This window comes from Haliotis rufescens, unplaced genomic scaffold, assembly GCF_023055435.1.
Source record: "Haliotis rufescens isolate VD_foot unplaced genomic scaffold, xgHalRufe1.0.p SCAF_2, whole genome shotgun sequence".
Classification (NCBI taxonomy): domain Eukaryota; kingdom Metazoa; phylum Mollusca; class Gastropoda; order Lepetellida; family Haliotidae; genus Haliotis; species Haliotis rufescens.
The window spans coordinates 37,589,014-37,733,192 of NW_025963890.1; the positions used below are offsets into that span (position 1 = coordinate 37,589,014).

The 144,179-nt window shown below is 40.7% G+C and overlaps 7 protein-coding genes and 1 long non-coding RNA gene across 11 annotated transcripts; 4 read left to right on the forward strand and 4 right to left on the reverse strand.

Annotated features, from left to right (window-relative positions):
- Positions 1 to 8,146: 8,146 nt before the first annotated feature.
- Positions 8,147 to 8,992, reverse strand: LOC125381931 (jerky protein homolog-like). The gene has a single exon (XM_048399295.1). The coding sequence runs from the start codon at positions 8,990 to 8,992 to the stop codon at positions 8,147 to 8,149; it is 846 nt and encodes a 281-aa protein (XP_048255252.1).
- A 1,844-nt stretch (positions 8,993 to 10,836) lies between these two features.
- On the forward strand, positions 10,837 to 12,639 carry LOC125381932 (fucolectin-like). Its single transcript, XM_048399296.1, has 4 exons — positions 10,837 to 10,843; positions 11,081 to 11,311; positions 11,497 to 11,743; positions 12,609 to 12,639. The coding sequence occupies exons 1-4, from the start codon at positions 10,837 to 10,839 to the stop codon at positions 12,637 to 12,639; spliced, it is 516 nt and encodes a 171-aa protein (XP_048255253.1).
- Positions 12,640 to 15,503: 2,864 nt separating this feature from the next.
- Positions 15,504 to 17,228, forward strand: LOC124111766. Its single transcript, XR_007222256.1, has 2 exons — positions 15,504 to 15,624; positions 17,148 to 17,228. It is a non-coding gene; the product is annotated as an uncharacterized LOC124111766 (long non-coding RNA).
- A 346-nt stretch (positions 17,229 to 17,574) lies between these two features.
- Positions 17,575 to 18,528, forward strand: LOC125371616 (tripartite motif-containing protein 3-like). The gene has a single exon (XM_048399904.1). It carries the CDS (start codon positions 17,740 to 17,742, stop codon positions 18,397 to 18,399), a length of 660 nt encoding a protein of 219 aa, XP_048255861.1. The 5' UTR covers positions 17,575 to 17,739; the 3' UTR covers positions 18,400 to 18,528.
- Positions 18,529 to 26,663: 8,135 nt separating this feature from the next.
- LOC124111765 (RING finger protein nhl-1-like) lies at positions 26,664 to 30,678 on the reverse strand. Its single transcript, XM_046471569.2, has 2 exons — positions 30,030 to 30,678; positions 26,664 to 28,442 (listed from the first exon to the last, which is right to left on the reverse strand). The coding sequence occupies exons 1-2, from the start codon at positions 30,193 to 30,195 to the stop codon at positions 27,082 to 27,084; spliced, it is 1,527 nt and encodes a 508-aa protein (XP_046327525.2). The 5' UTR covers positions 30,196 to 30,678; the 3' UTR covers positions 26,664 to 27,081.
- Positions 30,679 to 34,212: 3,534 nt separating this feature from the next.
- Positions 34,213 to 88,951, forward strand: LOC124111764 (hydroxymethylglutaryl-CoA synthase 1-like). Of its 4 annotated transcripts, none has more exons than XM_046471567.2 (9): positions 34,213 to 34,426; positions 71,899 to 72,366; positions 79,322 to 79,447; positions 80,164 to 80,328; positions 80,755 to 80,911; positions 81,909 to 82,079; positions 83,061 to 83,293; positions 83,888 to 84,042; positions 85,151 to 88,951. In XM_046471567.2, exons 2-9 carry the CDS (start codon positions 71,922 to 71,924, stop codon positions 85,208 to 85,210), a joined length of 1,512 nt encoding a protein of 503 aa, XP_046327523.1. In that variant the 5' UTR covers positions 34,213 to 34,426; positions 71,899 to 71,921; the 3' UTR covers positions 85,211 to 88,951. The 4 variants fall into 4 exon arrangements, with proteins under 4 accessions (XP_046327523.1, XP_048255863.1, XP_046327522.1 ...); XM_048399906.1 differs by lacking the exon at positions 34,213 to 34,426 and adding an exon at positions 67,192 to 67,214; XM_046471566.2 differs by lacking the exon at positions 34,213 to 34,426 and adding an exon at positions 67,403 to 67,528.
- LOC124111763 (probable serine/threonine-protein kinase kinX) lies at positions 38,676 to 41,573 on the reverse strand. The gene has a single exon (XM_046471565.2). It carries the CDS (start codon positions 41,515 to 41,517, stop codon positions 39,226 to 39,228), a length of 2,292 nt encoding a protein of 763 aa, XP_046327521.2. The 5' UTR covers positions 41,518 to 41,573; the 3' UTR covers positions 38,676 to 39,225.
- Positions 88,952 to 131,165: 42,214 nt separating the features above from the next.
- LOC125381933 (extensin-like) lies at positions 131,166 to 132,500 on the reverse strand. Its single transcript, XM_048399297.1, has one exon. It carries the CDS (start codon positions 132,498 to 132,500, stop codon positions 131,166 to 131,168), a length of 1,335 nt encoding a protein of 444 aa, XP_048255254.1.
- Between the last annotated feature and the right edge of the window lie 11,679 nt (positions 132,501 to 144,179).

Sequence of the window (144,179 nt, forward strand, 5' to 3'; positions counted from 1 at the left end):
TGGCTTCAGCTGAACGCCTTCACGACTTTGCTCTGGACTTGTACCACGACGACCCACTTCACTATCTCAGTGCCATTCCCCAACTGTGTTACATGTACAATGGAGCCGTTACAGAGCCTGGCAAAACTGTTGTCATGCAGTGTACTTCACGCGTGACTGGACGCTACCTGAGACTAAGTGGAAAGAAAACCAAAGACAGGCACGATGTTTTGCAATTTTGTGAGGTCCAGGTGTTTGGCTACAAGGTGATACCGTGGTAAGTCTGCATGGACACATGACATGAACACGACGATTTTTGACCTACAGGAAGCAGAGACATGTTCTCTTCCTGATGTGTTTGATATTTAATTTGTATTGATACTGTAAATATCAAAATTAACTTCATACAAAATAAGCCCAGGCAAGCCATAGGATACTCGTGGATGCACATCCTCGTTACATTTACATGCGTGGGGATTGTACGTTCACATTACATCCACCTTTGTTGGTATACCTTTACGATAGTGAGTTTGGTGAACGCCTCTGTGAACAGAATTTTAGTTTTTATCACTGCGTTTGCTGTGATAGATAAGGAATATTCAAGTCAATGTTTATATTATGTTCATGTGTTTAGTTATTTATTAACGTGATATGTTTTGACTTTCAGTATATCCCATCGTGTAATGGCAGTTGCGAACACTTCACTCGTACCTTTTAAAGGATTGAAGAAGATGTATATATAATTGCTTTCCGTAACTTAAACAATATCTATGTTTACTTTCGATTGATTTCTATTGTGTGCATGAAATATCGCACATTTCCCGACATGGCTGATGACGTGGTTTTAGTATGACTTTTTTATAGTAATTTTCAACAAGTTCTTGTAGATTGAAAGTGTACTAATTTTTTATTTTCAACAGTTGGATAAATGAAACAATTATTTTTTGCCACTACTTGTTACATTGTCAACAAACTTGTAACTATGTTAAAGAAAATAATAAACAGTGCCCTTAATATATAATTGATCTTATACCACCATCTGTGTCGCAGAGCGTCAATTACAATCTCAGAAACCGCCATGATTTGCTAGTACCATTTGCACGGACAATTGCGTTTAAAAGGTTTTACGTACAGACACATTAGGCCAATGGAATAATCTACCATAAGGGATAGTTCTTCAATAGCTACTTTCAAAGCGTCGCACCAGAGCAGTCTGTATCACCACGTGTATACTATAATTGCGGTAAGAGATACTAGTGTACAAACATACGACACACCAGACTGAGACATAATTGTAGCACACTGAATTTCGACCTGTTTCGTGTTTACGTAGCTGATACTCTTTCCTGTAAAATGCGGCGCCGCATATGAAAATTCCTTCCATTTCTTTTTCGAATCCACTTAATATGGTGAATTTGGGAGGACCTTTGAGGACACAAAACGCCACACAGTATTCTATAGGCAGTTTTATTTCGACTAGTATGACCTGTATACTTATTAAACTTTACATGTTCTAACCGTTTCACATCTACATGCTAATAAAAGCTACAAAACCCTTGCCGTAGTCTGACAGAAGCAGAATCCATTGTCGGATTCCGACTATGTCATTATCAAGCCTGTGTTTATTAATCACTGTGAAATAGTGATGACACCATGTGTTCGAGAAATGATGAACTGATCCTGCCCCACCCAAGGCACCCGTCACAAACACATGCAAAGGCAATTCAGTCGTTCTCACGGGATCCACATGTCTACCATAAAACGTTTTGAAAGCTTTTTGAGGCCTTGAATGTTGTAAGCCAGATCAAACAACTTCTGAGCAAGAATTCTAAGATGCTCTTTGAAATCATGGTAAAAAGAGCATGCGTAATGCGCAATTGTAAACAGTTGTGAAATGAAGAAACCAAGGCTGGAGCTGCTGGATTATTGTTCGACATAGAGTGAATGTTGACCATTTGAAAGATGAAGTTATTCCTGTTGCCATACAGTCTTGTGGTTAGTCTTTTGTTCGACATAGAGGGAATGTTGACCATTTGAAAGATGAAGTTATTCCTGTTGCCATACAGTCTTGTTGTTAGTCTTTGGCTCTCTGAATCTTTCTGGATACATGTAATTAATAAGTCTAAATATGATACAGATAAGGCTGTTTCACTGGTCTCTATTATTTCTGTTTGACTATTATTGAACGACATGAGATCCTCTATATACCTGAAGCTTAAGTGAAACGTCTCAAAGATTCCTTAAACTTTTGATTTCTTTCGAACAGAATTCTTTTGACAAGTACACATAAAAAAGGTCAGCATGAGAGGAGTACAATTGATGCCCAATAGTCCAGGCCCTCAGGGAAACGTTATTAGGGGGTATAGTGCAGATGTGTCTACAAGCATCACATATGAACAAGTGTAGACCAGAACATACTAAATTCATTTTTGGAGGGCGCCAAAGCCGGTTATCATTGGGGCCGCCATATTGGCAAAATCCAAGATGGCCGCCAGTCCCTATTGGATTTTGTCCTAACTAAAGAACCAAAAGTCATAGGATCATGAATGAAAGCTCTTTTCATAGGTTTTTGACCTCAATGATTCCAAATCTGAGCTTTGTTTTGACATACGAAATATGCTTTGTCCAATTTAGTTGTCAGAGTATTTCCAGGGGCATACTTAAGGGCAAAACATTTTGGATGTGACACAATAATGTTATTTTCTGGTCTGCAAATGAAAATAATGCACTGCTGGTGGTTGATGGTTTATATTACTGATCACATAAAGGTCACATAACTTGTTCCTTGCATTTTTCCCCCTTCTTCAAGAAACGCTGATAGAGGTGGTCATGACTACTTGTGCATTAATCACACATATGTGACGTACATGGCTACTTGTCCAGTGAATGTATTCATATTTTTCCGTCTCTGTAGTCGTTTTTGGCTGAATTGGCGAGAATAGTAGTGGTGGTGGTGGTGGTGAAATAATTGAAAATTGTACATGTACCTGTGATATTGCGCCAACAATGGAAAGTATCAATTGGGAATTTTGCTGTGTATGCCAGTCAGATAAAAGTGGAGAGTTGCAAACACCAAAGGCAAAATGACTTTTAACTCTTGGCAGTGACCTGACTGACTTTAAGGAAATCAATGCCGCTCTGCAGTCTGATATACTATACTTCTTTGATCAACTAAATAATGGATCGGGTATTGCAGCAACCCTCCGATCCCATAATGCTAAGTAAAGTGTCACAAAACATGTAGGAGCTACTGTAGCAGTTCTTGTGTGAAGAGTCTGCGTCAAACACATGAACACAGAGTCCACCCCAAAAAACTCATATCAACGGGGACATCACATGGAAAAGGCAGTGATGTTAAATGCTGCATTCTCTGTGATGGAGATGACCAGACCAATATACGCAAGGTGGCAACTGACACCGTAGATGCAAATCTAAAAAGCTGGGCAAAGTCAAATAATAATTTCCAGTTGCAGGGTAAATTGATTGCACAAGCTGCGGATGCCCATGCTGGCGATATTTTGTATCATGTTCAATGCTATTTGCATCTACGAGAGTCTGCACGCGCTGTCGAGCATCCACAAGCCCTGTTCCTGAGTTTTGTCAATTTGCTACAGCACAAATAGTAGCCCTTGTTGAGAATTCAGCCTCCATATATAAGCTATCAGCACTTCGACAGATGTACCGAACACTGATGGGAGAACAAGGAAGTCCCTGTCACGATATCAGGCAGCCACATTCAACATGGTTTAAAGAGCATATTCTTAATCTTCTTCGAGAATGAGTTTTCACAGGAGAAGGAAATCTACATTTCTAATAATACAAAGATTGCAGATCAATCCCAGCTTCGTTAAGATGATGATGCCCTATTTTTGGGTGCATTTTCGTTCAAAGGTCCACACACAATTTCAGGCTCACTGGAAAGAATCAGTCACACGAACAGTCCAATATGAGTCTACAGGCACATATACATCATTATGGAACAGAAGGTCGTCACATCTCTCTCTAGGGTCCATGAAGTTGGAGAGGACCTTCATGCACAATACAGTTCACAGACACTCGACAAGGTGACAGTGCCTGTGCCAAACACTATCAGGCATTATGTTATCTTGACATTCGCCAATCGTCCTGATCTGATCAAAAAAGGAAACAAAGACAGTGGTTTCCAGAAGGAAAATATAACTCTAATAACTTTTCCTTTCACTACAATCATGACAGATGTAGATATGGAAGAGTTTTTTCGTTTTGAAAATATAGGAACCACCATTGGCTGATAGTGGTTCACTTCGATTCGGCAACAAGTCTGATATTCTGGAATGAATCAAATCGCCAATTGGTCGAGCACATCCAGCCAGATTAGCCACAGTTGTTGTGTAGGATATGGCAACTGTTGTTCATATGGTCCGGCCCTAATCAGCGAAGACATTTGCTGTGTTTGTTACACAACACATTGTGCCATTCCTGGAGTCTCAGATAACCGCAACAGTTGTCATAGATGCCATGTGGGATAAAAACCCAGAAAACAACCTCAAATCCCTCACACATCAGCCTCGTGATACAGGTCCTTGGACGATGACTGGGGATGGCCACACACGAATCCCAAAGCATGACTGGAACAGTGGATTTCTCATAAATGAGGATAACGAAAAGGAGTTATTCTCTTTCCTCAGTGAGGAGCTTGTCAAGATATTCCTTCATCTGGCACATGCTGTAGGCACCAGATAGCTTATGTTCGTAATGTTGATAGTGATGTGGTGGCTTCTTCTCTACATTGTCAGAGCTGTGGGTGTGTTTAGGTAGCGGGAAAAAATCGCGATATTCACATCCATGATATCTCTTCCAATCTTGGACTTTCGTGATCTCTAATATTGCCGCTTTTCCATTGCATTACAGGGTGCGACACGACATCACAGCTCCTTGTGTGTGGCAAGAAGACTGACTGGTCATCTTTGGCAAAACACACCAGGACTCACTGAGTGACTTGAACCAATCAACCAGATCTGTTCAGCCTTGAGTCTCCTCACATACAGAAACTGGAACGTTTTGTATTTATCGTGTTTAGTAAGGGGTGTGGTTTGGCTAAAGTCAACGAAGCCAAACATCGTCTCTTTACAACTGAAAATACACCACCCATAAAAACACATAAGAAGGGCACTGCTCTAGGCAAGCTTTTACTGGAATCAAGCAGCCCCAGTTCGCCAGGAAATCCCTGAATTTAGTGAATGGGGGTGGCAAAAGGAAGGCGGTGGTATCTGGTCACCATATCAAACTCTCGAGGATACCAGCAAATCACGTAATTTGCCAAAACGCACTTCTATGTCAAAACAAAGCTCAAATTTGGAATCCTTAAGGTCAAAAACCTGTAAAATGAGCCCTCATTCATGATCCTATGCCTTTGGTTATGAGTGAGTGAGTGAGTATGGTTTCACGCCGCTTTTAGCAATATTCCAGCAATATCACGGCGGGGGACACCAGAAATGGGCTTCACACATTGTACCCATGTCGGGAATCGAACCCGGGTCTTCTGCGTGACGAGCGAACGCTTTAACCACTAGGCTACCCGACCGCCCCCTTTGGTTATGAAGTTAGGACAAATGCCAATAGTGACTGTCGGCCATCTTGAATTTCGCCAATATGGCGGCCCCAATGATCACCGGCTTTGGCGCCCTTCAAAAATGAATTAAGTATGTTCTGGTCTACACCTGTGCCAAATTTGATGCTTGTAGACAAATCTGCACTATATCCCCCTAAGGGCCTGGACTATAACACCATTCGGGATTTGAACCCAACAAGTCCAGATTTCAGTTTAGAAACATGTTCGTCATGTTCATGTCAATAATGTTGTACAGCTTCCAAAATTTTAGCTATTGAAAGAACAAAATACCCGAGCCCCTAAAATGTGCTGAGCTTAATACAGTTAAATGACACAAGACAACATTATTCTGTTATGTGCTGTAAATGCGAAAATGAGCGACCAAACCAATTTTCATATGAAATCTCTGACAAAACTGCATGTCCTTGGCCTTTTGTGACATATAAGAGACCACAAAAACATCAACAGAAACGTTGATAATGACGTATAATAATCTGAACAAATGACGGTGATGAATATTGTATTAAACTATCATTTACATGTTGCTTAGTTACATGATTGTAACTGCCGGAGGCAGATGAACAAGGCCATAATGTGTTTGGGCATTGGAATGTTAGTTACGTCGGCTCTCTTTGTCAGACGTCTCTGCAACACTCGTGCCATCAACGTGTTGATATTGAAAACACATGTCTCATGTCGTTTGGTGGCTACGTGATTTTTGACACTATTTGTTGTCTGATACTTACATGCATGTTTCTTTTAGGAAATGCATGTATGCCTGAACTACAATACGGGCAGCGTCTTGTGGGATCAACATTTAAGGTAACTGATGAATCATCTCTGTTCACCTGTGCAGCAGAGTGTGATTCATACGGGATATGCAAATCCTTCAATTTCGAATTGAGGAGAAGAGCATGTCACCTAAATAGCTTAGATGAGCTCAGTTGTCTGGAAGGTTCAAGGAAAGAGCCGGACTTCATCTACAGTTCGATCAGCAGTTGGAACCAGGTAGGATATTAAATAATTTAAGTACAACAATTAAATAAATGAAAGATAGATTTGTAAGACACCGAATATTGTTTGCCATTGATTCCAGGCATACAATTTCTTCAACCAATTTGTTTCCAGTGTGTCCATCACACACTTATGATTGTTTTGGTGAGATCTGAGGTAAAGCTATATTTCAAGAATAAATATTGTTGTCTAGAAGCCAACCCCACTTACATCTGGCGACTGAAGCAACCGCTTGTGATTCCTTGAAGCACCATCCAGCAACAAAATATACTGTGGAGATGAGGAATAGATTTGTTTTTAACAGGGTTTTTTTCAACAGTATTTTCTTACTGGCTATGTTAACAACAAGCAATAAGTAACTATATTTCATATCTATAACATTCTATCGGTTTATCATGAAAATTGCTTAATTCAAATGAAAATATTGAAAACCAACTAAATATTCTGGTGAAAATAGAAATAACTTGACAGTAATGTGATGATATACTTCTAAAACATTATCTGTATTCAATGTCACAGACTCCACTGGGTCCATGCCGTGCTATGCCGTGTAAATACACACACAGATGCAATGGGAGAAGGAATGGCAAAGTACATTGTGGTATGTCTGGAGTTGTATATGTTTATATGTATATGTCTTGAATGACGATAGGAATAAGATGGAAAATTGGCGGAATGGAAGCTGACGTGTACATGTAACACCTCCAAGATTTGTCAAACATTCATTCACACGACGAGCCATACTGCACATGAATATCCCAAGGGCGATTTGAGGGAGTCTGTTTTACTCCACCGCCAGCGCCTGGCCAAGTTCATATATATATATATATATATATATATATATATATATATATACAGTGATCCCTCGATATACCGCTGTCATCGGGGTCCAAGAAACTGACCCCGCGGTGTAGGAAAGCGCGTTGTACAGATATTCCTTGCTGAGGTTCACATTACGTAATGATGGTAGGGAATGGAACAGTGGCGCAATTATTTCACAGTGGCATGGGACATGTAGATCTATGTAACACTGATCGTGGACGATGATTCAAACTGCATGCGTAAAAAAATAAAAATACTTTGTGTAAATATATCAAAGTAGTCTGTATTATTTAACGACTGGATGTTATACTTGTAGAATCTAAATAAATGTTGTTATATTTTAAGTTTTTCGGGAGAAAATTGGTCCGATCGCCGATCTACTCACATTATCGATCGATGACAGTACATTACAAAGCCAAACCAGCCTTGTAACGAAACTAATGTGCAACCAAGGCTGTGATTGGTTAATAAATAATGACGTGTCAAAGTTATGAAAAACCCGGACACGGCCGGCTCTCTGTATGCACTTTATGTACAATGTACATTGACATGACGTGCATAACTACACGGTCATTTGAGCGATTTATAAAAATCAAACACAAACACAAACGTAGATTTGAGTGGATAAGAGATATATTTAGTTCCGTTAATAATGATAATTATGCAAAGGGAAAATTGCACTCAAAATTCTTGATACCATGCAACTGGTGTGTGTACATGACGTAATGTATGAACACATTTCTATTTACTAAAAAAGTCACTAATTTTGTATTGTTTCTGACTGTCACGTTCCTCGTTTCTAAGTTGTGACAGTATGCAGCGGACTTGCATCACGTGTAGCTGTTCGTATTTTTCACTTTTTTCTAAGTGCCGCAATAAAAGCTCGGCCCCATAAATGGCATCTCGAACGGAGGGTGCCATTGCCTGTACACTGTTTTCACTGTCACTGTTTTCCTCTTCCTCTTCATCGTCGATGATTTCGACGGGCATTGCTGCGGCAACCAACACTTGGTCGTTGAGAAGTTCGGCAATCGGCAGGTTGTCATCGCACGCGTTCCACATCATGGCCGTCTTTTGGGATACATCGATGCTGTTCTCCTTAGCATAGTCGCGGAACTTTTGTACAGCATCGATGACATCTTCTTCCTGAAACCCCACGAAATCTTCGTCAACCCCGAATGCTGGTCCAAGTCCTTTCATCCAGCAGTTGTTGATGGTGGCTGGCGTCACCTTCATCCAGGCTTTGGATGTGTGAAGAACAGCATCCTTCACTGTGACTGTCTTCAGGAACGCAACAGGGTCCAATCCTCTATCCACCAACGCACTCACTAAAAATCTCCGATAATGTGCCTTGTATGCTTTGATTATCCCTTGGTCGAGCGGTTGAATGAGGGAGGTCGTGTTTTTCGGCAATAAGAATGCCTTTATTAGTCCATAATGTGACTGCAATGTACTTGCTGGGGGATGGGCGGGGCAGTTATCCAATAGGAGGATGGCTTTCTCCTCCAAGTTCCGTGATCGGAGATGGTCACGGACAGCTGGGACAAACTTGTGGAAAAACCAATCTTCAAAAATCTTGGCTGTCATCCACGCATTTGCAGAGGCGCTGTAGTGTGTGGGCAGTGCTTCTCTGTTGACGTGATGAAAGCACCCTTGGGATTCTGGGCACTGCCGATCACCAAAGGCTTCAACTTGTGAGTCCCATATATATATATGAAACAAAACAAATATTACATATTCAAATGAAGTTCATAAAAAAAATGTTGTATATTCAAATTTGAAAAAAAATATTCAAAAATACTGATCAGAAACGAGAAAATACTCGTGCCATGATCGTTAACAGCCCTGATTCATCACATCAGAGTAGTAACCGTCTGATCATCAGATGTGCATCAGTTTTGGCTTCACACACACACAAATTAGACTGGCATGCCGTGATATAACTCAAATCCTGTTCAAAGCGACGTAACATTGAACACATTTACTCTGATTCATTATGTCTACGAGTACCTGCAAAAGGTTTTGAACACTTTCACAGGGAAGTCAGTATAATGCAAATACAATATACATGAGAATAATTTTATTATTGCCGATTCAAAGCCGTAATTATAACAAGAAAGACTGGGGAATTGGGTGCAATACTGCTCTGAGCTTGGAACATCAGTTGTATCACGGCATGATAGCTCAATGAGGGAAGTGTCAAAGTAAAGAATATCGAATTCATTGACCAACCAACTACCAATTGCCCCCCATGACTTATCCACACAAGCACACATGCTGACTTTATATGTTTGTTGTTTAACGTCACACACAGCAAGGTTCCAGCGACAAGTATATGACGGCGACCTGTAAATAATCCAGTCTGGCCAGACAATACGCATTTGGGATACGATTCAACCACGTCAGCAAGCATGACCACATGATCCCGTTAAACAACAAACAAGGGTGTCTGAAGACCAATTCTAGCCCGGATATTTCACGGGACGACTTTGTATGTGTAGGATCAAAACCGCGTCCGAGGTTTTGTTTGGGAAGTATGCCCGCGGAGGAGGGAAAGGGGGGAGGGCCGATAGGCCCGACCCCCTTTCCCGAGGCCAAGTCCCGAGTCCCTTTCCCGAGGCCAAGTCGAATGAATTCCACTGAAGAGGATGGACGCAGACAACAACGATATATTTCTGACGCAGTCAGTTTTTAAAGAATCGGCATCCTGTGCTGAAGAAGACAAGGAAAGTGATGACTTTAAATTCCGTTTAGGAGATCCACTTTCCGAGCGTGAAATAACCTTACAAGTTACCGTCAAAAGACTGTGCAAGACGTCCGGTATTGAGGGCATGAAGACAAACCATTCCTTGAGAGCCACGGCAGCCACTCGATTGTATCAAGGTGACGTTGATGAACAAATGTTTTGCGAAATTACCGGTAGGTTGATAAACATTTTAGTCCTGCAGTAATCGGAAATTGTTATTCAGCAAAAGTCATAACATATCAAAGAAATATTTTTTCCAAACCAGTAAGATGCTCTTTTCTATTTATGATATATATGGTAATATTGGGTTTCAGGACATCGGAGCGACGCCGTTCGAAATTACAAGAGAACTTCTGACAACCAAAACGCAACGTTCTCTGACATACTTAGTATGTTGAAAAAAAATGAACTCGCCATCACGTGAAGAAGCTGATCCGAAAAGAGCAGATGACCAATGACCTGAAGACAAACTAATTCGAACTGTGACTTTCAATTTCAACTAATATCAATAAATAGTTGAGCCATGTTTTTTTATGCAGAAAGGTAATTCAATACAGAGGGTATTTTTCGGGACAAAAACCAGGCTTTCAGTAGAAAATCTCCCGGGATTTTTTGCAGAAAGCCCGGGGCTTACCCTAGGAATGCTCGGGGCTTACCCTGGGAATGCCCGGGGCTTACCCTGGGAATGGCCTGTAAACTACCAGTAGAGGTTTAGTCGGTAGAGAAGACCCTGGCGAGACAATAGAGTGACGTCACTAGAGGTTTATAAGTACCCTTTTCAACCACACGTGTAGCAGAATGTACACATGCACGGGATATACGAACTATGGGACTCAAGACATTATAAATTCTCTCCAACTAAGTCATATTACCAGCACATCTTCAACCTGTTAGTTGCCTTTAATCTGAAATTGTTTATTTTCTTACAGCAGAAGAGGGTTTGCAAAATATTGCCAAGAATAAGCCTACAAATGCAAGTACTCTCTTCGACACCAAGCACCAGCCTAGTGCTGCAGTGGACGGTGACCTAAGAGCAAGGTGGTCTTCTGGCTCCTGTTTTCATGGAAAGAACGGTGATTTATCACCTTGGTGGCAGGTGGACCTGCTGGACACCTACATCGTTGTGGAAGTCCGTGTCACCAGTAGACAAGACTGTTGTCGTAAGACAAACGTTTGTTGGATCTTTCAACATTATATTTGCTGATATTTCAAACATAAAACAAACGTCAAGCACATTCTTTTTAATACAGTATTCGCCTCTATATTATTAACAATGAGTCGCGAAGGAATCTTTAAATTTGTTAATACCATATATTGTACACGTTACATAACACTGATGTTTCAGCTGAACGCCTGCACGACTTTTCTCTGGACATGTACCAAGCCGACCCAATGGTTAACCATTATCTCAGTTCACAACTGCGTTACATGTACAGCGGAGCCGTCACAGAACCTGGCACAACTGTTGCCATACAGTGCACCTCACCCGTGACTGGACGCTACCTGAGAGTTAGTGGAAAGAAAACAAAAAAAAGAAACGACATGCTGCAGTTTTGTGAAGTTGAGGTCTTTGGCTTCAACCTGATACATTGGTAAGATTGCATTGCTAGGTGATATGCAATTCTTTGATCAACAGCTAGCAGGACCTATTTTGTAGGCCAGATGCTATACTTTAAGTGGCTACTCTGAATTACAATTAACGCAGGATCACACAAGAAAGAATATGTTTGACATGACTTCACTCCAATAACAGTTTCTGTTGCTGATACTACCATATTCCATTGTCTGGTTATCGAATGACCTCATCCACTGCGCTGCTGGTGATAGGCACCTTTTTGGGGATCCAATTATATCTCGAAAATAGAAATGGTATAGTCAACATTGTCGCAATCAAAAGCTTTTTTTGAGTGGGTAATTAATTTCCGGGGAATGAATTGCCATTGTCTTTCTCAATTTTTTAAGTTTTAATGTACAACGTTTTAGTGTCTAAACAGCAATAGAACTGTGTATGTAAGAAGTACGGTTACGTGTTTTTTCACATGAACGTGTGTTCAACATTTTCTTTACATACACTGTGTTTACACTACTTTCGTGTACATTGAAGTGATGGATTATAAGGTGTTCCTTTCGAGAGGTATTTACTCACGTGAATTGTTTTGATTTACAGAATATTCACTTGTCCAACGACAGCTGAGGGTTCTTACCGTCAGTGATCAGTCGCGGGATGGAGAAGATTTTTGGTTTGTTTACATGTTCTTTAAAGCAGCACTCGGGTATATTCCATCTATTTGGAATACAACCGCCTCTAAATAATTCAGTCTGGAACAGTCAAACTAGTTGTATTATTAGCAACATCACCGACCTGACCACCTATGAAATAAGTCGCCTTATTTACCGTCATCATACGAGATGGAGAAGATGTCTGGGTGACCATTATGTGTTTATGAACTGTGTCAGTTGGGACTCGACGACAGCTGCTGAACGGTAGTGTTGTGTAATGTGTTTAGTCGGGCTTTGTGCATTCACACTGTTTTGTTGTATCTGCTCTTTATATAAATATAACTTGTTGTTACCCTGTCTGGCGCTCGGCATTAAGGGGCTAAAACATGGACTGGTCGGCTCGGAGTCTGAGTGGGATATTCATGTTAAACTGCGGCATGGTATCTCAGTGGGCTAGCACTAAAAATCGGCATCAGTCCGGACTTGTACAAGCAGCCACACACACACACGTGCATGCATGTCGCTATGTAAGTGCAATAATCTTGGACGCGATGTTAAACCCCATTTCACCTCACCTTATATAAACTTAGGTGCAATTTAACGGATGTTCTACCCAAACGTGAGTTTCGAAATGTTTTTTGTTGTTTATTTTCATTCATATATAACGCAATCTAAATCGAATTTGTGTCTAATCAGTTAAATTTTGGATACACAAAACGTTGACGATATACTTTTCCTTTCTTTAAACATATCAAATGAATGAGTATGAAACAAATTCGTGCACGTGACCCTTAACGTCAACATGTTCAGACACTGTGGTTCATTGTTCATTTGAACTATCATTCAGCAATATTAGTTTATTTACAGAAACACTACTACTGCCAAGAAGTTCATTGCAATTTCACTCATGGGCACCGCGAGTGCACTCCGTTGGCTGCTGGTGAGGAATCCGTTCGTCACGCATGTGCCACCCGCGTTCTACGCGTTGGCCACGTGTGTGCAACGCATCCACCGTTGGTGTATGACCCGTGACTCACTTGTATCAGAGGGAACAAAAGTTTGACAAAAGATGAATCCCTGTCCATGTGAAATAGGAGGTCGTACCAAGAAGTACATTTGCTTTTCGCCCGAAGGAAAAGTGAATATCACGTTCATATAGTTTTGCGATATATCTACAAGGTAGGAGTACACATCACATAAACACGTACTCACTTTCACTTGATAAGCAGAATGTGAGTGTGCATGACAAAGTAGACACAATTTATGGATAACAACAACTTCAACAAAGGCCTTTACAGTATTTAAGAAGTTCTTATCCATAAATTCTGTCTACTTTGTCATCCGTCAACTTCTAAGTAAGGCCTATCAAACAATTCTGAGTGTGTATGTTTTACGACCCATTTAGCAATATTCCAGTAATACGTACCCCACCAGAAATGGGTTTCACACATTAATTGTACCTAGGAGGAGAATTGAAACCGGGTCTTCATCGTGATGCGCGACCGCTTTAACCACTACCCCACCGTCCCAGCAAAATGTAATTTTCTTTATAGACCAACTTTATTTTGATTGGTTTTTATCCAAACCTGAAATAATTCTATGTATCATTTTATTTCTATCATTGTTACGTTGTCAAAAGGACTCATGTATGAAATGAAACTGCGTAAACCAAGACAAATTTCAATAAACATTATTGAACCATATCGTGTTAAAGAGTTGTTATTGTTTTTGTTAGAACGTTTAACTTCACATTGACGTACAGTGTATACATGCATATATAATTAGACGAATATCTAGACGTTTAAAAGTCACTCTGTAAGGCGTATTATCCTCGACTCTTTTGAAACGAACATTGACCTCAGGATTGTAGGACATTGAGCACTGAAACATGGGCATAAAATTGGTTATTGAAACCTAACCCTCGACAATGGTTCCTCAAGAAGGATTGTCAATGGGAAATGTTCACTAAATGTCAGTGAACAGTGCTATTGTGCTCTAGCACACATTGTCCGGGACAATGATATCTAGTGTTCATTGCCCCCCATGACATTGAAAACTACGTCACACGCCCTGTCACACGCATTGCACACCATTGGTAACTCGTTGCAAACGGGTGCCTTAAAGGTTGCACACATGCCATGTGTTCTCAACGCCAGTAGGGCGGTGGGTTACTCGAATGGTCACGCCAAAGCGGGTTTGATTCGGAAGGGTTTGTACCAGAAACGAAAGAAACATCTATGCCAGACAGATATAATAAATATATATATACAGCAGGCATCAGAAGTGTCTGTACCAGACGAGTCAGGGATATCAATGCCACAGGAGTCTCAAGTGTCAAAACCGCAGATATTTGCTCAGTCCCAAATTACCATAACGTGTCATGGTATTTTAATACTTATTTAAAAACCTTAGATTTCACTACTGCTAAACGGGCAAATATTGTCATAGGAGCAAATGACATCACCAATTACACCAAAGCGTGCCAGTGTGACATCATGTCTGACTCACAGCAGTTTTAGTCATGCAGACTTGCTGCTGAAAATAACAGATAATATTTTATATTTACAATGTCGATAAACAGTGTTAGGTGCTGATTCCCAAGTTGAAACGCAAAGGTTAAGCCAGAACTCGTAACCTACAGAATTAAGAAACTTCTAGAAACTGTAACCTCTGGAAGCGACTCAAACTATGCAGACCTGGAAGTGGAGCTCCTACATCTGGGGGGAGGGGGGCTAACGAAGGTGTCGGGCACTGGGACAAATTATGGACTGTAAGCACTATAGGAGATCACTCTATTTTGCGAGCTGCCGTTGGTGTATCAGAACGCTTGACATATTGTGAGTGTTTTAATTAGGTGCCACAAAAATCATCACCTACAATGTATACTGCCTCACAACAACAGAAAATTACAGTTAATCAGAGCATTTCAGTTAAAGTACTAAGGCTGTTACAATCCAGTGCACGAACTGAAAGAAAGCGCTCGTTAAATCGACAGCGTAAGAAAAAGAAAGAGAAGTCGTAAACACGAGTGTATACCATGAGTGTACCAACAGTGCAACCACAGAAAAACATGAGATCGGGTATTTTAAAGTCCGCTTATACCTGTATCATTCAGGCTAACTTGGGCAGTCCAGAATGAACAGTCGCAATTGCACGTACCAGGACTGCGTTCGCTCGTCCTTGCTGAAACTCAATCGGACTCAACCAACAGGTGTCGACGTGGCGCACTGGCACTTTGGATAAAGTTCTAAAGGTAAGGTTAGCTCCTACAGCTATAAAGGCATGTCTAAATAATAACTGAGCAGCATCGTTCATCACGAACATATCTTTGCTTCCCTGGGTGTTACGGTATATGGCAACCATCGTGGTAACCATCGTGGCGTCATAACTGTCTGCCATGGGAAGACTCGCTCATGCTTGCATCCATGCTGGGGCAGGTCATACAGCAGGACACCAAAGGGAACTGGGATTGAGATAATTGGCAATCCTAGCAAGTCGTTAAAACACCACTTTGTTGCTCTGCTAACTTAAAGTTTATAAAGTTTAGCTTTTTATCGGTTTCGTTCACAGACGATAGCCCAATCCAACTGAACGGAACTTTTGTTTACACTGAGGCCGATAAAAAGCTAAACTTTATAAACTTATATATATATATATATATATATATATATATATATATATATATATATATATGCTTAATTTTAAAACTTGGAACCATCATTTACCTATTGAAACTGGAAGAAAAATAGTTTTAATCAAAACTCTCTCTCTATATATCTATATATCTATCTATATACTCTCTCTCTCTCTCTCTCTATATATATATATATATAGAGAGAGAGAGAGAGAGAGCGAGAGAGAGAATAGATACAAAACATCTGCAATCTCTTTTGATTAAAACTATTTTTCTCCCACTTTCAATAGGTAAATTATGGTTCCAAGTTTTAAAATTAAGTAAGACTTGCCAAACATTTTCCTTCAGTTCGTTTAATTTAAACACAAATGTGACTTCATTCTCTTGTTTGAACGCTCCATTTTTTTCAGGAATGGAGAGTTATTTGTCAACTGTACATTATCTTGAACCAACATTTATATTTATTTCCACTTGGAATTGACGGAACTATATTTTGCATTTATTGACAAGTTTATTTTCCGAAAACATAGGGTTCGAACCCGGATGGTTTGATCTGAGAACGTGTAATTGTACTTTGTACATTCAGATAATAGATATTGTTTCAGTTCTTTTCGACATGATCACACCTGTCACAAATCACCATATGAAAATTACAACAATTGGAACATTCATTGTACATGTCTTTCCCATATTGCCCATGTGACGTTAAATAATAACTCACTCACTCACTCACATGTCTTTCCCAACAAACCCGACAGATAAGTTTATCAAGATTGTATTGAAAAAGAAGGATGTATTTAATAATCTCAAAAAGCTAGAACAGATACTCCCGCTGTAAACTGGAAATATGCCTTAACAATTGGAACAACATCTAGGGTTGCCCTAACCTGATAGCAAACACTTTGTGATGAAAACAACAATATACCCGTGTGACGTATTATGTTTCCAAGTGACAGGGTGTGGATTGTACATTTCACAGCTTTCATGCGCAAAAAAAGTAATCGGTAACAGGTGGCCGTTGATCAAGTTAACACAACTTTATAAACTGATACTGAAAAACGATATTCATGAGTGAAAGAGATAATCACCAGCCTGTGTTAGGGGGTAATAATCCTCAATTTACACCTCTTTTTTCTGTCCAGCCCTGGCAACATGACATCCACTGCTACATCGTTACTGACGCATAAAAACCCGGGAAGGAGGCCTGACCCGCGCAAAAATACGAAAAGAAGGGTTTCCTTTGCTGAAAATGTTGCAAACTTCATCGTTACATTGAAAAGGCGAAGGGGCAGTGTAAAGGATTCGCTCGACGGTGACAACAAACAGACACAAATATGTTTCAAAGTCAATTTGTTTAATAAGTTTGGCGCAACTAGTGAACTAGTCCTGCACCATGACCGTGGAATATATTTATTTTATGAAAAAATAATAATCTAGAAATGCATACAAAAGCAAGTCTAGCCATCTCAAGCTAGCTCTATTCTGAAATCAGCATAGAGAATTGTTTTTATTTTTAGAGTCAAGAAGGATATTGTGTAATATAAGATTTCAGAGACTAAATGTTAGTCTACTAGTGAACCAAACCTTGTTGATGCCAAATACGTCTCGTATGTTTACGACGGAGCCATATTAATCACCGATTTCTTGGATGGAAGGGTAGTTCAATATGAACGAAGTGGCTTACCAAAGAGAACATTTTTGACAAGCGAGTATTCCGAGCCTTGTGCAGCAGTAATGACGCCAGAAGGTAACGTGGCCGTAACGCTGCGACGTCAACGTTGCGTGACGGTGTGGACAACAGATGGTCACTGTTTAGGAGAATTTGGGCAAGATCTACTGCAATGTCCAACTGGATTAGGAGTGGATACATCAGGCAGACTTTACGTCAGTGATGAGGAGGAGAATGACGTATACGTGTTTCACAAAACAGGGAGGATTTCACACAGATTTTCGGATACCATGAAAACGACACTGTGTCAACCTCGATATGTGTGGTGCTCTCGCTCTGACCGTGTGTTAGTATCTGATTCTGGGAACCATTGTGTGAAGGTTTTCAACACTCAAGGAAAGCTTCTTTTCCATTTTGGATCTTATGGAAATAAAGATGACCAGTTCAAATTCCCATACGGAGTGTGTGCAGACCAAGATGACAACATCATTGTTGCCGATCACTATAATGACCGAGTGGTTTTGTTTTCTCCTTGCGGTGAATTCCTACAGAATCTTGTCACCTCGGCCAAAGGCCTGAATAGGCCATGTGGTGTTGCAGTAAGATCATCACACACCAGAAAACTCTACATCACACACGGGGACCTCATGTCGTTGGAGGTGGTTGTATTCAATATGGTCCCATTAGAGTATCACATCCAAGTAGATATGGAACAAAATGTTTAAAATTGAGTTGTTCCGAGCGAAGAATGAAACTACATTGTAGTTATCTAGACTTACCCGCTAGACTTGCATGGGCTGAACTGAATATATGTCTTCCAGGGTCTGTATGACAAACTAAAGTACTGTCGGAAATGCTAGAAAACTGCTTTTTGCCTGTTATAAAAGAATATAATTTTTCACAGACTGTTGTTATTGAAATATCGAATAACTACCGATCGACCTACCTGTGGTTTGAAGTATTTCAGTCACAAGGAGTCCTATCGACAAGTTTACAGGAGACAAATTCGAACGAAAACAGGAAATTTACTTTTATTCTAAGTGCAATGGTGGCAGTCTGAAACGGACTATAGAAATATGCGAACGTGACTCCGTTATAATGATAATAATGTAGTCTTAATAAAACATCTCATCCACACACAAAACTCATTTTGAGAAAATTCTAGATGCACATCTACTAAAATGACAAAATGATGCTGCGTTTGTTTTGTTAACATTGCTCCCATGATGCATGTTACATTACACTTCCAAAGCCATAACCATGGTCCACGATATGGAGTCTGTACTGGGAAATGTATGCAAGTTCTTTACACTTTAGAGAGATAGAGGGAAACCATTTATCAATTTAGAATGGGTGAATTACCGAACTGCCCAAGCTATTGGATTTTCAATTCATACCATCAAGTCTACGGAATGATAAATAAAACAAACCAGGTATAGGGGTCTTCTCAAAAACAAAACTGGGACGTAAAAGGATATAAGACAGCTTTGATACATGGTGATTACGCGTATAGGGTACAAGCTTTTTTAGCAGAAGGTAACCCTGACTTGAAGAATTTGGGAGGAATTAAAGATACAATTAATGTTAACTGCACTAACTATTGCTCTCCAAGAGATGGGATTTCGATACACTGCGCGTGGCGATGACCGAGCACTTTTCAGGGGAAAATATTCTATCCTGTCTGTGAGGTCACATGATCTTCGAACCATTCATAACTATCACAGTAAAGGCGTCCAGATAATTTACCATATGATAACCACTGATATGGGGCTTATTGATGGATGTGTGCTGGTTTTCGAGGCGAAAAAAGAAAACTGGTGATTTTCATAAGGAGGTGATGTGTTCTTAGACTGGTTGGAACTTCAGCTATTGCCCATTTTAAACAACGTCTGTGTCATTGTCATGGATTACGCCAGTTAATATAACGTCCGGGAATCAGATACTGTCACCCAAACCATGAGTTGTCTGAAGGCGACCATACAGGAATACATGACATTGTCAACTTCAGACCATATAAAACGAAAGTTCAACTTATGGAGAAAATTCGGCTGAATAAGAACCCTGTAAAGTACAGGACATTTGTGCTGGCGGCACAATACGGTGACGTTTTCTCACGTACGCCAGTTAGACATTGTGAGCTCAACCCTGTTGTGCCCATCTTGGCTAAGAGTAAAGGATTCGTGGCAAGACATAACACGACATTCAAAAGTACAGATTCATATACGTCATCAGCGGAGATAAAGGCTACCTCAAGAAATCATCTGTAGAACAACAAATACCTCTGGATTCCAAAATCGCATCCTTCCAATACTCATCCCGTTTCATAGCTCTTAACTATTCCCATCATGTTTCCAAGCAAATATAATGCAGTACATATCCTAAGTTGCTACCCCATCAACGCACATGGCAATTAAGTACAATAACAGCAATGTTTTGAGACCACCCCCAACTCGGTGACATTAACACCTGTGAGATTGCAAAGGAAAGGTGTGAGGTCATCACCTCGGTAAACCACAGGTACCACAGGTAAAAACCTCAGGTTATAGGCCATTTCATACATGCATGACAACACACGAATATTTTCTAAGTTGATCATCATTTTTCTTGTAAAAGTACATTTTAAGGGTAATCACAGTGTCACAGTGTCAGTCAGGCTAGATAAGGACAATTTGCGATATTTTGATATATGATCTTTTAATAGTTCCATGACTCGTATTTATTAAATGAAGTCAGAAAAGCAGTTTCCGACTGTACTTTAGCACTAACTCTCCATACTCGTTGGTTTCACCCAAATTGTAAAGGCCTAACGCCTGCGACCATTCGGTCTTTCCTTCAACTTTAAGCTGAAGGATCGCGTGTGATTCTTAAAAGTGCGGGGCACGGGTGACCCAGTCGTCTAAGACGCGGCGATTCGCTTTGCAGAGTTGCGTCCCTTGAGCACGCCAGAAACCTATAATTGTGGGTTCGTATCCCGGTTCGCCAGATTATGTTTCTAGATTTGTCAGCATCATACCCGTGCTCGTGGGTTTCACCGAAGTGGTAAACGTCTGAGACCTGCATCACTTCGGGCTTTCCTCCCACATTAAGCTGACACGCCGTGATATAACAGTAATACTGTTTAAAGCGGCGTTACTCACTCACTTAAAAGTGACTGAAGCGGACGTATAGTATTCACATATTCAAATTGCTTTCTTTAGAAAAATAACTGCAAGTTGTTTCCAAGGGCTTCTTCATTTACATAGTCACTATGCCCGCATTCCAGGCGTTAACGATCACATATTCTACTGATTTAATTCACGTCTTGAACTGTGAGAAATCATTTATGTAAACCGCATCCCCTGCCAACACGAAAAACGTGTATGTGTATAATGCACATACGAGGGACGTTCAATAATTTTGCAACTTCAATATAAGACCAAGTCGCAGAATATCTTTTGCACTTTTATATTTCCATATAATCTTCATTCACCTCAATACACTTGTTCCATTTTTTCTTCAAGCTTTTAATACCACTTTTATAGAAATCCGCAGATTGGCCTGTAACCACGCCTCTTTGGCAGCCTTTATGTCCTCGTCATCCTTGAAGCGTCTTCCACGTAGGGCAGATTTAATTTGCCGGAACAGGGAATAGTCACTGGGCTGTACAGTTAAATGCCCCACCCTACAGCTCAGACCTAGCTCCCAGTGACTATTTCCTGTTCCGGCAAATGTAATCCGCGCGAGACTCCTCAGGGTGCAGTCTGTATACCATGACGGCGGATTTTTAGAAAAGCTTTGTGATGGTCAATAGAAATAAAGAATACGTGACTGCCGATTGTATAATAAAATGTGATAGTTACTGATGAATCCAGTTCCAATATAAATGGCTTCCAATGTTGGCCGAGATAAATTCTGTGATCGAAGCGAGCTAGGTGTTTTTAATATCCGATGATACAAATACGAGGAGTATATGCAACAAATGTACGCTATATGCAGAATATACGCAATATCTGTACATTGACTATTTGGTAATAAATGAACGCTAAAGTTATGCAACAAATGTATATGAACAATTGTACGCTGAGTATATGCAGAGACCATCTATTATATGGTCTTTGGTATATGCAACAAATGTACGCTGAGTATAAATACAAATGGCTGAGTATATGAACAAATGTATGCAGAGAATATGAACAAACATACACTAAGTATATGAACAAATGCACACTGAGCATGTGAACAAATGAATCCTGAGTATATGAACGAATGTGCTCTGAGTATATGAACAAACATACGCGAGCATATTAAGAAAGGTACACTGAGTATATGAACAAATGCACACTGAGCATATGAAAAAGATGTACGCTGAGTATATGAACATGTGCGCTGGGTATATGAAAAATTATACGCTGAGTATATGAACAAACATACACTGAGCATTTGAACGAATGTACGCAGAGTATGTGAAGAAAGGTACGCAGAGTATATGAAAAAGGTACACTGAGTATATGCAACAAATGTATGCAGATTATATAAACAAATGTACGCAGAGTGTATGAACAAATGTACGCTATGCATATGAACAAATGTACGCAGAGTATATGAACAAATGTACGCTGTGTATATGAAAAAATGTACGCTATGCATATGAACAAATGTACGCAGAGTAAATGAACAAATGTACGCTGTGTATATGAAAAAATGTACGCAGAGTATATGAACAAATGTACGCTGTGTATATGAAAATACGTACGCAAAGAACACGAACAAATGTACGCAGAATATATGAACAAATGTACAGTGAGTATATGAACAGATGTACGCAGAGTATATGAAGAAAGGTATGCAGAGTATACGAACAAATGTACGCTGTGTATATGAACAAATGTACGCAGAGTATATGAACAAATGTACGCAGAGTATATGAAGAAAGGTACACTGAATATAAGCAACACGCTGTGCAAATGAACAAATGTATGCAGAGCATATGAACACATGTACATGTACACTTAGTATATGCAACAAATAACCGAGTATTTAAACAAATGTACGCTTTGTCTATAAACAAGTGTACGCTGAGTATAAGCAACACATATATAGCAAGTGATGTAGTATTGACATTTGGGATAATGGTAAATTAATGCTGGCATGCAAAGTATGTAATTACGCCTGTAATAGTGGTTAGATGTGACGATGTACTTAGCCTTTCCAGAGACAATTGTCATCACTTAATAAGAACAAAGACAAGCGCATATTTAACGCACAATTAACGACATTATTATGGGTACGATACATTTAGAACTGTTCATGTATGTGCGGCGGTAAAGGTGTTTTACAGGCTGAAATAGTTCCACAGGGATACTTGTGTTATTGAACATTACTGACAAGATGTAAACAGTGGGATATTATAATAGCAGAATGATACAAAATTAACCCTGTCAGTGCGCACAGAGATATACAATACGGGTATGAGCTTCCTCTGTAAACATTTAATTTATTGCACCTTACTTCACCTTCTCGCTGTGCTGAGTTGCCTCCCTTGGACTATCTGAATCATTTGATTGTTGGTTTGAATCCTATATTCTATGATACCCGAGAGGGGGCATTGCTTTATTGAATTTGCAGTCGCGATATTGCGATAACACGATACGAGAACGCGATAACCAATTTGTCAACAGAGGGAGCCTTTTTCCAGACTTGAAGGATATAGCCGAATGTAAGATTGGGGGATAACACGAGACGAAAAAAGCGATAACACGAGACGAGAAAGAGACAGTACGAGATGAGAAAGCGATAGTACGAGACGAGAAAGCGATAGTACGAGACGAGAAAGCGATTGCACAAGACGAGAAAGCGATTGTACCAGAAGAGAAAGCGACATGCCACGATATACATGTAGCTACTATACAATGCCGCGTTGAATCACTGTCTCTGGCTGAGTGACGACTTTCAGTGAGGTTTTTGTAGTACGGCTACTTCGGCGATGCAAAACAAGTTACCAAATGTAATACATATACAACAGGATTACATGTTTATGATCAAATTAAACGAAAAATGTACTACAATAAAGTTAAATTCGGGGAGTAACACAGTAAATGGACAATGTAAAAAGTTTTTTTTGATGGAAACAAATCCTGTCTTTTGTAATTCTTTTTGTTTTTAAGAAAGTTTATGACTGTATCTATTTACTCAACTATTTACGTTACTCTGTACAACCTGTATTCTTGAAATAAAGAATAAAAAGAATGAATAAATTAATATTTCGGCGTCTTGCAAAAAATCCGGCACACACTCGCATCGAATAAATATTCACAATTTCGAATCACAGATCTAGAGGGGGTCAGACTTCAGAAAATGATCAACTTTTCATTTTGAGATGAGAAGCCTGCCATCAATTCATTAAACCTAAAGGCAATACAATGAAAATTGTGAAATCCATTATGGGTGTTTAAACGTAAACAAATCATAAACTTTCGATTCCCAACAAGGGTACATTGTGTGAAGCCCATTTCTGGTGTCCCCCGCCTTGGAATAAATGCTAAAAGCGGCGTTAAACCATACTCACTTACTCCTCCCAAAAGGCCGAGATGAACTAGAGAGTGCCCTTTTCTTATTTTAGTGGCACCGTGCTGTTTCAGGAACACTTTTACTGGATGCTCTCTTAAGCGGCTGTTTGTATTTGTATTTGTTTGTTGGTATGATGTTTAAAGCCGCACGAGCAATGGCCCAGCTACATGACGGCGATATGACTTCCATCTTTTTAGGTATTTTGATATGACGCGGCCGTCTATCAAAACCCCATCTTCTGCTCTCCGGGCAGACGCTCTTACACTAGACCACGGAGGCGGTCGCCCTGGATGCGACACAGAGGTTACCTTGCCTCATCATTTCACATTCGATCGTCACGTCGAAGACCCGGGTTCGATTCCCGACATGGGTACAATGTGTGAAGCCCATTTCTGGTGTCCCCTGCCGTTATATTGCTGGAATATTGCTAAAAGCGGCGTAAAACCATACTCACTCACTCACTCATCATTTCACATTTGCTTTGCTCATCCCAGCTCTGTCCTAGATATGGGGCTGTCTCCGGAGGGTGGAAGGTTGGTGGTTTCATCCCCTGGATGCGTCATACTAATAGACGTTGAAAGATGATACATGTTGTTAACTTGCCTTGTGTTAAAACAAGGTCGGCTCAAAGTGTACTGTGTCTGAGGGGAATAACCTCGCACGCGACGTTAAACCCCATTTCACTTCACCTCTGCATACTGGCTAAACATCAGTACCGATGTTTTCAGCATTTAATAGCAACAACTATTTAATGGATAGAGGAATAGGTCGCCAGTACCAAATGCGAGTGTAGAAGCCGACCAAGTAGGAGTAGCTATAGCCTAGTGGATAAAGCATTCGTTCGACACGAAGACCTGGGTTCGATTTCCGACGTGGGTACAACGTGAGAAACCAAATTATGATGCCCCCTGGTGTGATATTGGTTACACCTTGCTAAAAGCTGCGTAAATCCATACCTACTCACTCACTCATACAATCACTCACGTCAACCTGTCACCTTCTTTGTCTCGTGTCTGTGTAGGCTGAGGTGATCTACATGTCTCAGATCTAATAAACAACGACTATGCCGCAGTTTGCAACCTAACACTGTGCTTCCATCGAGACGCATCACCGTGTAAAGATAGGTCGCGCGGTAGATGTTCCGAAAATAAACTGCGATTAAAGTAACAGTGAGTTTTGAACAATGTTTTAGGTACATTTGGACTGAGAGAGTGAGTTGGGTTTATCGCCGCTTTGAACAGTATTCCAGTTATAATGGAAACATGTGATGTGGGAGGAAAGCCCGTTTTAGACGTTTCACACTTTGTTGAAATCCACGAGCACGGGTATGGTGCTGACATACCCAGAAACATAATCGGGGCGAACTTGGATTCGACCCCATGATCATAAGTTTCTGGCGTGCCTTAGGGGCGCAACTCTGCAAAGCGAATTGCGGCGCCTTAGACGTACTGGGCCACCCGTGCCCCCAGTTATATTAGAAGGAAATCCCGATGCAAGTCGTCGCAAGGGTGTATGCTGTTAGTTTGTTTGTGTGTCTGTTATTTCATGCTTCACTCAGCAATACTCCAGATATATCACGGTGGTCTTTTAATGATCGAGTCTGGTCCAGACAATTCAGTGATTGACATAATTAGCATAGCAGTTGGGATACGATGGCATGCATCAACCACGTCGGCGAGCCTGACTACCAGTACCCGTTAGTCGCCTTCTACGACAGTTTTTTTTAGACATATCAAGGGTTGGGCGAAGTTGTATTCGAACTCCCGATTCACGGATCCTGTCACAACGAAATTACGTAACTGTTCATACCCAGTTGTAGCTTGCTGACCCACTGAGTCACTTTTCAGTTACGAGGCAAAATTAACATACACTTGTCATGCAATTTATTTGAAAGCAACGTTCTCTGTCGTCCTCTATTAGACTGTGAATGAAAGTATACACCCATGGTTGATGAAGGCTAAAACTGAAACAAATACAAAATGTTTTTTGATGGTGATGTAAATCATACGGGTATCAAAGTTGTGTTTTGGACTTCGCAGTGTTTCGCCGACTGTTTACAGCCGAGAGACGGGTTGACAACGTTGGTCAGATCCAATTTCAAGTGTTTACTTTCTCGTAGTTTACTCTAATGTTATAATACACTCATGTCCTTCTCGTCGTCATACAGGTGGAATATAATTCGGTACTGATTTCGCAACACAGGAACGTGTTCATTGCATCTTATGGTACGATACATATCACTATAATGAATGTATCACGATACGTGTACGTACTGCTAGTATTCACTTGTCGATGAGATATGCATGTCGGGTACAATACGGTACGACATTCATCACGGTACACTCGTCTCCAGGGACGGTACTATCATGATACGATTTCTATGTCTCCAAAGCGCAAAATAATCAATTCAGCCATCAATTTCATTCACAATAACACAGTGTAATAAGGTTTATTAATATGTTGTCTTTTATTCAATACTTCTTTACACAATACTTTAACTTGTAAAGGAGCGGTGGGGTAGTGGTTATTGCTTTGGCTCGCCACGCTGAAGTCCCGGGTTCGATTATCAATATCGTTCCATTGTGTGAAGCCCAATTGTGGTGTACCCCCGCCGTGGTATGGCTTAAATATTGCTGAACACGGCATAAAACTCTACTCACTCACTAAAGTTGTATAACGTTTTGTGCGTCGTAGTCGTTGTGCTTTTATCTCTCCATAAATGCAGAAAATGGTCCTGTGTGGATATTTTGAGCTCAGCACGCCCTCTCTCCCGCATTCTCTCGCCAACCTCACTAAACTGGTATAACGTTTTGTGCTTCACAGTCGTTGCGCTTGTGTCTCTCTACAGAATCTGATCCTGACTACACAAAATGTTTGACGTTTATGCTGAGCTCGGAGTCCATAGATATCAGCTTAAATACGATCACTTCCGAAGCTCGAAGTTCTCCATGCGTAATATACAACTTCCGGTTATGCGCACATCTGACGGAAACGCCACACGGACTTCTCAGCCCAGCTGTAGGTGTGACAAGGTCTTGCATATACTGTCCCGTTGCAGAAAACATGACCACTCTGTCGTTGTGGTGGTCGGCGACGATGATGTTGTCGTGTTGGTCAACACACACACCGTACGGAAACCTAAACTGGCCGTTCGCTTTCCCATAGGATCCAAACTTGAACATGAAGTTGCCATTACAAGCAAACACTTTGACACAGTGATTGCCCGAGTCGGCTACGACGATACGACCAGAATGAGAGCAGCAAACATATCGAGGCTGTTTGAAGGCAGGTTCGTGAAAATCTGACAGTTTGAATAAGACGGTCCCCGTCTGATCGAATACAAATACATCGCTCAGCTGTTCATCTGCTACAAATACCCTCCCTGTTTTATCAACTGCCAGACCAGCAGGGCATCGCAGCAAACCGCTGCCGAAGACTTCCATCGAGGTGCCGTCATTTGTCCACAACGCTACACAGTGCTGACGTCGCAACGTCACTGCGACGTGTCCGTCGGGTGTCATCGTCGCACCCCAAGGCTCTGAGCTCTCTTTGGTCATGAAAGTGCGCTTTGCTTTACCACTTCTTTCATAAAGAACGACTTTGCTGTCCAGGAGATCGGTCACTAACACTTCTCCTTTGTAAACGTGGGCGACTGATTTGGCGTCCTTGATCCCAGGCGCTGTATTCCGCTTTGCTCCGAATTTATTAAACAATACTGCGCGGAACTTCTCGGGAAAATGACTCTCCGATTCCGAGTCCGAGTCTGAATCATCATCCGATTGAAAATTCTCGGTTGAAATGCGTCTCTCCTTAACCAACTGTTTCTCTAAGCTGTCTGTGGGCAAGCTACTTCTGGTCGATGCCCTTCTCTCCGTCGACAAGCTTCCCATTGTCCTTGGCCGTCTCTCTGTCGAAAAGCTTCCCTCCTTCAGTGATCTTCTTTTCGTCGACAACCGCCCCTCCCTTGGCGACTGGGTTTCCGTCGACATCTTGTCGTCAGCAGAAGAAAGGGGCGTGTCGGGTTCATCGAACACAATGTCATTTGAGAAGGAAACTCTCTTTGGGTGAGATTTGGGGCTGTTTTCTCTGGAGGAGTAGTTGGATGACGTCACTGACGACAAAGAATTTAGGGATGAGAGCGACGTCATCTCAATATTGCACGTTAGCGGAATATGAAATATTCCATTCTTTGATGTATTATCGTCCACTGTTGATAATGAATCTGCAAAACAATAACACAAAGTCAGGCTGATGCATTTGTCTACGGAAAGGCGAAGATGGGTGTAACCTAGTGCTTAAAGCGTTGGCTCGTGACGCTTAAGACCTGTGATCGAATCCCTAAATAGGTACAGAGGATCCCCTGCTGTGATTTAGGGGGAATATTGCCCCCCAAAAGTGCGAACGCTGCAGCAATGAATAATTCTAGAAGCCTGACAATGTGGCAGTATGTGTGTGTCGACATGGTTCTAATGCCGACGTTATACAATAAGAGAACCCGCAAGGGACAGAGAGAGAATGCTGCTAAATGATATTCCATTTGATATTCCAGGGAGTGTGAATATATTTTGATCTCTATTACATGACAAACAATTTAGTTCCAAAAATCAAGGAGCCGAACAATTAGATTTTTTTAAGAAAACATTTTTATCATGACATCCATCATGTACATTTGTATTTCTTTTCTAAAAAACGTTTTTCCAGTCTTTTTTCTGCAACACAGGACAGAACATGAAGTGATTGGTCCTTGAACGCGGCGGAAAACAATTTTCACTCATTGCGTGTAGGCTCATGTATGGCTATCCTCTGTTGTGTAATATCATGTAATACTGTGTTTCCTTAGACTGGTCGTTCCGGTTTTACAGGATTAATTATTTCAGGTGACTGCAGGAATCCCTTTCAACAACACAAATCGTCATGACGAAGTTGGATATTTGTTACAATGAGTGAAAAACCCTCAAGCATTAACTTACACAATACAGTGACTCGCTCGGTATAAATAGCCCACTGACGTGCACACCAAATGATTAAATAACACCCTCAAGCATCATCTCCTTCGGTAGGCGGGGGTTCAGGGTGGGGTCGGTTGGGGTGGTGACGGACAGAGTGGGATGGGTTTTGGGACGTAAACATCAGGTTTCAAACCTAAACCCTCGGCATTCAACAAGAGCATCCCCTTTGCAGTTGGATACGTGCATTACTACGGTGATACAGGGGGAAATAAACGTTCAGAAGCTCAAAAGTGAATTCGTATAATGTCGGAACGTGTCCGGCTTTAATTTGTGTGTGCAGAGTTACGCAAATATGTTTTACATTTCCGTTCACATACGTTTTTAGATATTACAATTCAAATTTCTAAGCCCATAGTCATGATACGCAGTCCTTTAGTCTTCTATTTATAATAATGAGGTATGGAAACAATTATGAGGCGATGAATATTCATTATAGTGTTTGTAGTTTACACATTGTTGTGCCTTATACGTGAAATTTATAGTGTTTCATATATTGATGTCCACATCTTCATCCTGCGTGGTAAATACTCGAATATTTAGTCAAGCGTGAATTAGCGTGACTATAATGTACCTCACGTTTTGATAAACGCAATTTATCCCCCCCAAAAAGTGAAGAAACTAATATTTTTGTGCACAAAAAAGTATCAACAATTCATTGCGTAAAGGGACGACAGATTGCGATGATAAACCTATGCTGCTATCACATTTAATAATCTAATATGTACGACAAGACACCAAACATCGCTTTTCTACCAATAGAATCGTTCGCCCATAATACACAAAATAAAAATAAACAATACCTTTAGATGAACCTCCACTTTCCTCTAGATGGGATAATCGACGTTGTTTGGTAGAGACAGCTCTCCGAAGAAACTCCATGTTGCCAGTTGATGGAAGCTCGTCACTAATGTCTACGTGGTTGTGATAGCAGTTAGACACCTCAATCAACGAAAGTTGATATGGCATCTGGCGTTATGGAGATGTTTCAGCTGCACCCTGTATCATCAGGTTCCGCGGCCTACTTTTACTTTCAGTACCCAGTCAAATAGTAGGGTACGGGTGAGTGCACTGAAGGTCACAGAGATAAGCGCGGGGATTGGCGTGCTGCGAGAAGCACAGCTTTGGATCATGTGACAATCATGGTGTTGTCTCCATCGTGAAGAGGAACAATGCTGAACATGACTGGAGTTAGCGTCCGCCTCAGAGGCATGTCAGGACACTGGTGGCTAGTCGTGTACGTCGTTTGTGCGGAGTTGCGTCCCCTTTTTCGCCAGGATCTGTAGGTTATTGATCCTTGGTTGTCAGAACCGGAGCTCGTTGGTTAACGTTTAAGATCGGCATCATATTGTCCTTACCTTCCTCGCCACCATGCATGACTGAAAGAAAAGCAAAAACCAGCTTATGACTCACGCATTCTCCGCGTAAAAGTAAAAGTACTGTATATACAAGTATCACGTGTTCCAGAGATTGCACGTGTATCACACGGCCCTTTAAATAGGTCTAAAGATGTTAATGCACACCACATGATCACATGACTAGCTATCATTGGACAAGAGCCAAACTGAACTTTACTGTGGATTGTAATGTGAAAATGGAGGTCTTTTCCGTTTCATTTCTTTCCGCCGAAGTGTGTACTTTTCCTTGAAACCACCCACCACATTTTCATTAAAATAATTCATTATGTCACCCGAAAAGAATACATTATTTAACCAAGCATGTCACTAAAATTATAGATTTCAATGACAAAATAGACCGACTGAAAAATGCCTAGTAATGTCTACTGTATTATTCAAGTATTAGCGTCAACATCCGAGGAAGTTCTGTTCAAATGGACAGAGCCTCGAGTCCTATTTGAAAGGCACTTACAATGCGTAGCTAGAATGCATGGCTGCATTACCATGTACCCGTGTTTCGAGAGTGGGCTGTTCGTGAAAAACATCTGATCTGGTCATGCTGCAACGTATGTTGTGAGTAAATACATTCCGTGTTGGTGATGATGAGTGCAATTCAGACGTCGGTCGGGTAGCCTTGTGCATAAAGCGTTCGCTCGTCACGCTGAAGACCCGGGTTCGATTCCCGACATGGAAAGAATGTGTGAAGCCCATTTCTGGTGTCCCCCGTCGTGATATTACTGGAATATTGTTAAAAGCGGCGTAAAACCTTACTCATTCACTCAGACGATTCAGGTCGATTCAGACATGAAACATACTATTTTTAAATGTCACCTATACATCGTCACATGTTTAAAAAAATGAAGCTATTAACTGCCATTATTAGACGTTACAGTTGTACATGTTTTAGCGTGACAGATATCTTGGTCTCAACATTGTTATTTGTAAGGATTTTTACTTGCTTGATTTTTTCATTGCCTTTGACAAGCAGTCTTACTGTATCTGTAACACAACACACACGCCGAGATATCGTTTTCCTGCCAGTGTACATTAAAACCTAATGGTTCTTTTGAATTAACACTATTGTGTAGCTTTCTGGGATAGTCTTCTTTGTCATAAACAAGTTACCCTTGTAGATTTGCTTTTTTGTTGTTTAGGGCCGCATATTCCAGATATATGACGGCAGTCTGTAAACAATCTGGTCAGCTCCCGTTCCACAAAGCGATCTTAGCGCTACGATTATCGTAGGCCTATGTTAAAATATGGGAATTCCGCTCACGTCAGCGCTAAGCGTTTGTGGAACGGGGCCCCGAACCAGACAATCAAGTGACTGACATCATGAGCATCGATCTACGCAATTGGGATACGATGACATGCATTAACAAAGTCAGCGAGTCTGACGACCCGATCCCGTTAGTCGCCTCTTACGGCAAGTCGCTTCTTGTATGTGGCAAGTGTGGGTTGCTGGAGACCTATTCTCTACCCGGATGAACACCTCTCTCTGTAAGTCATACGCATGTCTACATTAGCATCCAAAGACCCTTTTTCCACAAAGCGATCTTAGCACTACGATTAAAGTATTGGAGTTATTATCTTCACTCACCCGGTTACTCACATTCAATCACACATCAGTACTGCCGCCCTTCCATCCGCATTTCTACCAACTCACCCACTCAAACAAAACACAAAACAAGCACACACAAATAAACACACATGCACAAACCACACACACTGACACACACGCGGACACGCATACACACACACATACACACAAGAACACACATGCACAAACACACACACACTTCCCTTCATCCGACCAAACCACTCACTCACTAACTCACTGGGAGACCCTTAGTTGTCTTGACTCTCATGGGATGGACAAGCATTTAGTTGTTGGTGATCGGTTTAAGGGATTCAGAACAGGAGCATTATGTACCACAATCCTGAATACAGTCATTTTAGTTTTCATCGATCATTATATGTTGACAGATATCATATGTCCGAGAAGCACTGTTTCAGTTATCTCCTGAGATGACCACATCAATTGCAGATGCTGATGGAAAATTACTTGGCTGTTGACCTCGGGTAATCCGATTGGTTCCAGTCGGAAGACCACTTGACCCCTGGTATCAGTCTTTTGTTGAAGGTCTCACGGTTAGCCAGAGGCTGGTTTTCAGGTACCTTAGATGTAGCTGTTTCAGACCTACCCTCCGATAACATTCAGTATGCACTAGTATTACAGATTCGGTTGACCAGTAACGCATATCTAAAGTAGTTATAACATATTCAGTTGACCAATAACTGTTGCACATATCCTCAGACAGTACACCATACACATAGTTATAACATATTCAGTTGACCAGTAACATCTATCCTCATATACCATACACATATTTACAACATATTCAGTCGTCCAGTAACATCTATCCTCATATACCATACACATAGTTATAACATATTCAGTTGACCAGTAACATCTCTCCTCATATACCATACACATAGTTATAACATATTCAGTCGTCCTGTAACATCTATCCTCATATACCATACACATAGTTATAACATATTCAGTCGTCCAGTAACATCTATACACATAGTTATAACATATTCAGTCGTCCAGTAACATCTATCCTCATATACCATACACATAGTTATAACATATTCAGTCGTCCAGTAACATCTATCCTCATATACCATACACATAGTTATAACATATTCAGTTGACCAGTAACATCTATCCTCATATACCATACACATAGTTATAACATATTCAGTCGTCCAGTAACATCTATCCTCATATACCATACACATAGTTATAACATATTCAGTCGTCCAGTAACATCTATCCTCATATACCATACACATAGTTATAACGTATTCAGTCGTCCAGTAACATCTATCCTCATATACCATACACATAGTTATAACATATTCAGTCGTCCAGTAACATCTATACACATAGTTATAACATATTCAGTCGTCCAGTAACATCTATCCTCATATATCATACACATAGTTATAACATATTCAGTCGTCCTGTAACATCTATACACATAGTTATAACATACTCAGCTGACCAGTAACTGTTACACATATCCTCAGACAGTTGACACTACACGTAGTTATTACATATTAAGTAGACCAGTAACACTTATCCTCACATTATAGCCAATATACATAGTTATTACATTTACAGTTGATGATCCTTCTGTTAGTTTTTCAGTCAGCGTGTGAAGACATACATGTTTGTGACTCAGCCAGAGCAACCAGCATGTCCAGTTAACGATATTTTAGTGTAAAACCTGTCCATCAACCTTTCCCAGAATGTCTGGGGATAGATTCCGGCCCCAACTTGACTCTAACGTGTCGAGGTGTTTTGTCCTGGCCCGCACTGAAGCAGAGGCAATAAAAAATGGGAAGCCTCTATAGGCAAATGACGAAATATGTCACTTGACTCTAAGCAGCAGTATGGTGAGATGGCAATGTGAATGTCAAACCCGCCAGCTCCCTGGGTAGCTGAGCATGCAACGAATGGACATTTCTCCGTTGAGCGGGTGATGACGCCATGGCCATGCTCAGAGTGGAGTGTAGCTCTTTATAAGCGGTCCATGATGTTATATTAATGCCATACACTTTACGTTGAAGGAAAATGGGAAATGGGACTCACAACATGATCAGATCAGAAGTGACCACGTGAAATCAGCCATTGACACACGTGTTCAACGTAAAACAATACGGTCGAAGTAAATGTGACGATGTGTTGAAATATATGTGTCAACTGAGCATTGAGTAGTCACCGCTACCAGGTACGTATATTTGTTGACGACACAGGAATTTAATGATGGTTTCATTCGTTTTGCAATAAGTTTGCTTATTTGCTTGGTGTTTACTTGGTGTTCCGTAATATTGGTGTGAGGTTTCAAATTACAACTAAGAGGTATCAAATCACTCATAACCAACCTAAAATTTAGACCATTCTGTCATGATCACATGACAAAAGTACGCTTTGTGATGTGTCTTTAGTTGATGACAATAATTGGTTGTTAATTAAGAAATTATCAATAAAAGCATGTAAACAAATCAGCCATTGTATATATGTCAAATACTTACTTTCGTCAAATAAAAAAACAGATACTTGTGAAAATTAATCGAGTGTGTGAGTATGGTTTTACGCCGCTTTTAGCAATATTCCAGAAATATCACGGCGGGGGACACCAGAAATGGGCTTCACACATTGTACCCATATCGGAAATCGAACCCGGGTCTTCGGCGTGGAAAAATAATCAACACCCCTCAAGAAAATGAAGCGATCACAGACGGACTGCTTCTACATTAAGTATCGCTCTCACAAGGACGGCACCAAATGCTGATTTATGGCAAACTGAGAGGCCATATGCCAACATTTCAACCTATTTACAAGGTATGCGTGTTTCTTCTAACTAACAATGCATGATGTATGGTCAATACAATAGGTTATAAAATTATATTCATTTTCTGCAACATTAAGGCAACATATTGGACAGGCTTTGTTAGACTTTTGAAATATGCCTTTATACATATTTAAATCATAATAACCTGCACTGAGCTGAGCTAACGAGACTCGCATATTTATTTTTGAAACAAATACCAAAAATTCTTCGAGTATTAATTGCTGCTTGAATGACAGTCCATAGCGTTCTGACGCCACGAATATTCCGGATATTACGCCATTGAAACAAACGCAAATACAGTAGAAAATGTATGCTATGGTCGGATTTACGTTAGTGTCCCGATATGAACTAACTTTGGGCATTAATTTCATATGAAGCTATACCTTTGAAACATATGAACATCGTGTATTGTCGTATGCACAAGCACCATTGTCATGAATGCTATGACCGGATTTGCAGACATTTCCAAGCATAAATTCAATAGTTGATACCGCAGTAAATACTTGATCATAGAGTATTTCCTATGCATTTCTTTTTATTGTAATAGGTGCTGGAATGTCCTTTCTCAGTTTACTCGGTTTGAAATATGGACATTTCCTTAGGTGGGGAAACATGTTTTTTAATTTTCAAATGTTTTCATGCCTAAGAAAGCTATGTATCATTCCGGATATCAAGAAGGGTATCGTATTTGAATAGTATTTAAATGCTCATGTTACCGATACTAAACCAAGATAATCATATGTTGTATACAAAGACAAATGAAAAATTAATTAATGCACAATGATGAAATACAGAATTTATAAATACAAGATATGATACAAGATGGCTGGAGTTAAGATTCTACTGTTCTTGTAAGAGATAATACCTTCGAGAGGTATTTTGATAGATTAATAATTTCTTTCATCACGGCTCATATGACCTCATTAACCTTATATCGCTGAGGGTCTGTCTAAACAAAACACTACTATGCATTAGGTCATCAGTTTAATCACTTCATCGGGTTCTTCAGACAATTTAGAAGTGAGTTGGAGTCACATGTTATTATTAACATTGAATAGTTACACTTTGTTGGGGTATTCAATGTCTATTATTGCTCTCGTCAAGTCTATTGGATTTTTGAAAACCATTGAGTGGGCCTTTTTGAAAAGTATTGTACTGTTATATTGTTTTAGGTTTTAATTTCTAATTGTCATCTGTTCGTGTGTTGCACAACTTCATTACATTGATACAAGTTACAATTAGCCAGATGTTACACATGTGTGCATTATTCATCCGGTAGACTTCTTGTATATGCTAGTTTGCTTGAAGACCGAATTAACCACTGCATTTTTGCAACATAGCATAGAACGTCACCAGTTGAGATGGCGGAAATGCATACCCATGCAAGTCAGCCTATATCTTTGTTTACTGGATAAACACTTTGACCAATATTCAGTGACCCAACTGATTACGATAATGCAGATGCATTGCTTCGAGGAAAATGTCCTTAGATCTACACTCCATTGTTTTGTTATTGTATAGGATGCCTCTTCTTGATGCATAACGTGTGATACAATGCTTCTTAAGAGGATGTGGTAAGATGCAGATGAAAATTATTCTTTATTGGTAAATTTGTCCGTTACATACCCAAACCAATACCTCATTTTCTAAGCATGGTTGAATTTGTTAAATGCTTGCACTGTGAACATATGAACTTATAAGAGAACTGATGGAAAAGGTGTCAGCATCTATGAAATTCTTTTTATATGAACCTAAAATATTTCAGATGGTGGAAATCATTTTGTTTAAGCACCGGTAATATGAGCATGTGGAAACTATTCGCAGTCTGGGGGTCACGGGTGGCCCAGTCGTTTAAGGCGCCGCGATTTGCTGTGCAGAGTTGCGTCCCTTGGGCACGCCCGAAACCTGTGATTGTAGGTTCGAATCCCTTTTCGCCCCGATTATGTTTCTAGGGTTTGTCAGCACGATACCCGTGCTCGTGGGTTTCACCGAAGTGGTAAACGTCTGAGGCCTGCATCACTTCGGGCTTTCCTCCCTCATTAAGCTGACACGCCGCGATATGGCTGCAATACTGTTAAAGACGGCGTTAAACCCAACTCACTCACTCACTCACTATTCGGAATCTTCTCATACGACACGATGCATAACCCACTAAGGCATTTGTACATTTGAAAGTTTACATAAATAACAAATGTTTCCCTGATCAAGGAAATGATCTTTTTTCAAAGCTTTGTAAATTTTCAAAACAGTCAGACATTTTAGACAGTTCAATACAAATATAAGCCACAAAGCCCATTGTGCACTCCGACTATATCATGAGCATGTGTTTATGAATGACTCTCAAATAGTGATGATACCAGGTGTTCGCAACAAGGTGATGTTGTAAAATTGATACTATCCATGTTCGTATAATAAATGGGACGGTGGGGTTAGCCTAGTGGTTAAAGCGTTCACACGTCACGCCGAAGATCCGGGTTCGATTCCCCACATAGGTACATTGTGTGAAGCCCATTTCTGGTGTCCCCCGTCGTGATATTGCTGGAATATTGCTAAAAGTGACGTTAAACCATACTCACTCACTCGTATAATAAATGAATGTGTTGGGCATTATTTGATCATGTTAATTTGACAGCGACTTTGACAAGAAATGATAGTGAATCATGAAAGACATTTAAATTGTGTATTCCTATTGAATTTGTTACAGGTATGTCTTTAGTAACACTTATTATTTACACTCAGTTCTCCACAGGAATACACAACGATTTTGAAATTGTAGACGTACTGTTACCCCGTTACTTATGGGATAACAAGACGTATTCTTATCCTTAGAAGGGAGAATTCCGTGAGTCAGTGATCAGTCAAAGAGATGTTCCATTATTTATTGTGAGGCTCAATGTGTTATACATAATATATTAATAAAACAATAATCTTAAATACACATTTTATTTTGATGGGGCTATTAGCGTTTCATATGGTAGAATTTGTATACATGATAACACTTATAATACTTCATTCTTTCAACACAACATTGGATAATAATCGTTCAGGAACCATTCATACAATTACTTAAATCACATCTCACTTATACCTCAAAGGTTGTCATATAAATCCTTTATAAATGATGTTTGCCGTTGAACCTAATATGTGTATTGGTTCTCTATCAGCATATAATTAATCATACATGAGTGCAATAAATACACAACTATTCATGACAATAGATCTAATTCATTTTCATATTCAATAATGAGATATTATGCACGACAATATTCATACAGAGATTATTTAGAAATACACAAAATACATAATATTTGCCACTTTCTATTCATCATAAATAATACATTTCTATCTTCATATTATTTGACATAAATAATAGAGTTTGAGCTTACCTTAAATTAGAAGGGAGAATTCCGTGAGTCAGTGATCAGTCAAAGAGATGTTCCAGTATTTATTGTGAGGTTCAACGTGTTGATATGAAATCACGGACCACTTTTTATAGTCTAAAAAATACTGGAAACACCACTGATCAACGTCGGAATTCTCTTGATTGGCCAAAACATACACTGTGTCCTTTAATTACAATTTTGGTTGGTTGAAAGATTAGGTAGATTAGGTAATTTACTCAAATGAGTTCTTATAAAGGACCGTGACCGTGACACGATGGTAATTGCGGTAACTACGTCAGATTAAGTAAACTTTGTTTTTACAGCTGCTGTCTGGATGTGTCTAATGAGTTTTTAGAGGAGGTGTCACGTGACCGTGACAATGTGGTAACTGCGTTAATTACATAGTCTGAATGTCTATACAATGGTCATTAAGGTAATTTAAAGGTAGTTTTAAAAGAATTCAATAGATTGGATTTTAAGAAGACACTGGCGATAGCAAATGGTTGATTATGGTTAATTAGGTTGTACCAATACAACGTCCAAAATGTTGTTACATTTTGTTGAGGTTAGCTATATATTCTGCCTCCGATAAAATGCAGTAGTATAACACTTAAAACAACACAATCCAGAAATGATTATCTCAGGAGTAAAATAACTGACAACGTATTTTCATTTACATAATAATTCTAATGCAATATCAGTACTCCTTTTCAAGGAGTTTGTGGGTTTTCACATATGATCACATAACTAACAGTTCAACCAAACTGTTACCAAACTGTTCGTTAAGTCAGTTCAAGCAAACTGTTCAATACTAACGCTAAGTTCAGATTTATGTGAAATCAGTTTGAAAACTATCACTTCGGATGCACGATATTCCCCATGGGTGATGTACAACGTCCGGTTATGCGCACACCGAACTGACACTCCTTGGGGTCTTATCATACCAGGTCGGTGAGAGATCAATGTTTGCATGAAATGTCCCTCGGATGAGAACATGACTATGCGGTCATTGTAGTGGTCAGCGACAATGATGTGCTCCTCATGGTCAACGCAAACGCCATACGGGAACTTCAGCTTTCCGTCACCGGATCCATACGAACCTAGCTGGAAGAGGAACTCGCCATCCATATTAAATACCTTCACACTGTGGTTTCCCGAATCAGACACGATTATGCGACCGGAGGCAGACACACAGACATATCTGGGTTGCTTGAAGGTTGTCTGTTTGAGATCGCTTAATTTGAAAAGGAATCGTCCTGAATTGTCGTACAGGAAAACATCGTGGGCACGTTCATCGGTAACTATAATCCGCCTTTGTTTGTCCACAGCAATCCCAGCGGGGCATTTCAGTTCGGAGTGTCCAAACATCTTCGTGGAAGAAGCGTCTTTAGGCCATAATGCAAAGCAACCGTCACGTCGTAACGTCACAAGGACGTGTCCATCTGGCGTCATCACCGCTGCCCACGGCTCGGAGTGTTCCTTACCCATGAACGTCTGGCGTACACGGCCACTGCGGTCATACAACACGACCTTGCTGTCAAGCATGTCTGTCACCAGAACTGACTCACTGTACACGTGGATGACGGACGTTGCACTTTTAAGCCCTGGGATTCCCCTTTGCTTTCCGCCAAATGTGTTGAACAAAATAGCTCGGAATTTTCCATTGAACTCTTCTCCTTGATTGACATTGCCTTGGACTAAAGGTAGTGGCCGATCGTAACCCTGTTTGGAAAAGCTCACATCAGAATCTGTGTGGCTCTTTTGCTTCGGGACATCCACCTTACAGACGTCGACTTTGTCATCATCCTGTCCATGTTCCACGTGCTTTTCGGGCAATTTTATTATTTTTAAACTTGACTTCTTTTTATTTGATTTGCTGTCACCTGATGGTTCCATCAGGTTGTATCGTATTTTGACGTCATCAAATAGAGCCGTCATCTGCTTCTCAAGGTCATCCTCATTGTACGCCGGTTTCTCAACTTTCTCTTCAACTTTCACCGCAGGCTTCTTCCGTTTGAAACGTTTTTTAACCCCTTGAGGTTTTGGCTTTGCGTGTGTCTCAAGTTCCATGTTACTGTTGTACACAGAAATCTTTCCTTTGTGGCGACTTTTAGACTTATCACTAGCAAATGAGGACTTCTTCTGTTTGTAAAACGTTTTGACACTAGAAAGAAGAGACGTAGCATTATCCGACTTCTGCTTGTCTACGTCCTTCACACTAGGACTGGGTGACTCTTGGTGCTTCTCACTGCCTTCTGCAAACTCTTTCATCTTCTCACATTCTTCATATTCAAGTGCCTCCTGGCTTTCTTCAGTTGAGCTAATTTGTTCATCGTCGGTCTCGACGCTGTTTGGTGCTGACGTGTCCACCTCTCCTTCTTCATCATCACTGGTGGAATCTTCCTTCTCAAGATTGTTCTCCTGTTGGTCACTATGATCACCTGGGTCTTCCGATTCAGTTAGTGATATGTCGATGAGAGTTCCTTCAAGCGGTTCTTGGTTAATATCGGCTGTATTTTCCTTGTCATCATTGTCACTGTCCATGTAGTTCTCTTCAGTGGACGATGTGTTGAAGAAAGATCCTTCAAACTCGACAGGTTCTTCGTCACCATCGGTTTCATTTTCCATATCTTCCTTGTCGTGGTGAAAAAATGCCCTCAACAAGCCATGTTCTTTATCGCAGTGGAACAATGACTTGTCCTTGTCATGCTGTTGTTCACACTCGCGCAATGGAAGCCTTTCAAAAGCATAACTCTTTCGGCGCCCTTTGTCATGATGAAACAATGACTTCAGCCTACTATGATATTTGTCATGGTGGTCCAATGACACTGGATTGAAATCGTCGGAATATTGGCCGCAGACGGGAAGATGAGTCGCTTCAAGACTTTTGCGACGCGATTTGTCACCATGAAACAACGACCCCAAGGTGTCACTATTTTTGTCAGGATGGAAAAACGAACTCAGCTTCCCATGGCGCTTCTCACAGAGAACCGATGATTCTGATTCTGAGTCGTCGTGATCTTTGCCACAATCACAGAGAGGAACCTTTTCAAGACTGTCATTTGCATGATTCAAAAAGTTCATCCTTCGAGGAAGGTCTGGGTGACTTGGAAACTACATGTAGAGTGATAATAAGTGTGACTGTTTTTGCAAATGAACCAGGTCACACATATCCCTGTGCAGAGTAATATCTGCATGTTTGTGTTTCTTGGTGTGCCAGTCTCGATGGCATTGACATAGTTTCTGCGTGTTGACTCCACGTGATAAACCCCACAGGTAGCAGTAGTGAATGTCAACGGTACATATCATAACGGAACATTTGTTGGTTGGTGAGGTTATGTCCATCACATGATCACTCACCAAGAAATGTAAGACGCTGAAATTCATAATATTTGACCAAACATCAATTACTGTCAATATATATATATGGTATTGGTATTGATATATATACCCTAGGCCTTCTGTTTCGATTACATGTTGTTTTGTTAATTGTTTGTGTAAATCACGATGACCTGTAAATAATCGATTCGAGTCGGGGTACGTAGATTGTACAAGCCGCCAGCCTAGTCGAATTTATTCAACTAACCATAAAAAGGACAGTGCTAGGGTCCTATTTGCAATTCCCGGTCTCAGTAGGGTTGATCTGCAGCTTGGCTCCTGAGTGAGTGAGTGAGTGAGTATGGTTTTACGCCGCTTTTAGCAATATTCCAGCAATATCACGGCGGGGGACACCAGAAATGGGCTTCACACAATGTACCCATGTCGGGAATCGAACCCGGGTCTTCCACGTGACAAGCGAACGCTTGAACCATTAGGCTACCCGACCACCCCTGGCTCCTGAGAGTATAACAGTGCGTATGCGTGTGTTTGCGTGTGTGTGTTTTGTGTGTGTGTGTGTTTTGTGTGTGTGTGTTTTGTGTGTGTTTTGTGTGTGTGTGTGTTTTGTGTGTGTGTGTGTTTTGTGTGTGTTGTGTGTGTGTGTGTGTGTGTGCGTGTGCGTGTACGTGAGTGTGAGTGCATGCGTGCGTGTGAGTGTGTGTGTGTATGAATACTCCACTCAGACACAGTATACCGACTCCGAGCGGACCAGTCCTTGTTTTTTCCCTTAATGCCGAGCGTCAGGCAGGGTAAGAACAAGTACCATATTTTAAGGTATTTTTATATGGCGCGGCAGGCTATCAAACCCCCGATCTTCTGCTCTCCGGGCAGACAATCTACCACTAGACCACGGAGCCGGTCCTTAAACCATAAGAAAAGGCAGTACAGTTATCATTGCTCCGAAGAAAGGACTCAATTTAAAAAAACAACAAAACAATTATCTTAAATAATCATGACATTAATTATAGTAATCCAACAAATAAAGTACACTGCAGCAAATCTATAAGTACAAACAAGCACATTTCAAACACGATCTCAGCTCATAAATAAGATAAATCTGAAATGTCAAGGTAAGATGTATTAAAAGCACGCCTCATAAAACAATATTAAAAATCAACTCAACGATATCTTGAACCCGGAAAAAAAATGTGAAAAACGAATGGAGCTGATAAGAAAAATGACACATGTATGCTTCGAAACCATTAGTGATTCACGGTGTCCTTGTTTCAACTGTGGCGTTGCCAAAGGTCGTAGGTGACAGAACGAGATGAACTTCAGTATATCTGTACGGAAGATAGCTTCACAGAAAAGTAATAGATGTCACTCCCTCCTTTGAGTGTAAGCATAGATAAGCTGGTTGAGAGGGAAGATCATAAGTGAATATTAAGATTGTATGTTTTGAAATAGGCTACATAACCTTATGATGCAGTTACTAAGACTCTCATTTGCTGAAGAAGGATTAGGTTGAAATTCGCAAGGTGACATTATTCAAGTTCATGAACTAGAATTGTAATCCATTTGAATAAACCTAGTTTGGACAACCCCGAAAACTCCTAACAAAGAGGACGATACAAGAATTTATTAATATGGAAATAGGATTGCACTCAGCATAGGATGTTCAAGGATGATACATATGTATGTTTTATTCGTTGCCTTAGCTACTTCAGATAATATTAACCACATGTTAACGAATATCAATTTAATAAACTGCAATTTAGTAAGTGAGTTAATATTTAACGTCACATCAGCCTCACTGCAACGTAATCTGGCAATATATCACATAGTCTTCATCCCAACGTAATGCAAAGCTATTATGGTTGAAAGTATGGAAATGTAACACAACTTTCGGTAGCATACTCTCGAATTATGTTCTTGCTACCGCTACACAGGTTATAGCGATTGGCTTTTGTGACATTTCTTTAACGAAATTATACAGAAATTATGGCCACCATGGCGCTTTACAATTTCCAAGTTTGATCATATTCTACATCATATACTATCTTATATGACAGGCATTAAAATTGTGTAACCACGCTAACAGTGACTACTGGGTCTACGAGGACGAGGATGACGACAGCTTCGTGGAGGACCGAGAGGTTCATCCTCTGAGGAAGGCGCTGAGGAGAGTGGCTGCCTTCTGGAGGAGAATCTTCTCGTAGATTTCTCATCCAGTGTCGTCTGTCTATTAATAATCGGGTCTCGACAAGACAATCCAGTGATTGACATCATGAGCATCCATCCACGCAATTGGGATACAATGACCTGCATCAACCAAGTCAGCGAGCCTGACCACCCGATATCATTAGTCGCCTCTTACTACAAGCATGGGTTGCTGGAGACCTATTCTCTACCCGTATATTCACGTATATTCACGGGTAGAAGGGTCATTTAATCCCATCTAATGAAACACAATTCCCGTAACAAAATATCGGTAACAAGGCATAAGTAAGTATAAGCATTGCGAAACTACACTTGCGTCGTTTTATGCAATAGACACACAATGGACGCACTAGCCTCCGGCCTGAACACAAGCCTCCACTTGCGTATTGTGTTCCACAGAACACTGACATTGCATGGTGACATGTGAGGTTGGGGGGCGTGTGTGTGTGTGTGTGTGTGTGTGTGTGTGTGTGTGTGTGTGTGTGATGAGTTGTGGTGATTTGGGTGTGTGGAGACATAAGCACTTTGTACGGAGCATTCAATGTTCAGGGTACCTTTGCGAGGTAATTGTACCAAGCATTGGGGGAAAAATAATCATGTCTGTGACATAACATCGCATCAACGAATCATATGACTGTTCTATATACTAGTATCATACTGAAAGCTGTTTCTGTCTTTAGAATATATTTTAATTGACTGGGTCTGTTTTTGTTTTTTTTATCTATCATTAGTGTTTTCCGAATGCATTATCACCACTGAAGTTAGTTACAACTGTTTTAAAATAATGTTTTCAAATTAGCGTACTTTACACAAGACAGTTGAATATATTAAAAACACACCCTACTCCACCTAATTCTATCTGGATTCATCTTCTGAATAGTTCATTACGAGTGAGTATGGTTTTACGCCGCTTTTAGCAATATTCCAGCAATATCACGGCGGGGGGACACCTGAAATGAGCTTCACACATTGTACCCATGTCGGGAATCGAACCCGGGTCTTCGGCGTGACGAGCGAACGCTTTAACCTCTAGGCTACCCTAACGCCCCCGTTACGATATAGATATGCTTAATAAATACAGATGGTGAACACGTCCGTACATAAGTATCTGTGTCACAATGGCAACCATCTTTAAGGAGGCAGGATAATGTATATATAATTGACACATTATGATGATGTGATAGTCATTTATATCATAATTAAGCGTCAATTATATATACATTGTTGATAAATACAGGATTAGCTCAAATCAGATGCGATATATTCTCCAGCAAGATAACACATAAAACTCACAATGGTTCTAATATGCAGTATTTGATTTTTTTTTCAAAACTAAAACGTTACTGCTTACAGTATATATAAATGTGATTAAAACGTATGTTAATATTTAGATATTTTACAGTAAATGTGTTTTTTGTCAATACGAAATTAAAAAAAACAACAGTAATAATGTTAACCTATAATCGCATCTCATCACCTGAATGGAGAAACAATTCGTGTTGGAAAAGGTCATGTTGTCTCGTTCCCAATGTTTATGGGGGTCGGACTTAAATGAAGATAACAGTGTCGTACCCCAGTAACGTGAATCGCTGTTCATGCAATCAACCTCTGGTTTGCCGATTATTTAAAGGATGCAGTGATGTGACTGGACTACTGTTGGTCATGGCGTAAAACAACATTCACTCATTCAGTTATATCACCTAAGGTGCCGCAATTCATGTGAAAAACATTCTTTCTCAAACTCCCTTTTCCCCCATTCTTGTTCTTTCTCAAACTCCCTTTACTCCCTTTATTGTTCTCTCTTAAACTCCTCTTTTTCCCTTTTTGTTCTTTCTCAAACTCCATTTCTTGTTCTCTCTTAAACTCCCTTTTCTCCCCCATCTTGTTCTGTCTCAAACTCCCTTTTCTCCCTTTCTTGTTCTGTCTCAAACTCCCTTTTCTCCCTTTCTTGTTCTCTCTCAAACTCCCTTTTCTCCCTTTCTTGTTCTCTCTCAAACTCCCTTTTCTCCCTTACTTGTTTTTTCTCAAACTCCCTTTCTTGTTCTCTCTTAAGCTCCATTTTCACTTCCGGCTCCCACATTAAGCTGACACGCCGTGATATAGCTGGAATACTGTTCAAAGCGGCGTTAAACCCAAATCACTCACTCACTCAGTATATTCACCATCTGTAAAAAACAACAACGAGTGGCTGGACCAGTCGTCCGCCCCAGGTCACGCTTGACTGACCACATGACCGTTGGCTGACCTCGGGAATGTGATATGCTATCCATGGCTTAACAGGGTACAGTCAAAGGATGTCCGTGGCAAAGTTTCAAGCATCAGTCACAGAGATAGTAAACACTACTATTGTGAATACCAGGACGAACGCCTTATCACATCTACATAGAAAGAAACTAGAATTGAAAAAATAAACTGCCGACAAAAGAGAGTGTACACCCATGTTTCACAATGGCTAAACATTAAGCAAACAAGAAATGGTTATTTGATGGTGGTGTATCTGATACGGGTACCATAATAGTGTTTTGGATCTTAATTTTGCAATGTTTCGGCGACCGGTTTCAGCCTCGTAACGTTTTGTAACGTTTGTAATATTTTTGCCAAATCCAATCATATGCTTTCTTTTGTCCTGTAGTTTAGTAAAAAACAAGTTCAGGAATTATTTCTTAAATATTTACATTATTGGTAAAAAACCATCAATAACTGTTAAAAATATTATTGTAATTTTGTCCTTTAATGAAATTTCTGAATTGGACTATGGGTGTTTAAACGTAAACTAATTTATGCTTAGTTTACGTATAAACACCCATAGTCGAATTCACAATTAATAAAAAATTGAGCTGTTAGATAAAGAATAAAGACTTACTTAAATGGCGTACGGGTCAAAACATGCGAGGTGTGAAAGACCGGTAACAGGGGTCATCTCAAAACTGTTTCGTCATTTGAATGGTGGCCTCACTACTGATTTATCTGAAATGTATCAATCGTCTGAACACAGGGACAAAGTCATACACTGCTTAGAGTGTCAGTAATGTTGTTAATTCGGGCTATTTTAGAGGAACGCGGATTAACGGGGTTTTATTGTTTACAATAATAGTTGATCATAACCCAACTTTAGAGAGTCCCATGTTCAATACGTTAGGGCGTGTTTGTTGTGTTTGTTGTGTTTATTAAATGGTTTATTCATTGTAGATACTAAATATGCATATAAACCAAACGCCATAGGACTTTCTTCTGCACAGAGGGATTTTATGTGCACTTCCGTTTTCCAAAGTCTTTCGAGTATCGTTATCGATAATACCTAATTTAGATATTACACACAAAGACAGTCAATTGATGATCAATTTGTTGAATTCGACCAATGAAGAACTTATCAAATCTTTAGCAATATATTTGAAACATGTATTTCGACTCAGGTGAATATATTATACTATGTTAAGAACACGTTGATTTTTATGTATCTGTTAAAACTGAACTGTACTATGGGCCATATGGCTTTGCATACTGAATAAACTGTCTGTCTGTCTGTCTGTAATAAACGGCATTATATGTCGCGTGTTGACTCAAATTAAATGAATACCTATCTTAAATAATTATGACACTTATCATAATATTCCTACAAATAAGACGAGCTGCAGGAAAGTAGTACTCGTGACATTATGTAATGTGATGACATGTTACCAATATCTTTTATAGACCCAAACTGCTGAGACTGTCCCCAATGAGACTCTCTGTTGCGACTATCTACAGCTCGCACAGACCACGCACGGTTACTCTCATGAAGGCTTACTCAAACTTTCGAAAACAATTAATTATGCTTCAGACTGTTGAAAAGAAGAAGAAATTACTGGCCACATAAATTACAATTTGCAAATTCCTTTCTGAAAAGAAATCTATATGAAATTGAAAATTACAATTTTTAGGCTCAAAGTCATAAACAAATAGATATCTGGTTTTGCAACTGTATCTAATCTCGATACAAAACCCCAGACACCGAATTTCAAATGGTCGGTCCCTCAATAATGACTTGTTATGCTACTACACTCACTTTGCACGGGACCGCCTCCGTGGTCTAGTGGTAGAGCGTCCGCCCGGAGAGCGGAAGGCCCGAGGTTCGATCCCCGGCCTCGTCATACCAAAAAGCGTTAAAAGATGGTACTTGATGTTACCCTGTCTGGCGCTCGGCATTAAGGGCCTAAAACATGGACTGATCGGCTCGGAGTCAGTATACTGTATCTGAGCGGGGTATTCATGTTAAACTGCGGCATGGTATCTCAGTGGGCTAGCACTATAAATCGGCATCAGTCCGGACTAGTACAAGCAGCCACACACACACGTGCATGCACGTCACTTGGACGTCGTTAAACCCCATTTCACCTCACCTATTATTAGAAGTGCATACAAACCATCAAGCGTCGTCTCTGGACTTCAGTTTGCACATAAGGATTTTATGTACACTTCCAATTAGCAAATACCGGGTATTGTTATCATTAAACGATTTGTGATGAGGTGAAATGGGGCTTAACGTCGCATCCAAGATTATTGCACTTATTTAGCGATGTGCATGCACGTATCTGTGTGTGTCGCTGCTTGTACTAGTCCAGACTAATGCCGATTATATAGTGCTACCCCTCTGAAATACCATGCCACAGTTTAATGTGAATACCCCACTCACGGACACAGACAGACTCCGAGCCGACCAGTCCTTGTTTTAGCCCCTTAACCCTCTTGGTGCCACGGGACCATATATGGTCCCTCACTTTTCACACCCGCATAGTGTCAAGGGACCATATATGGTCCCGAGAAAATGCCCTTTTTAAACCGTGAATTTAGATATCAAACACTGAGTGCATCATCACCCCAATCATCTTAGCTTTAACATCGTGCAACTCATACTTTATACAATGCTACGGATTGCGATTAATATGGAGAGATTAGTGAAGTGGCTACCGCGCTTCTCGGCCTTTCTCTGCCATGTTTGAACACCAAGCGAATGACGGCGAATTTTGATTATGCACCCATGTCACATACACGTAAATATTTTCAGAAAAAAACCTTGTTCATAAGAAATAATATGACCAGAGTGGTCAGAGAGACATGTTTCTCACAACTGTTTACTTATTCACGTAAATAGATTTGTGTTCACTCCTTTACGAACAAGTTTGTTTACATGTTTTGTATATTTTTATCGACTATCGGTAATGGCGGAATGGTCGGTACACATGAGAAAACGACAGTGTATATTTGCATTACATTTATGACGTTCATTGAATGAAATTATAACCATCATCACCCTTATCGTCTCAGCGTTAATATCGTGTAACTCATATTTTATGCAGTGCTACGGATTGCGAAAATGGCGAGATTAGTAAAGTGGTTACCGCGCTTCTCGATCTTTTTCTGCCATGTTGAATTTTTTTATTATGCACCCATGTCACATACACGTAACTATTATTATATCAGACAGCCAATTTGAAAAAGAAATCTGATCGGACTGGTCAGAAAGATTTACTTGTCCCCACTGTACAGTTATTGGCGTAAGAGTACCAACGTTTAGCCGGCCACGAAAGTTTTTTGTTCAAGTATTGCATATGTTTATCGACTGTGTGTCATGGCGATTTAGCACGGCTAGAGACGAAACGACAGTGCAGATTGTCGTTTTGTTTATGATGCTGATTTACAGAAAATATTCAAATCAAATATATGGAAAGGTAGCTATAATCGTTAATATTAAGGTGGTATAGTGTATATATATGGGCAGGAAGTTCATGATCAAAACCTAAACATTGAATGGCCAAGCCCGAAGTGATCGACAGAGCACGTTAGCATCATATCTGTGCCGCGAATTCTTGTCTATCGGTTGTCCTACATGCTCGCCCGTTCAGACAAATAACTGCTACTTTTTTCATATGAAATGACTAAGAGTCATGTGTGATTGCTCAAACTACCTGACTTGCCCTAACTGTTTAACTTTTTGTCGCAAATGGAGATTTCAAAAGTGTGGCAACATCTAACGTGAGTCGACGCTATATTGTAAATTGTGTCAAGGTCGGTTCCACATGTGGTAGCTCGGTCCCCGTTTCTGTCGATGGTTGGTTGGTTGGTTTGTTGTTTAACGCCGCAATATTCCAGATATATGACGGCGGTCTGTAAATAATCGAGTCTGGACCAGACAATCCAGTGATTAATATCATGAGCATCGATCCACACAATTGGGATCGATGACATGCATTAACCAAGTCAGCGAGCATGACCACCCGATCCCGTTAGTCGCCTCTTACGACAAGCATAGTCGCCTCTTACAGCAAGCATGGGTTGCTGAAGACCTATTGCAGCCCGGATCTTCACGGGCCTCGCATATAGATGACATAAGGGGGCGAGGATGTAGCTGAGTGGCTAAGGCGTTGGCTCATCGCGCCTAAGCCCCAGGTTCTATTCCAGGTATAAACCCTTATCTTAAAGTCCATTCCTACATGGTGTCCTTCACCGTCATATGGGTTCCATGCGATTTTCGAGTTCAAACATTTAAAGGGCGACTATCCCCTGGCAAATTGGCTGCCTTAGTAAGTTTGGTTCAGGTCGTTCAAACACAACTTTCTTTGTCCGTTGACTCCAATTTCATGATTTATATCAATCAAAGAGTTTCACGAGTAGTCTGATTGACCCAGGTGTCCATTAGGCATTATTTACAACGTGTAGACCTGGACTGAAACTGGCGCCAGACACAGAAGCGCAGTCCTCCCTTGAAGTCTTAGTTTGCTAAGAAACTTACGTTTCAATTTTTGTCACCATTTTTATCGTGATCATGTGTGCCTAAAGTGCTATATTTACTTTCCAACCAGCAACCCCTAAACGAAAGGGAATATCTGTAGATATATCTGAAGAATCGATGATAGGAGAAACATCGACAGAAGGCGAAGGGAGATAACTCTCTATCTTTCATCAACACATGTACCCACCAGTAAGTGAAAAAGTGATCGTAAAATGCCCAGCGTTACAACACCGGCTTCCAAGCTATACAACAGCTATCCATGGGTATGGAGTTCTGACTTTCCATGGGAGATTCCTCTAATAAATTTGGCTAGAAGACAGCAACACAACGGTTCAGGGCAAATGCCCCCTTAATATCTTAACTTGATCATAAATATTCTCGCTATTACAACTTCAAATTATATTAACACCAGACTCGGGTCACCTGCCTTTCCTGCTGTGTTGCTGTCACCTAGTCGTTGTTAGATCCAAGGAAGGAAAACAGACTCATGTGTATACCATTATTCCATTTTTATTTAGATATATTTAAGAAATGGAATAGTATTGGTCAAAAACAGTATTTAAAAGAAGGGCCAAAAGTGAGCACAAAAACGGTTCTCCTATATCAGAGAACGGAATCAACTTAGAAATGTCAGTCAAAGGGTGAGCCAAAACAAATGAAAAGAAGATCGAAAGAATGTGTCCAAACAAACCCAAATGGTGTAGCCAAAACAGTCCAAAAGGGAGAAATGCTTTATTACAGGGGCACCAAACCACATCCTCTCACACAAACACACATGCAAAACACATCCTCTTATGCATATACTCAAAACACATGCGAGACACATCCTGTAGCACATGTACTCTTAAAGTCAAACACACATGCAAAACACATGCCGTCACACATACACACTTACACACAATACTAGATGCAAATCACTCCAACTCCCATATACACACATGATTACACTCACCCAAACACACATGTGAAACGAACACTCTCATACATACACACTTAAACCAAATCACACATTCAAAACACACACACACATCACAAACTTGCACTTTCTGTCACACATGCAAAAACACATCCTCTCACACATACACACTGACACTCAACCACACATGCAAAAACACACCCTAACACACATACACACTTACACTCTGTCACACATGCAAAAACACATCCTCTCACACACACATTCCCTGTCACACACACACACAAAAACGGTTCTCCTATATCAGAGAACGGAATCAACTTAAAAATGGTAGTCAAAGGGTGAGCCAAAACAAATGAAAAGATCGAAAGAGAGTGTCCAAACATAAACCCAAAGGGTGTAGCCAAACAGTCCAAAAGGGAGAAATGCTTTATTACAGGGGCACCAAACCACATCCTCTCAAACAAACACACATGCAAAAACACATCCTCTCACACATACACACTGACACTCAACAACACATGCAAAAACACATCATCTCACACATACACTCTCTATTACACATGCAAAAAAAACATCCTAACACACATACACACTTACACTCTCTGTCACACATGCAAAAAAACATCCTCTCACACTCACATTTACACATTTACACTCGTACTCATATACACACACACTGGATGAGAAATCTACGAGAACATTCTCCTCCAGAAGGCAGCCACTCTCCTCAGCGCCTTCCTCAGAGGATGAACCTCTCGGTCCTCCACGAAGCTGTCGTCATCCTCGTCCTCGTAGACCCAGTAGTCACTGTCGTCATCACTAGGGGCAGGATAGTGGCCGACGTAGGTGATGGTAACTGGGGCGGGGAGCGTCTCACCGTGGTCAGAGCGGGCCCAGAAGGGGGTGAAAACACTCAAAGGGTTGGGAGAGGGGGTCGGGGACGCAGCCTGGGGACGCTACATCAGTGAGTGGGGAGGGAGGGAGAAAGAAGGGTCAGTGGGCGAGGTATATAGGCGGTTTTCAAATAACAGTGTGGAAAAGAAAGTCACAGTACTGTGAAACACATGTTACACATGCAATAAGGCGGTACAACAAGACACAAATTCTGATCGACTGTTTGAAACATGTAATTGGAGGAGGAGGGTCATGCAGTTATTTTTTAGGACACAATAACACACAGAGAAAATGGGCAATGTCAAAAGCACGAAGGTGAGCTATTCGGCGGCCAAATCCGAAACAGATGTAGATAAACTACATACACAGTCGGATTCCTCATCCAGCGACGGCCATAAACTCGCAGCAGGAGTGACATGATACCGGATCATGTCTTCCCGTGCTGAAAAGAAAAATAAACAAATTTAATAATACATTAAAATACATGTTCAATGAATATATCGAGTTAAGGAGTTCGAGTTAACGAGGTTACACTGTATAAAGACATCGCCCAGCCTCTAGTCAACAAATATAGATCTAGATATTTTGCAACACATCTCTACAGAAACTTGTACAGCACTTATTTACTCTTCAGAACCTGAATGGATTGACGGACAGACAGACAGACAGACAGACAGGTGGATTAGGAGTAGAGAGTACTATCGAGACTATGAGCATATCATCATTGTGTTCATGTGTTTTAGTCATGTCATTTCAAGCCCGTTCGTTTGAAAGTGTAGTTTACGTTTAAATAGATATCAAAGTTATACAATGTCACACATTTGATCTATAATGTTTGAAAAACATCGTCCGTCATATTTATATCCGGACCGCTCTCATTTCAGAGAAGACAAGAGATTTAGAAGACACCCATTTCTGAATCAAAACAATTGCAAATGGCAGCCAGTGTCATCACCATCGGTACTGCTGTCAAACTACGGCCAATTTCAGTACTTATCTACGTTCTAAACACTTTAAAATACAATAATTGCATTCTTAAATACCTTGAATATGCAGCCTTGTAAACATCTTGTCAGTAGAAGATCTTGAAACGATGCTGTAGTCAACGAAATGCAGAGCGATATGGAGCAAGGGCGATAGTGAATCTGTTCAAAACAGAGGGGACGTTGGCCACGACAACGGTAACCACGTTACGGAGACGAAGTCAGAACGAGGCGTCATCGTCCATTTCCGGCAAAGCTAAACCTCTACGGCTGCATGTCTACTGGGGCCAAAGACTTAAAAAGGGGAAGCAGATAAAGTTGTGGTGGCCGTTGCCGTGGTTACCGTCGTTGATAAAAAGAAGGGAAGGTTCAGTTTGTTTTGTCCCTGAGCATTCTCTGGCTAAATTATAAAAAAAAGGTTTGCTGGTAAAGACCGTTCGTCTTAACTGAGGACTGTTACTTTGCTGGTGTGTAAGGCGCGATGTATGTTTAAGGTTGGCGGGACGTCCGCACTTAATTGCTGCGGAACGCCAGGCTGCGCAAGTCGCCTTGGAAATCCCAAGCTAGCATCGCCACTGATACACTCGGAGAAATACACTGACATGGGTGGTCTCCCTTTGTTCATTGGTAGAAAAGAAGCCCATTCCCCTCACATACACGGAAGATAAAAGCCGTCTTGGCTGCTTGTTCAATCAGTGTGTTTGTTTGTTTATTGTTTACATGATGTGAGTAAGAAATTAACGCCGGCCCCACAGCATAACCCAAGCTATATGTCAGAACAGAACAAAATTTTATTCTAAAAAATCACACAGTGACACATGCAGAGAACACACATCATCACATCATACACACACATATAATATGTACAAGACAGCAAGCATATACATCCCAGCTCCTCCACGTGTCAGGGCGACCGTGAAGATTCGGGTTAGAATTCGTATTCAGCATCTCATGCTTGCCGTAAAAGGCGACTATGCTTGTCGTAAGAGTCGACTAACGGGATCGGGTGGTCAGGCTCGCTGACTTGGTTGATGCATCTCATCGTATCCCAATTGCGTAGATCGATGCTCAATGATGTCAATCACTGGATTGTCTGGTTCAGACTCGATAAATTGTTTACAGACCGCCGTCATAAAGCTGGAATATTGCTGAGTGTGGCGTTAAACAACAAACAAACAAACAAACAAGTGTGGGTGGAGAAATGAACGCTTTATGAACTTGCATCGGTATGAAGGTGGCCGTTCATGTTGCAGTCATGATGATTTATTTAAGTATCGTATTTCATATAGATATTGTTTGTTGTTCGGCACCGCACTTTCGCGGTGTTTTGTTCACGAGGAACCAAACCATTCCCACACAAATATCGATATTGAAACTGAATACGTTAAGTTATAAAAAATCCCCATAAAAAAATGATGAAATCGTGCTTCTTAAAAAAGAGGTCATAGAGAAATGGATGGCCCTATCTGACCTAGCTATAACTTAGTCCTTAGATTCCAACATTCTCCTGATTGTGTAAGTGTAATTTGACTACACCATATGTTGCACCATTATTAAAGCCTGTTGACTCCTTCTCCGCAGGGCACCAATCAGTGAACTTGGCATTGATATTGAGTCGCCTTTCTGGTTAGGGGTCAGCAGTCGTATTAATTTGGAGACGCATCAATTTCCAGATTTACAGTATTAGTTCCCCCCCCCCCCCCCCCCCCCCCACACACACACACACACTTCTTTGAGGTTAGTGAAATTGGTTAACACCCTCATAAAGCTAGCTATAGCCCAGGTTATTTTTTGTTTAACTAAAACAAATGGTTCGAATTTTTGGTGTATTATGACCGTCTAGAATATTTCACTGATCTCAAATATCAGGAAGGCCACCACTTCTTGAGCTGATGCTGTACTGAAAAAACAATCTTTTCAAGGTTTACAAGGGGTCCTCTGATACATCAACGTTGAAACAACGTTGACACAACGTTGAAGCTACGTTGAAATAACGTTGACAGCTGACGTTGAAACAACGTTGAAGTGTCAACGTCAGTTCAATATTCATAAGAAACCAATTTGCAACGTTGTTTCAACGTTGAAGAGTGACGTTGTTTCAACGTTGTTTCAACGTTGTTTCAACGTTGTAATGCCTGCTGGGTTATCATCAAATGTAATGAAATACCAAAAACATAACACCATTCCTTTTGACGACATGGCTAGTTTAATGTCTTTGATAACGTCGGAGAAAGACGACACTGCTATTTTGATTAATATATATCTCCCCTAATTTTCGTTCATGGTATGAAAAATCTACATGCGTAAAACGGAATTTGACGCTTTTTCGACACAACATAAAATGACTGCTTTCACCAAGTATATATAATGTCTTGAATATGTAAACAATTTGATAGTTTATCGTGTATCTTAATTGGACAAGACACGCACTGTTTGGCATCAATTTACGTAATGAAATACTCAAACGAATATTTCAAAACAACCAAAATAATATTCAATATTGGACATATATTTGTTCATTATTATGTTTATTATTTCTCTTCATCTCGTCTCAGAATTACACAATAAAAGATGCGAAGAACGCTCTATTTAATTGGTATAGAATTATCAGGATAATCGTTTAAGGTTGAACCAACGGGGTAGCTGGCATGGATTTTGTTTTTATACTTTTTACAATTGCTGGAGAAATAAAGTAAACAGTTTAATATCCTGTGATCACAATATTGAAAAAAGAATGAACCCATTGTGTATAATGCAAAACGAGAGGAATCATTCGTAAATTGTGTGTGACTATCGTGCACCTGGCGAATCGTTAGATATCACTGTTCTGTGTATCAAACGACATAAAAAAAACAATTCCAAGACCAAGACAATTCTTTCAGAAATGTGTGCATATATTTTATCAAGAAATATTATCCATTTTGTTTAAGTAATATATATTCAGTTTTAGTTATAAAATAAAATGAAACGGCTATTCGTGGACATTGGTTATACGAACTTATAATATTGACTATTACACATCCCAAGAAATACGTTGCAGTTACACTTCATCTTGTAACACTTGTCAAAAGGAAAGAAATATCGTTTTGTTATGTAAACAATGTTAACGTTCAAACAAACAGGAAATGATTAAAGGTTCGTTGTGGCCTATATTTACGTATGATATCATTTTGAACATTGACAAATATCCAAAGTGAAATTAATTGTGCGAAAGAATGTATAAAATATATGCAATATTTACATCATAACTGAAAATGTAAACAGCATGATACAATGATCCTGTGCACTTTCATTCAAGGACCTTCACCTCCAAGAAATTACCAAATATGCACAACAATGTTGACGTAAGACATCACTACTGGGGACCGACTTTTACAAAATTGCGTGTTTACTGTCAACAGTATGCGGGATTTTACGAGGGGACTTTCGTTGATTCAGGGATCGTATATGAATAAATGTGACATGTAAGTAATCAGAAACATTCTGACAATCTATGTACTGTTACTTGTTGTTATAATTGTCATTGAAACCAATGGAAATAGTCAGAAATTCCGATAAATACCGTTGTCGTTGTGCGTGATTTTTACGTCAGTCATGGCGTCACACAGGACGGTAACTTTGACAATTTCTGTTGAAAATATCAAATCATTGCAATGTATCTATTTTAAATTCCCTAATTCTTCCTACGATTCTCTTCCCATGCATATTCTGAAAACGTTGAGCCAATATCTTGAACGAATAGACGAATGGATAGCTCAAAATAGGAGAAAATGCTACACTATGTCAAATCTGAATTTTGCTTTGTTTACATTTCAAACAAGTGCAGTTTTTCGAGCACAGCGTCTACCTGAAACGTGATTTTGTAAACACTATCCAATATGGCGGAAAGTTCACTTCTGTGTTCGTGGTTATCGGCGACGTTTTGCAAAGATCATTGGTGATTTGATAAAAGACAGATACCCTGATCACTAATATGCTATTTTTGAAATTCATTTCTCCAAGTAAATATCCGGAATTTAGATTTCAAAACATACTGTAAATAACGCCGTAAGTGGTGTTTTAGTAATGCGTAAAAATTGGCGACATTTACGATGTACCAAATTTCAGGGGTCATTTTGAGTACTTTTGCTTGGCCCAAAATGCCAGTGGATGATATCACAGAACAGGGAATTTCCCACCTTATTCAAAACTGTGAAGTGTATTTGTGTGGGTGATGTATTTTGAATTATATTCGACTTCAAAGTGAGGGACATATATACCACCTTTTTAACGTCTTTTGGTATGACGCGGACGGGGATCAAACCCCGGGCCTTCCCGGCCCTCTCCGGGCGGACGCTTTACCAGTAGACCACGGAGGCGGTCCTTATGCGACAAGAAAAGGCAGTATAGTTCTTGTTGCTCAAATTAAAAGAACAATTATCTGAATTAATCATGACACAAATCATAATATTCCAACAAATAGCTTTAATAGACAAGTAGACAACGTACGTCCCGATCAATCTGTATTATAAGTTAGGTTATCCACTAACTAGGCTACTATAGGCTAATTCCATCTATATTTGTTTCTAATCATATCGTTCTGCACGATAAAAGAAAACATTACGACAAGACAGAGCCGCCCTGACGACGGCCTCTTGCAAATATCAAAGATTAACTAACCTCATCCATCGACACGAAAGATTGATTACATTCAACTGACAAATACCAAAATGATTTTCAAACAGATTTATAAAAAATTAAAGAAGTTGTTTTTCAATCAGCTAGTAGATCTGTTTTGTCTATTGGACGCAATAAATTCTGTTTGAAGTTGACTTTTTTCTTCTTAATCTTTTTAAATGTCAAAAGGAACATTAAGTATATTTGTACATTACTCAAGTAATAATTTATTTTTATCACAAATTGATATTTTTGAAATTGTTTTAGATCACAATATATGTTTAGGTAGTAAATGTGGTGAAACTACAACATCTACAGTGTTTCTGATGTTTTGTTTGTTTGTATTGTTTGTTGTGCAGGCTATATACCAATAACCGAGACGCTTTCTGACAATCCAGTGATTGACAGCATGAACATCGATCCACGCAATTGGGATACGATGACATGCAATCACTGATTCACTGATTCTGACCATCCAATCCATTAAGTCGCCTCTCACTACAAGACTAGGTCTATATTCTTACCAGGAATCCCCATGGGTACATAAATAGCGGCCTATTTCAGTGCACCATGTCTTTACACGGAAAATACATTTAGACTGAACGCGGAACCGATACCACCCAACATGTGCATGGAGGAAAGCGGAACTGAATTGTTGTGCATGAAATAATATTTCAATATTTTCTCGTGAATCGGTACGTCGCTTTAAAACCTGAGCCTTTGTATGTCTGTAAACAAAATGTGATTCATTTCCCGCATAGATTTTTCTGTGGTTCTGTCATTCGTCACTTTCCTGTTACATTTATGTCCGTGAAGCATTTATATATTTCTATGCAACCAAACTTTTTTTAATAATTATCTACATTCACAATAAATCTTTACATACATTCCTACACTGTTGCAAGAAAGGTAATCCGCAATTGTGAATGGTAGGGGATGGGGTGTAGGTGATGGGGTTTGTTCAAGATGTTGGTATTTAAATAAAGATAAGAATAATAATAATAAACGATGATGTTGGAGAAACTTTTCTTTCTATCACCTGTTATTTCAGGACTTATGAGTACAGAAATATGGCACAATTAGTGAATAAAGCTGCTTTAGAGGAAATCTAGATGATATTTTACCAACAGTGTTTGTACTGACTTGGTTTACAGAAATCAGCTTGTGTCCAACAATTTGCTCATTTTTGTTGGAAAATGTTCTTGCCTTCATTCGATGTGAGTGAGATCTTAGAGGTTTGCCCTAAAGTACTTGAAATGTGCTTGAAAACCAAGTAACATAGTCTGGGCGAATCGGGGATTCGTAACCACATGATCATAGGTTTCTGGTAGGTCTAAGGGACGCAACTCTGGACAGAGAATCGCGGCGCCTAGGCCGATTAGGTTACCCATGGCCCCTTGTCTACGGTCGGTGGGGAATCCCCTCATGAAGAAGAGTGCTATTGTATTGTGGGCCAATACTCGTAATCGTGGGTTCGACCAACATGGTGTATATCCCGTCCTAGACTATTTCTATCGAATTAATAATTCTGGTCGAATTAATAATAGAATGATGATGTAATACACTGGATAACCGAGGGTGTAAACATACTGGGTGCCGTTGTACAAAACAACCTGAGCGCTACGGCTGTCGTTGTTAATGTTGTCTATGTTAAGGTATGGGAGTTACGATCACCTTAGCGCTAAGATCGCTTTGTACAACGGCACCCTGGTCCTGTGCCACTTTAGCATACCAACCCACATACCACTCACTCACTACTTCACTCACTCAAAGCCCCCACCCACCAATACTCACACCCACCCGCTCGCTCACTCACACTCACCCACCCGCTCACTCACCCACCTACCCTACTCCCCGCTCGTTCACTCACTCACTCTCACACACATACCCACCAACCCGCTCGTTCACTCACTCACTCACTCACACTTAATCACCAACCTACCCGCCAGCTCACTCACTCACTCACTAAGTCACTTACACTCACCCACCCACCCGCTCGCACGACTCATCTGATCACACTAACCTACCTACCCGCCCGTTCGCTCACCCACTCACTCACACCCCCTCAACCACCCACCCACTCACTCGCTCGCTCGCTCGCTCGCTCACTGATCACGCTAACCCACCCATCCGCCCGCTCACTCTCACACTCACCCAATCACCAACCCACCCGCCCACTCACTCACTCATGACACTAACCCACCCATCCATCCGGCCGCTCGCTCACATACACTCACCCTACCGCTCACTCACTCACACTCACCCGCCCGCTCACTCACTGATCACTCTAACCCACCCATCCACCTGGCCGCTCTCACTCACCCAATCACCCGCCCACTCACTGATCAATCTAGCCCACCCATCCACCCGGCCGCTCGCTCACTCACTAACACTCACCCACCCGCTCACTCACACTTACCCAACCAGTCACCCTCCCGCTCACTCACTGATCACTCTAACCCACCCATCCGCTCGCTCACTTACACTCACCCACCCGCTCACTCACTCACACTCACCCAACCACTCACCCGCCCGCTCACTCACTGGTCACTCTAACCCACCCATCCGCTCGCTCACTTACACTCACCCACCCGCTCACTCACACTCACCCAACCACTCACCCGCCCGCTCACTCACTGATCACTCTAACCCGTGCACCCATCCACCCGGCCGCTATCACTCTCGCTCACTCACTTACACTCACCCGCCCGCTCTCACTGATCACTCTAACCCACCCATCCACCCGGCCGCTCGCTCACTTACTTACACTCACCCACCCGCCACTCACTCACCCAACCACTCACCCGCCCGCTCACTCACTGATCACTCTAACCCACCCATCCACCCGGCCGCTATCACTCACACTCACCCAACCACTCACCCGCCCGCTCACTCACTGATCACATTAACCCACCCGCTCGCTCTTACTCACACTCACCCAACCACTAACCCGCCCGCTCACTCACTGATCACACTAACCCACCAATCCACCCACCCACCCGCCCGCTCACTGATCACACTAACCCACCCACCCGCCCGCTCACTCACTCGAAAATGTAGATGTGATGGGTACGAATATGTCGATGTGATTGTTATAGATATGTCGATGTGGTTGTTATTGATATATCGATGTGGTTGTTATAGACATGTCGATGTGATTGTTAAAGACATGTCGATGTGATTGTTATAGATATGTCGATGTGGTTGTTAAAGATATGTCGATGTGGTTGTTATAGATATGTCGATGTGGTTGTTATAGACATGTCGATGTGGTTGTTATAGATATGTCGATGTGATTGTTATAGATATGTCGATGTGATTGTTATAGACATGTCGATGTGGTTGTTATAGACATGTCGATGTGGTTGTTATAGATATGTCGATGTGATTGTTATAGACATGTCGATGTGGTTGTTATAGACATGTCGATGTGATTGTTAAAGATATGTCGATGTGATTGTTAAAGATATGTCGATGTGGTTGTTATAGACATGTCGATGTGATTGTTAAAGATATGTCGATGTGGTTGTTATAGATATGTCGATGTGGTTGTTATAGACATGTCGATGTGATTGTTAAAGATATGTCGATGTGGTTGTTATAGATATGTCGATGTGATTGTTATAGATATGTCGATGTGATTGTTATAGACATGTCGATGTGATTGTTATAGATATGTCGATGTGATTGTTAAAGATATGTCGATGTGGTTGTTATAGACATGTCGATGTGATTGTTATAGACATGTCGATGTGATTGTTAAAGATATGTCGATGTGATTGTTAAAGATATGTCGATGTGGTTGTTAAAGATATGTCGATGTGGTTGTTATAGACATGTCGATGTGGTTGTTATTGATATATCGATGTGATTGTTAAAGATATGTCGATGTGATTGTTATAGACATGTCGATGTGGTTGTTATAGACATGTCGATGTGATTGTTATAGATATGTCGATGTGATTGTTAAAGATATGTCGATGTGGTTGTTATAGACATGTCGATGTGGTTGTTATAGATATGTCGATGTGATTGTTATAGACATGTCGATGTGATTGTTATAGACATGTCGATGTGGTTGTTATAGACATGTCGATGTGGTTGTTATAGATATGTCGATGTGATTGTTATAGACATGTCGATGTGGTTGTTATAGACATGTCGATGTGATTGTTAAAGATATGTCGATGTGATTGTTAAAGATATGTCGATGTGGTTGTTATAGACATGTCGATGTGATTGTTAAAGATATGTCGATGTGGTTGTTATAGATATGTCGATGTGGTTGTTATAGACATGTCGATGTGATTGTTAAAGATATGTCGATGTGGTTGTTATAGATATGTCGATGTGATTGTTATAGATATGTCGATGTGATTGTTATAGACATGTCGATGTGATTGTTATAGATATGTCGATGTGATTGTTAAAGATATGTCGATGTGGTTGTTATAGACATGTCGATGTGATTGTTATAGACATGTCGATGTGATTGTTAAAGATATGTCGATGTGATTGTTAAAGATATGTCGATGTGGTTGTTAAAGATATGTCGATGTGGTTGTTATAGACATGTCGATGTGGTTGTTATTGATATATCGATGTGATTGTTAAAGATATGTCGATGTGATTGTTATAGACATGTCGATGTGGTTGTTATAGATATGTCGATGTGATTGTTAAAGATATGTCGATGTGGTTGTTATAGATATGTCGATGTGATTGTTATAGATATGTCGATGTGATTGTTATAGATATGTCGATGTGATTGTTATAGACATGTCGATGTGATTGTTAAAGATATGTCGATGTGGTTGTTAAAGATATGTCGATGTGGTTGTTATAGACATGTCGATGTGGTTGTTATAGATATATCGATGTGGTTGTTATAGATATGTCGATGTGATTGTTATAGATATATCGATGTGATTGTTAAAGATATGTCGATGTGATTGTTATAGACATGTCGATGTGGTTGTTATAGACATGTCGATGTGGTTGTTAAAGATATGTCGATGTGATTGTTAAAGATATGTCGATGTGGTTGTTATAGATATGTCGATGTGATTGTTATAGATATGTCGATGTGATTGTTATAGATATGTCGATGTGATTGTTATAGACATGTCGATGTGATTGTTATAGATATGTCGATGTGATTGTTAAAGATATGTCGATGTGATTGTTATAGACATGTCGATGTGATTGTTAAAGATATGTCGATGTGGTTGTTATAGACATGTCGATGTGATTGTTATAGATATGTCGATGTGATTGTTATAGATATGTCAATGTGATTGTTAAAGATATGTCGATGTGGTTGTTATAGACATGTCGATGTGATTGTTAAAGATATGTCGATGTGATTGTTAAAGACATGTCGATGTGATTGTTATAGATATGTTGATGTGATTGTTATTGATATATCGATGTGATTGTTATAGACATGTCGATGTGATTGTTAAAGATATGTCGATGTGGTTGTTATAGACATGTCGATGTGATTGTTATGGATATGTCGATGTGATTGTTAAAGATATGTCAATGTGGTTGTTATAGATATGTCGATGTGTATGTTATTGATATGTCAATGTGATTGTTATAGACATGTCGATGTGATTGTTAAAGATATGTCGATGTGATTGTTATAGACATGTCGATGTGGTTGTTATAGATATGTCGATGTGATTGTTAAAGATATGTCGATGTGATTGTTATAGACATGTCGATGTGATTGTTAAAGATATGTCGATGTGGTTGTTATAGACATGTCAATGTGATTGTTATAGACATGTCGATGTGATTGTTAAAGACATGTCGATGTGGTTGTTATAGATATGTCGATGTGATTGTTATAGATATGTCGATGTGATTGTTAAAGATATGTCGATGTGGTTGTTATAGACATGTCGATGTGATTGTTATAGACATGTCGATGTGATTGTTAAAGACATGTCGATGTGGTTGTTATAGATATGTCGATGTGTATGTTATTGATATGTCAATGTGATTGTTATAGACATGTCGATGTGATTGTTAAAGATATGTCGATGTGATTGTTATAGACATGTCGATGTGGTTGTTATAGATATGTCGATGTGATTGTTAAAGATATGTCGATGTGATTGTTATAGACATGTCGATGTGATTGTTAAAGATATGTCGATGTGGTTGTTATAGACATGTCAATGTGATTGTTATAGACATGTCGATGTGATTGTTAAAGACATGTCGATGTGGTTGTTATAGATATGTCGATGTGATTGTTATAGATATGTCGATGTGATTGTTAAAGATATGTCGATGTGGTTGTTATAGACATGTCGATGTGATTGTTATAGATATGTCGATGTGGTTGTTATAGATATGTCGATGTGATTGTTATAGACATGTCGATGTGATTGTTATAGACATGTCGATGTGGTTGTTATAGATATGTCGATGTGATTGTTATAGACATGTCGATGTGGTTGTTATAGATATGTCGATGTGATTGTTATAGATATGTCGATGTGGTTGTTATGGATATGTCGATGTGATTGTTATAGACATGTCGATGTGATTGTTAAAGATATGTCGATGTGATTGTTATAGATATGTTTTAGTAACAGAAAAAAGTATGTTCATCTAAATGTGATCTTCCCCAACGCCCGACCCCTACCTCTGCTGCTAATCTAATCTTGGTGTCGTCAGTGAGGTCAGGTCAATAATAAGGTTTTCGCCACATGGTGATATTTTCATCCATGTTGAACGTGTGTTTTATTGACATTTACCTACCTATAAACATAAGGACACGCAGGACTAATATATACTTTTATTTATACGATGATTATATACTAGTATTTATACGATGAGTGCATTCATTCGATCATCAGGTTATTTCACGTGGAACAATCGGATGTTTGATAGGGTGACTACCATATATACTACTCAAAAGAAGTTAAAGAACACACTATTTTATTTTATATGACAAAAGTCATGACATAAACTACATAGTCATATGAAGTATGTGTGGCAGTCTGGCCCTGAACGAGCACACTGTATAACATCGAGTTGTTACGCGATAAAAGGAGAATTATTCAACTCACTGTAGTTATGCATACACCCCCTTGAATCTATTTTGGTGACAGCCTCGAGCATATTCAACCAGACACAAGGGCATTGACCGAAGTTGGAAGGCAATTTAAATGTTTGTACTGAATTCGGGAATTTAATAAATATGTAGTTGTAGTGGTGGTGGCAGTGGTTGTAGTAGTTGTAGTAGTAGTAGTAGTAGTAGTAGTAGTCGTAGCAGCAGCAGTGGTAGTGGTGGAAGTAGTAGTAGTGGTAGTAGTAGTAGCAGTAGTAGTATTAGTAGTAGTTGTGGAAGTAGTAGTAGTAGTAGCAGTAGTTGTGGTGGTAGTAGTAGTAGCAGTGATGGTGGTGTTAGTGGTGGTAGTAGTAGTAGTGGTGATGGTGGTAGTAGTAGTAGTAGTGGTGGTGGTGGTAGTAGTAGTAGTAGTTGTGGTGGTGGTTAATGTTGAAGTGGTAGCAGCAGCAGCAGCAGTAGTAGTGAGTGAGTGAGTGAGTGAGTGAGGTTTTACGCCGCTTTTAGCAATATTCCAGCAATATCACGGCGGGGGACGCCAGAAATGGGCTTCACACATTGTACCCATGTCGGGAATCGAACCCGGGTCTTCGGCGTGACGAGCTAACGCTTTAACCACTAGGCTACCCCAACTCTCCTTAGTGTAGATGAGCGCATGTCGCTTTTATTGTATTTATGTAAAAAATACAGCAGCATTAGTAGAAGTAGTAGTAGTAGTAGTAGTAGTAGTAGTAGTAGTTTCAAACCGGAGAATATGAACATGTAATGTTAACCAATATTGATAAGTAGGAGGAGCAAATAAGGACTTCGTCGTTGACACCAGCTGACACATTTATTGCCACATAACTACCTGATTATACAAGATTCTCAAATACCATAACACAGTTATACGTTCCTTGGTCGTAACAGGATCCGCAGCTGATTGACGGTTCAAATCCTAGATTCACTCCGGTTATACCTCTTGGTTTGTCAGCACCATACCCATGCTGGTGGGCTTCAACAAAGAGGTAAAGCCTCATCTGCGATCCGCGTCACTTTGGGATTTCCTCCCACGTTACCTGAAATACGTTTAAGCGAGAATAAACCCAATTGACTCACTCGGAGTTCTGCGTACACGACTCTGGTTCAAAGTCCACCCAGTGTCCGCTCTGCCCTGGTAACCTTGAGACCTGGCCGTGGTGTGACGTATCAGGCCATTTCACTGCAGTTTGCTGTGCGTTTTCACAAACATGTTGATCCGGCAACGTAAATTCTGAAAAAGGCACAATGTACCGCTGTTCCTTTGTTTAATGTTGTTTTAAAGTTTCTGTTATTGGTTTTATTTATTTTGTTTTACCCTATTTTATTATTATTTTTGTATTATTGTATTATTCTTGCTTTACCTGTGCTGAAAGCTTTGATTAAATTAATATCTGCTGGGGCTAGGACGGGTAACTCGAGTACCTGTGTCGGGTGGGTAGTGAGTATAGGACCCGGGCACCCACAGGACTACCCGGACCCGTGGTTAGTCACGTGACATATTGTTCAATGACAAAAAATATAGGGAACTCCACGATTACATGATAAGTCACTAATGTTCACATTTCATTCTGACTATGTACCCATTCCTTCTGACTATGCACCAATTCCTTCTGACCTTTATATATATATATATATATATATATTTCTCCTCATTCTGTATTGAAATTATGTTGTTATATAGTTTGAAATAATCTTACACATCATAGCAGTTGACGTATATTTGATTTTAGACACTTGCGTCAGTTATTCATCGTCGTTGCTGCATTTGACTTGCGTTCAAACTATCTAATTTTAGATACTGTTAACATCCTTTTTTAGAACCTGCCGTCATCAACAACATAAATGTATACACCACGGCACGCCCACTTTTCGATTCAATAACAAGTCGTTAAATAAGCGAAGGGATTAAGGGCCGTAAGTTTTTCTACAGATATGTTTATCTGGACTAAGGACACCTGATTTCGTACGACCGCTTCTATTTGTGTTATTTGGTTTGTCGATCGGATGAGGCCATGGTGTGAGGGTCTCTACGGGAACAATGTGGTCCCATGTTATCTTTCGTCAGGTGCTTTTGAAAGCGCCGTTTTGATTGGTCGAGGATTCTCATGCTGCGGAGTGAACACTTCCGCTTTGTGACGCATGGAGTTTGTGAATGTTGTTAATAGCAGACAGCTTTTGTGGGGAGTCCAATCGGTGTTGGTAAGCCGTGAAGGTTAAACGAGTAACAGGTAAGGTGGTCGTATATTCAGGATCTTAAAACATATTATGGGTGATGAACATGTCACAGTATATGTTTCGAATGTCTTTTTTGTAGCAAGCGATTGGGACGAAATTAGAAATCAGCTGAAACGAGTGTTCATCTAGGTTTTTTAATATTTATTTGAAAGATGCTGTCAACTCGGCAGTGTTTAAACACAACAATCACGTAGTCTATATATATATATATCTATATATATATCTGGTTGATTCCTGAAAATTTATTCGAGTCAAGAATGTGATCGTGATGTAATATTAGACTACATGTTGGCTGTTTTCATGTTGTTTGTACTTAGTCATGTCATAAATCAAGCACGCATGCAGTTTCCGAGTCATGTGGTGGGATTCGAAACAAGAACCTTTTGATCGTAGTTCGGACGCATTGTCCACATGACCAAAGATCGAGCCTACGTCTTCAGCAAATCGACTAGGTAAGGATGTCATCTGTGGGTTGACTCTTAGCGCTACGATGATCGTAAGCCTATGTTAAAGTATGGGACTTACGATTACCATAGCGCTAAGATTGCTTAGAGAAACGGGCCCCTGGGCGCACAATAGAGTATTGAGCCGCACAATAGAGTATTGAGCCGCACAATAGAGTATTGAAACTTTGTTTTGCTCAATTTTGATATGAACATTGATAGTCAACTTCATTTTGCATGCCAATCACAGACTTTGATTTGATTTGAACCACCGACCTTCTGATCTGAGGTTCAACGCCTTGTTCACGAAACCAAAGAGGTTAACCCTGTACGTCATGCTCAATCATATACATAAACATAACATATACTAAGATATGTTCCTTCAGATGTCTGACAATGAATGTATTCATAGTATTGTTCACTTAGGACTGAAACAAGACAATACAGTAAAGCTCTATAAGTCACTATATGTCATGATCATTGAGAAAAACAGATGGTTATATTACACAGGTTTGATGTGTAACCACTGGTAACACATTGATATAGACAGCAAAAAACAGAAGCTGATTGTATTACTGAACTGGACCTGTAATTTTGGACTATGCATTATACATTTTATGTCCAAAAATGTTGAACAATATGAGAACTACTTGATGTACTTCAAATATATTCTTAATGATTTCTGAAATGATCATTAATGAAGTATAAGATGTACTGTTTATCGCATCATTGAATTTAATATGTGACTGATGAGTAGATCCAGCCTATATTATCCTATATGAATCAAAATCACCCTACGTGTCCACTATGCATGGCAGGTTAAACCATTAACCATGTATATTTGACAGTGCATTGTTTAGGGGTAGGTTTATTATATCAAGTTTCAAGGTTACCACAAATACATAAAATTCTGTGTGTTGTGGTAATGTTTAGCCGAGTAACTCTAGATGGCTTTGTCTTGATAATTGGCCCTCTGTCATGTCTCATAACTAGCCGACATAATTAGAACCTAGTGGTTAAAGTGTTCACTGGTCATGCCGAAGACCCACATTCGAATCCCCACATATTGGGTACAGAGCCATGAGCATGTGAAACCTATTTCTAGAGTCTTCTCCGTGATACTTCTGAAATATTGCTGAGAGCGGAGTAAAACATACTGGCTCATAATTTTTGGAACGCTGTATATGGCTTTGTCAGTTATCGATATGTATTGTGATGCTTAATTTGACTCAGTTTTGAGTGAAATTCTCCATGTTCCATGTTGCCCGGCTGACTGAAGGTTGTTGCAAGTAAACTGCATGAGTGGTTCATTCAGGCTGATTCTAACATTATCATGCAATCAGATTTAGCATTTTGTTGGTAATTGACAGGAAGGTAGCTTGTGGCAGAGGTGTTGTCAGGCCTTGTTATTTTAAAATTTGTAAATAATACCTTTTTGAAAATCAATTCAGAATTAGGTACACGAGTCAATACTAAGGCATGTAGGGTATCATATCAGCATTTTTAGTTGCCCACAAAACTAGGGGTCCAGAGGACTCCCAAATACTAATTTCAGGGGTCCTTACGGGAAATATGAAGGTCCTGTAAAGTAATGAAATGGTGTAGTGTACTGTACTGTAAGACTTTATACTTGCTTTCATTACAGGAACTTTATATTTCTTGTCAAGAATTTGGTATAATGAATATTATTGTGCGTCCTTTGGTACGGAATATATATTTATTCTGCATCCATTCTATACATTTATGCATACTGGATGCACATACTGCATAAAAACCCTGCATAATATTTGATGTATATTTGCAATGCATTGATACATCAGAGAATCGTGAAACCAAATTCAAACTATTAACTTGACAAGCCACTTTGTTGTACTGCAGGGTTTCAGCGAGGCAACTGGAAACTAATTATTCTTTTCTTTTTCTAATCTTCCTATCATTATTACCTTAATTGGCTCAAGTGTACAAAATATGTTTTTGTTGATTATCAGGTGATGGTATGAATATAAGACTGATTAACATAACAAATGCAAACTTTTCCTTTATCACTAAAATATCACTACATATTATGCATAAAAACAAAATAAAGGTTTAAAACAATATATTATACAGAAAGAGAGAGAGAAAGAGTGAGTGAGTTGGGTTTAACACCGCTTTTAACAGTATTCCAGTTATATCACGGCATGTCAGCTTAATGTGGGAGGAAAGCCCGAAGTGAGGCAGGTCTCAGACGTTTACCGCTTCGGTGAAACCCGCGGGTATGGTGCTGACAAAGCTAGAAACATAATCGGGGCGAACCGGGATTCGAACCCACAATCATAGGTTTCCGGTGTGCCAAAGGGACGCAACTCTGCACAGCGAATTGCAGCGCCTTAGACGACTGGGCCACCCATGCTCCCGAGAGAGAAAGAGGGAGAGACCCATGAAGATGAAGATCCGGGGTTGAAAAGATCTTCAGCAACCCATGCTTGTCGTAAGAGGCAAATGACTGGATCGGGTGGTCAGGCTCACTGTCTTGGTTGATGCACGCGATCGTATCTCAATTGTGTGGATCGATGCTCGTGATATCAATCACTGGATTGTCTGGTCCAGACTCGATTATATACAGACCACCATCATATAGCTGGAATATTGCTAAATGCGGCATTAAACTACAAACAAACATATGTTTTAAACCTTTATTTTGTTTTTAACATGCCGGTTCAAATTGTATAAGCTCAAAGAAAGCACCTGAAAGTATCCTTTAAGTTTAAGGATTCTAGGACAGAGTTCTACTTTTGTAACTAACACTGAACACTTTGGTGAGCATTCATTATTAAATGTGAGTGAGTGGGTGTGTCTGGTTTAACGCCGCTTTTAACAGTATTAATGTGGGAGGAAAGCCTGAAGTGATGCAGGTCTCAGATGTTCCACTTCCGTGAAACCCTCAAGGAGTATGGTGCTGATAAACTTAGAAACATATTCGGGGGGAAGTGGGATTCGAACCTACAATCATAGGGTTCTGGCGTGCCCAAGGGACACAACTCTGCACAGCGAAAGGCGGCACCTTAGACGACTGGGCCTCCCATGTCTCCCATTATTAAATGTGACTATTGCAGGAATAAATTAATAACTTCATGCTGTGCCAATGTACAGCAATTAACACAAACTAATATTGATGTGGACTGAGGATGTCTCAGGTTGAAGTTTAAAGTTCCTAGAAACCTGAGCTTCTGTAGCAGTTATTGGCATACAACTCATAGGTAGACATCTTTGGTCATATCTACTATGACAGCTATTGTTTTAGTTTTGTAATGTATTTCATTTAGAACATGTCCAATGAGGAGAAAAGGAATTTTATACTTAAATGTACCAAATTACATTTATTGTGTTGTTGAACTAACCCAGCTATATTAGAATATTAGACTTTTATGCAAAGTTTTAGGCAAGATATTAGTTCTCTAATTTGCCTGTCAAGTGTACTTAGTTAGAAATTCTAGATGAATCTGTGTAGTGATGTACAGACTCTGATTAAAGAGATTGTGGGGTGTAGTACTGAAGAAAATATCCAAAACCACAAGCAGCTTTAGAAATTAGCACTAGTCATGTAGTCCTTGCCAAACTGCCCAATAGTTAAGGTAAGTAGAAATAGTAGAAATTTGCAATTTTGAATGGTTTTGCTAAATGTTATCATTATAAGGACTAGTGGACTAGTAGTGTTAGTTTCTACCGCTGCCACAAGACATAAAATATATGTAGTCGACGACAATGAACTATATGTATTTCCCAATAATTAATTACATTTCTACGAAAAATGTCTTTGTGACAAGATGCTACTGAGAGGGTGGGAGTTTTAGAGTCGAGAAAACAAATGTCGATTGTGTTCTGAAACCACAAAGAATTCGATGCTTCTTATGTCTACATGTTTTCCATTCTGTTTTCAGTGGATAACCACAACCTAATCAAAATGCCTGGCCCAACAGCGACCGAGAACAAGGGATGGCCACAGGATGTCGGCATCATTGCAATGGAGGTGTATTTCCCCTCTGAGTACGTCGACCAGACGGAGCTGGAGAAATTTGATGGTGTCTCTGAGGGAAAGTACACCATCGGACTCGGACAATCCAAAATGGGCTTTTGTTCTGATAGAGAAGATATCAACTCTCTGTGTTTAACTGTGGTGCAGACATTGATGGAGAGGAATCAGATTGCCTACAGTGAAATCGGAAGGTTGGAGGTGGGCACAGAGACACTCATAGACAAATCCAAGAGTGTGAAGACTGTGTTGATGCAGCTGTTTGAGGACAGCGGCAACTCCAACGTTGAAGGCATCGACACAACAAATGCATGTTATGGAGGAACCAATGCACTGTTTAATGCCCTCAACTGGATTGAATCAAGTTCATGGGATGGTGAGTTTTTGCTTGTCATAATACAGGGATCTGGGATTCAAACCATGATCATATGTTTCTGGCGTGCCTAATGGATGCCATTCTGCACGATTTGGGACCTTTAATGTCTTGGCCACCCATGCCTCTATATTATTTGAGAGCAGTGGGGTAGCCTAGTGGTTTAGGTGTCAACTTGTCATGCTGAAGACCTGGGTTTGATTCCCACCATGGATACAATGTGTTACACCTATTCCTGGTGTACCCTTACATGGTGATATATTGGTTCTCCTATACCTAACTTAGATTTTAGAACTGAGAACAAATTTGTTCTTGGAGATTAATAAATACTTTCTGAACAGACAAAATGATAGGGATCCATCATACAATCACAGCCGTCCCATGTTAGACCCGTGAAGAGCCAGGGTAGAATAGCTCTTCAGCAACCCATGCTTGCCGTAAAAGGCGACTATGCTTTTCGTAACGGGATCGGGTGGTCAGGCTCGCTGACTTTGTTGATGCATGTCATCGATCCCAATTACGTGGATCGATGCTCATGAGATCGATCACTGGATTTTCTGGTCCAGACTCGATTATTTACAGACTGCCGTCATATAGCTGGAATATTGCTGAGTGCGGAGTTAAACAACAAACCAACCAACCATGTTTGTCCAGGTTATCTGCTCCCATGCATAATTCTCACTGTCTTAAGTCACTTAAATAAAATCGTAAAAAAAATTGTTTTCTAAGTGAGTGAGTGAGTGAGTTTGGTTTTACGCAGGCTTTTGCTATAACCTGGGCCTTCGCATGACGAGCGAACGCTTTCACCACTATGCTTCCCCACTGCCTGTTTTCTATGTGTGCACTTAGGCACTGGAACTTATTTTAATCCTACTTGTGGCACCCTGCCTTCTATCCCAGGCATAGCTATTCAAGCAATATAACAGAATCAGCATGGTAATATGACACTGGCAGATTTATATGATATGATGTGTCACAGATATCTATCAGTGAGGTCACAGTGAATTAGGGTGGGGGGGTTGTCTCATATCAGCTGATCAATGGACAGGGAGATCAGCCCCTAGAGGCCCTGGACTAGGTCACAGGTCACAGGTCAGTCACATATCAATTGTCACAGGGTCATTGACCTGGGGTATATAATAGTTAATACTGTGCCAGTATGTCATAACAATAGAGCTATGTACAGACCATTACTTGTTTTACAGGAGCCTCGTGTGTGGGAAAGTGTTGATGTGAGATCAGTTACCTCAAAACACCTTGTAAAATAACAGTTGCAACTACAATAGAAACAAAGACATATTTCACCTCACTCTTGACGACTTACCTAACACGTAACACACAAGGCCATCAAGAGAATTAACAAACCTGTACTACTCGAGATGAGTGATCGAGGGAGTATGGTTTTACGCCTCTTTTAGCAAAATTCCAGCAGTACATGTATCATGGCGAGGGACACCATAAATGGGCTTCACACATTGTGTGCATTTTGGGAATCGAACCTGGGTCTTCGTCATGACGAGTGAACACTTTAACCACTAGGCTACCTGACCGCCTCTCTACTTGAGGTGAACACCGATGGCACATGAAGGCCCTCAGGATTTTTCCCACGAGCTACGAGGAATTAGAGATCAACTGTCACAAGTCAATTAATTTTGTAAGTTAAATGAGGAACTTTCAACATCAATTCCTGAGGAAAAGATGATATGTAATTTCATGTTGCAAATAGGTTAGTCATAACATTACCCATTGTCTTGTTTTCCGAGAACAGGTGGATTTCCTTCTATCAATTTCTCCTGTATCCATGCCCCTATGGGTCACATATCTCAATAGGTTCTCCTTCTGAACATGTTGAATGTTTTCCTTTTCAAGAACTACAGGAGAGTTGAGCTGTTTAAGCAATTTTTTGTTTGCTTTTTCTACATGTATAACAACTGGGCTGTAGTGGAGCTAGACATTAGGACTTCAAGGTTTTGTTCCCAGGAAGAGCTACTGTATGCATGCTTCCACAATGCATTGTTTTTTATTCAACATACTTGAAATATTCCAACTGCACCATTACAACAGTTCAAAAAGGTTAAGTTTTCCAGAAATAACTTTTCCTCACACTTTGTTAAGAATTCTGTTCAGACCTAACGAACCAACAAACATAATCAGGTTGAACCACAATTCAGAACACACAATCAAAGATTTCTGGCATGCCTCAGGGATGCAACTCGTCATCATCCTCACCCCCTCCACAGACCGGTCTCAATCTTAATCAGTCTCAATCTCAGTCTCAGTCTCAGCCTCAATCTAAGTCTGCTAAACAGTACAGAAGCAAGTGTTGGGATTTTGTTGGGTTTGAAAAGGCAAATTGTTTGATTTGTGATTGATAATTTAGAGAAAGAGAGTAGAGAAATGAAATTCTCAGATTTCGGACCAGATCAAGGTTTGGAGCATGTCGAAAGAGCCAACTTAGGAGGATCAGGTCGTGGCAATGTTTCATTTCGCTGATTTTTCCTGGCCCAGATTTGATTATTTGCCATTGTCACATAGCTGGAATAGTGCTGACTGATGCACAAAACAATATTCACTCACTCACAACAAATACTCTTTCAAAAAGGTGACACAACACACTGTGCAGAGTTACATCCCTTGGCCAGACTAGGATATGCTGTTCAACAGTTCAAATCCCTTATTTACCCCAGTTTTAATGCTTGGTCTGTGAAGCACCTTATCAGAACCCTTTTCATCATAATAATTATCGTGTTTGAACTTCACCCTCTTAGACTTGTAAACATGTTAAGGTTAACTGTGGAAATAGTCTTTCATATATAAGGCTGTAGTTCCTGAATTATCAGTGTTGCTAGGCAATAACAAGCAATTGTAACCATGGAATGGTTAGCAAATTATTCATGTACATTTTTGAAACCTTTCACTGCATGCTGATGAGCCTGTATATAACCTGAGTATGTTCAGCTATAGAAATTGCCACTAGTCCCATAGTCCTTGACAAACCCGCCAATAGTTTAGGTATCATAAGGAAGAGAATTTATGGATGTCAACGTCTTTATTATGAGAAAACAACGTTCATTCACCTGATGAAGGAGTAAGTATAATATACTCCAAAATGTTGTGTTCCTTATGATAAAGAAGTTGACATCCATAAATTCTCTTCCTTATGTGTATCACTTCTAAATGCCTTTCAAAGACTTGAGTTTAGGTATCATAAGGACAAGTAGAAATTTGGCATTTTTAAGGGTTTTGTTTTATGTTATCATCATAAGGACTTCTTTCTATTGGGATGTACACCAAGTCCCTTTCACTGCCATAGCTTTGTTTTGAGTGTGGGTTGAATGAGAAGATGATGAAACTAGACATCCTGTAAATTTACGCTTGATCTTTTATGATAGAACAAACAACAACCTGTTCGCCCCGATTATGTTTCTGGGTTTGTCAGCACCATACCTGTGCTCGTGGATTTCACTGAGGTCTGAGACCTGCATCAGTTCAGGCTTTCCTCCCTCAGTGTTGAAAATGGTGTTAAACAAAACTCACTCACTCACTCACTCACTCACTCACTCACTCACTCACTCACTCACTCACTCACTCACTCACACTCATAAAATCATGTTTTTCAAACCTCTACCCACCAGACTTATGCCAATAAGCATGTTGATAATCAATCTCATTAGAAGCAGAACGTTTATTCTGATGCGATACCTTTCTGCGTGAAGATCTGAGGACACCTCCATTGACAAGCATTCCTAATTTCTGTATCTCAAAAACAAACATAATTGGGGAGTTCTTAATGTGAAAAATATAAAACAGTGCTATTATATTTTTGTGAACATTTTATACATCCTGTTGCTTCTGGGTGCTGTGCCATCTACACCCAAGAAGACTTGGTTGATAGTTGCAGAAAATATCGATCACTGGATTGTCTGGTCCAGATGCGGTTGAGTGCAGAATTAAGAAAGAAAATGTTTTCTGTAGTGGTTTTCTTTTGCAAAGATCAAAACTCTGATTTAAGGTTGTAAAAAAATGGAGCCAAATGTAGAAAGCAGACATCTGATCAGCATGATTTGATTGGGCGGTCAAAGTTCACTGACGGTTGACTAGATGCAACCTTCTATGTGGATGTCCTCTGAGCATCACGCAGAGGGATATCATCTGTGGGATCTGATTTTAATGAAATTGGTTTGATAGTTCAAAAATGACAATGAAGGTATTGAACGTGTTGATAACTTTTTTAATATGATGACTCAAGTATTATGAAGTTCGAGAACACATGTCACCATTGCCATTGTGAAAAAACAGCTTCATGTTTCATCAGCCAGCATCCGTACCTGGAACGAAATATATTGCAATATTTGAATCAGTTAATTGCTGGCATTGGGTATCCCTTCACTTTGTGTGCAACATCTGGAGTTATGTAACATGTACATCAGTTGGCCTGGACTGTTGGGTAGTTGATGAGGCTTCCTGTGTGTGATGGAGATGCTGGTGTATGTGTAACCTACATGCTGAATTTTTTAGCATCCTATTCCTTTTACATACAATCTGTGATCACGTTTGATTGATATTTGTACGATGTTATGCAAGGTTGAGTTTGGTGACTAGCCAATTTTATCTATGTCATGCTCAGTTGGTTAAACTGATTGACTGTTAGGCCATCTTGAATCAATTATTATAGATATAGAAACGGGCTCCGTTCATCCATCCATACTTCTGTCCGTCCGTCACGTTTCATTTCCGGAGCATAACTCAGAAATTGTTCAATATTTTTTCATGAAACCTTGCAGGTTTGTCAGGTACATGCTGAACTGCTGCCTTTTGCTATTTAGAAATTTTAGACATTTTTATTTTTTATGTTTCCATGGCAACAAGATGGACTTAGGTTCCAAACTCTTCTTTTTTGTAACAATTTCCATGACAAGTTCCACCTCGGTTAAAAAAGATTAGTGTTTGTTTAGATTTAATTATGTCATAAATTCTGCAACAGGGGTGGGGGATATAGCCACGTTAGTGGCAAACTCTTGTTGGATTTTATCCCTGCCCTCCCACACATCATTTCGTTGTACTCAAAGACGAAGTAAATTACTATCTGATATTAACATGATTAATAATGAAGTAAGTATTTGTGATGAGCTATAATCCATTCGTTGATGCTTGCTCAATATATGAACGCCATTATTACCCAGGTCATTGGATCAGTGTGATCAGGGCTAGGACGAGTCCATATTTACTACCCGGGTACCCACCCCCTTTGTACCCGACCCTCCCTGGGTACCCGCTGTAGGTCTCGGGATAGGTACAAAATCTCCGAGTAGGATTTTTTACCATAGCCCTGGCAAAACGTATTAAGATACATGAATTAAACAATCATGCATACACTGAAGTTGACTTACCGTATTCGATGTAATAAGCGCCCCTCTCTAATAAGTGCCCACGGCGATATTTGCATATATATTGGCTAGTGAACAATCTCATATAGAACCCCTTTTGATTGATCAATGTACACAAGACTTATTTACTCATGTATAATATACACTAATGTGTTATATGCACCCTTAATTATGGGCAATTAAATCCTCGAAAAATATATATGTCGTATATAAACATTTGAGGCTGTCAGCATAAACCATGAAATCTACAATCTTTCAACTCTGATTTTTTTCACCAAAATTATATTCTAATAAGAGCCCTCTATTTCTAAAATGAGAGCGCCCTGGGCGCTTATTACGTTGAATATAGTATGTTATATTTTTATTCAACCATATGAAAAGTCAGAAGGAAGGGGTGTATAGTTGGAAAGAAATGCGAACATTAGTGACTTGTAGTGTAACCATAGAGTTCTAGATTATTTTTGTCATTAAACAATATGTCACGTGACTAACCACGGGTCCGGGTAGTCCTGTGGGTACCCGGGTCCTACTCAGTACCCACCCGACAAGGTACCTGAGTTACCCGCCCCAGCCCTACTGTGCACTTTGCACAGGACCATGTGTTTTCTCCCAAGTTAACTTGGTGAAATACACCATATACCTGTATGTAGTCCTAACGACATCCATGCCTTGCACAATGGACCTTTAAAGAAAAATATAAACGAGAGATTATTATTTATATGCCATGATATAGCTGGAATATTTATAACTGCAACATACAACAACCGAAAAACAATTCATGCACAATATGAGATATATATTCAAATATAAAATATTAGCAAAATTCTGGAAGACTAGGCACTAAACATTTAAACTAACACTTAGTCTATGAAGACATTTCTTTCAAATAGTTGTAATTTTCTTTTTCACAAGAAACTGTACTCTTCTGCTGTTTTTGGAATGAAGATAATTAGACTTACTTTAGTTTGCTCTAGACTTGCCAAGGTTCTTTGTAACAATTAGGGCTGCAACGAATACACAATGAGGCGAATACGATTTGTATCATGAATATAGGGTAACGAATACGAATACTAATTCACGAATACAATAACAAGTCAGAAGCTGATGTATTATTTGTTATATTCAGTGAAGCAATAACAACATAAATTATTTGACATGGTTTGTTAATGATTAATATATTATACATATATATAATGCACTTATCCAGGTTCTAGTATCTGCTCAAATGTGACAATGACTAGTGACCACAATACTGTCAAAGTAAATAGTATAAGTGTGTTGTCTTTTGAAGAAATCTATGCATATAATATGTTCTAATGGATATTTTTATGTAAATGCACATGCTTGCATAAATATTCGATTCTAGTGTCAACGAATAACGAATTCAATTCATGAATGGATACGGTTCGATTCACCGAATACGTGAGTGAATCGTAACAGCCCTAGTAACAATGTATATATATAAATTCCACAGTCATGGCACAGGACTACTAAACATTTAACCTTTTGCAATAAGTTTGTATGTGTTGTCATGGTTACTGCATAACTTGATATCAATGTCCTGGTTGCAGGTCGCTATGCGCTGGTGGTTGCGGGAGATATTGCTGTGTATGCATCAGGCAGTGCCAGGTGCACTGGTGGCGCCGGCGCCATTGCCATGCTGCTCGGACCAAATGCCCCACTTGTCTTTGACAGAGGTAAGACGGTCAGATCTTTTCTTGTAACATGTAGCAGTGAATAACAGTTGATGTTTAAGATATAGTGTATGGTTTGAGAAAACATTGCCTGTTTTCACCTGGAGATCTTTGGTGGTCTTTGAGTGTACATGCATTATATATTTTAAGAATATATGTTATTGATAGGACATTTCAAATTAAGTCTCTATCTTTTTTACTTGGGTCTTTTGGACCCGTGAAGACCCGGGTAGAATAGGTCTTCAGCAACCCATGTTTGCAGCAAAAGGCGACTATGCTTGTCGTAAGAGGTGACTAATGGAATAGGGTAGTCAGGCTTGTTGACTTGGTTGATGCATGTCATCGTATCTCAAATTCGTGTATCGATGCTCATGATATCAATCAATGGATCGTCTGGTCCAGTATCGATTATTTACAGACCACCATCATATAGCTGGAATATTGCTGAGTGTGGCAAATAACAACAAATAAACAAACAAACAAACTTGGTCTTCTGACATTATCTTTTTAAGCTAGGAGGGATAGCATATTTGAAAATCATTTGGTAGGTGTTCAACTAAACAAATGAAATATTGTGTTACCTTGATAAAACCTTCCCTCACAATATTCATCTCAATATCCCGCCTCCTCATCTGCCTCAACATCTGCCTGCCCATCCGCCCACCGCCAACTCACTCACTCAACCAACCAAATCATTTTGTATCTTGTGTCTGATGCAGGCGTCCGTGGCACACACATGCAGCACGTGTACGACTTCTACAAGCCGGACATGGCCTCCGAGTACCCCACCGTGGATGGCAAGCTCTCCATCCAGTGCTACCTCCATGCTCTAGACAAGTGCTACGAGGTCTACAGCGCCAAGGCACAAGCCAGGGGAATCAAAGGTGACACGAATAGACAAGTAACATACATTCATATATTGAAAGTTGGGTAAATCACTGACAGATGTGATCAGATGCAACAATGTCATTTGTTGGTAGATTGAAAATATGTGTATTATATTATTATTCCACTATTAAAGATGTATATCAAAAAGGATAATTTTAGAGGTTCTGGGGAAGCATTTGTAATATTTGAACATACTGAAATCTTTGACCCAAGCTGACTTTCATAATTTGATTATTTTTATTCCAATTTGTCAAAGATTTAAGCAATTTTAAAATTTGGGTTTCCAATGGGCAAAAGAGGCCCTTATCCTACCTCACAAAACTTAATTTTTGAATAATGAAAAGCAAAAGCTATTATCTACATTTGTCTGAATGAGTAATATGTGTCATATTATTATACTTTAATCTTCATCTCACTTTCAGTTGGTCCAAACACACTGGATGTAGCAGATGCATTTCTTTTCCATTCTCCATATTGTAAATTAGTTCAGAAATCGTTAGCTAGACTAATGCTGAACGACTTTCTCCGAGACCCGAGCCCAGACTTCAAGGAAAAGTATGCCGGTCTTGAGGACTTCAGGTGGGTGTGACAAGCATGGAGTCAACATTTCACCTGCTAGGTTGTACACATGTGATACACATCAACTCACAAGGACAGAACGTCAGAAGGGAGCTTTGTCTGTCCATCATCAATGGTTATCTGTAACATCTTTGCATCAATGGCGCTGTAGTAGGTCCATCAGTGATAATGCCTGAATTTGTTTAATGGTTTTCATTCTTTTGAAGCCAAGTGTATTCGGAATTATTTTGAAATGTTCTCAATGTCACAGGTTTGTGCCCACCTGTATAAATTTTTGTAATTCTGTTTTCAAAAGTAGCAATAAACGTCTGAGTTTTAGAATTGGAAAGATAATGTAATTACAATGAAGTGAGTGTTATTGCTTCTGTGTACACTTTAGCCCTGTGAGGATGCTTTGTCATAAGAGGCGACTAAAGGGATCCGGTTGTTGATTGCACATCATCGTATCACAGTTGCATGAGTTGATACTCATGGTGTCAATCACTGGATTGTCTGGTCCAGACTCGATTATTTACAGACTGCCATCATATAGCTGGAATATTGCTGAGTGCAGCGTTAAACAACAAACAGACCACTGTCAAACAACTGGAAAATTACTGAATGCGGCATTAATAATGTTACAAAATATAGACAAATTTAAGTTCAGTGAAAATACTATCTCATCAATCTTGTGTTTCTAAGTAGTTGATACAATTCCTTTGGCCTGTTCACTTTTTGTTACCATATTACTTGCTAAAATTCTCATTTTTATGACACATCATCTTGCTGGTTCATTCATGTACAAAGGGAGATAATCTGACCAATACTTTAGAAATTATCTCCCCTTGATCATATCATCTTGTTTGTAAGGATTATTGTGTAAACAATTTTAGCAATACATATTTCCATATGGCTTGGTAACCATATATCTATTCATACCTAATATAAAGTATACATTATGACAATTTTTCATGTGTTTTGTAATAAATCATTATTAATATTAATGTTACTTTTTCAGGGAAATAAAACTAGAATCAACTTATTTTGACAAGCAAGTTGAAAGTGCCTTTGTAAAAGCAAGCAAATCCACCTTTGAGAAGAAAACAAAGCCATCATTACTGATCTCCAACCAAGTGGGGAATATGTACACCCCCTCCCTGTATGGGGGCCTCGCTTCACTCATCAGCAGGTACGTCCAGTCTCTGGTGTCATGCTCTGCAAATCCCTGCAGGAAGCTGTGATCGTGGTTTCCAATCCTGTTTCTTTGTAGTTATATGTCTAGGTGTATCAGCATGATATCCATGCTTGTGAGTTTCACCAAAGTGAATATAGTCCCAAGACTTACATAACTTCAGGATTTCCTTCCCCTGTAAGCTGACATGCTGTGATATTACTGAAATACTGTTTGAAGCAGTGTTAAACCAACTTTACTCACTCTGGTATTGTTACAAGGTTTTGTTTGTTTGTTGTTTAACACCAACTGGTGAACAAAAAACCTTTTGTTAGCCAGGTAACATGGAACAGAGAAATTCATGCTAAAAACTTGGCAAAAAAGACAAACAACAGGAACATGTATTATTATGTGAGGTTGTTTTACCTTGAGGAATCATTGTGTATCAAAACAGAATGGGGTGTTTCATGTACTGTGTCATTGAGTTCAGTATCTCTACACCGGAGCATCAGTTTATAATTTTATCCTTCATGGCTCGATTTAGCTCTATAAAACATGCATAAGTACAACTTACTATTAAAAAATACAACCTAATATTTATGGCTACATACACCAAGTGCATGTAAAAAAAAAAAATTTGGTGTCTGAATACCCTCACTTGTCAACACATATTTGAACACACTTAATACCTCTAAAGTTTATTAGTCATACTACATCACTAATCCCTGTGTTATGTGTAATTTCACATGCGTTCGGAGGCTTGATGTCATCAGTCTGTGGGGACTTCAAGATTATGTGCACGTTTCTATTACGTTTTGCAGCAATGTGTCACTATTTACAGACCGGCCTATGTTTTAACTTTGATAAATTTATGGGATCAGGCTTAAATCGAGCATTGGAAGCGATGGTAATGTAAATGCATCACCTTCTAGTTTTCAGTTTCGGTAGCACATTGATTTTACAAACTGGACATTGATTTCAACAATCATTCCTTTCCAGTCGGACATTGGAGGAACTTGCAGGGAAGCGTGTGATCCTGTTTTCCTATGGGTCCGGCCTGGCTGCTACCATGTTCTCCTTGAAGGCCACAGATGATGTCTCCCCGTCTTCACAGCTGCGCAGAGTCGTGGCCAGTCTCAGCAACCTGAAGCAGCGCCTGGACCTCAGGACAAAGGTGGATCCCGAGAAGTTTGACGAGACCATGAAGCTCCGACAGGAGACGCATCATCTCGGTATGACATAGCCAATTAATGTTGAATTGCTTGTATTCAGATCCACAACCCAATATATGAAAAGCAACAGCTTAACGACAAGTATATTACCCAATTTAGCCTTAACAGATTGTGTACCTGTATTTCTTTGCGGAGCCTCATTCCATAGCAACCTTAACACTACGACTATCGTAACTCTCGTATTCTAATATAGACTTACGACAGTTGTAGCGCTGAGATTGCTTTGTGGCCCTTGGTTATTGTGTAGTGAATGATTGAGTTGGTTTCATCCCAGTGTTGCAGTTTAATGTGGATGGAAATTCAAAGTGAAGCAGACTGTAGATAATTAACACTTTTATGAATCCTGTGTAAATGAGTTACGAATGTCTTAGCGCTAAGATTGCTTTATGGAACAGGGCTTTGGGCTTTAGCAATGTCTTTTCTTCATATTGGCTTGATATATTTAATCAGGGATTCAAATCAAATTGTTTCCCAATAATTCTCCACCCTGCTCACTTGGCAATGGGTTTTGTTGAAGGTGTTCAAAAATGGCAATATTTATCAGATATAAAATCATGTTCTGTTGAAATGAAAACAAGATCATTGAATTTTCAGCCCCTTACAACCCAATAGGCAATGTTGAGGTGTTGTACCCAGGAACCTGGCATGTGACAGAGATCGACGGCATGCACCGGCGAAAATATGATCGTAAACCAGCTGATGACGAGAGCCTGATCGTACCAACACCAGTACAGAACTCTGTTAGTGAAGTGAGTTACTGATGTTCATATGTTGTATTCATTGTTGCTGGGAATATAGTTACCAGGTACTCAACATGCTTAACAATGCTGAGCAATGCTGAACACTGCTTCACAATGCTCCACAATGCTTAACAATGCTCCACAATGATTGAAACTGCTCAACAATGCTTCACAACACTCAACAATGCTTCACAAATCTCAACAATGCTTCACAACACTCAACAATGCTCCACAATGCTCATCAATGCTTAACAATGCTCCACAATGCTTCACAATCCTTCACAATTCTCAAAATTGCTCAACAATGCTTAGCAATGCAAGCAATGCTAAAATTATGCCGTTCAGTTTTTAAAACCCAAGGATTATGTAGAATCTCAATTTTACTTTCATTGTGACATGGTGCTTTTTGTATTTCATACAAAAACCCTATATTTCAAACTATCCCTAAAAAATTTCAGCAATTCGAACCTGAACACTTTTGCTAAAGATAAACCTTTAATTGTGCAATCTGTATCTTTGACTGATGGAAAAGGTTAAGGGGACATATAGAAACAAAGCAGATGTCTGTAGCTGCAAGAAGTGGACATGTTTCATAAAGAGACACGAAAGGCACCAAGTGTAATGCTAGTATATAGTGTGCCACGAAATTCTCAACAGATCAGAACAGTTTTGGGCAAACAGTTGCTTCACATTACATATATTCCAATTTTCATTCCTTCAGTGTACCTTTCAAAAAGAACCATCTCCATCAGTAAGGAATTGTTTGCTTATTTTTCAACTCTGCATGACGATGGACATTAGACCCGTGAAGATCTGGGGTAGACTAGGTCTTCAGCAACCCATACTTGCTGTAAAAGGCGACTATGCTTGTCGTAAGAGGGGACTAATGGTATCAGGTGGTCAGGCTCGCTGACTTGGTTGATGCATGTCAGCGTATCCCATGATGCCACTCATGGTGCTCATGATGTCACTCACTGGATTGTTTGGTCCAGACTTGATTATTTACAGACCGCTGTCATATAGCTGGAATATTGCTGATAGTGGTGTTAAACACCAAACAAACAAACATACTTATCTCCCCTTGACCATGCAGTTACTTTTATGTTTTTCTTTTCAGGTTAAGAAATCCAAGATTGAAACTCCAGCACAGAACAAAACAGCGGTCAATTCAAGCTGAGAACTGTGTTCCTTAGATTCAGTATTAGTTATTTAAGTGTAAATAATGCTCACTACTGAGTTGTACATTACTGTTATGGTGCTTGACTGTGAAACCATTGCTGTGTCCAACATATGGTCTGTTACACTGTAGATAGAAATTATCTAGATCTGTTGATATTTGGCTGTCTTATGATATTAATTGAACTTATTGCCCCTTTACACTTAAAACTGTAGTATGTGGTAAATTGATGTCAACATAAATATTTTTTACTCTCTCTGAAGCAGAAGTTCAGATATTAGATGGGGCGGTCGGGTAGCCTAGTGGTTACAGCGTTCGCTCGTCACACCGAAGGCCCGGGTTCGATTCCCGACATGGGTACAATGTGTGAAGTCCATTTGTGGTGTCCCCTGCCGTGATATTCCTGGAATATTGCTAAAAGCGGCGTGAAACCATACTCACTCACTCAGATATTAGATGTGCTAAAATAGTTGTTTTGGATATTTTATTGGATATCTTTTTTCTTGTTTTATTCAAAATATAGATGCTTCGGGCATGATAGACAGTACTAATTTCATCAATATTGGAGCAAGGAATGGAGTTGTATGTTGTTATGTAAAATGTACCTCAGGGTTTTTCCACATGACAGTTTAGTACCCGTTTTTTGAAGTTGTTAATGAAAGTTATGTTCGTTTTTACAATTTTTCAATGTAGCACTGAAATTGGCAAAGTTGCCCCTGTTCACAATCAAGTAGATGATTTGATCAAATTTTTACTCACATCTTACAATAATCACAAAACATCCAGCTGTACTGATTGTTTATACAAGGTGTTTACTGCAGCATTGTTTACTCTGTAACTTTATATTGTTTATTTATATTTTAGCTTTGTGTATTAGACTGAGTAGTTTACTGTTGGTATTAAAACAACTGGTCAAGTATACATGCATTTGCTGGTTGTAGACATTGCATGAAAATTCTTAAAATCATTTTGATACAAAGTGCCAACTGATAGGTAAACGAATAGGGCTGGGATGATACACCAACTGTGCGATCTGATACGTATCATGATACCTTGCTCACGATCCGATATGTATCACGATACTTACAGGTGCACTTTTCTGTGGTGCGTGAGCCATGTTTATCATAGACAGGATGGCCAAATACCTGGCACACTAATGATTTACAGTTGGCAGTGTCAAGTATGGCCCAAACGTTTTCACTACTCATTTTCACTTGTAATTAGTGTTTGGTGTAACATTTATTGAAGAATATATTTAAGGTAAGAATCAATACTTTTTACTTTATGTACGATTGTGATCGATACTTGTATCAAGAAGTAAAAAATCACGATCCACCAATGCATCGGTGTATCGTCCTACTACAACCGGATATGGCTTCTCTACCAACTGTATGACTCACAGATATAGCCTGGCTGGCTGGCTGGCGATGTACTCTGGCATCTGTGTCACCAGTCACAGCAACCCTAGGGTGTAACTTTAGCTCTGTATTCACTCTTGACTAGATCCTCATCAAGGACTTATCAACTCCACTCCCCTGCAAAAAGTTGGTCAACATTTGTCGTTCTTGTCTTCCATGTTCTTTCACTTTAGCTGGAGATGTTGTGCTGTTGTGGAGTGCTGACAAACAAATGCTTGTAGGTTTTTGTTCCATTAATGAAAAGTCGCAAATCACGGCCTCAGGTTACTGTAGGTGACATAGATGCCACATAAGCTCCCATGCCGGCCAGGCTGCAGCTGTATAGCTGCATACTATTCATGCTATTGGTAGAGAGTGACTGCATGGGTGGTGACTGACTGCATAGTGTTCTGTGTTCAATAGACAATATGAATTTCTGCTCTCAGGGCTCTTGATATTACATTGTATTTAGCCACCAGTGGAATGTCTGTCTGTAATTTCTTTTTGGATGAAATCACCATTGGTTATCTTGGGCGTAAGAGATCCCCATGCTTGTGATGAGAGCAGCTGCAAATGAGGATTGGGTGGTTATAATACATGACCTGGGTCCCGTTCCACAAGGCGATCGTAACGCAACGACAGTCGTAAGTCTATGATAAAGTATGGGAGTGACAATAACCTTAGCGCTTTGACAGCTTTGTGGAACGGACCCCTGGCTGATTGTGTGTATGCTGAATGTATGGAGGGTTCTTTGCCTTGATGCAAATATTTACAAGCCTCTATATTGCCAACTGTGGCATAAAACAACACTCATTCTGTTTGGGTGACCTTCATATGTGAAAACACTTTTACAATTTCTTAATTGTCAAAGAATTAAGAACATTTTAGACATTTCAGCCATCCCACAAAATTACTGGATGCAGATGAAATTTCAAGACATTAGCTACGGTACTCAATAATGCCATCCAACCTGAAAACATGTACCCCTTTACCGCGTTAATATATAACACAGGAAGCTTTAAACCCTCGTATGCAATAAAGCAATGGAAATCGTTTTTGTGTTTTGCTCCTGAACATGTTTGTGAAGAATCTTGAGTTCAAGCCCTATTCTCATTCAAAAAGTGAATTAAGATTACAAAATACATGGCAATAGAATCTGTTATGGTTAATTTGGCAGGTTACCTTACATTGCATTACGTCCATGTCGGTGCATCACTAGGCTGTACAGTATGTGTTTTGTGTGACTCGATGCAGTCAGAAACATCTTCGTCCATGGCTCACAATCTATTGTGATCTCATCTGTGATAGATATTGCTGTGCATTTGGTGGAGGTTGATGTGTGAGTGACAGCAATTGATAAATGATATGATAAATTGCATGTCAGTCGCTCTGCCACATGTGTGCAAGTTGTTTTCTGTTATGAATTTGTCTTTTTGAAGGTGGAAGCTGTTGCCAAATTCAGTTTTGTAGTTTCAGGTTTATGTTTTTTCTTGTCATTTAAACTCGAAAATATATTTACTGTGTGTGTTAGATAGATCACAATATAACAGAGATCCAAGAAATTAAAACATTTAAGTAAAAAAAAGTTAGTGATGTCAAGTAACAAAGCCATGCTTATTAAATTATAAATGTAGCATTGAAACCAACAGCCTTTGACATGTTGAGTTTGAATGAAAACATTAATGATTCTCAGTACTTTTTTTATTTGGTTTACAGATCCTCCAACCTAAAGTATTGATGAAAAAATAGAAGTATAAATTATCATATTTTAAAATATTTTTCACTTCCTACCTGAAAAACATTTACATTGGGATAAAAAATTTTTTTTCTAGAATCTTGCAAAGCAGTAATGAGACGACTTTGCCATCAAAACTTTTTGGCAGGAGGAATCGCTCCTGCAATGTTTTGCATGACAATGCAGTGTTTTTTATTAGTTTTTTTACCTTCCAACTGAAGAAAATCTGTCAACCAATAAAAAACAAGGCCTAATGCTTCCATAAAACACCTACAATTATTCATTTTACCATCCTGAATTACACACTTTTTCAGGAGGAAAAATATGGAATGACTGTCTTAATGATTGTTTGCGTGAGAACCAAATATGTTTGTTATTTAGCCTCATGTAGAGTGGCATAGTCCAGGAATATGGTCCATGTGTCTTGTCAACGTGTTAACTTGTAGTCAGTGTGTGTAGACGTTCCCACCTATAACTGCAAAGCATTTATACATCTAGTGCCACAATACGACATAGTCACGTGTGTTGAGATAGCCAGTGTATATGAGGTGTACATTTGTTAATACATTCCATATTATGTCTATATGAATAAAACATTAATTAAGCAAATTAATATGTTCTGTCTTCTTGTCTACATTTGGTAGGGAGGGGGACATGGTAGGTTGAAATCTTAGGCACCACACAGGCTGTGCAGAGTTGCGTCCCCTGAGTGTGCCAGAAACATATTTAATTCTCCCTGATCGTTTCTTGATTTGTCAGCACCATACCTGTGTTAGTGGGTTTCACCAAAGTGGTTAACTCAAAGACCTGCATTACTTCAGGCTTTCCTACCACATAAACTGCCATATGTTGATAAAGTAGACACAATTTTATGGACAACAACTTCAAGGCTATTTCATCCCATCTGCCTACTATGAACTCATCAAGCAATAATCACCTATCCTGTTTAATTGGCTTCATGTCCAATTGGCTTCCACCAATGTGTTCTCTGTCCAACGTGTTGTGACAGTATTATCCCTTTGTTGTCAACACCTACCTATGTTATCCCACTCATGTATGCAATTGTTGTTACTCTCCTCCACCTACTATATATATTCTGTACTATGTCCCTCGTTCAGTCTTGCTTGACAAAGGTATAAGTATCTATACCAAAACGTCTCTTTTAACAGTATAAAAGAAGTTGTTATCCATAAAATTGTGTCTACCTTGTCATCCGTCAACTTCTAAGTAATGCCTATCAAACAATTCATATCTTGATAGAAATGAAATATTTCCTAATTAAACTCACACTGTCCTTCATGGCATAGGGACGGAATTAGGAGTCGAGGGTAGGAATTTTCCTCTTGTGATTAAGCAAACTCCTCTAAAAGTCTCCATGTTTCCACTTATGTTTTGGGTATTGTTGCCATCTGCTTCATACAAAGATGAGGACTGGAAGTACCAGTGGTTTTATTTATCACAAATGTAATTTCTTCATCAAACGGCACACCCTGAAATTATTGAAAGCTTAAAGTCTTTATAACTCCTACTTCCGACATGAATGCTTGTCTCAAACTGCACTGATATTTTGTCGATTGTGTTGCATGAGTGTGTATTCTTTTCTGTTTTGTTTCAACAGTTTTTCAAATATCCATTGACAACTAAATTACAAAATTCTACTTGTCCAACAGCCTAGAATACCACCTCCAATAATTATAGTAACCCCGCAACCCTGCTCAGGAAACCTGAATGCATCATGCATGTATATATTCAAGGCTTGTTGAAATATATTTCTTATATTTTAAGTACTGTTTAGAAACGACTTCTTCAACTAAAATTTCGTTTTGGGGACAGATTCTGACTTGAACATGTCCATTCGTCACCACTAGCCCCTTTCCGTAACCTGCAAGAAGCGGAATAACACTAATGAATAACACGAGTTGGTCACGAATGGTACATGTCATGCCGTTCATATTCATTCGTGACCAACTCCGGGACAAGCAGGTTACGGAAAGGGGCGAGTTGCGGCGAATGGGCGCACCAATGCGTGGCCTTGAACATCTCTTCATAGTCTCATCGGGGCGTACCTAGCCTCAAGGGTCATGTGGTACCATATAATAAAGAATTTTTAAAGAAAAAAGGATGAAAAATTAATATTCCTCCCTACCTGGTCAGTTTTGCAAAAAGCCATCAGTAATGAGAATATCTACAGTAGGCCTAAATACATCATTAGATCGCACATCATGGAATGCCTTCATATATATCTATTTTACTGAGTCAACAATGTTGTTTCTTTGTCGTTTTTATGCCCTTTTTATCACTAAAACTAATAACGCAAAACATGCACTTACATTTCGAACTACATTGCCACGTTGCAACAGTAAAAAAATATTCTTGAATTTTCTTTGAACAAGTAGATTTGTGATCAATAAAGGATAGAAGCGCACGTAAAAGAACAACTACAGCTCGTGCGGTTACCAAACATCTTATCAGGCTTGTTGAAATTGGGTCAGGTGATGACAAGCAATTTACAACATACTACGATTTCGATAACCGTTTCGATACAGATAACAAGCATCTTCATCACACTCTGAATCTTACTCCACGCCCATACAAAACGTTTTTTTCTGGGATAATCTCAAAGGGTGTTTTTGTGTCCCAGTGGATCCACACAACTGTCTGACATCGTTGAGGAATGTCCCGGAGCCTGATGATACACCTGGGGTTCTGGAGCCTGATGATACACCTGGGGTTCTGGAGCCTGATGATACACCTGGGGTTCTGGAGCCTGATGATACACCTGGGGTCCCGGAGCCTGATGATACACCTGGGGTTCTGGAGCCTGATGATACACCTGGGGTTCTGGAGCCTGATGATACACCTGGGGTTCTGGAGCCTGATGATACACCTGGGGTTCTGGAGCCACACGCCCATGGTGATCCCAAAGAGGTTCAAATCTGGCCAAGGTCGTACCCGGATTCATATTCTCTTTAGCATCAACTGATACGCGAGCCGCGGGAACAGTCGCTATCATGTTGGAATACACATGGCGACCTATCCTCTGCGCAATGGGTCATTACTTTGTGTGTTTGTTGTTTAACGCCGCACTCACAATATTTCAGTATATGACGGCGGTCTGTAAATGATCAAGTCTGGATCAGACAATCCAGTGATTGAAATCATGAGCTTCGATCCACGCAACTGGGATACGATGACATGCATCAACCAAGTCAGCGAGCCTGACCACCCGATCCCGTTAGTCGCCTCTTATGACTAGCATAGTCGCATGTTACGGCAAGCATAGGTTGCTGAAGACCTATTCTACCCCGGATTCTTATAGTGCTACTGTAGTCAACTGAGATACCATGCCGCAGTTTTAACATGATTACCTCACTTAGACTCACTATACGGATTACGAGCCCATCAGTCCTTGTTACCGGCCAGGCAGGGTAACAACATGTGTCACCTTTTGTCATCCCTCTACTAAGAATCTTGCAATTCCATTGGTTAATCCGTATCACTTGACGAAACAATAATTTCATATAGCTGAAATATTGCTGAGTGCGGTGTTAAACAACAAACAACAAACCAACCAAAAACATTCCATTACAGTCAGAACAACCTTTCGCGAACTTTGACCGACTAATGAAATGACCAACAAGAAGTCGACATCGGCCAATCAGAAAGCAGCTTTCTCAAGCTTTACGGCACTAGTTTCAACCTGGCGACTTACATATCTGACTACGCTTTGAAAACTATTTCGACAAAGTTCTCGATTACAACTTTGTAGACTGAACAAAATAACATTCTGGAATGTCTGAGAGATGGACGAGATTGCGGGGCAGTACTTCCCACGGGCTATGGAAAGTCTCTTCCGTTTGACGGGCTATGGAAAGTCTCTTCCGTTTGCCGGGCTATGGAAAGTCTCTTCCGTTTCAAATGTTTATCCCGTTGAAAGGAGAGACAGACGATGATATCTGTCGTACAGCCTGTAACTGTCGTTCGGAATAACCCGTGTGAACAAGTTCGAGGTAGAATGATAAGAAAACATATTCCGATTGTGACGTTTCCAATCTGGTGGGTGAGTTGGGTTAACGCCGCTTTGAACAGTATTCGTGTAGTACCACGGCGTGTCAGTTTAATGTGGGAGGAGACCCCAGAATGATGCAGGTCTCAGTGTGGTGCTGACAAACCTAGAAACATAATCGCGGCGAACCAGGATTCGTACCAACGATCGTAGGTTACTGGCGCAAGCTCCTCACAGCGATAGTCCATTCGCGGAACTCTCTATACTATTCCGAGAGTGTAAAGAAGGTGTCACGCGCTGGGAAGGAGCTTGGTTACTGGCGTGCCCAAGGGACGCAACTCTGCACAGCGAATTGCGGCGCCTTAGACGACTGGGCCATATGTAACCCCCTTCTTGATAAAGTTAAACAGATACCCTCGGACTCTAACCTCCGATGAATGGAAAAGACCCTCAAAGTCGATAACGGCGAAACACTTGATATAGTCAGTTGTCTTACGACGCGATATCAGTAAGGCAAACATAATTATCTTCATGTACTTTCCGACACACACAAAAGCATAATAAGTTAAAGGCTGATCAGTCTACGTCACAAGGTGACCTCTACAAACCTTGCTGCGCACGCTTAGGGATTTAGCATTTCGAGACGGGAAACGTCATTCATTCATTCATTCATTCATTCATTCATTCATTTGTAAAAAAATTATTTATTTATGATAATTATTTTCTTCTTCTTCTTCTTCTTCTTCTTCTTCTTTGTTTCAGTCATTTTCTGGACAAATATATTCTTACAAAAAATTCCATTAATTGCAACTCTCCAATTTCTGGGAAGACATTCCCTTTCGGAGCTTCTATCTACTATATCTTAAATAACCCCAATTAAACCCAATCTATATCTTAAACCTTCTTCTTATCAGAACTACCTGTTTGTCAGGATGTCTTAATTGCGCCTGGGTCGAACCAGTCGTCGAAAGCGCCACTATTCGCTGTGCATATTTGTGTCCCCTGGGTATGCCAGGAACCCATGATCGTGGGTTCGAATCCCGGTTCGCCTCGATTGTGTTTCTAGGTTTGTCAGCACCATACCAGTGCTCGTGGGTTTCACCAAAGTGGTAAACGTCTGAGACCTGCATCATTTCGGGCTTTCCTCCCTTTTCCTCGTCAGCTGACACACCGTCATATTGATGTAAGTGGAAGACTTGTCAAAGACGCGTTGGACCTATAAAAAAAATAACTTAGATATCAATATTGAAATATGTACTTAGTGTCGGTAGTGAGCAATGGATTTATCTGCAGATAAACAAGCCACTTCAGATAGGTGTATCTTCTTATCGTAATGTAAACAAACTACTTACAGTAAACACTATCTTCTTATAGTACAATAAGCACGGAGTGTTCACTCACACTATAAACCTCCCAATCCGAATCCGGTTAAATAGGGCGAAGATTTTTCCTGGTCCTGTCTGCATCCCTATACTGGTCAGTTACCGCTGGCGTCCGTCTGGCTGGTCAGGGTTGACCAGTTCCTGATGTATTTGATGCACCATGTTGGAAATTGTAAATGTCTCTCTATGCAGAGTTGCGTCCCTTACATGTGCCAGAAACCTGTGATATTCAAGTTACAAATGAGAATTGGGCTGTTGCAATGAGTGACTTACATTGACTGACGGTCTGTTGCCGTTCCCAGAACATGTGTCGTTACTCATGCTATCAACCACATGCTTACCTGGCCCGGTCGAGTATTCCATGTCGTTGTCATGATATTGCTGACTGGAGAGTATAGGGTTCAGATAGGGTTCACATCCAACATTCTCTCCGACGTCGTTCCATGGTCGGACAGCTTTTCGAACCGACACTCTGACACAAGTGAAATACTGTGAAAATATTTTTAAACCATACTTCGTGTCCCCAGCCGTATTATAGATGGGATGTGGCTAATCCACTTACACTTCTTGTGTGCCCCAGCCAATAAAATGTACTCACTCACTCACCCAAACAACCCGATCACTACCTCGCCCACTCGCTCTCTACCTAGCCCACTCGCTCACTACCTCACTCACTCGCTCTCTACCTCGCCCAGTCGGTCACTACCTAGCCCACTCGCTCTCTACCTCGCCCACTCGGTCACTACCTCGCCCACTACCTCACCCACTCGGTCACTACCTCACCCACTCGGTCACTACCTCACCCACTCGCTCTCTACCTCGTCCACTCGCTCTCTCCCTCGCCCACTCGCTAGTAGTATAGTCTCAGTCCGCAGAAACCTTTTTTGGTTGATCCGGTTGATCTAGGCGGATCCGAAGTTGATTGGCTGATCCAAGTCACGTGGTCAGATAGGATGACTCATGTATCAACAGCGCGTCGGGAAAGGGGGGTGGGGGGGGGGGGGGGGGGGGGGATGAAAGGTGTGTGTTTATAAGGCAGAAAATAATTCATAAGAAAACAAAAGTAAAGGGTTATGAATAGAGCTTTGTGTATAGCGTGCTGCCCTAAATAGACACACCGTACCCGTCAGCCCAGTTTGAATTGAGCGCGCTTGACAACTCACATGGCCTCGTCGTTTAAAAAAACCCGCGCTCGCTAGAGCGTGCGACCTAGTTTGATGAATACAAGGTGTGTGTTGAAAGTACATCATACCACAATAGAGACGGGTTGCATAGTTGATGTTTCAATGCTAGCGTTTCCTTTTTAACGCGATGACAAATAAGCCGTACGGTTTGAATTATAACCGTGTAACATGATGTGCACAGTTTTACTTCAGAACGTGGTATTTTGAAAATAGATAGAAAACTTATAAGTACCAAGACAATCCAGTGATCAACAGCATGAGCAGCGATCTGTGCAACTAGGAACCGATGGCACGAGTCATCCGAGTCGGCGAGACTGACCAACCGATCCCCGTTCGTATTCATTCGTATCATTTATTGATTCGAGTCAATCGGTTCCATACAAAGCCGTGATATACGAATGGACAATAGTATACACTCTGGAACATTATTTAGTCACTCATATTAGACCGGCAGCCCAGAGCACTTTGGTCAAACGAACAAGGTACCAATATCCGAACACAGGAACATTTACTGTGTAACCCAACATATTCATATATGGATGTCTGCCGGGGAGCCCCTGCTGCGTGTGGCCCCTGGCCCCCCAAAAGAAGGGGCCATTCAAGGGCTGGATCAAACATTGGAGGTACCACATGAAAGTAAGTGTAAATGAACTGTTACATCTCACAGAGTACAGAATGGGCCACGCCAGACAAATCTTCCTCTGCAAAAGGCCTGCCAGACACCCCCAAAGAGGGTCCCAAAATTTGGGCTGGGTTAAACATTGGAGGTACCACATGAAATCAACATAAAATGAACTATTTCACTCTACTAAGAATAAAAACCCCATTGCCAGACAAATAGTCTGCTGCATAAGGCCCGCCAGACACCCCCAAATGTTGACCCTTAATGCACTCAGTGGACACTCTGGTAAAATTTGACCAGAGTATACATTCAAAGTACCAGATGAAAGTAAGTTTAGATCAACAGGTACATGTTACTGAGTACAACACGGCCCATACCTGACAAATTGTCCTCTGCATAAGGTCCGCCAGACCCCCCAGAGAGGGTCCCAAAATTTGGGCTGGGTTAAACATTGGAGGTACCACATGAAACCAACATAAAATGAACAATTGCACTCTACTTATTGCACAATACCCATTGCCAGACAAATCATCTTCTGCATAAGGCCCGCCAGACACCCACAAAAAGTTGACCCTTCAGGTACCACATTAAGATTGTACCACATTAAGGTACGTTTGAATGAACAGGTTCATATCACAGCGTACAGAATGGGCCACACCAGATAAATCTTCATCTGCATAAGGCTTAAACATTGGAGGTATCACATGGAACCAACATAAAATGAACTATTACACTCTACTTATTACAAAATACCCATTGCCAAACAAATCCTCTTCTGCATAAGGCCCGCTAGACAGACCCTCACCCCACCCCACACAGTTGATCCTCTGTAATCCCAGTGTGCATAATGAAACATTGGACATCAGCTCTGAGAGTCAACAGATGGTCAACTTTATGTTTTGTTCTTAAAGATGGAAGGATTTTTTTGAGATTAAAATCACGTATTTATAAAATCAGGTCTCTGAATACTAGTATTGATATCATAGATTAGGCCTATCGATGAAATGTAATAAAAAAAGGCATGAATCTGATTCTTGTGAATATATATCTGATCAGCTATGAAGTCCTCAAAGCCTTCTATAGCCTGATAGCTTGGCTATGGATTCCTACAAACCCAAACATGCTTAGGTAGTCCTCAAAGCCTGCTATAAGAATGGTAAATGACAGTCCCTAATACCATTTGGAAATCTTTTGGTGATAATTGTGTTTAAAAACCTATGATGTCCGTTTATTTAGCAAGTTTTATCATCTAAAAAGCTGAATTCCGGACAAATATTTCCATATTTATGGTCGGTCACGAAAAGTTTATCGTATCAAAAAACCTAACAAAATCGTGGCACAGACCTGTGTGAAAATATCAAGTTTGTCAGGTCACGGAAAGAGATGAACAGGGTTTGGTGACACGAAAAGATGAATGTTCTATTCTTGATGTATTTTCGTCCTGATCTTCACAACTTTTCTCGGAGTGTCACGGTTGGATACAAAAATATTTTTCTGTTCAAAAGAGAAGGGCCGTTACTGATATTCACCTCGTCAAAAATATCGCACCACCAAATGTGAAATGTAATTACCCATCATGTTTTATGATTTTGTTCTTGTTGTTAAATGTAAATATATGTTCATAATGTGACATGGTTTTGATTTCAATACTCAAATATCTGTTATGAAATCTCCACTATATATCTTAATGTTCACAAGGCCTTACGTCTCAGATTTGCCATCTATCTGTTTGAATAAACAGCTTACACTAGACAGAGAGTCATGATATTGGCGCGTGAGCTGTGCCACGGTTAAATGTGTTTAGACTTCTATCCCAGGATGACCTAGTGTACATATGTGTGTATATATATATATATATATATATATATATATATATATATATATATATACAATAAATTTAACTTCTTTTTTTCTGAGGTGTAGAAATCGACATCAAGCTTCCCGGGAAAACTTTTCTTACCTCCCGGTAAAATGCCAAGAAAGGTTGCATTAACCTGATCCATTCAGGGTGTTTTCCACAACACAAAATTCTAAACAAGCAATTGTTGATCTGTCACGATTGACTGAATTTTGTATAAATTCCCATATAATTGTTACCATAGAGCTGTGTTTTCAAGCAAATGTGAATTCTTTTGTTAAAAGAAAAGCCGTTTCCAAACCACACCTGGCCTTTTCTTTTCTGCCAACCTCTGAATGCAAATATGAAATCTTAATAATAGTGCTACTGACGTTATAATCACAATATAACTTGAAGCATTTATCAAATCATAAAACACTTTGAACTGAATAAACATGAGCATACATGAAGGTCGTGAGAAACCTTCCTTTGACACACCCTGGTTTGTCTTGGCATTGTAATTATCTTAATGGCGTGATTTCCCGCTTGAACTAGAATTAACATGATCATACTTGCAGGTCATGAGAACCTGTTTCTTGGACCCCCCTGGTTTGTATTGCAATTGTTATAATCTGAAGGCGCAACCCCCCAGTGTGGTACCTCCAATGTTTAACCCAGCCCAAATTTTGGGACCCTCTCTGGGGGGTCTGGCGGACCTTATGCAGAGGACAATTTGTCAGGTATGGGCCGTGTTGTACTCAGTAACATGTACCTGTTGATCTAAACTTACTTTCATTTTATGTTGATTTCATGTGGTACCTCCAATGTTTAACCCAGCCCAAATTTTGGGACCCTCTTTGGGGGTGTCTGGCAGGCCTTTTGCAGAGGAAGATTTGTCTGGCGTGGCCCTTTCTGTACTCTGTGAGATGTAACAGTTCATTTACACTTACTTTCATGTGGTACCTCCAATGTTTGATCCAGCCCTTGAATGGCCCCTTCTTTTGGGGGGCCAGGGGCCACACGCAGCAGGGGCTCCCCGGCAGACATCCATATATGAATATGTTGGGTTACACAGTAAATGTTCCTGTGTTCGGATATTGGTACCTTGTTCGTTTGACCAAAGTGCTCTGGGCTGCCGCTCTATATACACATGCTGCGGCTGCTCGAAGGCCCTATTGTTTAAACAGCGAGTCCATGTTTTGAAACACATTTCGCACTGTTGAATGTTTCCTTTCCTACGCTTTTTTAAGGTTGAATGGTTGTCTATAGTCTATGCTTTATCCATTGCTTGTAACGATTTCCGTCCAGGAGGTCCCAGTTTCACAATTCCTCTCACGTGGAGGGAAATTCGGCGTTTCTTATCGTTCAAACGCCTCAGTTTACGAGGTGTTTTCAAAATATGAATCAAACTAGACGCGTGGCGTTGACTCGGCATTCTGTTCTGACTGTTAGACTGATATAGTAGTGATGGGTATTTATGCCTAATCGTTCTGCTCACGATCATCCTCCTCCTCCTCGTCATCACCGTCGTTTTCCTCTGCAACGCTATCAGATTCAGTCTCACTTTCTATTTCAGGCATATCCATCAAAGGCAGGATATCTTTCATCTTGGGTTTTAGGAGGAGTTTTATTTTATTTTTGAGAACGGATTGTTCCGTGGAAACAGAGGTGCCTCTTTAAAGTACGTGGTATATTCCATTGCATAGTTGAGAGTACTACGCACTAGATCCTCCCACCTCAGTTTCAATCTTCTCTCAATCCATTCTTGCGTTCGTCCCTGTCGCTTGTACTGTTTTTTCTGCAGTTTCATCTTGTCATGAAACGTATCGTACACCTGCTTCCAGATGCGTTGTAAGCCTACATTTTGCCACTCCTCGGCTTCCATATTAGTGAATGTTGACTTCCCACGTGGAGGTTTGACGGCAAGACCACTGCCTTTCTGGGAAGAGGCTAGGTCGTCAAAGTCATTGTCATCATCATCACTCTCGAGTCTGGCACGCTTTCTCTTAGGTTGAAGGCTATTGGCCGGACACCAGTGTTTGATATGTCGCTGTAGATTGTGCATGTTATCTATCAGCACCCCGCAATCTGCGCAAGCCGTGGCCATAGTCAATGATGTCTCACTATTTGTGTCTGAATCGGTTTCAATTGGAGTGAGCTGATGTTGGGGCAATCTCTCTTCTTGTGTCAGAGGACTATCCAGAGATTCTGTTGTAGTCAACTTCTCCCTACGCAGATCAGGTTCAGACTGTGCTGTTGTTCTCCTGTTTTCCTCATTTATGAGGTTAACATGCAGTCGATCCTTATCTTTGGTGGTAGGTTTTAGATCGATGGTGAGTTGTCCATAGGGTGTTTCAGCAACCTTTTCATAAATAGCCATAAAGTGATCCATATGTTCGGGGAAAATTCTACGAGCGAAGAGTTTGATTTGCTGTTTATCTATGGGGGAATGAAACAAGGTGACATAATGCGCCTCTCAGAAACAGTTTTTGTATCAAGAGAAAGATCAATACATTCTTGTGATGTGAGGTTTAAGTAAACAGCCGCGAAATACGCTTGTCGTGCTTTGCTTCGGCCAGGAAATCATCCAGGACGAACACGTTCTGTTGACGAGCATCAAAGTAATCATCGTCCAAGATATCGTAGGGAATTCCTTTTACAAAGGTCAGCTGAGGCAGCTCACCGAGGTCCTGATATAAAGGCTGCCATTGAGTACAACACCAAACGATGCGGGTAGGTTGGGGTTGGATCAGGCCATGCCGGAGTACATGAGAGGTAAACACAGACTTTCCACAACCACTGGGTCCCACAACGAGCGCATTTGAGGGAATCAGGAACTTGAATTGTTCTCGAAGATCAGATATACATGGTAAATAAGGCAGCCACGAGTGGACTTGCGATGGCGGCGGCGGCGACGGCGGATGTGCTTGTAACGGCGGGTTGGCTTGACGCAGCGGCGGTGGTGGGTGGACTTGTGGCGGCAGCGGCGTTAGCGGGTGGGCTTGTAATGGCGGGTGGATTTGCGGCGGCGGCGGCGGCGGCGGCGGCGGCGGTAGCGAATGGGCTTGCGGCGGCGGCGTTAGCAGGTGAGTCTGTTATGGCGAGTGGACTTGCGGCGGCGATATGCTATGTTTATTTCTCCTGTGTCGTAACATGACATCTCTCCTTGAAAACATTTTTTCACAGTCCGGACAGGTGGCAACCCCAATGGTGATCCAATACGGTGTGCGATTAGAGGGTATGAAGCTTTCTTTTATACCCTTGACTCTGTTGACGCTTCAAGGCAGCAAGTGCCCGTTCCACCACAGCCTTCACCTCCGACACATGTTGTATTTTCACGGGTTGGGGTGTTGTCTTCGATCCCTGTTTGGTTGTCATAGTTTTCATTTTAGGTGTTACCTGTCTCTTCTTTGTTTTCAGCGTCGACTTCTTGGCTGCTTGTGGTTTCTTTCTCTGTTGTGATTTTCTCAACGTAGTCTTCCTAAATATATCTCTAGGGTCTAAGTCTAATCTCTGATGCTTTGTTCATGTTGTTCACGTCCAATCCGTTTGCTTGCGAGAGTAAAACTGTTTGTCGGGCTACACTACTGTAGAGTTTATACTGTCTTACATGTGCAGGGAATCTTGGATCCGGAAGACACTCTTTTCTTCACAGCACACTTGTGAGTATGTTAAAAAAGCGATCATATTAGTATATAGTCTTCGTCATACTACACCTGTGAAGGTCCGGGTTATAGAATCGATCTTCAGTAACCCATGTTTATCGGCGACTGACGGCGGGGATCGGTTGGTCAGTCTGCCGACTCGGATGACACGTGCCATCGGTTCCTAGTTACACAGATCGCTGCTCATGCTGTTGATCACTGGATTGTCTGGTCCAAGCTCGTTTATTGACAGACCACCGTCCTAGAGCTGGAATAATGCCGAGTGTGGCGTAAAACTAAATTCACTCACTCACTGATACCAATACAACTAAAAAAAGTAATGTCATCATTTAAATGGTGAGTTTAAACGCGTATTTTACCCTTACAAGGACGAGTGCATTCTACACACCCTTCCTGTTATCAAATGTGTCACTGTTTACAGTTCGGGCGAACATAACCCTATAGACATGTGTGCGGGCGAGTTCGTTCATCAGAAATATGTCATTTACGATGTGTTTATAAATATGAACTGCTAACCACGCTCATAGTCATGTTGCGTGTCGTGGTTAGAACCGTAATTGATCTATTGAAAGGTGTCATACATTCGTGTTCGGATATAGGTACAACATCTCCACGCACATACTTTCCTACATCATTCAAATGTATTAAATACCGGATAATAGACACCAACGAAAGAAAGGTTTAATGAGGGGAATACCCATATATATCCTCTCTGAAATAACTCCCTTTTAAAATAACAAATGTACAACACAATTTCCCTAACATATCATAAATACGGGACACTGGTCACACAATTTATGAATGGGAAGCTTCAGGCGAGGCTGGTAGGTTGACATTAATTGCAAGGCCGGGGTATGTTGACATTGTTATGGGCGGTCGGTGGCTTAGTCTCTCTGCTATACATAAGCTATGAATAAACCTGCTTCGACATATATTTCCAATAAAACATTTTCCTCCTGAAACATTTTTCCATGATAAACTCTGTTGTCTCTTCGAATTAAGGGTGACTATTGTAAACATGAAAATGTCCTATAGATTGCTTCCATCACTTTCCCAACAAACCTAGCTTCGTGCCGTCACACTGCTACATGTACTTATCAGTTTCTTATTGAACATAGACATGGTTCTAACTATCTATTTTCAAAATAGCACGTGCTGAAGTAAAACTGTGCACATCATGTTACACGGTTAAAACTCAAACCGCACGGTTTATTTGTCATCGCGTTAAATGGAAAAGCTAGCATTGAAACATCAACTATGCAAGTCGGGACAGGGCTGAATAATTCTATACAAATGGTTCACAATAGTACGCAGCGCGGGTGATTCGAAATCCGGCTGCCTTCAGCGTTGCAGTCAATGCAGGGTGACGTGACTACCTCGTTGTTGCGCGCTAAATGTAATTAAACTACACTGCTAGCTTGCTGATTGTGTAGTCTTATCTATTTTGTCTATAATTTTTTTCTATACAGGTTGTCTAACGTTCATGGTGCACAACGTGTAGACCGTACAAGATGAATTTGATGCAGCTAGACGTACATTTTTTTATTCCTACATTACCCGGCGTATGTCATGTTGACACAACCCGTCTCTATTGTGGTATGATGTACTTTCAATACACACCCTGTATTCATTAAACCAGGTCGCAAGCTCTAGCGAGCGCGGGTTATTTGAAACGACGAGGCCATATGAGTTGTCAAGTGCGCTCAATTCAAACTGGGCTGACGGGTACGGTGTGTCTATTTAGGGCAGCACGCTATACACATAGCTCTTTTCATAACCCTTTACTTTTGTTTTCTTATGAATTATTTTCTGCCTTATAAACACACACCTTTCATTCCCCCCCTTTCCTGACGCGCTGTTTAGGCATGAGTCAACATATCCGATCACGTGACTTGGATCAGCCAATCACCTTCCCTATTTTCCCTCAACCTCGCTCAACCAAAAAGGGTTCCTGCTCACTTAGACTATACTACTCTCGCTCACTACCTCGCCCACTCGGTCACTACCTCACCCACTTGCTCACGATCTTACCCACTCGCTCAGACGGTCATCCATGCGCTCACTATCTCGCCGACTCGCTCTCTATGCCCCCCCCCCCCCCCCCCCTCTCTCTCTCTCTCTCTCTCTCTCGCACACACACACACACACACACACACGCGCGCGCGCGCGCAGACTGGTTCTTCTCTGGTGTTGACGTTTTATATTAGTTGCAATGGCTTCATATTCGTTTGGTTTACATTTTGTGAATGATGTGTGCTTCTATTCCATTCCATGTTTCATCTTCCCGAGGCAAGGGTGATAACTGACTATAAAAGGCCAGTTTCTACCCTTGCCAAACAAAGCTGGACATCCGGAGTTACATTTTGGGTTGACTAACGAGTCTCTAAATAGTAACGAATTAGACATCTGCTTTGTAAACAACATGGATTTCAACGCGCAGATTTCGGTCCAATGAAGGTTTTGCAAAACATGTGTACCGCCAACTTGGCGTCGAGAGATATTTTGCAAATCTTTTCATGTTTTTATTACAGGTGCTCAAGTGATTTGATGCACTTCGCGAGGTATGACCCGTTTTATTACAGTGTAGATCTTTATTATCGATCAGAGCGTCTTGACTTGGTGCCGACATTTTGTTTAAAGCAAATGCAAGCGATATGAGAGATGGAATCTTATTGGTCAATAGGAGGGTTTCAATAAGCATGGGTTTCTGAAAATCACTTGTTACCTGGATCTTCACGGGGTGCATAAAAAGGTACTTCTTTTAACAAAATATCATTTCAAAGTGTGCCTTCAGGCACTCGGAACGTATTTCAACCGTGACTCACGATTTTAACTGTGTCCGTGGCTCTAATACAGGGGCCATTTAGTCAATGGGGACCTGTATTCTTACCCAGTATCCCAACAAAGTGCATTCAGTCTGAGGAAGACCATACGAGTGAGTGAGTGAGTGAGTGCGTGCGTTAGTGCGTGCGTGAGTGAGTGAGTGCGTGAGTGCGTGAGTGCGTCAGTGGCCCATGATCAAAGAAAGATTATAATTTAAACAGGTAGTTTATTCGCGTGCTTATTATAGTGTATTGTAAATATTACTGTTTCACCAGGGTGACTGTAGTGAGATGTGAAGTTCCCATCCTTTAGATACAGCTGCGAGTGGACGTTTTCTTTGTGTTTGTTTGTTTGTTTGCTCTTTAACGCCATAGTCAGCAGTATTACAGCTATATGACGGCGGTCTGTAAATAATCGAGTCTGGACCAGACGATCCAGTGATTGACATCATGTTAGTCGCCTCTTCCGGCAAGCTTGGTTTTCTTTGTGAACAACTACATGTACTAATAACTTGCTATTCATGCATGTTTTTTAGAGGGTTTTTAACCGACTAGTTTTAAAGAATTGCACATTTTTTGACAAATGTTCTTTTTGTGTTGTGATTTGAAATATATTCTACTCAACTTTCATTGAGGTTATTGAGTTTTTTTTAAGCTTTTACATACTGTTTGGGCGTACGTTGGGGTTCATGCCGGTGGGAGCGGTATTTGGCTTGTATCACGACGTTGAAGGTTGACAGCCTAAAGAACGGAATTCCAAGACGTTGACCCCTTAATTGAGGGACGGAGGGGTAGTTTTTAAAGCAGTCAATCGTCACGCATGTGTCCGGGTTCAATTCGCCAAAGGAACAATGTGAGGGTCCCATCGCTGAGATCTTCAGAAGTGATATTTCTTAAGAGAGAGGATTTATGGATGTCAACTTCTTTACCATGAGGTATAAAGTCGACATCCATAAATTCTCTCACCCCCGCTTTAATTGAACACACAGACGCGGATTTATTGTTGACGAACCAGTCTGGCACGGCGAGTTTCTCTTTAAAGCTCTCTGTCATACGTTGATTGGATACATGGGTTAGTTTGAAATATAAAAAAATGCTCTGAGAAAACAGGTTTTCCTTTTGTAAATGAGCCACAAAGGTTATTCAGCGTGTGGTTTAATTTTTGTTGTTGAACAAATAGCACGTTTGTGTCAGAAAACATTTCATTAAAACGAAGTGTGCCGTCTGAAGTCCTTGAACCGAACGCTGTGCAGTTGTCTGTCGATGTCTCGTCTTGTCTGAATCCACAACACCTGCACTATGTGCATATGCTGCACCCAGTCACGTGCAATATGCATGATCCACGTGACCTGGGCCACGTGGCAAATACACACGATACACGTGATTCGTAATGAACATATGAACCAGCATTGTGCACACCTCGTATGCAAATAGACTCTTGAAGGAGACGGGCTTTGAAAGGAGATTAGAAACATGCGATACATGTGTCTCGAGCTGGGGAGAGAAATCTGCGAAGGGTGAAATTATGTTTGCATATGTAAGCAGATATTGAAACAAGGACAAAGCAAAGGTGAGTGAGTGAGTGAGTGAGTGAGTGAGTGAGTGAGTGAGTGAGTGAGTGAGTGAGTGAGTGAGTGAGTGAGTGAGTGAGTGAGTGAGTGAGTGAGTGAGTGAGTGAGTGAGTGAGTGAGTGAGTGAGTGAGTGAGTGAGTGAGTGAGTGAGTGAGTGAGTGAGTGAGTGAGTGAGTGAGTGAGTGAGTGAGTGAGTGAGTGAGTGAGTGAGTGAGTGAGTGAGTGAGTGAGTGAGTGAGTGAGTGAGTGAGTGAGTGAGTGAGTGAGTGAGTGAGTGAGTGAGTGAGTGAGTGAGTGAGTGAGTGAGTGAGTGAGTGAGTGAGTGAGTGAGTGAGTGAGTGAGTGAGTGAGTGAGTGAGTGAGTGAGTGAGTGAGTGAGTGAGTGAGTGAGTGAGTGAGTGAGTGAGTGAGTGAGTGAGTGAGTGAGTGAGTGAGTGAGTGAGTGAGTGAGCTTGTACTAGTCCGGACTGATGCCGATTTATAGCGCTAGCCCGCTGAGATACCATGCCGCATTAACATGAATACCCCACTAAGACACATTATACTGACTGACACATTATAGACGACCAGTCCTTGTTTTATCCCCTTATGCCGAGCGCCAGACAGGGTAACAACAAGTGCTACCTTTTATCTTTTGCTATGACGCGGCCGAGAATCGAACCCCGACCTTCCGCTCTCCGGGCGGACTATTTAACATGAAAAGAGTACACGAGAGTACATGAAATTATGTTCATCATAACTAGTCAATATAATTTCAAACCAGTGTTGGGAGATACACAAATTTAATAATGGTACATAAAATGAATTAAGGAATTAAACACCATTTAATGGCGTATTTGTGCAGCAAAACAACATAATCAAGCAAAATATATTTGCCAACATCAGCAGCATATCTGCTATTCACTGACCTTGTTCAATCCGAACTGCAGTTGATGAAGTCAGATGACCTCAGGGGGCAGTTCAAAAGTTATGTAGCTTAATTCCCTAATTTCTGCAATTTTTCCATCCGTCAAAATCAATTGTCTTATTTTTCCCCGAAAATGAACAGCCCCATCAGCGCACGTAAACCGAGTTCCAATAATACAGGAAAGATCGTACCAGTTGAAAATCCTCCGATGCGTGGGGGCAGCCTAGATGTTTAGGCGTTGACTCGTCACGTCGATGGCCGGGGGTCAAATACCTACATGGATATAACGTGTGATGCACATTTCTGGTGTTCCCCGCCGTGATATTGCTGGAATATTGTTAAAAGCGGCGTAAAACCCAACTCACTCAATCAAAAAAATTGCTTGGTGTGTTGATTCTGACATCCATTGGTTTCATACATCTTTTATGGTTTCTGTGTTTATAGTTCGATAAATTTCGTGGAGCATTTCATTTCCAAAATTACGTTTTGGGGAACTTTAGGGAACTTTAGGAACTTTAGAACTGTACCCTGATGACACTGTATCGTGGGGAAAAAAAGGATACGGAGAGGGGAAGCAGTTTCTCGTCATGCACGAGCGTGAAGCATCGCAGCCGTGAGGCAGAACGAGGACAAAAGCGTCTTGTTCCTCACATGCTTCTGTGACCTTTGTGACAGATCGCACATCACGACGTTCAACCTCGACTCCCTGGGGCCAAACATCTCGTTGATTATTGTAAAACACGCTACCCCTTGATATCTTCATGCCATATGTTGTTGTTTTCATTTCAATGGAATTACCTGCTCGAGGGACAAAATCGCGTGAAAGGTTATGCGAAAGCGTCCTTTCTACGTGAGATCGCGTGACTTTACGTGTTTTTTTTGTTTGTGTACACGTCATAGAGTTAGATACTCTGGTTGTTAATTGTCTTTTTCAATTGTCCTTTATTGTTCTCCGTAGGGGCGGTCAGGTAGCCTAGTGGTTAAAGCGTTCGCTCGTCACGCCGAAGACCCGGGTTCGATTCCCGACATGGGTACAATGTGTGAAGCCCATTTCTGGTGTCCCCCGCCGTGATATTGCTGGAATATTGCTAAAAGCAGCGTAAAACCGTATTCACTCACTCACTATTGTTCTCCGTAGGAAGACTTGTCTTCAAATGACGAATAGGTTTGTTATTGGTAATTCCGCAGAGGATTGGCGGACGGTTTTTCATGAAAGGGTGTCTGGTCTTCGTAAAATATTCAAAATCATCTTAATAACAGAAAAAAACGATACAAGGATCGAAATATATTGTTTTTAAGTGTGACGGGGCACTCATATATGTGTTCGTTGAATTTGAAATGGGCCCACAAGAGTGAGTGAGTGAGTGAGTGAGTGAGTGAGTATGGTTTTACGCCGCTTTTAGCAATATTCCAGCAATATCACGGCGGGGGACACCAGAAATGGGCTTCACACTTTGTACCCATGTCGGGAATCGAACCAGGGTCTTCGGCGTGACGAGCGAACGCTTTAACCACTGGGCTACCCGACCGCCCCGTGCCCACAAGAAGAATACTTTTCATCCTCTCGGTGATTGTCGTTTTACTATGACCTGCATAATATAATGATGTAAATAATCTGGACTAAACAAACCAGTGACTGAGATGATGTACAATGACACGCAGGTCACCGATCATCCGATCCATTAAGTCTCTTTTTATGATTATCAACTGGGGATATATTTACGTGTCGTCATGACTACTGAGTTGCCGGGATTTATTTTATTAATTTGAACCAATATATTGTTTCGACTCATTTTTTTAGATGTTGCTATCACGCACCCTGAAGATCCGGGGTAGAATAGGTCTTCAGCAACCCGGGCTTGCCGTAAAAGGCGACTAAGCTTGTCGTAAGAGGCGACTAACGTGATCGGGTGGTCAGACTCGCATGCATGTCATCGTATCCCAATTGCAGTTGCGTGGATCGATGCTCATGATGTCAATCACTCGACTAATTACATATTGCTGAGTGCGGCGTTAAACAACAAACAAACAAATCTAATCCTCAATCACCTGGAACGAATTCAGTTTGTGAAGAGTGTGAAATCAGACCATAGAGTGAGTGAGTGAGTGAGTGAGTTTAACGCCGCTTTTAACAGTATTCCAGTTATATCACGGCGTGTCAGCTTAATGTGGGAAAGCCCGAAGTGATGCAGGTCTCAGACGTTTACCGCTGACAAACCTAGAAACATACTAGTAATCGGGGCGAACCGGGATTTGAACCCACAATCATAGATTTCTGGCATGCCTAAGGGACGCAACTCTGCACAGCGAACCGCGGCGCCTCAGACGACTGAGCCACCCATGTCCCCAAGGATATATTAGGACTAGACAATAACAACCAGGCTAAGCGCTAAGGCCAGTGCCCCCCAGACCATAGAAATATTTTTCGGGATTCGTTAAACATTTTATCAAAACCTTTTTCCACTGTCCAAAATATCTCTGATCAGACCGATGCATATGTAGAGGATACAAACCGCCTCCGCGGGCTATCCGTGAAAATAATGCAGTCCGCTGGAGTGCATTATTTTCACGGATAACCATAGGAGAAGGTTTATATCTGACTTATAAACCGACAGATATGAAGATGCTGTTTTGTTTACATGACATAACTTTAATTCTGGAATTTCAATTGTAGCACTCGAAAGTTCTCAGTCAAAAGCGCACAGCTCGAGAATCCCGTGGTCGGGGGGATTTTCGGAGAAAAGAACAACCTGTTGTAACAATGGTAATGCATCACTGGAGGTTTAAAAAAAAGAGTGATCAGGTCATATTTCCCCATGTAGCAGTAGGACATCAAGAGTGATAGAGTGAGTTTAACGCAGGTATATAACGGCGTGTCAGCTCAATGTGGGAGGAAAGCCCGGGGTGATACAGGTCACAGGTTTCTGACGTCCATAAGGACGCAACTTAGCACAGCGAATTGCGGCGCCTTAGACGACTGGGCCACCCGTACCCACCCATCCACCCACCCACCCACCCACCCACCCACCCACACACACACCCACACACACACACACACACACACACACACACACATACACACACACACACACACACACACACACACACACACACACACACACACACACACACACACACACACACCCCACACACACACACGAGATTAAGACATGGGTAGCGAGAAGGTTTTCGTGTATCTAGACATCCACTAACAATCCCTGTGCACTCACTGCATTTGCATTAGTGTAAACCCGGTAAAACACAAACACGATGCCATTTACTGAAACGTATTCCTTTCATTTCATTTCTTCGTAGGTATGTTTCTCGGAAAATTTTGCGTGTGAGGTCGGGGGGGGTGGGGGGCTCATACATTGAGCGTTTTAGAAAAAATTGCAATTCAAATTTCAATATGATTCTCATGCTCTTTATCAGCAGGGTGGATTTTATATTCCTGTTTAAATATGTGTTTAAGATGCAATGGCATTGTGCTGGTAACAAGTATTGAGGGGAATGTTTAGTTAGGAGTTAGGTCTTTGAATTAGTGTTCGGGAAAGTATCATACGCCGTCACGTAACTTCAATAACATCCCGAGCACGACTTTGTTAGCCTGAGTGAGTGCGTGTGGCCTTATAACCTTTATTATCTAAACTAAGCGGCAAAAGAAAGTATAGGTTGGCAAATTGTAATTTTCCTAAAAACAGCGATAACTAGTGGAAAGTGGGTTTTGGGAATATGACTGCCCATGAACAGGTACCAAAAAACACCCCACCCGAACGCGCCACCTTTGACGGCGCTCGTGCGGTGACAAAAAGATGGTGAAACAGGTTTCCCGCCTGTGGCATAAACTGCAAGTGCATGTTAGCTGTATAAATGCGTTCGTCTGCACGTTTCACACGTGATGAAATCACACAAAAGAAACTGTCACAGGCGAAGAGAGAGAGAGAGCCATCGGTATGGTCGAAATGGGGGCAACACAGGTCCAAAATGCCAGAAGGTTTGGTTGTACACCATTGACAGTAGCCAGGCTGATTCAACGGTACAGGCAGACAGGGGGGACACAGGGCAGGCCTAGAACCGGTCGACCCCGAGTGACAAAACCACTGGAAGACGGTCAGATATGGTCCATCCATTCAGCAGGGGAAGTGTCATGTTGTGGGGCGGTATTTGTGGAGATAAGAAGACTGATTTGGTGATTATACAGGGAAACCTGAACGCTGTGCAATACAGAGACCAAGTGTTGCAGCCAGTTGTGCTTCAGTTCCTACAAAACCAACAGCAGGGGACATTGTTTCAACACGGCAATGCTAGGTCCTATACTGCAAGACTGACTCGGAACTTTCTAAACCAGCAGAACGTTGACGTTTTGCCCTGGCCTGCCCACTCACCCGATATGAATCCTATTGAACATCTGTGGGACCATCTTGACAGACAGATTAGAGCACGCCACCAGCCTCCCGTCAACAGACAAGAATTGCAGCAGGTCCTAAGAGACGAGTGGCAACGGCTTCCAATCCACGTCATCAGAAGACTGACGTCATCGATGAGGCTGCGTATCACAGCATGCATTGAGGCAGCTGGACGTCATACACGCTATTGAAGGCAACTCTGTCGACAATGAAGTTGTAGTGTGTCTGACAATGTTTTGGTGACATTTCAGACAACTTTTGAAAATGAATTTTCTTACCCCACCATTGTTTACCTTGAGCTTACATTACCTGTGATTGCACAATTTCATTCAAACTGTGGTTGATCAATCATTGGTTACCCCTCCCTAGATTATATAATAATTCACAACAAAACCTCTTCTTATTTTTTATCGATCATGGAACTCGACCTATACTTTCTTTTGCCGCCCAGTTTATTTTGGTCTCCCAATTCATTTTGTCCAATGTGACAAAGAACTTCATACAAGTGTTGATATTAATTTCGTTACATTAGCACACATGTAATCAAGCTCACGCTTAAGTTTAGATCTACTCGTTTGTCAAGTTTTAATTTCGTGGCCTTTGAAACAATTGAGGTATGACTCGATGTTTTATATTTAATGACATTTTCATTTTGTCAATAAAACACCGAATGTTATTCGACAAGAACAAAAATAATCTATTTGTTATGACTAGAATATTCTTGCATGATTTTTATGATTTGACTCTGAAAATCATAGAGTCAGTTTCGGCATAAAGTGAATGAGTAAGTATGGTTTGACGCCGCTTTTAACAAACACGTCCCATTTCAATTCTGGAAACCCATTTGTCCAAAAACTCTCCATGCTGTTGCCAGTCTCTGTCAAAGGTATTTACAAAATTGAACATGCTGTTCTCATGGGTACATAAAAAGGAAGAAAAAATGTAAAAAAACAATCTTTCAAAAACTCAAAATATAAACTGTCGCCCTTGGGCGAGAAAACATTCCTTTGCTCAAAACTCATGTTTTTCTTTGGCAAATACATAGAGGTTTATCTACAGGCATCATGACACATGATTCAACTCATTTTAACTTAATTCAACTAATTTGTCGCGGTATTAAAATATTTCGCCCATGGGCGAAAAGGTTTGGCCCATAGTCGAGAAAATTTTCCTTTGCTCAAAACTCATGTTTTTCTTTGGCAAATACATAGAGGTTTGTCTTCAGGCATCATGACGCATGATTTAACTCATTTTAACTTAATTCAACTAATTTGTGACGTAAGTAAATTATTTGGCCCATGTTTTGGTCATTCCTTTAGAAGCATTAACTAATTGTGTGCAAAGTAAATTGTATCATGAGAAATATACTCAATATTAATGTTATATCATTACATTACCATCTAAAATGGGCCTTGGGTCGGATGTAACCTTTACAGAAGATTTACAAATTTGACCTTTAGTACATAATGTAACGATCTATAATGAACCCGGCCTCACCTCTCAAAAAATAGTTATAGTTTATCATACGAATTCATGCGAGTGCATTCCAATTCATTGGCGTTATTTTACACAACATAAAGTATAGTTAGTTTCATTCTCATTTCCCATATCATGTCTCGTTATATTTCCATTCGTCACATTGTTTATGGTGACTTAGAAAGACGAGGCCACAGAGCGGAAGAACCCGGCCTGACGCATCTTTGTTCTTGTGTATTGTAGTCAAATGTTAACGGCCTACACTTTTAAGTGGATTTTTCGTTCCATATACGTTCCGTTAATCACACTGGGAAATTAAGTGACACTAGGTGTGCGATATATAGGTACACGTGAGCGTAATTTCAGAAAAACCCGATTCGTCTTTCATTGCATAACGTCTGGCTGAATATCTCACATTCTAACGAAATCTCGAAATAATTATTTTGTTATATGCGGTGTCGAACTGACCAATGGGAATTATGTTTGAAGCCGACTGAGGAAGACTTGAGTGAATACTTTGACACGAAAGCAGCTTTTAAATGCATTGCCACTTTTGGTATGAAAAAATGGGAACAGTCCTGAAAAAACAACAGCCTTCTTATGATAATTCCCATATTCTCATTAGTACGTTGCATCTAATTACAGTGTCGGCCTTATTAACAGGTGAGTCTACAATACTTGCTCTCGTTGAAATTACAATCTGCCACGCGTGAATAACCAGTTAGGCATGTGCTGATATGGGCAAAAACCCAGCCTGTCTTTATATTTTTATAGATACATGTATTACATATTTTCGTTAATTGTGGATATACGTTCAGCACAAAGACACAAAAGGTTTATGAAAGATGAATTGGTGCCTTGATATATTCAACATGAATGAATCTTGTATTTTCTCCGCGATCCTGATATGCATCATCGTTTAATGGGTCATTCAATATAAGTATGTTTGGAGGTGATATCAAAGGCGCCGCCCTATAGACACACTGTCGTCCGTTTCGCGTGAACTACCACCCCATCCTGTCAGTAAGAGTTATGTAATCGATACACAAATATCTTTGATGCGGTGTCAATGTGGAAGGGGTTTGAATGGGCGATCTTTTTTTCCACAGGGCAATAACTCTCCTCTTGAAATGATATAAGCGACGGTCCAAACTGTCGCTTCCGGTCACACTGGACAAACGATCTTTTTCAATTTATCTTCCCCTTAAGAAAAATATACCTTGCCTGAGTCAGTCAGTCAATATGCATATTGACTGAAATTTTCAGTCAATATACATATTGGGCCTGATTATAGACACTGACTGTAACATATGTAAGTATAATCTGTTCTATGTAAAAACAAATACTTAAATCCATTTATATACGTGGAATGATTGTGGGTTCAATTTGCATTTATTAAACCATCAGCAGATTTGATGATATACTTTCTAAATTCATATTTGCTATATGATAATAATAGCTACAAAATATACTTTATACTACAGGTGTCTTGAACTACTGTTGAATGAAAATCAGGATACTTAGATACAGCAGGATAGTGTGTGGGTTTGTATGGGAAATAATTTGTCAACATTAAAATAAATATAATCTTACTAAAACTAAAACTATTTATGCATCATACACATTTTGTTGGGGAGTCAGTATGATTTGTTGTTTGTTGGGTCAAATCTCTGTAATTTAAGAGCATGAGTATCAGATTTCTTTAGGAAATGATGGATCAATGAATTAACACCTGTGATGACTCAGAGCACTTAATGGTGGGACACATGTTATAAGGGGCAGAATAATATGGGTAAATCTCTTATTTCAAAGTATGATGACTGGTATGTATATTGCAACTGAGTAACTGAGTGCTTAATAGATGCATGGTAGATTTTTATTTGGCCAATGTCTAAAAAATAATATAAATTTAAATATTCAGACGCAACTTTAATTTTGATATAAAAAGTAACATTTAAAATCAGTTGTTTGATTATTTTGAACGTTATGTCTTCTTAAAATATTTGTAAAGGCAAGGATGTATACTTACTATATAGATCATTGGTAAAGGCATGTCAAAGATGTCTGTGTGCTGCAAATGTAGGCGTATCACTAATTTTATTAAATTGAAGTCCATGGTAGTATTTGTTGAGATTTGAATGCTTGAATTGTTGTGGGAAATAACACAAAGGCTGATAAATAAAATGAGTTTGCATTATTTCATCGATGCAATATGTTAGCCCAGACTGACAGAATGCCTAGCTGTTTTCTGACGTAAAAGATACCGTGACAATATACCGTTTTTCATGACGTTTTTCCCGCTATCTTCCATAGTGACAATTCGTCTTGTAGTTGAAGACTCAACAAATGTTGATATTATAAACTAATAATCACCACAAAATATGTGCTAGTTAAAAATATTCAGTTGTAAACGACCGTTTTTGAACGAAGTTGCAACAGAATAACTCTTTAGCTTGGCTCCGTCTCTACATGTCAGTAGTTGTCGCAGCGCGCATTGATCCGGGAACCAGACCGGAAGCGACAGTTTGGACCGTCGCTTATATCATTTCAATAGGTTATTGCCCTTTGGAACAAAAAGATCGCCCATTAGATGGTGGTAATGTCCTGAAATGTTATAAAGTTAGATTAGGAAGGAGAAACATTGAAGTGTTTTATAATACTTAGGAACATGAGCAATAAGATTAAGCAACATAAACATGCATAAAATGGTTTAGGGAAAATGGTGAAAACAAATTGAAATATATTTTAATAAAACAGTATTGTACTAAACAACTTGCTAAAGCGGTGCCCAAAACTGTTGTAGACTGGCGAAATGCAAGTCATTATCATGCTATACGCATGCTTCCAGATATATCACCGGTATGAAGCTGAGAACTGACATGCCAAGTATAACCTGCATTCACACACGAAAGCAATATAATTCTTGTGTGTTTTCCCTCTCCTCTGAAAAATGTATCACTAAAGTATTTACATTGTAATATAGTAATGAATAAATCTTGGTAATTTGGTGTGTCTCCGATAGATGTGATTTTCAGATGGCAAGTTAAATTCAGTCTGAATCTATTCAACTCACCCGTAAAGTAAACCCTAGTCGCAAACCTAACTTATATATGAATGGTACAGAAATCAAAGATGTACAAAGTCATAAGCACCTAGGTATGACTTAATTGTACATGGGAAATGTACATTGATGATATTGCAAGGAAATGTTGTCTTCTGGTTAATTGCTTAAGAAGTTATAAATATCTTCTATCCCGAACTACCTTAGAAACTATGTACAAATCATTTATTTTACCATTTTTTAAATTACTGTTGTCATATATAGGACAACTGTACCACTGAACAAGCTAATTTATTAGAAAAATTAAACCTAGATACCCTTAGAACCATATGTGGCGCTGTCCGGGGTACGAGTCATCAGAAGATTTACAATGAAACAAATTGTAAGACAGAAGATACAATTCAAAATTGGCAATGTTATACAAAATGAATAACCATTTCTCCCCGGAATATCTTTGTAGGCTTATTTCTAATACAGTTTCGGAAAACACAAATTATAACTTAAGAGATAAAACAAATCTTCAAACAGTGAAGTGTAAAACAAAATCTTATGCAGGTTCATTTATACCAGGAACAACACAACTTTTGAATATGTTACCAGAAAACCTAGAGGGGGCAGAGACCATTACACAATTTAAGAATTTGCTTCACGTAAGTGGAGATAATGGTATACACTGGGATTTAAATTATGGAAACAGATTATGTCAAATTATTCACTGTCGCCTCATACTTGGCTGCAGTGATCTTAACGCAGATCAGTATCAGATCAGATTCTATCTACTGTTAAGCAACATAGTCACTGAATTTCAGAACTCTGGCATGATCAAGGATTACGAAGGTGTATGAGGGGAAGGCAGACGCGCGTGGATTTACTCTTGGGTTATTATTGTCTGGAGTCCACATCTTTGGGCATTTCAGACACTAATTGAGCAGTGTTCACTCTGTGAAGAGTAGAAGAGAAGAAGGAGAAGAATAGTTTATTATTGTGTCACCCGCTATACATATAAAATGACAAGGCAAAAATTAAAAACTCAGCGGCCGGACAAAATGGCCTACGAGACACTAAAAGACTCAGAAAAACAATATTTTATATATGTACACACCACATTTAATAGTAATTGTGAAAATAACATTCATAATATTATCCCCCACACAAGCATCCTATATACACACAACAACATCCGTTCCCACATCCAGTCCTTCACTCCCAGCAGCTTACCCAAAACACGCAAACACACTCGCTTATTCAAACACATCCAAACCCTCATTGACAACCGTTCAATCACATCCGAACCCTCACCCACACCGTCACACATTACCCTCACGCACACCCTGTTTCTCAAAAATACCCTCACCTGTACCTATTCCCGCATCCTTACTAACTCCCTTATCTGCTTTATCAACCACGTCCTCACTCGCATCCACATCCTTTCCCCTTCCACAAAAAGAAGCATTAACCAGGTACAGAGACACTAACAAAGTAACAATCCACTGTCATATATACACTCTCCCAACTAAACAACACACATACACATACAATTAAACCCGACAATACGAAACAAGCATACAGCACAATCTTACGGGCCAGTCACTCATCACAACTCGCAGCACCTCCATACAACAACCATACAACACAGCAAAACATGATAGATGATAGGAATTATCACATGTATACAACTACCCAATGTATTGTTTTATATTATATTTTCTTCTCCGAAACATTGAGAAGATTAATGCAGCAAATGGTTTAACCAGATCGTCGCACTGCATTAAGAATACGGTTTGGTCTGCAAGAGACATGGTAATAAACGAGGGGTTAATAAGGGATACTTTCTGCCAATGATTAAGTCTTAGATCATTATAAAAGTCACATGTTACCAAAAAGTGAACTTCATCTTCAACAGTTTGGCCATCACATAAGTTACAGACGCGCTCAGTAACAAGAGTTTTCGGGCGTGTTTCACGGCCTCATTCTTATTCTAAGGGTAAAGTTCCACAGCGAAGTTTAGCTAAAGTGCTTCGTCGTGATCTATCCAGAATATGATGTACTTAAAATAAAACATTCAGTGTATTTTTAAACAATCTTAACGTTCAAAGCTTATTACCTGTAGTATGGCCAGTGCCATTCCGAAGTCCGCGAAACTAGTTTTCTCTATCAAGTTCTATCAATTTTGATTTCAAAATTTGGAAATCTATATTACCAATATTATACACATCCAAAAGTGGTAGATCCAAAGAACCAAACATTCCCAGTCCCAGGACTTTCGGAATACAAGAGACAAATTTCTTATAAGGGCAATTATTCTCTGTGGGGAACTGAATTCAAATTCTTCCAGAAACGAACAACTCCAAATATCAAATATGAGGACTGTATTCGACAAACGTCAGTCTGTTAACGAAGTTTTTAAATTAATATTTTGAAAAAGCCATTTGTACGCCAGTTGTGACAGGGATGATGGTATGGTAGCTGTAGCAGACAGATTGACAGCCGTTGTTACGTGCGTCACTCGGTTATTTGAACGGCAGTGGCCTGGTTGCTTGTTACTATATACTTTGAGGATTTCTGTGGCCAGTAGCGGACGTAATTCAAACCCCTTCCACATTGACACCGCATCAAAGATATTTGTGTATCGATTACATAACTCTTACTGACAGGATGGGGTGGTAGTTCACGCGAAACGGACGACAGTGTGTCTATTGGGCGGCGCCTTTGATATCACCTCCAAACATACTTATATTGAATGACCCATTAAACGATGATACACATCAGGATCGCGGAGAAAATACAAGATTCATTCATGTTGAATATATCAAGGCAACCATTCATCTTTCATAAACCTTTTGTGTCTTTGTGCTAAAGATATATCCACAATTAAGGAAAATATGCAATACATGTATCCACACACACACACACACACACACACACACACACACACACACACACACACACACACACACACACACACACATCCACTTAAAAGCGTTGGCCGTTAACATTTGACTACAATACACAAGAACAAAGATGCGGCTCTGTGGCCTTGTCTTTGTAAGTCATCATAAACAATGTAACTAATAGAAATGTAACAACGAGACATGATATGGGAAATGAGAAAGAAACTAATAATACTTTAATGTTGTGGAAAATAACGCCAATGAATTGGAATGCACTCGCATGAATTCGTATGATAAACTATAAATATTTTTTGAGAGGTGAGGCCGGGTTCATTATAGATCGTTACATTATGTACTAAAGGTCAAATTTGTAAAACTTCTATAAAAGTAACATCCAACCCAAGGCCCATTTTAGATGGTTATGTAATGATATAACATTAAGTATATTTCATATGATACAATTTACTTTGCACACAATTAGTTAATGCTTCTAAAGGCCTGACCAAAACATGGACGAAATAATTTACTAACGCCACATATTAGTTGAATTAAGTTAAAATGAGTTGAATCAGGTGTTATTATGCTTGTAGAAGACCTTTATGTACTTGCCAAAGAAAAACATGAGTTTTGAAAAAAGGAGAACAGCATGTTCAATTTTGCAAATACCTTTGACAGAGCCTGGCCACAGCATGGAGAGTTTCTGGACAAATGAGTTTCCAGAATTAAAATGGGACGAGTTAGCAATATTTCAGCAATACCATGGCGGGGGACACGTGGTATGGGCGTCACGCATTTTACCCCATGTGGGTAACCCGGGTCTTCTAAAGCTTTAATCGCAAAGCTAACCAACCGCCCATCAGACATAAAGTGTTGTTTCTTGAAAAATATAAATTATATGGGAAATATATAGTATTTCCTCATTAAATATATACGACATCGGGTCACAGGGTATTTAAACTGCGTGCCAAAAGAAAGTTTACACTGACAGATTGGATTTGATAAACAAAATTTACAAGCGTTATCAAAACGTTTCTAGACATAAAACTGCACGAAGAAATCCGCAACGTGAATTAAGAACCTGTAAAAAACCTGCTTCTCCAGTTATTCACGGTATTGTTGAAGTTGCCGCGTCATGCTCCAGAACCCGGAACTAGGGATCACGTGGAGAGAATCGTGTAAAGATAGAGCTACCGGTCGGTATTCAACCTATTTCGCTTGCTTACTGCTTACGTGCATAAACTTAACCCGTGATAGAAAGCGTCCATTATCAACTTGCATGCTATTGAATTGATCAGGAAAAAGACACAAAGTTTTATAGCTCATGTGACTATTTCTGGTTGGTTGGTTGGTTTGGTGTTTAACGCCGCACTCGGCAATATTCCAGCTATATGACGGCGGTCTGAAAATAATCGAGTCTGGACCAGACAACCCAGTGATTAATATCCTGAGCATCGATCTACGCAATTGAGGTCGATGACATGCATCAACTAAGTCAACGAGCCTGACCACCCGATCCCGTTAGTCGCCTCTTACGACAAGCATAGTCACCTTTTACAGCAAGCATGGGTTACTAAAGGACTATTTCAGGAACAATGACAACATGGTTGTAATAAAGGTGTAAGCAAGAATATGCGCACTGTGAAAAAAATAAATAAAATAACAGACGTTTAGTATGCGACACAACATCACGAATAGTTTATAATTATACCACCCCTAAGCATGCGTATGACTCACAGATAAAAATGTTCACAGTACTATGGCTTTTTTACAAATCTCCACAAATATGTATCTGCGTCATACATGTCCTATCGTCCAAGTATGTCCTACTGCAGTGGCACGAGCACATTAGGACGCGTGAAGATCCGGGGTAGAATAGGTCTTCAGCAACCCATGCTTGCCCTAAAAAGGTGACAATGCTTGTCGTAAGAGGCGACTAACGGGATCGGGTGGTCAGGCTCGCTGACTTGGTTGATGCATGTCATCGTATCCCAATTTCGTGGATCGATGCTCATAATGTCAATTACTGGATTGTCTGGTCCAGACTCGATAATTACCGACCGCCGTCAAATAGCTGGATTATTGCTGAGTGCGGCGTTAACAACAACAACAACAACAACAACAACAACAACAACACATAATTATACATGGAGAGCTATTGACTTCGTGGTAAAATAGAAGTAATCGTAGTGTGCCTCTTTGTACACTGTGTGAAAACATTGAAGGAATCATATCAATTCAGACAAAGCTCAGAATGGGAAAATGCAGTTTATTTAGATAAAGGGTGGTATGTAAAACTCAAGGGTCGTGGCATGACGATAATACATTATATTATGCGTAAAAGAAAGAATTAAATATTATTCCACATACCACATACGAACTGCGTATCAAATTTCATAATGTTAGACGTCAACAAGGCTAGTAATGTGCAATAATTGGCATTTAATATGGATGTCATTTCGAAAGAAAAATCTTAGGGATGTCTTTGGTAAACCTTTGATATGACCATATACACAAAACTTCAACTTCATAACCCGAATGTTTCAGAGAAGATGTTTAAGATGCGAAACATGATAAAAGGCTGAGCATTGGACAAAGGTACGTCTTTCTTTAAAATCGGATCAGAACTCTTTAGGCATAATTAGAAACCACTGCGGGGATAGCATGCAAAGTTTCAGCTGCGCCGACGATTGTTTTGAGACGCGGGGGCTCGGGTAGTCAAGTCGTCTAAGGCGCCGCAATTCGCTGTGCATAGTTGCGTCCCTTGACCACGCCAGAAACCTTTGATCGTGGGTTCGAATCCCGGCTATGTTTCTAGCTTTATAAGAACCATACCCGTGTTCGTGGGCTTCACCACAGTGGTAAACGTCTAAGACCATCATCACTTCGGGCTCCCCCCCCCCCCCTACACACACACACATCACCGCGATATGACTGGAATACTGTTAAAAGCGGTGTTAAACACAACTCAGTGGTTGAGACGCCCAACGACAGGTGAGCCCAAGTTCGGGTGAGCTCAAATCAGAGAAAAGCAAACGTTGAGTCCTGGCGTAACCCGCCCGGGTATGTGTGTGTACACGTTGTAAAGGAGTGTGTCGATGGGGCAGTGCACTGTAGCGTCTGAGATGATATACTACTCATATAAAAAAAATCATATTACTATAGTTAATTTGTTATTGCATTAGATGCTTCGAAATTCTATACTACCATAGTTCGGGTTGGTGGGGTAGGGGTAGGGGTGTGGGTGTGGGTGTGGGTGTGGGTGTGGGTGGGTATTAGGTGCTCGGATTTTATATCGAGATTACATTTTCTACTACGGCTACAAAACCACACATTTCTTTATTTAAAACCATGGGCCTGAATTTTGTTTTGAAATAAAAGCTTTGGAACAAAGTAATCTTGCTCCCCCCCCCCCCCCCCACACACACACACATCACCGCGATATGACTGGAATACTGTTAAAAGCGGTGTTAAACACAACTCAGTGGTTGAGACGCCCAACGACAGGTGAGCCCAAGTTCGGGTGAGCTCAAATCAGAGAAAAGCAAACGTTGAGTCCTTGCGTAACCCGCCCGGGTATGTGTGTGTACACGTTGTAAAGGAGTGTGTCGATGGGGCAGTGCACTGCAGCGTCTGAGATGATATACTACTTATATAAAAAAAATCATATTACTATAGTTAATTTGTTATTGCATTAGATGCTTCGAAATTCTATACTACCATAGTTCGGGTTGGTGGGGTAGGGGTAGGGGTGTGGGTGTGGGTGTGGGTGTGGGTGTGGGTGTGGGTGTGGGTGTGGGTGTGGGTGTGGGTGTGGGTGTGGGTGTGGGCGTGGGTGTGGGTGGGTATTAGGTGCTCGGATTTTATATCGAGATTAGATTTTCTACTACGGCTACAAAACCACCTATTTCTTTATTTAAAACCATGGGCCTGAATTTTGTTTTGAAATAAAAGCTTTGGAACAAAGTAATCTTGGTGGCAGCCAACTTCTATTATTTTTGACAGTCTGAAGCATAATTATTTTTTTCAAGAATTTACAGGGTAGGCTACTCTGGTACTAATGCAGTAAACTACGGTTATAACGAACTCAAAGGGATCACTCATTTTAGTTCGTTATAAACGTAGTTCGTTATAGGCACATATCGGCATATATATGTATATCTAAGTTCTTTGTACATTATAAGAACCATTGAAATACATCCTTCTATTTCTGTCACAAGATAAACTGACATAAATTCTAATATTGCTTTTGACTTTCATTTGGCTTCCAGAAGAGAAAACTATTACACATTTATGTAGATAACCATCACGGACAAACGTTTACCCTCAAAGCCGGATATACATTTCCGCGTGTGATATGGGGTTCAAGCAGCTATAGAAACAATAACATGCTGGTTTGGCTGAGACTTGTGTCCGGGAAAGTCACATTCTGGGAAAACAGATGTGCTGTGTAATAACAGCAAGGTTACAACGAACCGGGTTTATGTACTCTGAAACGGCCGATCGCCCATGAATACTCCCTCTTATGTAACAAATAAAGCTGGCAGCGGTTTTGTGAAGGGAAGAATGTGATTCATTCGGGCTTACTCGGCTTATTCCGTCCAAATCCACGTGCAGGGGGAGTGATACCGACTGATCCCTCTGCATGTAGGTCGTACAACGTGATTTACGATTGAAAAAAACCCTTCTCTTTTAGGGTTAATAAATATATGTGTTTGTATGCGAATTAGGACTGCCCCAGATTGTGTGATATGAAAGTCACGTGAACTAGTTAAACTAGAAACTTCAGTTCATATACTATTTCCCCCAATGGTGGCCGAGGTAACCTATGGACTTGAGGTGATCCAAGTAATGTTTTTAGAGATTGACTCAAATTCACTTGTGGACAGAAACCCCCGAGTTTCATCTAAAGTAGAGTAGGGTTTACCAATTAGGCTGAGCCAACTACAAAAGAGACATTACATGCCACCCTCTCACGTGGACAAAGTGTGTCGTTACAGCCTTATTCATTATTGGGGTTAACGCTTCTTTGAACAGTATTTCAGTTATATCACGACGTGTCAGCTTGATGTGGGAGGAAAGCCAAATGGGCACTTAAAAACCAGAAATAAAGAATATTTCTCAATTTTCTTTTCATCTTCTATTCTCAAGTGGATTGCATTCCTTTCTATTACGATAAATACCATGGATCCTTTTGCTACCATATCCTCCTTTTGACGCTTAAACTGTTTATGTGTGCGCGAGACATGATGTGAGAAATGACTGATACCAGATATGGTTATGTCGACATGTGTACGTGATGACTGTTATGTCGACATGTGTACGTGATGACTGTTATGTCGACATGTGTACGTGATGACTGTTATGTCGACATGTGTACGTGATGACTGTTATGTCGACATGTGTACGTGATGACTGTTATGTCGACATGTGTACGTGATGACTGTTATGTCGACATGTGTACGTGATGACTGTTATGTCGACATGTGTACGTGAAGACTGTTATGTCGACATGTGTACGTGATTACTGTTATGTCGACATGTGTACGTGATGACTGTTATGTCGACATGTTTACGTGAAGACTGTTATGTCGACATGTGTACGTGAAGACTGTTATGTCGACATGTGTACGTGATGACTGTTATGTCGACATGTGTACGTGATGACTGTTATGTCGACATGTGTACGTGAAGACTGTTATGTCGACATGTGTAGGTGAAGACTGTTATGTCGACATGTGTACGTGAAGACTTTATGTCGACATGTGTACGTGATGACTGTTATGTCGACATGTGTACGTGAAGACTGTTATGTTGCCATGTGTACGTGAAGACTGTTATGTCGACATGTGTACATGAAGACTGTTATGTCGACATGTGTAGGTGAAGACTGTTATGTCGACATGTGTACGTGAAGAGTGTTATATTGACATGTGTACGTGAAGACTGTTATGTCGACATGTGCGCATGAAGATTGTATGTTGCCATGTGTACGTGAAGACTGTTATGTCGACATGTGTACATGAAGTGCGTTATGTCGACATGTGTACATGAAGACTGTATGTCGACATGTGTACGTGAAGACTGTTATGTCGACATGTGTGCGTGAAGACTTTATGTCGACATGTGTACGTGAAGACTGTTATGTCGACATCTACAAGTGAAGACTTTATGTCGACATGTGTGCGTGAAAACTGTTATGCAGACATGTGTTAGTGAAGATTGTTATGTCGACATTTGTACGTGAAGAGCGTTATGTCGACATTTGTGCGTGAGGATTTTATATTGACATGTGTACGTGAAAGACTTTATGTCGACATGTATACGTGAAAGACTTTATGTCGACATGTATACGTGACAACTATACGTGAATATTATGTTGACGTCTCTACGCGAGGATTGTTGTGTTGACAAGTATACGTGAATATTGTGTTGACAACTGAACGCGAGGATTGTTGTGATGAGAAAGTGAACACTAAGATAGCTGTGTTGTATACGTGTGCACTAATCCAATGCGAGAACAACAACAGGCATTGACAAACAGCGTGATGGATTCAGTCATTCCTTATCATGTTATATTTACTTAAGGGTGGGCTATGTCAGTTCTCTGGGTATTCTATCTACAAGTGTCATGAAGCAAAGATTATCAGGGGTTCTCCATGGGAAGATTCGTACTGGTTTAATCGGTTGCCCGGATCCCTGATAGGCTGAAAGGTGACGACCTTACCATCAGGTCAGCGAACTCGTTGCTAAAAGAAAGGACTTAATCCGCCCCATTCATCAATTATTCCAATTCTTCAAGTCCATGAGTTTGGTTGAAACTCTTGAGTTTTCTTAAGTTGAGAAAGGTGAAATTTTCATTGTAGTTAACATAACACTTGATATTTCGCGACCCGTGAAGATCCGGGTTAGAACAGGTCTTCAGCAACCCATGCTTGCCCTAAAAGGCGACTATGCTTGTCGTAAGAGGCGACTAACGGGATCGGGTGGTCAGGCTCGCTGACAATTACGTGGATCGATGCTCATGATATCAATCACTGGATTGTCTGGTCCAGACTCGATTATTTACAGACCGCCGTCACACAGCTGGAATATTGCTGAGTGTGGCGTAAAACAGCAAACAAACAAACAAAGACTGCAGTGAACACAACACTTTGACGGAACTATTGTCTCACCAAAGTTTCCTTCCCGCAAATTGTCTCCATTTATCGTAAGTGTCTAGCCCGTACACAAACTGTTGTCTTCCTTTTTACGTTAGTTCCACATTGACAAGGCAGAACAATGACAGATGGCCAATTATGGAGTAAATATCGCTTCTTGACGTTTGTTAATCTCTTGAAAATGAATCGTTATAAATTGTAAATTTCTCATTGAACTCGTCAATCGAGACTGTTCGTTTCGCAAAGCAGTGCCATTCTTGTTACTTGACCAGTGTGTATTCTTTCGCTTCCAACAGCGGTCTCGTTGCTTTTAAGAATAATTTTTATTTTGTATATAATCATACCCAAATGTTTTATAAATAAATTTACTTTTAGTGACCTCAATTATTTTTGTTGCTTTTGTTCATATTTATTTAGATTTTGCAAACTCGGAACTACGTTTTAATTCGCAATCACAAGGGGTGGTGAAACGTCCCTGGGTGGTAGGTAGGGAGAGTTTACGTTTCATGGTTTTACATTTGTAATGAAAATAAATAATTTTCCGGCAGGCAGCTACATAAAAAGTGTCTCGTTAAATATCATGTTTATCTCATGTCGTGAAGTGAAAATCTGCTTCACTCTTGAAAACATCTCCCTTCCCCCCGTCACTCGAGTGAGTGAGTGAGTTGGGTTTAACGCCGCTTTTAACAGTATTCCAGTTATGTCGCGGGTGTCAGCTTAATGTGGGAGGAAAGCCCGAAGTGATGAAGGTCTTAGACGTTTACCACTTTGGTGAAGCCCGCGAACATGGGTATGGTGCTGACAAACCTAGAAACATAATCGGGGCGAACCGGGATTCGAACCCACAACGATAGGTTTCTGGCGTGCCTAAGGGACGCAACTCTGCACAGCGAATCGCGGCGCCTTAGACGACTGGGTTCGCTTCCGGCCGCGTCATATCAAAAGACTATAAAAGATGGTATTTTGTTGTTTCCCTGCCTGGATGGCTCGGGTGCATAATTTGGTTTCTGCGTTGGGTATTCGTGTTAAACTGCGGAATGGTATCTCAGTGGGCTAGCACTATAAAATCGGCAGCTACACACACACACACACGCACACGCACACACACACGCACACGCACGCGCGCGCACACACACACACACACACACACACACACACACACACACATCGCTATATGAGCGCAATCATCTAGGTCGCGATGTTAAGTCCCATCTCACCTCACCTCACCTCTCACTAACATATATTTACGTGACCTACTGGCATTGTACGTCACTCAGTCAACAACACGAAGTAAAGGTTTGTTTTTATCCTCTGAAACATAATATAGGATGATTCATTGGTCATTAATGTAGCCATACACACTTGATGGTGATAGCCAGACGTAGTTGAGCAGATGTACCGTGTCTATTTATCAAATGCGTGTTTTGCTTTGTGATGTTCCCTTCGAAAAGAAAATTCAGTTGTTTGAACTGTTCCATTGACATTCAAAAATATTCATGAAATAGTTGTCAATCAAGTTCTAGCTCTTCAACTAGCCGATGATATTCACCGTACTCTTTACATTTCATCAAAATGGCGCGTACCCGCCAACGTCTCTTATTTTGAACTTTTTTAGGTAAATACATTAATATTAACCCCACTATATCGATATCGATCCCCGACCGCGTCATACCAAAAGACGTTAAAAGATGGTACTTGTTGTTACCCTGTCTGGCGCTCGGCATTAAGGGGCTAAAACAAGGACTGGTCGGCTCGGAGTCAGTATACTGTGTCTGAGTGGGGTATTCATGTTCAATTGCGGCATGGTATCTCAGTGAGCTAGCACTATAGATCGGCATCATGATCAGTCCGGACTAGTACAAGCAGCCACACAAACACACACACGTACATGCACGTCGCTATATAAGTGCAATGATCTTGGTAGCGACGTTAAACCCCACTTCACCTCACCTACACCACGACCTGATAGCCTAAACATACTTATAAAACATGAAATATGCGTGGCAGTTTAAACTCAACAATCCCACAGACTTCTTACAACGTAAGATTATTCAGCCTGACTCATGTGATCCTATTTGCAGCAATGTATTTCCGTTTTGGTTTCAAGTCAATACCTTCATCATCAGAAATGTCACACAGTAATATCAAAATAACAATAAGTGTGTTTCTATACACACAGGAAATGCTGTCCTTCCGAAAAAAGGTTCCTTCGGTACATAAGTACATGTGTAAAGCTCACAGTAAGTCCTGCGCTAATTGAAGTGGTCACGGCTCGCATTGATTCGGACGCTACTCTGTTCCCGTGGCCAAGGCTGTCCGTTGTATGAAATGTCAGTGTAGCAGGGATCATATGGCAAACAATGGGAGCTCGACCGTTCCCAGGCGGACTTAAGCCCCGTCGTATGATATCAAAGAAAGTGGAAATATTTCAGTGTTTTATTCTAAAAAATATCAACTTACAAAACATTAAGACGTTGCCTGTGACACGTGAATGTAGACCACGATCAAAGCACGGCTTGCATAGCTAACGACAAAAAACACAAGAATTTAACAAAAGATACTGATACAGAAAGATATATACATGATATAAATTAGTTATAAAGGAATGGATCATATCACATGGATTATATATCTTCAAAAACATTTCTTTAGTGTTCAGCAGTTCAAAAGTCGACTTGAACAGTTTGTTGTGCGTATTTTAGAACAAAATTAGGTGTGAAATGTTTTATAAACAATGTACATATAACCTGGTATAAGTACCTTTCCAGATACCAACACAAACTCATTCCACATGTGTACGTTGACTCCTAGGACGGATTTCTGTCTCTATTGGTGTGATCAAATTGAAGTATGTTCACGTACAGGGATCTATACTCCCCATGAAGTTGAGAATGCAAAGGGAATGCACTCTGATCCGTCGAATGGGATACTAATGGCATACCCTTCAAGCTACCTCTCCTTGGTGTAGAAACGTGTGCGTTTAATGCTTGTTGTTATCAGTATTTTTGACTTATTTCTGATAAGCTTTGTCAGCTGTATCAAACAGCATCTTTAAGGCAAGTCCTGTTGCATCTTCGCTGAATGAACGAGTAAATGAATTTAAGAGTCCTCATGGAAATAATACTGTATCCTCTCCGCCCTCAGCGGATATTCACAGCCATGCTTTTCGTAATACTGTAACTGACAAGGGATCTCACCTTGCAATGATTAGGAACAAGGCCCCTCCACGCCGATCATAATCCTCGCCTATCAATCTGTTTTCCGAGTTCTGTTATCTCATATATGCACGACCCTGGTGCATCAGTGTCTTTAAGTCCAATTAAAACACATGATTTAGTCTGGTGTGCCACAAGCATCAAGTGTTCGGCCCTACCAATAATGGTGCCAGTTTCGTGGTGATGGAAACACGTAAAAAGAGTGTTAAAGAACTTGATTTTGGTCATTGCCGGATAGGGACTTCCAATTGTCACAGTGATTCCCAGAATCTCCGCAGGTTTAATATCCCAGTTCCCCGTGCATGCCAACGTTTGTCCTTCCAAACTGACAATACCCGCCACGTCAACTTTACCCCGCTTGGTCAGAGCTAACAGAACGTTCCTCCAGTTGACTTTGTTTTTCATTTTTCAAAGAATCCGTTTATCTTCTTTTCTCCGATTTTGTTAAAACTATTCGAATGAATCTGTGTCTTTCGTCGCTTGTGTTTTGTTGGTGAATGACTCGGCTTGACTGACAGTCGTGATACAGACAGCCGACAGAAGCTGTTGCAGATAGGATGTGGCGAGGGTTCTGTGGCGATTGTGTTTATATCGCGCGGCGCTGAGGTTGGTATCGCTCGACGTAATTTCCGGGTCGTGTTTTGCATAGCGTTGGAAAACTAGGTAACTATCAATAGGTGCGTTTGGGCGATTGTTGTCAAATGCTGTTGATCAACAAGTTCTCCCACCACCGATGCTGTGTTCATAGTGTAAATATTTGTGTTGAATTTCAAGTTTTGTACTGATGTTTGCATATGCTCACCTTCAAATGTGTATATTTCACCGAGCATATGCACTGCGGAAATTGACTGATTTAACACTGATTTCGGGGGTGGTCGGGTAGCCTTGTGGTTAAAGCGTTCGCTCGTCACGCCGAAGACCCGGGTTCGATTCCCGACATGGGTACAATGTGTGAAGCCCATTTGTGGTGTATCCCGCCGTTATATTGCTGGAATATTGCTAAAAGCGGCGTAAAACCTCACTCACTCACTAACACTGAATCGTTGGTTGTATGGAGCAAAATGTGAACATCTGTATTGAAAGGGTTGAAAACGTAAAGGCGAACATTATCGCATTTTGTCTAAATTAGCGAGTTTTTTTATTTTGCACCGCTTTTAGCCATATGTTACTGCCATGTCACGGCAAATGCCCCGGAGAATCGCGGGTCATTTGACCAGTTTAATACCCAAATCACCCTCATTTGATGTAAGTATTAATTGTCATTAACTGAACACACTTTTTCATTATAAGAGTATCGCTTCCCACGTATACATGTTGGGAATAGAACCCGGGTGATCGGCGCGAGGAAGCAACACATGACCATTTACTACCCAACTCCCTCCTTAATTTAATATAAGTGAATAATATTAATTGTCATTAACAAAGCACAATATTACATAATAAGTGAGAGTTGGGGTTATAAACCTCTTCGAAAAGTATTTCAGTTATATCTAGGCGTTTCAGTCCAATGTGGGAAGAAAGCGATTTATATTTCGATCCGAAAGCTAGCGGATCCTGGCAGCTAAGGGACACAACCCTGCACATAGAGTGACGGCACCTGAGGCTACTGGGCCTCAGGTTTCTCGTTTCTGATATTGGGACAATTATGTTAAACGCCCTTGACCATTATGTGGACAATCGAGTGATTGACATCATGAGCATCGATCTACGTTGTCCATTTTGTCAAGAAATGGTTTGCCCTGTCCAGACTTGATTATTTACGTGTCTGACAGTAGCTCATAAGAACAGACAAACAAGAAAACAACACTAATTGCGGCTTAGAACAACAGACAAGAAAACAACAAGATTAGCTGCAGGAGAGAACGCCTCGCTCAAACGCAGCCCATTGACGTAAACCACATACTCCAGGTGTCTGAATAAGGCCACTGTGGGCGTCACAGTTTGACCGGAGCCCAGGTAAACCACGCGGCCATAGTATTGACACAATATTCCACTTCATCTTGTGCATATTTCAGCCACTGAGAGGAGACACAAGGGTGACACAACGTCACGAGGGCTGTCTCGGGATTCTGATTGGCTGACGACCTGTCCCGGAATGTGTGACGTCACAAAACGTGTCGCTGGTGTAAAGATTAAAACCTTGACTGGGATCAACTCGCTGAGAACGCGGACGCCGTTGATTAGCTACACACCTGCTGTTCGCTGTATGTGCTGTTCCGGTGACAATTATCACGGTGAAAGTGCAGTTTGTTTTAATACTAACGATTGTTTAGCGAATTACAGGGTGATAAGATAAAAACAATTAGGTGGTTGCCTGCTGGATATTTCGTCAGTGTTATTGTCGTTTCTTGTGACGGTTGATATGATAAAGACGATCGAGATATCTGAATGAAATGTTGAGTACGTTTATGAATAATCTAGAATAGACGGAAGGAGTCTGGGGAAAATGTCTGTCTGTCTGTCTGTCTGTCGTCACAATGTTTGACTGAGCATGACAATCATCCACACTTGGAAACAGATCCCGTTTCAACAACGTTGTCCATCCGGCCTTCCAGGTAAATGGAGTGTGCAAATATTTTCCCGGAATAGCACCCCGTAGTTAGTCCTTGAGTGTACTGCGTCATAAGATCTGGTGTGTGTGTTGGACACTAAGTTGACCCGGTGCGGGTGTCGGACACAAAGTGCGGGGCAGCTGGTGGAGGAGGCGGGAGATTTTGGTGTGTATGTGTCGGACACAAAGTGCGGAACAGCTGGTGGGGGTTGGGGGAGATACTGATGTGTATGTGTCGGACACAAAGTGCGGAACAGCTTGTGGGGATTGGGGGAGATATTGGTGTGTATGCGTTGGACACAAAGTGCAGGGCAGCTGGTGGGGGGTGGGGGAGATTTTGGTGTGTATGTGTCGGACACAAAGTGCAGGGCAGCTTGTTGGGGGTGGCGGAGATACTGGTGTGTATGTGTCGGACACAAAGTGCGGAACAGCTGGTGGGGGTTGGGGGAGATACTGGTGTGTATGTGTCGGACACAAAGTGCAGGGCAGCTGGTGGGGGTGGAGGAGATATTGGTGTGTATGCGTTGGACACATAGTGCAGGACAGCTGGTGGGGTTGTGGGGAGATATTGATGTGTATGTGTCGGACACAAAGTGCAGGGCAGCTGGTGGGGGGTGGGGGAGATATTGGTGTGTATGTGTCGGACACAAAGTGCAGGGCAGCTGGTGGGGGGGTGGGGGAGATATTGGTGTGTATGTGTCGGACACAAAGTGCAGGGCAGCTGGTGGGGGGTGGGGGAGATATTGGTGTGTATGTGTCGGACACAAAGTGCAGGACAGCTGGTGGAGAGGGGTAGGGGAGATATTGGTGTGCATGTGTCGGACACAAACTACGGGGCAGCTGGTGGAGAGGGGTAGGGGAGATATTGGTGTGTATGTGTCGGACACAAAGTGCAGGGCAGCTTGTTGGGGGTGGGGGAGATATTGATGTGTATGTGTGGGACACAAAGTGCGGAACAGCTGGTGGGGGTGGGGGAGATATTGGTGTGTATGCGTTGGACACATAGTGCAGGACAGCTGGTGGGGGTGGGGGAGATATTGGTGTGTATGCGTTGGACACATAGTGCAGGACAGCTGGTGGGGGTGGGGGAGATATTGGTGTGTATGCGTTGGACACATAGTGCAGGACAGCTGGTGGGGGTAGGGGAGATATTGGTGTGTATGCGTTGGACACATAGTGCAGGACAGCTGGTGGGGGTAGGGGAGATATTGGTGTGTATGCGTTGGACACATAGTGCAGGACAGCTGGTGGGGGTGGGGGAGATATTGGTGTGTATGCGTTGGACACATAGTGCAGGACAGCTGGTGGGGGGTGGGGGAGATATTGGTGTGTATGCGTTGGACACAAAGTGCAGGGCAGCTGGTGGGGGTAGGGGAGATATTGGTGTGTATGCGTTGGACACATAGTGCAGGACAGCTGGTGGGGGTGGGGGAGATACTGGTGTGTATGTGTCGGACACAAAGTGCAGGACAGATGGTGGGGGTAGGGGAGATATTGGTGTGTATGTGTCGGACACAAAGTGCAGGGCAGCTGGTGGATTGGTGGGTGGAGATATTGGTGTGTATGTGTCGGACACAAACTACGGGGCAGCTGGTGGAGAGGGGTAGGGGAGATATTGGTGTGCATGTGTCGGACACAAAGTGCAGGGCGGCTGGGGGGTGGGTGGGTGGAGGTATTGGTGTGTATGTGTCGGACACAAACTACGGGGCAGCTGGTGGAGAGGGGTAGGGGAGATATTGGTGTGCATGTGTCGGACACAAACTACGGGGCAGCTGGTGGAGAGGGGTAGGGGAGATATTGGTGTGTAAGTGTCGGACAGAAAGTGCGGGGGAGCTGGTGAAGTAGGGTGGGGGAGATACCTGACCTCACTATATCCCTGCACCACTGACATGCACAGGTAGTTGATCTCCTATGGGAATGAGGAAGAGTGGCGCCTAAATCCCACGAGGACTAAATGTTGATTTCAAACCTGTTACATTAGTTAATAACATTTCACTGGGCGATGACATTTGGTATTACTATTGACGTTAAACATTCTCTTTGGATATGACTGGTATATCAGTTGATGTTTTGGTAGAGACGTTATTTGTTAAACATGTTCTTCATGGGCCCCCCCTTTTGCAAACCAAATGTAGCATGAGGATTTTGATATTTTGGACACCTTCCTTCGAGAGAGATTGTTTTTATAAAATTGTTCAATTGTTAAAATTTGTTCACGAAAAGGCTTGACAAATTATTAGTCCTTAAGTTTGTAAAAAAATATATATACTTCACTGGACATGCTGAATGTTCTGAAAAAGATAGATTTGTTATATCAGGTGTCGTTTAGGTAGAGATGTTAGCTGTTTAACATGTTCTTGGAGGGTGATTTGGCATATCATTTGAAGTTTTAGGGAGAGATGTTAGCTGTTTAACATGTTCTTGGAGGATGATTTGGCATATCATTTGAAGTTTTAGGGAGAGATGTTAGCTGTTTAACATGTTCTTGGAGGGTGATTTGGCATATCATTTGAAATTTTAGGGTGAGATGTTAGCTGTTTAACATGTTTTTTTGGATTGACTTGGTATATAGTTGATGTTTAAGTAGAGACGTTGGCTGTTAAAGATGTTCTTTGAAATTCATTTGGAATATCGGTTGATGTTTCGACCAGAAACGTGGATGTCAAATAATTTGAATTCACTGGCATGTCGTTATTGACATTACTTATTGTCAAGATCAATTCTCGTTGCGGGGGACCAGCTACCAAGGTTGATCTAATGGGGTGGTGGTTGTTGGTGTGTGTTGGTGTGTGTGTGTTGGTGTGTGTGTGTTGGTGTGTGTGTGTGTGTTGGTGTGTGTGTGTGAATGTGTGTGTGTGTGTGTGTGTGTGTGTGTGTGTGTGTGTGTGTGTGTGTGTGTGTGTGTGTGTGTGTGTGTTGGTGTGTCTGTTGGTGTGTTGGTGTGTGTGTTGGTGTGTTGGTGTGTGTGTGTGTGTGTGTGTGTGTGTGTGTGTGTGTGTGTGTGTGTGTGTGTGTGTGTGTGCATTCACCATTTAAATCTCACTTCATGAGGGTATCAGTCTAGACTTTAGCGAGTACCCCATTTAGACAGAGACCATGGGTCAGGGGTCACGGATGGCAACTTCCAGACCTCGACAGGAAATATGCATCTGGAGTAGAGAATGATCCCACTCGGCGAGAGACGTGTCCACAGGACAGGTCAGAATAGGGTCCCGCTTCTTCATGTTTGTCGAAGAATCGACTATAATTTGGAACGGATGGTCAGGCTTGGTTCATTGAGTGTCATCGCACCCTGACCGCGTAGTCAGGTGATCATGCTGTCAGTCACGACTGTCTTCGGTTCACTGTGACATAAATAAAATACTGCTGACTGCAGCTAAATCAACAACCAAATCATATAACGGCACACATGTCAACTTTCATGACGTTTCTACAAATCGTTCAAAGTCATCGTTATAAGTTTGTTAACAATTTCCTTAATGAATAAATATCCCAGTATGCCCATATAAGAAGAAACCCTTTTACTTTCCACCAGAGCATACTACCTGGAAGTTCCTTTCGCTGCTTAACCATTTCCATTCTCCGAAGGACAGGGAAGATCCGGGGTAGAATAGGTCTTCAGCAACCCATGCTTGTCGAAAAGGGCGACTATGCTTGTCGTAAGAGGCGACTAACGGGATCGGGTGATCAGGCTTGCTTACTTGATTGATATTGGAACATTGCTGTGTGCGGCCTTATACAAGAAACAAACAAAACAAAACGAAAGCATACTATAAATTGAAGGCTTATCTCGGGAGGAATACGGTTGTAGTTACCGACCGTGTGTCGTGTACCTACAGGCAGAGGTAGGAGCGATGTAAGGTGGTGATGAAGCTATGGCGGCGAATGGATCCAGGGTATGTCAAATTGAAGTTTAATACCCTGGATAATCGAGGATGCTCGTCCAACGAATTTACATTTGGGCAACAAACTCGGTAAGTCAAGTGTATTATAAAAAGAGGCTTAGCTATTTAAACTCAAATGTAACTTCACAGGTGAATGTGACTTGTTTCAACAACGACTGGTCGCTGACAGTAAAAATAAACATTGCATGTAACAACTACGACTCAGGGTGGAGACACGTTAACTATTGTATGGCAGCTGAACAGTGACACTTTTCAGTGTCGCAATGTCGTCAGATTTCATATCGGTGCGGGTCGACCACACGGCGTTGTGAAGCGAGACTACAGGAAGACGGTGTGCATGAACGACGTTAACATACATTTTCTCGTACAGATTGTAATGCTGTTTTGAGTCATTCTTGTTGTGTCAAAATGTCACTGTATGTGTGAGATGACACAGTTAGGCTGCCGTAGAGTTGTACTGGTTTCAAACCATGTAGACATGCAGCTCCGTCAAATAGCTGATCCCAACAGGCTGCCGTAGAGTTGTACTGGTTTCAAACCATGTTGACATGCACCTCCGTCAAATAGCTGATCCAAATGGGAGCGTTGGAGCATAAACATTTGATGTCCCGCACTTTTTCTCATTCCATGACACACAACCACGTTATGCATTAAAGTTTTATTAGGGCGTACTTATGTTTGAATATGAATAATTTGAAACTATCATTACATAATAGCCCCTAAAGCTATTGTTGAGTGTAACAGGTGTAACACAACGGCAAGCACGAGTGAGATATGAGGAGATATCAGAATACAAAGCCGAACATTAAATTAAATTAAAAGGTATTGGGTATCCTTCTCGGGAACTCACCAGCATGTCAAAGTGACCAGACGATGTATGTCATAACAGTTGTTTGGGCCAGAGAGACCGTGGTGTCAAATACACCTGGAAAATTGTTATGCACCACTTATTTATTAAATGCGTCAGATTCTAATCGACATACTACCCCGATCAATGGATCAGTGTGGACACGATTTGCACTCTCAGCGCCCTGGGGAGTATACAACCCAAGCTGCCAAGGAGGCGCTGGAACGGCAACCGTCGCATTACCATCGTACTATGTGTTTTATATGATTTATTTGCTCAGAACTTCTTTGAATCTTTCAGAAGTATTCTAAATAAAACTATTTGTTTGTTTGTTCTTTTAAGCCGCACTCAGCAACATTCCAGCGATATGATGGAGGTCTGTAATAATCAAGTCTGACCAGACAATCCAATGATTGACATCTTGTGCAACGAATTGGGATACGATGACATGCATCAACGAAGTCAGCGAGCCTGACCACCCGATCCCATTAGTCGCCTCTTACGACAAGCATGGGTTGCTGTAGATCTTCACGGGTATTCAAAGTTTCCTTCCCGCAAATTGTCTCCATTTATCGTAAGTGTCTAGCCCGTACACAAACTGTTGACTTCCTTTTTACGTTAGTTCCACATTGACAAGGCAGAACAATGACAGATGGCCAATTATGGAGTAAATATCGCTTCTTGACGTTTGTTAATCTAATGAATCGTTATAAACTGTAATTTTCTCATTGAACTCGTCAATCGAGACTGTTCGTTTCGCAAAGCAGCGCCATTCTTGTTACTTGACCAGCGTGTATTCTTTCGCTTCCAACAGCGGTCTCGTAGCTTTCAGGAATATTTTTTTATTTTGTATAAATCATACCCAAATGTTTGATAAATAGTTTTAGTGACCTTAATTATTTTTGTTGCTTTTGTTCATATTTATTAAGATTTTGCAAACTCGGAACTACATTATAATTCACAATCACAAGGGGTGGTGAAACGTCCCTGGGTGGTAGTTAGGGAGAGTTTACGTTTCATGGTTTTACATTTGTAATGAAAATAAATAATTTTCCGGCAGGCAGCTACATAAAATGTGTCTCGTTAAATATCATGTTTATCTCATGTCGTGAAGTGAAAATCTGCTTCACTCTTGAAAACATCTTTCCCCCGTCACTCGAGTGAGTGAGTGAGTTGGGTTTAACGCCGCTTTTAACAGTATTCCAGTTATATCGCGGCGTGTCAGCTTAATGTGGGAGGAAAGCCCGAAGTGATGCAGGTCTCAGACGTTTACCACTTTGGTGAAGCCCAAGAGCACGGGTATGGTTCTGACAAATCTAGAAACTTCGGGGCGAACCGGGATTCGAACCAACAACCATAGGTTTCTGGCGTGCCCAAGGGACGCAACTCTGCACAGCGAATCGCGGCGCCTTAGACGACTGGGCCACCCGTGCCCCCGACGAGGTCTGATGAGTCAGAATTAGGCAGAGGCTACTGAGGGTCACCGTTACGAAAACCTGCTGATTAGCTCATAAATTCCTAAAGACTCGAAACTAACCCACTCATCCTCTTGGTTCTGACTGTACGAACACCTGGGCTTATTGCTGTATACTACACCACACCAAGAAGGATGACTCTTCCAATTAACACATCAAGGAAGCTGAAGAAGCCATCAGGTCATTAATGTAAACTTGTTAATGAGATAAAAGCGGCAGTCCGGCAGAGAGGGCCAATCAGCTAACATCCTGATGCGAGAAAGTAAATTGTCTGATAAATGTGAAATGACGAGAACGTCACATGCGTCACATAAGAAATCTCTGCCAAAAACGTGGATTGTACGTTTCCGACTATACCATGAACATGTGTTTACGAATCACCATCAAATAGTGACGATACCAGGTGTTCGCCAAAAAGTGAGCGTATCCTGCCCCACCAGTGGCACCTGCCACAAACACATGCAAAGGCAAGTCCCTTTGTCTCCCGAGTAAACGCGAGAACATATGGTACAAGTCTAGACAGAGAATTGCATCGGACATCATGTTTGTCACTAATGCGTCAACTTTGGAAATGTCTTCCACATGTCAACAATAAAACTGTTTGAAAGCTTCACTGAGGTCTTGAATGTTGTAACCTTGATCAAACTTTTGACAAAGAGTTGTATGACAATCTAAAAATCTTGGCGGAAAGAGCATGCCCGACTGTATCTCAAACGTTGTAAAATGTAGACACCCAAGCTGGAGCTGCAGGAATATTGCTTGACATAAAGGGAAAGTTGACTATTGGAAAGTTGAAGTCATTCCTCTTTTATACACGCTTATGGAGAGTGTTTTGTCTCTCTGAATCCTTCTTCTGAATATGGAACAGACAAGGCGGTCTCATGGTCTCCTATATTTCTGGTTAAGGTAGGTAAATCAGTGGACGGGATTTGGCTATTTGATGATAATTGAACGATATCAGATTATTGATATACCTGAAGATTACGTTAAACTTCTTGGCCAGATTACCTTGTTTTGATCTTTCCAATCCAATCAGAACTTCTGACTGACTAACTGACTGAGTATGGTTTTACGCCGCTTTTAGCAATATTCCAGCAATATCACGGCGGGGGACACCAGAAATGGGCTTCACAAATTGTACCCATGTCGGGAATCGAACCCGGGTCTTCGGCGTGACGAGCGAACGCTTTAACCACTAGGCTACCTGACCGCCCCTCAGAACTTCTAATTCATGTGTATGAAGAAGGAGATAAGCAAGAAGGGGCGCGCAATTGATGCCCATGGGGATGCCTACCTTTTGCTTAAATGTCTTCCAGAATCAATGTCTTCCTACGGCGGCCATGTGATCCAAGGTCATGATAGGAATGGTGTTTATTTTGTTAGCGTGAAGGGGCCACCGGTCAATGATACAGTTTCAAAACATGCAAACATATGGAACACCGATGGAGTTGTAGTCTACTATAATACAACGTGGCGACTACCACACTGATTTAACAATGATACATTATAACCTATAGCAGGATCACGAGGGGTACATTGGGTTTTATGCGTCCCGCTTTAAGTTTTATACCACGAATAAAACCCCATGTACCCCGAATGATCAAACTTCAACGAATTAACTTACCGACATGTTTTGTGACATTGAAAAAAAGAATGAACACAAATTCAATATTGATAGAAAACAGCTGTTCGACAGCGAAGAAGTTAAATTGTGCTATGTCACGTGACTTCCATTGACTCGGGGTATAAGGGATATATTCTGCCTATCAGAAATCCACGTGCAGCCTGTATTACACTCCAAGGCAGGTTATACAGTATTTTATCAAGATCACGTGGACCAATCAGATCTCATCATTCTGACATGGAGGTAACAGTAATCGCTGTGTATTAAATATTTCAAATACATATTTTACTGCAGGTATTAAGGGGGCATTGGGGCAGCCATCCGTGGCATCATCCTGATGTTAAACATCAGATTCTTATATTGTACTTTTGATAGACCTTTGTTTGAACTATATCTAAAAACCTTAAGTAACAAGGGCATTTGGGTAACATAGTGGTTAAAGCGTTCGCTCATCACACTGAAGATCCGAGTTCGATTCTACCCATGGGTACAACATTTGTTCATTGCTGGTGTCCCCGCCGTGATATTGCTGCAATATTACTTAAATTTACTTATGTATTCAACCATCAACTCATCAGTTCTAGTATTTGTTTTATATATTTATCTTCCTTCCATCTTCCTTCCTCGATACCTTTTTAAAAATTCATGCTCTGTGTATATATTCTTTTTCTTGTTTTAATTTATGTTTTGTACAGTTTTCAAACTGTGTTGTCGAAAAAATAGTCTTATAGCCAATGTTATTTGTACTATAATATCCACTGTTAAATAAAGGGGCGGTCGGGTAGTCTAGTGGTCAAGCGTTCGCTCGTCACGCCGAAAAAACGGGTTCGATTCCCGACATGGGTACAATGTGTGGAGCCCATTTCTGGTGTCCCTCGCCGTGATATTGCTGGAATATTGCTAAAAGCGGCGTTAAATAAAATTCACTCACGCAATGTTAAATTAAGTTTCTTGTAACCATAATGTCTCCCTCATCTTCTAAGCCATCGATAAACAGGACGAAAATCAAAAACTTATGGGACATTCTCACATGAAAAATTACATACCCAAATCTTAAAACAAAACATCTAATATTGTCATTTGTATTGGTTTATAGCCTAACAGTTGTCTTCTGGAAACATTAACGCTGTAAAATATCTGCACATCCTGGAAAAAAATATACAATGATCTGAAAGTATAATTATCTTCTTGTTCGACTGAAAAGTAAGGAACTATTCCACTGAATAACAAATAAAAAAATTTCGCTGGAGATGTAAGATGTCTTGATGAAATACGTAGCGATAAAAATGTATAATAATTATTCTTTAAGCAGTGACGGAAGAATTTTCCTGAAAAGGAAAAACATTTTTTAGAGTGAGTGAGTGAGTACGGTTATACGACGCTTTTAGCAATATTCCAGCAATATCACGGCGGGGGACAGAAATGGGCTTCACACATTGTACCCATGTCGGGAATCGAACCCGGGTCTTCGGCCTGACGAGCGAACGCTTTAACCACTAGGCTACCCGACCGCCCCACATTTTTTAGAACGATTATTGTAACTAAAAGTCGCCAAGCATCGTCCATTGATATCCTTCTCTGTTACCCATAACATACAATGTGTACATACATTATTTTGGAGTGCAATTAAGTCAGTTTCTGTTTCTTTCTTAAAATACATGTGGAGGCCTCTACCTTATGTCCACAGCCAAGGACATCGTGACTCTATCATGGTCTATCAGCACGTTTAACTTCCACGCAAAAGGAGTATTTTTTGTTAAAAACGTATTTACATATTTTAATTATTTATTTTAATGCTTCTCAAAACATTCAACTCCGTCACAAAACAGTGGTGGGCTTTTATTTCCTAAGGCGATGCATTATTCATCAAGGTCCAACGCGTTTCCGTAAGTGAACTGCTATTTTTTTCCGGCGATGGATCCGCATCATAAATGATTGCTATTTCAAAACATTAAGCTTAATATATTATTAATGACAGCGATCATTACTTGATTTGGTTTACGACAATTGCTGATTAAATTATTTGTGAAAAATAGTCAGGATATAACAGTTGGGTGCACAGCAAATGATTCTCACGCCACAAAAATACTAAGCGGCAAAAGAAAGTTAGACTGGCAATTTGTAATTTTCCTAAAAATCAGTGATAACTAGTGGAAAGTGGATATTGGGAATATGACTGCCCAGGAACAGGTACCAAAAAACACCTCACCCGAACACGCCACCTTTGACGGCGCTCGTGCGGTGTCAAAAAAAATGGTGAAACAGGTTTCCCGCCTATGGCATAAACTGCACGTGCATGTCAGCTGTATAAATGCGTTTGTCTGCTGGGTATAACCACACGTGATGAAAGCACACGAAAGAATTGCCACGACTGTCACAGGAGAGAGAGAGAGAGAGAGAGAGAGAGAGAGAGAGAGAGAGAGAGAGAGGGGGGGGGGGGGGGGAAGAGAGACATCGGTATGGCCGAAATGGGGGCAACACAGGTCCAAATTGCCAGAAGGTTTGGTTGTACACCATTGACAGTAGCCAGGCTGATTCAACGGTACAGGCAGACAGGTAGGACACAGGACAGGTCTAGAACCGGACGACCCCGAGTGACAACACCACTGGAAGACGGTCAGATACGGCTCATTCACCTGCGTAACAGATTCGTGACGGCGACGGCAGCGGACATCCCATTAGCCAACGTACAGTACTACGACGACTTCGTGCTGCCAGAACCCGAGCGTATCGTCCTTTCCGAGGAATGGTACTGACTGCTCAACATCGACGCCTGAGACTGCGATGGGCGAGGCAGGTTCGACGCTGGCAAGTGAGAAATTGGCGTCGAGTGCTGTTTACTGATGAAAGTCGGTTTAACTTGTTTCGAAATGACGGCAGAGAACGAGTTTATCGACACAGAGAGGAACGTTTGGCTCCGGCGTGTATTCGAGAGGTCCATCCATTCGGCGGGGGAGGTGGCATGGTGTCGGGCGGTATTTGTGGAAATCAGAAGACTGATTTGGTGATAACACAGGGAAACCTGAACGCTGTGCAGCACAGAGATGCAGCACAGAGACCATGTGTTGCAGCCAGTTGTGCTTCAGTTCTTACAAAATCACCAGCAGGGGACATTGTTTCAACACGACAATGCCAGGCCCCATACTGCAAGACCGACTCGGAACTTTCTAAACCAGCAGAACGTTGACGTTTTGCCCTGGCCTACCCACTCACCCGATATAAATCTGTGGGACCATCTTAACAGACAGATTAGGGCACGCCACCAGCCTCCCGTCAACAGACAAGAATTGCAGCGGGCCTGAGAGACGAGTGGCAACGGATTCCAGTCCACGTCATCAGAAGACTGACGTCATCGATGAGGTGGCGTACCACAGCATGCATTGAGGCAGCTGGAGGTCATATACGCTATTGAAGACAACTGTGTCGACAATGAACTTTTAGTGTGTCTGACAATGTTTTGGTGACATTTCAGACATGTTTTGAAAAGAAATTTCTTACCCCACCATTGTTTACCTTGAGCTTACATTACCTGTGATTGCACAATTCCATTCAAACTGTGGTTGATCAATCATTTGTTACCCCTCCCTAGATTATATTATAATTCACAACAAAACCTCTTCTTGTTATTTTTTTATCGATCATGGAACTCGACCTATACTTTCTTTTGCCGCCCAGTTTATTTTGGTCTCCCAATTCATTTTGCCCAATGTGACAAAGAACTTCATACAAGTGTTGATATTAATTTCGTTACATTAGCACACATGTAATCAAGCTCACGCTTAAGTTTAGATCTACTCGTTTGTCAAGTTTTAATTTCGTGGCCTTTGTAACAATTGAGGTATGACTCGATTTTTTTATATTTAATGACATGGAAGCTTTGTCAATAAATGATTATTTCTGTATAAAAGGTTTTTATGTATATGAATGGTAGCTGTTTGTTGCCAAATACTACCATTATTATATTTCATTATGATCAATGAAAGATATATATTATTTTGGCCTTTTTTGAATTTTACAAAGTAGGAAAAAAATAATTTTCAGACACAGAGGACCCTATATATTAGTTAAAATACATATTCAAGAGTATTTGTACCCACTACAATTTTTATGAAATAAAACAATATATTCATACTAATTTTCAATCTCTATAATGTTGATAATGTTGAGCTTACATTACCTGTGATTGCACAATTTCATTCAAACTGTGGTTGATCAATCATTTGTTACCCCTCCCTAGATTATATAATAATTCACAACAAAACCTCTTCTTGTTATTTTTTTATCGATCATGCAACTCGACCTTTACTTTCTTTTGCCGCCCAGTTTATAAACATTCTTATAAAAGAAAAGTTGTTCTGAAAGGAAATATACAATTTACACAAAGGAAATCATTTATGTCAATTTGTATTCCTCAATAATATATTAACCCTACTGAGTGAATGAGTTTGTATGGTTTTACGCCGGCTTTAGCAATAGTCCACACATTGTACCCATGTGGGGAATCGAACCCGTGCCTTCGGCCGGACGAACAAAAGCTTTAACCACTAGGCTACCCAGCTGCCCCCTTAACCCTTTTGAACAATTTAGGGCTGCACTGTACAGTAAACTGCGTTTAAAACGAACACGCTTATAACGAACTGACCGATATAACGAACTAATTGTTTAGTCCTGGCCATTTGTTGTATATATGCTGTATATATGTGCTTATGACAGACTGCGGTTATTACGAACTAAAATGAGTAGTCCATTTGAGTTCGTTATAACCGTAGTTTACCTTATGTGGTTATCATAGAGCTGTGGTACTATGCCTTGGGTAATACTAAACCCCTACTCGCATAGTGAGTAACCGAATGAATTCTTCCAAATCTGCAAAGAAAAACTGAAAACATTCACCCAAGGGATATTATATACGTCAGAACACTGCTCTCTAGATTCCGTACAACGGACCAAAGACCACCTTTTCATACGGGCAGTAGGGCGAATGTAGATGAAAGTAATAGAATCTATGAATTATCGGAAAACGTTATTGGCCATGATTTTCATTGTCGTTGAGATTGCCCGTTGATAAATGAACTTAGAACGTGTTACTGACCACATTATTACAAGCAAAACCTATCCCATCCCATCCAGATCCGCATCACTCGTGATGAATAATCTTGTCCTTTTTTTCTTGAAGTGAACATTTATACATCACCAATGGTGAGCTGGCTGTACTAGTGTGACATCATACCC

Excerpts from the sequence above, each read along its gene's own strand:
- LOC125381932 (XM_048399296.1), top strand. Across the intron at positions 11,312-11,496 it reads CAGTAGACAAGACTGTTGTC|CTGAACGCCTGCACGACTTT; the intron begins GTAAGACAAACG and ends CTGATGTTTCAG. Across the intron at positions 11,744-12,608 it reads GGCTTCAACCTGATACATTG|TTGGGACTCGACGACAGCTG; the intron begins GTAAGATTGCAT and ends GAACTGTGTCAG.
- LOC124111764 (XM_046471567.2), top strand. The coding sequence starts at position 71,922 with ATGCCTGGCCCAACAGCGACCGAGAACAAGGGATGGCCACAGGATGTC. Across the intron at positions 80,329-80,754 it reads ACAAGCCAGGGGAATCAAAG|TTGGTCCAAACACACTGGAT; the intron begins GTGACACGAATA and ends TCTCACTTTCAG. Across the intron at positions 80,912-81,908 it reads GCCGGTCTTGAGGACTTCAG|GGAAATAAAACTAGAATCAA; the intron begins GTGGGTGTGACA and ends TTACTTTTTCAG.
- LOC125381933 (XM_048399297.1), bottom strand. The coding sequence starts at position 132,500 with ATGTGTCCAACGCATACACACCAATATCTCCCCTACCCCCACCAGCTG.
- LOC124111763 (XM_046471565.2), bottom strand. The coding sequence starts at position 41,517 with ATGAACTTTTTGAATCATGCAAATGACAGTCTTGAAAAGGTTCCTCTC.
- LOC125371616 (XM_048399904.1), top strand. The coding sequence starts at position 17,740 with ATGACGCCAGAAGGTAACGTGGCCGTAACGCTGCGACGTCAACGTTGC.
- LOC124111765 (XM_046471569.2), bottom strand. The coding sequence starts at position 30,195 with ATGCCATATCAACTTTCGTTGATTGAGGTGTCTAACTGCTATCACAAC. Across the intron at positions 28,443-30,029 it reads AAGTGGAGGTTCATCTAAAG|ATTCATTATCAACAGTGGAC; the intron begins GTATTGTTTATT and ends ATTGTTTTGCAG.
- LOC125381931 (XM_048399295.1), bottom strand. The coding sequence starts at position 8,992 with ATGACAGCCAAGATTTTTGAAGATTGGTTTTTCCACAAGTTTGTCCCA.